The sequence below is a fragment of the Thalassophryne amazonica genome, chromosome 3, assembly GCF_902500255.1.
Source record: "Thalassophryne amazonica chromosome 3, fThaAma1.1, whole genome shotgun sequence".
NCBI lineage: Eukaryota > Metazoa > Chordata > Actinopteri > Batrachoidiformes > Batrachoididae > Thalassophryne > Thalassophryne amazonica.
Genome location: NC_047105.1, coordinates 60,741,359 through 60,856,936, shown reverse-complemented (window position 1 = coordinate 60,856,936; position 115,578 = coordinate 60,741,359). Strand labels below are relative to the sequence as shown.

General features: G+C 40.8%; 1 protein-coding gene and 2 long non-coding RNA genes across 6 annotated transcripts; all 3 read right to left on the bottom strand.

Moving 5' to 3' along the window:
* Positions 1-18,985: 18,985 nt before the first annotated feature.
* On the bottom strand, positions 18,986-66,827 carry LOC117506828 (myosin heavy chain, fast skeletal muscle-like). 4 transcript variants are annotated; one of them, XM_034166458.1, is made up of 40 exons: positions 66,789-66,827; positions 62,868-63,083; positions 58,344-58,487; positions 58,115-58,271; positions 57,916-57,943; positions 54,987-55,098; positions 48,352-48,444; positions 48,210-48,273; positions 48,022-48,120; positions 47,831-47,934; positions 47,599-47,737; positions 39,194-39,312; positions 38,945-39,094; positions 38,666-38,836; positions 38,275-38,581; positions 38,105-38,178; positions 37,918-38,005; positions 37,707-37,824; positions 37,497-37,620; positions 37,271-37,407; positions 36,903-37,158; positions 36,502-36,744; positions 36,241-36,417; positions 32,545-32,690; positions 32,366-32,456; positions 31,890-32,279; positions 31,675-31,801; positions 29,463-29,581; positions 29,193-29,389; positions 28,940-29,123; positions 25,150-25,315; positions 24,947-25,071; positions 24,356-24,664; positions 23,374-23,577; positions 23,177-23,302; positions 22,927-23,097; positions 22,738-22,842; positions 22,552-22,647; positions 22,308-22,439; positions 19,092-19,109 (listed from the first exon to the last, which is right to left on the bottom strand). In XM_034166458.1, the coding sequence occupies exons 2-40, from the start codon at positions 63,069-63,071 to the stop codon at positions 19,092-19,094; spliced, it is 5,814 nt and encodes a 1,937-aa protein (XP_034022349.1). In that variant the 5' UTR covers positions 63,072-63,083; positions 66,789-66,827. The 4 variants fall into 4 exon arrangements, with proteins under 4 accessions (XP_034022346.1, XP_034022349.1, XP_034022348.1 ...); XM_034166457.1 differs by lacking the exon at positions 66,789-66,827 and adding an exon at positions 66,673-66,688; XM_034166459.1 differs by lacking the exon at positions 66,789-66,827 and adding an exon at positions 65,863-65,878.
* A 22,192-nt stretch (positions 66,828-89,019) lies between these two features.
* Positions 89,020-89,574, bottom strand: LOC117506831. The gene is made up of 2 exons (XR_004559559.1): positions 89,475-89,574; positions 89,020-89,388 (listed from the first exon to the last, which is right to left on the bottom strand). It is a non-coding gene; the product is annotated as an uncharacterized LOC117506831 (long non-coding RNA).
* A 10,639-nt stretch (positions 89,575-100,213) lies between these two features.
* Positions 100,214-113,552, bottom strand: LOC117506830. Its single transcript, XR_004559558.1, has 3 exons — positions 113,481-113,552; positions 106,358-106,533; positions 100,214-100,311 (listed from the first exon to the last, which is right to left on the bottom strand). It is a non-coding gene; the product is annotated as an uncharacterized LOC117506830 (long non-coding RNA).
* Between the last annotated feature and the right edge of the window lie 2,026 nt (positions 113,553-115,578).

Below are 115,578 nucleotides of genomic sequence, written 5' to 3'. Positions count from 1 at the left end.
CAACGGTGGTCGACAATTGCAGACACGATCAATCGATCGGACCTTGGCCAAGGATTTACGTCTGGACTTGGCGACCCCCGCCGGACACCTCCGGTATTGTTGAGATCCCGGACGTAGCCCCCAGTCAATGTTGGGTATTTTCTCCTCCAAACATTCTTAAAACCTTTTATAAGACAAACAGAGTCAAGAAACACCAGTGAGACAGAAAGTCAAATAATCACGCGCGGAGTGCAGCCAGGCTGTACACCAAGGCTACACTAAAGTCTGGCCTGTGCTCCCGCTCTTTTTATTAGAGATGCCCTCATTACATCATAAAACTTGTCCTAAGGGGGGGACAACGCGAGACAAGTTTCTTCCCGTAACATAAACACATATGTCAATAAGTGCAGCTGTAAGGAAAAACAGTTTCTTTCCTTTACTCTTATCGTCGGAGGTCAGCACATCTCGTTCGTCTGTTGCAGTTATCAGCTGTTGTGCATCTGCCTGGAGTGTCCTGGTCTTCACACTAGCATCACATCACAACAGTCAAAACAACCTTCAGGTCTATTACTCCCAGTTCATGACTGACCCCGTCATGCTTCACTCCCAGTCGTTAGCGGCTACAAAAACAAGTTGTATAATAATAATAATAAGTACATCCAGCTCTTCATTCCCAGTTCAGATTGACCCCAGCATGCTAAAACAAGGTTGAATAACACGTACATCCTCGGGGTTAGGTGCAAACAGCACAACACCGTTCTCATGAGAAAGAAGACAAGGTACAAATGTTTAACAGTGATAACATATATATATATATAAAATCCTTAACACTGATAGTCAGTAATAACCCAACTCAATTCATGCAATAATAACAATATTTGCATATGTTGAAAGATGGTATACATTCCATCTTTCAAAACATGCAAATATTCTTTGCATTGCACCAATAGAAAAGGGTCACGCGCGGTTTAAGATGCGGGCAATGTGGGCAGCATTTTCTAGTATATATGAAGCGAACACATGGTGCGTATGGAAGGGAGTAGCAAGATGGCGGGTGGCAGTGTGTCGGGAGAATCCACTGCCTGCCTTAGTGCTAATCCTGAAGTTTTTAAAAATCAATTTGGAAAGATTATTGTCGTGGATGAGTTCTTGAACTTCATTTCTGACAAAATGAGGACTCTTGACCACAATGAAATCGTTCTATTGGCTACAAACAATTTTTCATCGGAATGGATTGCAAAATCAAAGGATTTCCTGTTTGAGGTATGTCCCACAACAACACAACGGAAAATTAATTATATGGGAAAAGACAAGGACGTTAAAAACGTGAAGGCATCTGGCATTTTAGGTAATGAGATCGCAGATTCATTGGCCAAAGAGTCCCTTCTGAAAAATAAAGTTGATGTTAATATCCCTTTGGGAAAGGTTGATTGTTATAGTATTTTTAAAGAGTTGAGTGATCAGAAGTGGCAAAAGCAGTGAGAGTGAGTCGGTAGGGCGGCACTATGTTATGTGTCAGCCTTCGATTAAAATAAGAGACTCCTCATCCTGTCGTAAGGATCAAGTCAAATTGATTAGATTGAGACTGGGGCATTGTGGGTTGGTAGCATATTTAAAAGTGATTGGAAAACATCCAGATGGGTTGTGTCACTGTGGTCAGTTGGAAAGTGTTCATCATGTTTTAATGTGCTGTCCTATGTATTCTAGTGATAGGCGGAAATTGTTTAAAGATTTGTCAGACTGTAGATTGACTGAGTTTTCTTTTAGGTCAATTTTTTCTGAGGGCAGTTACTCGCATTTAGTGGACAAAACTGTGATTACGTTCCTCCATTCCACCAACCTCTATTTGAGTCTAACATGAGATAAAGTATTTAACTATTACCTGTGGGGGGCAGCATTATGCTACGCCAGCGTATAGCCTGCCGGAATCTATTAGAAGAAGAAGAACGTGAAGGCATGCTTGAGATTGTTTAATGAGTTTGGGGAAGATATGCCTGTGTTTGTCTCGCACCGTCTGGACAAACTTCCACCTGTTTGTTTTGGCAGTATCGACGCCTCAGCCCTGCTTAGAAGAACAGAGCAACTAAGCAATGAAGTTTCTGCGTTGCGCAGGACCATTGAAGCACAGGCGGATGTGAATGAGAATCTGATGGCAGCTACTGTGGCTGTGAATCGCCGGGTGAAGGCGATGGAGCAGAGCTGCACTCTTAACCTGGACCGCAGGACCGCTGCTGTGGCTGCTGCAGGGGAGGTGGAGGTGCAGAGGAAGACAGGCTCTGCTCAGCAGGCAGAGATGGTGTTACCGTCTCCCCATGCTGCGGCTACAGAGAACGTTCAGCCTCGCACATCAGGTATGTCACCGCCGTGGAGTTTTGTTGTGAGCAATGGACGTAAAAAGCCGGACATTAATGTCACACCTAAGAGGCGACCCATAGCCACTCAGGGGAAACGTGAGCCAAGGAATATGCCTCCCGGAATATTGGCACTGGCACAGAGAGCCACATTCCTGTGATTACAACTAAGAGAGTGAGTATATTTGCCACCAAATTTTCTCCAGATGTGGATGCTGAGACTTTTCGCAGCTATCTATCTGAGAAACTGGTCAATAAGTCTGTGACATGTAGGAAGATAGAATCGCATGGGAGCAGATTCGGCTCCTTCATGTCACTGCAGATTGTAAGGAGGTGGCTGACGTACAGTTCCCAAGCTGGGGTGTATGTGAGGAGGTATTTTTTTTTTTTTTTTTTTTTTTTTTTTTTTTTTTTTAGAAACATATGTTTATTGAGTATAACAGCTTACAACAACTACAAAAACAGTATTTAATACACTGAACAAGGCATATACCAACCAAACTATAAAATATTCCACTCCCCCCACCCCAAAGGTAACTTAAAAATCAATAAATAAATAAAATGAAAGAGAAAATAAATAAATAAGTGGATAACGACATTACATCATCATGCACAGCTTAATGTCACATTTAAGGTATCAACAGTTAGGGACATGTCACCTTTAAGTTTCCAGAGTTTCTTCAACTTCACAGTTCTCTAAAAATGCAAGAAAGGGATTCCAGATCTCTTTAAATTTGGCTGATTTCTTTTTTAGTGTATATGTTAACTTTTCGAGGACAAGGCACGACGATAGTTCTTTCAGCCAACGACCAACAGAAGGTCTCCTAGTGTCTTTCCAGCAAAGAGAGATCAAACGTCTAGCCTGTGCTAAACATAAGTCCGTGAGTTTCTTCTCTTTGCTGTTTAGCATACAGTCCTTTGGATATAAGTTAAGAATACAGAGTGCAGGACAACGGGTACTGGATTCCAGGTCATCTGAGAAATGCAGTTTTAGAACTTCATTCCAGAAATTTCGTATCTCAGGACAGTCCCATAGGCAGTGAAGTAAAGTGCCCTTTTCAACATTGCATTTAACACAGGTATCAGGAATATTTGGATTCATCTTATTCAGTTTATCTGGAGTAATATAAGTTCTCATAATCCAATTATATTGAATCAGTCTAAGGTGGGTATTTAGTGTTAGAAGTTGAGCCTTTGAACACACCTCTCTCCAATCCTCCTCTGAGAGGTCTATTTTCAAGTCAGTTACCCATTGAATTTTCCTGTGTTCAGCAGAGTCTTTATGATTTGTCACCAGTATATTATAAAGTAAGGATATTTGACCCTTGCCAGAACGATTGTTCACTGCTATGTTTTCTAGCAGGGACAAAGGGGGCTGTGTATAAGAGTGCATCCGTGCATAAACAAAACTTCGTAACTGTAGGTATTTAAACAGGTGTGTCTGAGGAATATCATATTCATTTCTGATTTCTTCAAATGAAACTAATTTACCTTCTTTGTATAGATCCATAACTTTGCAAATGCCCTTTGTTGCCCACATTTTAAAACCTTGGTCTTTTCTGCCAGGAATGAAGTTATCATTCCCCCATATTGGTGAGAAGCCTGAAAACATAGTGGGTTCATCAAGAAGTGATTGCACATTGTGCCAGATGTTAATTGTGTTCCTCACAAAAGGGTTATCAGTAAGCCGATTCAATTTTTTGACAGAGGCAGAGTACAAGTAAGTGTCAAGTCGCAGGCCTTTAGTGCAAGTACTTTCAAGTTGTACCCAAGGTAGGTAAGGTTCAGGCGAGAACCAGTGTATTGCAGCTTTAATTTGAGCAGCCCAGAAGTACCATTGTAAATTGGGTAATTGTAACCCTCCTCTCTCATATGGCAGGTAAAGAAGTGACATTCTCAACCTTGCCCTTCTGTTATTCCAAATAAATTTGTAAATAGTTGTTTCATTTTAGAGAAGAACTGTGATGGAGGGGGTAAAGGGATCGATTGAAATAGATATAAAAACTTTGGTAGTATATTCATCTTGATTACGTTTATACGCCCCAATAAAGAGACTATTCGTGGATTCAGTTACTATGGAGATCAGCGTCATAGTTACAGGTTACTAAATCTTTAATGGTTGGGGTGATAGTGATACCCAGATATTTAAATCCATTTATTGCATTATTGAAAGGGTGTTTTATTACTGAATTTATCTGCTCCTGTTTGTTCAAAAACATGATGGAGGATTTTGTTTCATTTACTTTAAAGCCTGAAAATTTCCCAAATGCGTCAATTAAATTAGTCAGATTAAGAATTGATTGATTTAGGTCTGTTAGAAGTAAGAGGGTGTCATCAGCATACATTACAATGCGACGTTACTTGATACTTTTATACCTGAAATTAGGGGGTGTGACCTCACCGCCATCGCAAACAGTTCCATTGCCAAAACAAATAGCAATGGTGAAAGAGGGCACCCCTGACGGGTACCTCTTGTGAGTTTGAAAGGGGGTGATATTATGTAATTGGTGGAGACCTCTACCGTTGGGTCGGTATAAAGCGTCTCGATCCATTTTCGGAGGTAATTGCCAATCCCAAAACGGGATAACACATCAAATAAGTAACTCCACTCCACTCTATCAAATGCTTTTTCAGCATCTAAAGACAGAATGGCGGTGTCAGGGGTTCCCTCCCTCACATGTATCAAGTTCAGCACCCTTCTGACATTGTGAAAGGCTTGACGGTTCTTCACAAAACCATTCTGATCTGGGTTGACAGTTGGGAGCACCGGTTCCAGTCATCTAGCCATTACTTTAGCAATAATCTTGGCGTCTGTATTAAGCAGTGAAATGGGCCTATATGAAGCGCAGTTGGTAGGGGACTTACTGGGTTTCAAAATGAGTATTATCAGCGCATTTCTCAGGGAATCCGGGAGACGACCCTGTTGGAAGGACTCCTCGTACATAGCTAAAAGAGGTTCAATGAGTTTATCTTTAAATATCTTGTAAATGTCAATAGGGAGAGCATCGGGGCCTGCAGCTCTACCTCCCCTCATATTATTAATAGCTTCAACCATTTCTGGAGCATCTAGTTTCTTATCCATATGCCCTTTAAAGTCATCTGGTATGGAAGGGATATAAAGATCGTTCAGGAATTCAGTTTGTGTATCCACATTTTCTGAGGATTCGGCTGTATATAACACTTTATAATAAGTGGAAAAGGTATCATTAATTTCCTGAGGGTCTGTTGTTATTGTTCCACTCTGAGTTTGAATTGCGGTAATTGCCCTGTCTGCATGCAATTTCTTTATTCTCCAGGACAACAATCTCCCGGGTTTTTCACCTTGATCATAGTAACTCTGTTTGAGCCTAATTAAACTGTTTTCTGCTTTCAATGTAGATAATTCCTCATATTGGGCTTTAAGTAGCCTTAATTCTTGTTTTATTTTTATGGAGTCATCCAGAAAGGTCTCTCTCTCCAGTTGTCTAATTTTATGGTCAAGCTCATTCATTTTCAATTTATATTTGTTTGTATTTGAACTGGTATAGGAAATAATCATACCTCGGATGTATGCCTTAAAGGTCTCCCATCTCACAATAGCGGAAGTCTCATCCGTATTTGTAATAAAGAACAAGTCAATTTGTGTCTCTAAGAATTGCAGGAAATTTGAATCGGAAAGCCATCTGGGATGAAATCTCCATCTAAGAGTGCCTTTAACAACTCCTTGGGCCCTATACAAAAGTGAAATAGGAGAGTGGTCTGACAGTAGTATGCTGTTATAGTTACATTTAATCACGGAGGAGAACATTGAGTTGGAAATTAGAAAATAATCTATCCCTGAGTATGACTTAAATCTAAAAGAGTAGCAAGAAAATTCTAGCTTATCTGAGTTTAACCTCCTCCAGGGGTCACACAAGTTCAAATCCTTTATGTACTGTAACAGCTTCTTCCTACTTTGTGTATGGGAGGAGTCCACCCCAGTTGACTGGTCCAATTTAGGGTCCAAAGTGCAATTGAAATCGCCTGCTATAAGAACCTTCCCTGGAAGAGAAGAAACTAATAGAAATAAATTTTCAAAGAATTTTGGATTGTCATTGTTCGTGGCGTATATGTTAATCATATTTATCTTCTCTTCTATCAGTGTACCTTGGACAATCAAATACCTACCACCAATATCACGAATGACATTGTCCACTTTAAACGGTACAGATTTATGAATCAGTATCATTACCCCACGAGTGTGTGATAAATAGGAGGCTGAAATTACTTGTCCTGACCATCTCCTTTTTATCTTTATCACTTCATCTGACAGTAAATGGGTTTCTTGGAGATATACAACTGATGAATTAATTTGTTTGACCCTACTAAGTACCTGCTTCATTTTAGCCAGTTCCACCATGCCTCTAACATTCCAGGATGTAAACTTCAAATTTGCATTAAAAGACATATACCATAAAATCAAGTATAAATATTTTCAACCAGGTCCCATATGAATAGGAAGAAGTGAGTTAAACTGTGATCTCATTCTTAAAAAAGGATTGCATGTCGTTATTCCGCACTTCGAAATAAAATTTATATTAATAACCCCTAAAATATTCCCAGCTCTGTCTCCCCAAATGAGACGGCATATTCTCCCCCGTAACATTAAGAGCTAACCAGACACTCGACTGATCCACAAACAATGAGGAGCAGTTATGAACTGACGAATCGCACAATCAACAGACCTCCGCCCGCAATCGGCTTAATACAATAAGCAGGCAAATTAAACTATATTTACACACGTATCTGATGTGTGGGATTAAAACCACATTAGCCTGGGAGAGCATCATCATGCACAGGACACAGACAGTACCTTTCTTGATAGATGAAAAAGAGTTAAAGTTCCACGCCGGCTGCTGCTTTGAAAAGTTCAGACCCTGACCGTGGTCATCCCTGTGTAATCATGCTAATCATGGCCAGCCTGCTCTGTCTCCAGATCTTTGATGAACGTCTGCACACCTGCGGGATCAGCGAAGATGCGTGTTTTCCCTTCATGGAAAAGCCTGAGCTTGGCGGGGTAAATGATGCCGTAGTCCACTTTTAGGTCCCGTAGTCGTCGTTTCACGTCATCGAAACGCTTTCTTTTCTTGTGCAGCTCGGTGGAGATGTCCTGAAAGAACATGACCTGGTGGCCTTCGTACACGATCTTGCCCTTCTTTCTTGCCGCTTGCATGACTCGGATTTTGTCGCCAAAGTTTAAAAACTTAATTATCATGACTCGCGGAGCGGAGGATTGTGGAGCGCCTGGCAGTCTATGCGCCCTTTCGATAACCAGCGGGGCAGGGAAGGTCTCGGGTTCCAGGACTTTGGGAAGCCACTTTTCCAAAAAAGCAGTTGCATTCAAGGGAGTTTTTCCTTCCCACTGTAGCCAAGTGCTTGCTCACAGGGGGTCGTTTTGACCGTTGGGGTTTTACATAATTATTGTATGGCCTTGCCTTACAATATAAAGCGCCTTGGGGCAACTGTTTGTTGTGATTTGGCGCTATATAAAAAAATTGATTGATTGCTTTCCCTTTTCAACTTTTTCTGGGAGATTCACTAGCCTCAGATTTGAACGACGGCTCCTGTTTTCTAGGTCATCCACTTTAGAGGTAAGCTCAGACACCTGTTTCTCCAGCATCGCAATTTTAGTTTTCTCACCAGCCATATTGTCCTCTATATCACCAATACGATCCTCTGCTTGTTCCAGTCTGCATGAAAACTCTTTAAAGTCTGACTTGATTCCGTTAATTGCTGTCAGAACTCCGTCAACTTTGGAGCCAAAATCGTTTTTCAGAGCTGCAATTGCTTCTAAAATCCCCTCCGCTCCAGGAGTCTGCACGATAGCGGTTAGCTTGTTAGCATCTTCCCCTACTTCTTCGAGACGGTCGGTCTTGTTCTGACCCTTTTTCTGGTGGCCCATGGTAGTTTTTGGCGTTTTGGCCGACATGTCTTAGATACAGATACACTTAACTTTAATTTAATGAAGAAAAGCCTTCCCTTCTAACTCAGGATACTTTAGCTTAGCCGATTGCTATGGAGAGCTCGAAAAATGCGACCGCTCAGCTCCGTGCCATAGCCACTCCCCCCTGTGAGGAGGTATTTTGAACCCCGTGGGCACAGAGGCTCTGCTGGCAATATTCCTGTGGGGAGAAATGAACTGCTGCAGTCAGAGAATAATGAAACTGTGGCTACTTCCTCCTAAACTGTAATGCGGGTTGTCTCTTATAACTGTCGTGGGCTGTGTGTAGGTAACAGCGCTGGGGACAGAGCCCGACGTGTTGTGGTGGATAAAATACTTCAAAGTTGTGACATTCTGTGTTTACAGGAGACTTTCCTTTCCAAACAGGATTTGGGAGGGTTGAATTATGTTCATGATGACTTTCACGGTGCTGGAGAGTCAACTACAGATCTCTCTCAGTGCATTATTAGGGGGAGAATCCCTGGGGGTGTGGCCATCCTGTGGCATAAAAGGTTTGATTCTGTGATTAATGTTGTTCTACTGGAAACTGACTGGTGTATTGGGGTTCATGTCAGGATGAGTAACACAGAATTTATCATTCTGAATGTCTACACACCATATGAGTCGAGACATAATGATGATGAATATGTGAATAGGTTGGCATTTATTAACTCTTTTATTGTTGATAATTGCTGTACAACCGTTTATGTTGTTGGAGACATGAATGCAGATATCTCTGATAATGCTTCTTTTTTTGCTAAGCATATGATCAGGATGTGTGAAGACAATAATTTGGTTCTATCTAGTCAGGTGCTTCTACCTGCAGACAGTTTTACCTACTATAGTGAAGCCCATATAACAACTAGCTGGCTTGATCATCTGATATGTACTGCAGATGCTCATGCAACGCTTGGGTCTATGAAAGTACTGTATGAGGTGACCACAGCTGATCATTTTCCTATTGAGTTCATACTTAACACTGTGTGTCTCCCTGAGATAATGAGGGAGGATAACATCATAAGTGAGGCTAAGATAGACTGGACTAAACTGTCCTCAGAGGATGTATTGTTTTATTGTGGGAGATCAGATGCACTTTTGAGAAAAATACATTTACCTATGCATGCCATTCGATGTTTGAATGTTAACTGTAGTGACACTTCTCACTGTGATGACCTCTGTGAAATGTATAATTGTATTGTGTTTGCCTTATCAGAAGCCAGCAGACCTCTACTCACTCTCCCTAATAAAGCTGTAAATGCTCAGCCTGGGTGGAATAGGTATGTCGCTGGCCCCCATGCAGAAGCTAAGGCAGCCCATAAAGCCTGGGTAATTGCTTGTAGACCTAGGCAGGGGCCGGTTCATGAGTATAAAAGGTGACCAATACTAGATACAAATATGCAGTACGCTTTGTTCGCAAGCATGAGCAAGCCTTGAGAGCTGACTCTATGGCTGGAAAACTGCTTGACAGCAATGTCACTGGCTTCTGGAAAGAAGTGAAGAATATAAACAGGGTTAAAACAGCACTGCCATGTAACATTGAGGGTGTATTTGGTGGAGAAAATATAACTGAACTATGGAGGCAGCATTATGCTGCTCTGTTCAACTGTGTCAGAAGTGAGCCCTACTGTACAGGTAATATAGAGGAGGAAGTGGTACACATCAGCCCCTATGAAATTTCCCAAGCCATAAGGCAACTGGCTGATAACAAGGCATGTGGCATGGATAATATCACTGCAGAGCACCTGAAGCTTGCCAGCTCTAGGGTTGCTGTGTTGCTGGCTATTTGTTTTACAGGGTTGGTAATGCATGGTATTCTGCCAGATGCTATGTTGTTATTTTAGTACCTGTTATCAAAGACAAGGCTGGGAAGGTAGGGAGTATGGATAACTACCGGCCTATTGCCCTAGCCAGCGTACTGTCAAAGGTGCTAGAAAGTGTCATATTTGACAGAATTGGGGATTTTATTTGTACCACGGATAATCAGTTTGGCTTTAAGAGTAAGCATAGTACTGATTTGTGTATTTATGCATTAAAAGAAGTAGTAGAAAAGTACAGAGGGCATGGCTTAACAGTGTTGGTGGGCTTTATTGATGCCTCTAAGGCATTTGACAGAGTTAACCATCACAAGCTCTTCGCCAAGTTGAAGTATAGGGGTGCTCCGGGTAGCATCATACGTATCCTGGCATATTGGTACGACCGAGAGACTATGCAGGTGAAATGGGGGAGTTTTTTATCTTCTCCCTTCAGAGTTGACAATGGGGTACGGCAGGGTGGGCTTTTATCCCCAAGCCTATTCAGCCTGTACATGGATGAACTGTCAAGGCAGTTGGGAGATTGTCGAACAGGGTGTATTGTGGGCAACACCTTAATCACTTGATGTACGCTGATGATTTGGCCATTATAGCTCCCAGCAGTGCAGGGTTCCAACAGCTTCTTAATATACGTTCTGACTACGGGGTCAGGTTTGACATCGAGTATAATGCCAAAAAGAGCATGATAATGATATGTAGGACCAAGGAGGATCAACATTTTAACTTCCCAGGTTTCTATTTGTCTGGTCAAACACTGTCTGTGTGCACCAATGTAAAATATCTAGGACACATTGTTAACGATAAGATGGAGGATGATGCTGACATGCTCAGACAGAGAAGAATGCTGTATGTCCAAGCCAATGTGTTAGTGAGAAAATTTCATTACTGCTCTGATGAAGTGAAGGTGAACTTGTTTAGAGCTTACTGTACCCCTATGTACACGGCCCCCCTCTGGGTGAGGTATAAGAAGGAGAGTTTGCAAAAACTTCAGGTTGCATATAATGACTGTCTCAGAATCCTGCTCAAAAAGCCCAGGGGTAGTAGTGCCAGCAAGCTCTTTTGTGATTTAGGGTTAAACACCTTCCAGGCTACCCTGAGAAGACTGATGTACAAGCTTATATGTAGACTGCAGGGGTCCGGGAATAATCTCATTATGCAGTTGTCCAATCCCAGGTGCAGTTCTGTTAGATACCAATCCCATATGTGGAAACACTGGTATTTGTGCCTTTTATAGAATGTGTATGCACTTTTTTTTATGGCATTTTTTACTGCTTCTATTTATTAGATGCCTTTTTATTGAATTTGCATAAGCACTTTTTATGTATGTATGTGTATGGGTGTGTACATGTGTATGGGTGTATGCATGTATGTATATATATTGTATATGTGTGTATGTGTATATATATCTATTTGTTTTCTTTTTTTAACATATGATATATACACTTTTTCTTATACTACATATTTGTTTTATGTTTTGTATGTGATGGTATGTTTATTTGGACGTTGGAGTCTGCAATAAAGTTTGACTATATATATATATATATATATATATATATATATATATATATATATACTCAACAAAAATATAAACGCAACACTTTTGGTTTTGCTCCCATTTTGTATGAGATGAACTCAAAGATCTAAAACTTTTTCCACATACACAATATCACCATTTCCATCAAATATTGTTCACAAACCAGTCTAAATCTGTGATAGTGAGCACTTCTCCTTTGCTGAGATAATCCATCCCACCTCACAGGTGTGCCATACCAAGATGCTGATTAGACACCATGATTAGTGCACAGGTGTGCCTTAGACTGCCCACAATAAAAGGCCACTCTGAAAGGTGCAGTTTTGTTTTATTGGGGGGGATACCAGTCAGTATCTGGTGTGACCACCATTTGCCTCATGCAGTGCAACACATCTCCTTCGCATCATCCGTGAAGAGAACACCTCTCCAACATGCCAAACGCCAGCGAATGTGAGCATTTGCCCACTCAAGTCGGTTACGATGACAAACTGGAGTCAGGTCGAGACCCCGATGAGGACGACGAGCATGCAGATGAGCTTCCCTGAGATGGTTTCTGACAGTTTGTGCAGAAATTCTTTGGTCATGCAAACCGATTGTTTCAGCAGCTGTCCGAGTGGCTGGTCTCAGACGATCTTGGAGGTGAACATGCTGGATGTGGAGGTCCTGGGCTGGTGTGGTTACACGTGGTCTGCGGTTGTGAGGCTGGTTGGATGTACTGCCAAATTCTCTGAAACGACTTTGGAGACGGCTTATGGTAGAGACATGAACATTCAATACACGAGCAACAGCTCTGGTTGACATTCCTGCTGTCAGCATGCCAACTGCATGCTCCCTCAAATCTTGCGACATCTGTGGCATTGTGCTGTGTGATAAAACTGCACCTTTCAGAGTGGCCTTTTATTGTGGGCAGTCTAAGGCACACCTGTGCACTAATCATGGTGTCTAATCAGCATCTTGATATGGCACACCTGTGAGGTGGGATGGATTATCTCAGCAAAGGAGAAGTGCTCACTATCACAGATTTAGACTGGTTTGTGAACAATATTTGAGAGAAATGGTGATATTGTGTATGTGGAAAAAGATTTAGATCTTTGAGTTCATCTCATACAAAATGGGAGCAAAACCAAAAGTGTTGCATTTATATTTTTGTTGAGTGTATATATATCTTATCGTGAGCACTCCCCTGCAAGTATACTGTATGTTGTCAAATTTCACCCTCTACAGGAGCAGGGTTGGCCGTTTCAGTGCTCTGCTGTGGACCATTGGATTAATTCAAGTGGAGAATTGAAGGGGGTGGGGGCGCTCAATAAATTTAATGCAGTCCATGGAGTGGTCCCAGGTTAATATGAAAGTTGCTTATTTTAGTCTATTAACACAATTACTTACAACTATAGCTAATTTCAGCTATAATATTGCTTGTGCAAGAACCTGTCTGACCTGCCAACAAAACCAATGTCCCACTTTGCTGTCTTTCATTCATGAAGCTGAACTGTCTGAAATATAATTCGTGGACTGCCCTGAAAATAGCACTAAAAAGTGTAGCTGAGGCAGAAAGGAGCTTGAATCTGTTTTCAGTAGTTTTTGTGCATTGGAGCCATTGATACTGTGGTTATATAACCCATGCGAAGTGAGAACACTGGGATTCCCCAGAAAGAGATGGAGGTCATTGGCAGTGGAATACATTCTTTGTCTTTTTAAATATTTCATGAGAACCACCACTGACTGGAAACACATTCACGAGCCCTTGGAGCTCAATTTGGAATATGCTCAGTTTTGAGCTTCATGGTAAAGCTCTGAATACTTATGTACATGTGATTTCTTAGTGTTTTTTTTTGTTTGTTTTTTTATAAAATTGCAAAAACCTGGAAAAAGTTTTTCATGTTGTCATTATGGGGTATTGTGTGTAGAATGTTGAGGGGGAAAAAATGAATTTCATCCATTTTGGAATAAGGCTGTAACATAAAATAGCACTGTGAATACTTTCTGGATGCACCTTATGATGTGATTTGCAGCAATATAAATTAATTAAATTGAACTAATGGCCTGGGGTCTGCACTTACATCATCTATAATGGCACACTGGGTTTCTGTGACAGCTGTCAAAGATTTTTAACCTGAATTTTGGGTGTCTTGGTAAGGAGCTGAGGAGAAATCCAGTAGTGTTTCATGGAGAACCACCGTGAATTTCTTCACAGCATGACTCTGTGAATATAATGTCAGCACTTAGTCCTCTGAGAATTTCACAGGCTGCTGGCTTCTAACTGGTCTGGATGGGTGTGAAGGATGTTAACCTCTCTAATTGAATCCTCACCGGGCAGCTGCCATCAACAGTTTTCTCAGGAGAAATGAAACCTTATGTCCAGTCGGCACCGTGCCTCATTCTGTGGCTCAGAGAAACACACCGTCTGATTTAGCTGTGATATTAGATTGTGGATGTTTGGCACAAGCATTAGATTTTCAGGCACAGTGCTATGACTTCTATCCAGCAGACCTCAGAGGTTCTTCTCTCACACATTCACAGACTATACAGGAAACCCAATCAGGTCTGCTGCAAAATATCTCATTTTTTTGGCCTAAAACTATTTTTAGAACAAATTTATTCAGTGTTTCAGTATCAAAATGTCACATCAAAAATGTTCTTTTTTTTATCAGAATATCATCATTTTAAAAAATGTTATTCAAATACAGATTTCATATGATAAAGATAACTCGCTGCGAACACACTGCAATTCAGTGTATAATAGCTGAGTTTTAATATTGTAATGTTCAGTAAGAATTGTGTTCTGAAACTATGATGAGTGACATGCATTTAACAATGACCAAAATACAATAACTAAACTCTTCATGAATTGTTAACTGATATCAGAACTCCAGAAATGTATTGTGTACATATCAAGCAAGAAAGTGTAAATGCAAACATAGGGGATACATTTTTATTCAACAGATGACTAACAGGGTATCAAGAAGAAGCAGACTGTGACACTGAACTACCGTGCATCCAGAAACTATTCAAAGTGCTTCACTTTTTCCACATTTTATGTTAGACTTATTCCAAAATGGAGTAAATTCATTTTCCCCCTCAAAATTCTACTCACAACACCCATAATGACAACATGAAAAAGTTTTTTTTATTATTTATAAAAAATAAAACTAAGAAATCACATGTACATAAATATTCACAACCTTTTCTCAGTACTTTGTTGATGCACCTTTGGCAGCAAATACAGCCTCAAGTCTTCTTGAATATGATGTCACAAGCTTGGCACACCTACCTGTGAGCAGTTTTGGCTGCTCTACTTTGCAGCACCTCTCAAGCTCCATCAGGTTGGATGGGGAGCGTCGGTGCACAGCCATTTTCAGATCTCTCCAGAGATGTTCAATTGGATTCAGGTCTGGACTCTGGTTGGGCCACTCAAGAACATTCACAGAGTTGTCCTAAAGCCACTCCTTTGATATCTTGGCTGTGTGCTCAGGGTCATTGTCCTGCTGAAAGATGAACCATCACCCCAGTCTGAGGTCAAGGGCACGCTGGAGCAGGTTTTCATCCAGGATGTCTCTGTACAATGCTGAATTCATCTTCCCCTCAGTCCTGACTAGTCTCCCAGTTCCTGCTCCTGAAAAAACATCCTCACAGCATGAAGCTGCCACCACCATGTTTCACTGTAGGGATGGTGCCTGGTTTCCTCCAAGTATGACACCTGGTATTCACACCAAAGAGTTCAATCTTTAACTCATCAGACCAGGGAAGTTTGTTTCTCATGGTCTCTGAGTGCTTCAAGTGCCTTTTGGCAAACTCCAGGCAGGCTGCCATGTGCCTTGTACCAAGGAGTGGCTTCTGTCTTGTCACTCTACCATATAAGCCTGATTTGTGGATTGTTGCAGAGATGCTTGTTCTTCTGGAAGGTTCTCGTCTCTCGACAAAGAAATTCTGGAGCTCTGTCAGAGTGACCGTCAGGTTCTTGGTCACCTCCCTGACTAAGGCCCTTCTCCCCCGATCACTCAGTTTAGATGGGTGGCCAGCTATAGGAAGAATCCCAGTGGATCTGAACTTCTTCCATTTACAGATGATGGAGGCCACTGTGCTCATTGGGACCTTCAAAGCAGTGGAAATGTTTCTATACTCTTCCCCAGATTTGTGCCTCGAGACAATCCTGTCTCAGAGCTCTAGAGACAGTTTCTTTGACTTCATGCTTGGTTTGTGTTCTGACATGCACTGTCAACTGTGGGACCTTATATGTAGACAGGTGTGTGTCTTTCCAAATCATGTCCAATCAACTGAATTTACCCCAGGTGGACTCCAGTTAAGCTGTAGAAACATCTTAAGGATGATCAGTGAAAACAGGATGCACCTGAGCTCAATTTTGAGCTTCATGGCAAAGGCTTTGAATACTTACACACATGTGATTTCTTAGGTTTTTTTCTATTTTCAATAAATTTGCAAAATCTAAAAAAAAAAAAAAAAAAAAATCATACTGTCGTTATGGGGTATTGTGTGTGAAATTTTGATGAAAAAAAATTATTTCATCCATTTTGGAATCAGGCTGTAACATAACAAAATGTGTAAAAGCACCGTGAATACTTTCTGGGTGCGCTGTATAACTGTCCATTTGTCACTTTGAAGTGCACATCAAGGCCTTAACCACTACTGACACACCTGATTCCCTGCCCTACTGAGGTTTCAAATCCTGCAAAATCTTGCAAAACTTCAAAGAGGTTGCCGCTCTGCAAGATGTCATTAACATTGAGAACTGCATTGAGACGCGCTGATCAGGCTGCACTTTAACCGCTACTCACGGACAACAGCATTAACATTGAAACATAAAACTCTTTGTATATTGTGCTTAAAACTCTCATGAATATATTATCTGAATTTTTAGATGTTGTCATTGTTTGTTTTATGTAAACATACGAGAAGCACAGGTTGTTTCTCCATTATTTTCAATCGGATTTGCTGTGAGCGGCGATCACTTCCTGTTCATGTCCTTGTGGGGGAAAGTGAAGTTTACGCTTTAACATCCTGATTATTGTCCTTTAGAGCACTGTTTGTCCAGTTTGTTCCAGAGTAATATATAAAATGTCTGAAATTTGGTTTGCGTTTATTAAATTCCACGCAGGTTAAACATAGCAGACACAGATTATTTGTAATATTTGTTTTAGCAAGTTTTCAGGGTCTCATGCATGCAGTCTCTTATTAACATGATGAAAAGCATGAAAAATTACATTTCGGTAGTATAATGTTCATTTGTAATTGTCGTCATGTGGATTTTTTTATGGTGTTTTGACTGCAGTGACTTTGGTGTGCAAGAGATTATGGGATATCTCAATAGGGCGAATGGGGGAGGTCTTCTATCACAGCCAGCATAGTAAGCACTCGTTTCACACCAGGAAGGTGGTTTCTGAACAGATTTGGTATGTTTTTTTACCATTATTCAACTGGTTTCCTCCTACAATCAGAGCATGCATATCAGGTCTAGATCTAGAATCTAGATCAAATCTAGAATCAAATGCGTTGTTACATCCTATGCAGTTTGGTTTTAGAAAGTACCATTCTACAGATACAGCCTGTAGCTATCTCTTGGAAAACATAAAATCAAATTTAGACAAAGGAGGAGTTGTTGGAGCAATTTTCTTAGACTTACACAGAGCGTTCGATACCGTAAATCATGAACTTCTCTAATCAAAATTACAAAGATTCAAACTATCAGAAAACACAATAAGTTGGTTAAAATCTTATTTATCAGGGCGAAATCAATGTGTCAGAATTAATAATGTAGTATCTGAGATAAAACTGTGCAATATAGGTTTACCACAAGGGTCAATTTTGGGCCCGGCATTATTTTCTTTATATATAGATGATTTACCTTCAGTATGTGACAATGTGAGCATACAAATGTACGCAGATGATACAATAATATACACACACGGAACAAATATGACTGAGGTTGTGAGCAAATTAACTATAGCCATGGGAAGAGTTTCTACCTGGCTTCAGGAATCCTGTCTAACATTAAACTTGGAAAAAACAGCAGCCATGTATTTCACTATTAAGAATAAAACAACAGTATATCCAAATATTATTATCAGTGATCAAATTATAAAAAATGTAACTGAGTTCAAATATTTAGGGCTTACATTAGATTCAACTCTGTTTTAAGAAGCATATAAAAAAGATCTCAAACACTTTGAAATGTAATTTAGTTACTTTTAAAAGCATAAGAAACACATTAACAACAGAGGCTGCAAAATGCTTTCTAAATGCAATGATAATACCTCATTTTACTTACTGTATAACAAGTTGGGCTCAAGCAAATCTAACAACGTTAAGACCTTTGGAGTCCCTGGCTCTTAAAATCCTTGATCAAAAAAGTATTCAATATCATCATTGTCATATTTTGAGCAAATATGCTATGCTCAGCTTTGAAAATTTTATCTTTTTCCATGAGGTTCAAATGGTATACAAAATAGTTCATAATCAAGCTCCGCCACCTCTCAAGAACTTCATTCACCTGTCCCCTGATACAACAACAAGGGTAACAAGAGCAACCACTCGGAGGCAGTGTACCATTCCCAAATGTAAGACTGCATTTGCACAATCGACATTATATTATCAGAAGAAATAAAAACACAACCAGACTTTAAGACATTTTCTGTAAAGGTAAAATCATGGCTTCTTCAAAACCAAAGATGTAGGCACTAAATATATAGCACTGCTAAAGGTAACACTGAACATGTGTAATAAGTATTCTGATTCTGTATAGAAATTGAGATGAACTGTATGAAGGGTGAATATTTTTTACAAGTGTTTTGATATTGTACAGTAATTGAGAGGTTTAGATGAATTTATGAATGTCTTGACAATTTTGATGTTTTGATGCTGCATGTTATGAGTGACAGGGATGAATTATGAATGGTTGTTTTAAACGTTTTAATATGGCACAGTATTTTAGAAATGAATGACGTAAGAATGAATTTAATATTATATATTTTATGAATTTAGTATTATATATTTTGTAGGTTTGTCTGTGATGTATTTAATAGCCCTATGTGTATCCCCCTGACCCTCAAGGACTACAGATGGAAATTAGCTGTTGCAGCTACAATCTGGTACAAACATCTCTGCTTGATGAGCATAATGTAATTGTATGCTGTCCTTGTACAAATAAATGGAAATGGAAGGTTGACCACTCAACAAGTTTGATGGAGGTTGACTCTCCAGCCATGTGAAGGTGGTGCTAAACTGTTATCTCCACTGGGATCTGGTAATGTACCACTGACAGCATGTCATTTTCTGTGACATAACTGAACTACATGCTTCTACTTTGATTCATGCTATACACAGAACAATTATAGACAGCTGACTGACAACAGAATTTATTGCACATAGGTATTTATTAAGTGAGCGCATTTCAATGGAAAACCATATTTTATGATTCTCATTTCATCTCCCACAGACGTTGCAGCTCATTCTTCATCCTTTCCCTGAAATGAAAAACAAAAATAGGTATTTATCCACTGACAGAATTGACTATCACACAGCATATAGTTTTGCACACTAAGGTGATCCAAAGTGTGGTCAATATGACATTCAGTGTACAGCTGGCAAACATTAGCTTGCATGGTGTTTTCTTGTAACACCGTTTGTTTTATTACAACATAGTTTTCTTTCAGTATTCATTGTAATTTTCTAACTATACAACTCTTTGCCTTCAACTTTTTATTCGCCTGTGGGAATTAATTCAAAGAGTGGAACTGCGAGCTTAGCTTATCGTTAAGATTGGCTTCTTCCAGAAGCTGTTAGCATCGAGTAACATAAAGACTGGGAGCTGACAGAAAATGCTTGCTCAGCATAAAGATTGAAATCAGGGCGTAATTATTGACCTAGTCTTCTAAAATGTCATTTTAAATTTTCATACAGGCTTGCCAACTCTCACGCATCTGGCGTGACAGTCACACTATCAGCATCAATCTCATGCACAAGTAAGAAATGTCAAGCCAAAATAAAAACATCTCCTGTTTATTTTCTGTTGATGACTAGATTAGACTAGACCAGACCACAGCACATTGTTTCTTAATGAAAAGAGAGGAGTTTAAGACGCGCACCCGAAACAGCTGTTAACATCTGCTGACAACATTCTCACTGCAGTATAGATGGGTTTCCGATGACTTCACAGATTTCCCACAATTCTGCATCCACCATGTTGTCAGTCAACTTTCTTTGTCACTGATTTATTATATAGAGATCAGTGACATCGCCACGATAATGTTGTCAAAGCTGGATAAAAATAGCAAGAAGGAAAAAACCAATATATCGTGACACACTGAATCCAATTTGCAAAGTGAGGTATTTACAGGACCCGTACATGATCGGAAAAGAAGAACAGTGCTTGGACGAAGCCTTCCCAGATCTTGTCAGCTATTTGGTATATGGTGTGAGTGCGTACACATTAGAGGAAATGAAAGCCTACAATTGTCGTGTATGTGCAGACGAGGATGATTCGGGCTGCTGCCGGTGGAGCAATCACACCGGGATTTACGCTGCGCCCACAGTTGTTGCGCTGATCCACAGAAGCAGCAGCAGCGCTGGCATTTTTATTATTACTGAGCCAATATCACCTGAGCGCTTTGAATAATTCACCAACATTTGAGTGCTAAAAGTTATGCTGAAACGATGTGATGTTCTGCAGCCTGCACAAAAGCATCTCCGCGTTACGCATCGCCAGTTAGTACAGGACGGATCAAACCACCTTTCTCTGTCCTGTGCGCACTGGTCGCAAAAAGTCCTGGTGCTGTCGAGAAGGCTTGCAAGAAAATAAATGTGACAGTTTTCATGCGCTCACAGTGATAACACTCCAGAACAGAACCTGATGTGCCTCCACGGGAAGCCTACTTTTTAGACCTCCGTGTGCCGCCTGCCCATGTCATAGGTTAACAGTTCCACGCGCGATAGTCGCATAAAAAAAAAACAAACACCTTTGGGCTATGACCTCAGATTAGATGACACCACCTGCTGAATTTACGCAGCATATTAAATAAATAAATGCCGATGATTTTATGTTCTTGGTGGACGTAATGAGAGCGTGTGTGTGTGTGTGTGCGTGTGTGTGTGAGAGAGACAGAGCGAAAAAATAACATCAAGATTTACTTCTTGCTCTGATGACCAGCGACATGTGCCTTGATTGTCAGTATATTGTCGCTTGGGACAATATGTGCCGGCATCTCTTTTGTTAACAAACTGAATCAGTGCCACACAACATGACAGCTAGTGCAAAGGGTCATGGAAAATGTGCCGGAGTGGACATTTTGCTGAAATGGCGATGGGAAGTGTCTTTCTGTTTTGTTATATTAACCATTTTTAAGGTTTCTTTTGTAATGTTGGTGGACTGGGTCTCTGCGTGATTTTTTTTTTTTTTTTTTAAATCCTTGTTTCTCTGCGATTCAGCAGATGCATTTCAACTGGACGTTGAACATGCAAGCCTCGGTGTCACTTTTATTTTATTTTATTTAAGTTACAGTGTTTGTGAAGCGTTGTGTGTTGCCCAAAAAAGTGAAAAGTAAAAAGCGAAACACTCAGTGCGAGTCTGAGCAAAACACAGTTGAAAAATTGGACTTTTGCTGAGAGGATCTTCTTTCGGAAACTGTTTTTTAGTGTGGCCGGGGATGGAGCTGTAGCTGTGTGAGGGGCTTCCCTCACACCGGGCAGAGAGACAGCAGCCGGCCGCCAAGCGAATAGTCACTCCCCACGTAGATGTTTTTTTTTTTTAAATAGACAAACACACTACTTCACTTTAAATGCGCAGTAAGTCTCTTTCAGATGATCAATGTGGACCGTCATTCTCTTAAAAGGCTATTTTTACTCTGTGTGTCACGTTGGAAAGGTGTAGCTATCGTTGCTAATTTGATTAGCTGTTATGCCCTAGTCTTCTTCTGTGTTTTTTTTTTTTTTTCTGGGGACGTTGCCGTGCCACACACAGGCCTGGCATATGTACTACAGCGTTAAACAAAGCTTTGAGGCACAGAATTTGCCTTGAACATTTTTTGTAATAGCAGCCAACACACCCACTATGTGTTGTAATCTGAGCTTTTCTGTTCCTTGTTTTCATGGTGTTAATGCAGTGCCACCCTGTCAAACCTTTGACCCTCATAGTGTTTGTAGACACTGACCGTCTCCATAGCACTGTGCATGCAAAATGGTGGAGAGCAGCAAATTTCTAGAAATTCCTTTCCCTCCCCACAAAAAATAAATAAATAAAATAAAATAAAATAAAAAATTGAGGCTAAAAAGGCCTCTGAACTAAAAGCAACAAAGTTCTGGCTTTTCCCAGATGGAAACTCCAAAGAGTCACTAAAGGGCTCCAGATTGACTTGGAAGTGACATGTCTTCTCTTCAATAAGGAGGGATGGAGGATGGGGTTTTGGTCAGGTGCCAGGTGCTGGGGCTTCAGTACAACACCTCGTGGCACCAAATTATTGATAAGGCCTTTAACACAATGGTTGTAAACGAAATTGTTTTTAAAATTATGTAAAAAAAAAAAAACAAACAAATATAAAAAAAAAGACCAAAAAACAAAAGCAGAGTGATGCAGCTAGTGAATATCAAATATTCCATGTAACAATCACTGGCCACTTGTACTGTTGCACAGTAGTTGAGTTTTATGCTTAAATAAGTATATTACATACTTTTCCAATTTCACGACTCTTGGCCCTCAGTTTGTTGACCTGAGACTCGGCAATGTCGGCTCGCTCCTGAGCTTCTTCCAGCTCGTGCTGAACCTTCCTGAGCTTGGACATGTGAGTGTTGGCCTGCTCCTCCTGTGAGGAAATTCATCCCTGACGTCAGCATCCATGATGATTAAAGATATGATGACAATCAATCAGCAAACTAAATCAAAGTGTATTGGTACAGCATTTGTAAATGACTCACAGCCTCCTCAGATTGTCTCTTATATGCTTTCACTTTCAGCTGCAGCTTGTCCACCAGATCCTGAAGTCTGCTGACATTCTTTTTATCCTCCTCGGTCTGTATTTCACATCAGTTTACAATTTAGTCAATATGTACTTTTGTCCACTAACCCCAACAACTGGCAAAAGACGACCAAAACAGTCTGACCTGGTAAGCGAGCTCCTTCACTTTTCTCTCATATTTCCGAACACCTTTGACAGCTTCTGCACCTCGTCGCTGCTCAGCTTCAACTTCGGCTTCAAGCTCACGAACCTGGAAAAATGAGTGTTATTACTGAAAGTACAGACATTCATTTTTCTTAATATAAAAGTATGCTGAGAGTCCATTTCTCTTTACCCTGGCCTCCAGTTTCTGGAGCTGCTTCTTGCCGCCCTTCATGGCAAGATTCTCTGCTTCATCCAGGCGGTGCTGCAGGTCCTTCACGGTGACTTCCAGGTTCTTTTTCATCCTCTCCAAATGAGCACTGGTGTCCTGCTCCTTCTTCAGTTCTTCTGCCATCATGGCAGCCTACAAAATAAGAACCATAGTAACAACAGCTTCCCCACATCAAATTAAAGCCTGTCTGAATTTGCATCTCGTGACCCACATCAGTGATGGCCTTCTTGGCCTTTTCTTCAGCATTTCTTGCTTCCTGAACACAATCTTCTACTTCGCCTTGGACCTGAAGAAGGTCAGCTTCCAGCTTCTTCTTGGTATTGATGAGGCTGGTATTCTTTTATAAAAGAAACAGCATTACTTTCTAAGAAACTACATTAAAGTTATTTGTAAATCTTTTCAGAGTACCTGTGAATGCAGCAGCCCCACACGCTCGCTGGCATCAACCAGCTCCTGTTCAGCAACTTTGCGGCCTCTCTCTGTTTGCTCCAGTGCAGCTCTCAACTCCTCGATTTCAGCCATCATCAGGTTGTTCCTGCGCTCCACCATGGCTACCTGCTCCTTCATGTCTTCCTGGCTTCTTATGGCATCATCAAGATGAAGTTGAGCATCCTGGTTTATAAAATGTACATTGAGATATATTCAGTGCATCCAGAAAGTATTCACAGTGCTTCGATTTTTTAAATAAATTGACTGCATTTATATAGCGCTTTTCCATCTGCATCAGATGCTCAAAGCGCTTTACAATAATGCCTCAAATTCACCCCGATTTGAGGGTGCTGCCATACAAGGTACTCACGGCACACCGAGAACAACTACGGGATTAAGGACCTTGCCCAAGAAGCGAGGATCCTCTGGTCTCAAGCTCAATGCTTTAACCACGAGACCATCACCTCCCCTTTGTTCCACATTTTATGTCACAGTCTACAGACAATTACTTTGACTTCATGCTTGGTTTGTGCTCTGACATGCACTGTCAACTGTGGGACCTTATATGTAAACAGGTGTGTGCCTTTACAAATCATGTCCAATCAAATGAATTGGACTGCAGTTAAGCTGTAGAAACATCTCAAGGATGACTAGTGGTAACAAGATGCACCTGAGCTCAATTTTGAGCTTCATGGCAAAGACTGTGAATACTTATGTACATGTGATTTCTTAGTTTTTTTTGTTTTTTTAATAAATTTGCAAAAATCTAAAAAAAACAACAACTTTCTCATATTGTCATTATGGGGTGTTGTATGTAGAATTTTGAGGAAGAAAATGAATCTCATCCATTTTGGAATAAAGCTGTAACCAAACAAAATGTGGATAAAGTGAATACTTTCTGGATGCACTGTATCAGTAAAAAATGCTTTTGAACAGTACACAGTGTTTCAGATCGATGTACCTTAAGTTGTCCCTGGACGTTTCTCAGCTGTTTCTGGGCTTCAGCTGCCTGGCGGTTGGCATGGCTCAGCTGGACCTCCATCTCATTAAGATCTCCTTCCATCTTCTTCTTGATTCTCAGGGCATCGTTCCTGCTCCTCACCTCAGAGTCCAAAGTGCTCTGCATGGACTCAATCACTCTCTGACTGTTCCTCTTCATCTGCTCCATCTCCTCATCTTTCTCTGTAAGTTTTCTCTCAGTTTCACTCTTGACTTGGGTGAGCTCAAGTTGAACACGGAGAATTTTGGATTCTTCATGCTCCAATGTCGCCTGTGAAGAAGTGAGACCTTTTGAATAAGAGCAAAAACTAACACCTTCAAAAAAATAATGAAATGTTATGAACCAAAACACTGCATATGACGACAAATCATCTACACCATCTGCTAATATTTCATAATGGCTCCATAACTATAAATAAAATTAAGTGCATTTAAAAAAAATCATAACACATATTTTTCATGTTTTCATTGAATTCTGGTATGATTTCTCTACATTTCAAATTTGACTGTTGTCTGTCTGTGCAGTGACTTATACATGATGTCCAGGTTTTACCTCAGCTTCTTCCAGAGCCGTCTGGATTTCTGATTTCTCACTTTCCAACGTCTTCTTCCCTTTCTCAAGCTCATGAATTGTTTTACCGGTGTCTCCAAGCTGTTCACTCAAATCCGAGATTTCCTCTGTTTGAGTCAAAAAGTATTAAATACATTTATCAGTTTTATATCTGTGGAATATAAGAAAAGAACTTATTGTCTTACGTTGCAGGTTCTTGTTCTCCCTCTTCAGGGTCTCCAGCTGGTCCAAAGCTTCTTCATAGGAGTTTTTCATTTTGAACAACTCCGTGCTTAGAGAGCGTGCCTCCTTCTGAGACCCCTCCAGCTCGGCCTGGCTCTCCTCATACTTCTGCTTCCACTCAGCAAGAACCTGAAGATACCACAAATTGGGTGTTTGCTTTTTGTTTTTGCACTGTCAGGTTTTTATTTAATATTATTTATTTATTTTTTGGCAATGTAATTTTACCCGAAGCCATCAAATATGGCCATCGGGTAGTGCGAAGGCTTTGCATTCATCCATCCGTCAATCCGTCTGTCTGTCTGTCTGTGCTCAGTCCAGTCCTGTTGCTGTCACAGTCTTCAAATTCATAGGGAACATTATTGGGACACAGACCTTGGACAAGTTCAAAGATGGCTAACCTTGACCTATTTTAAGATGTTAAAATGTCACATTCTATTTCAGTCTGTTCTGTTTTGTTTTTGAGTGGCGGGGGTGACAGCCAGTCAGAGCAGAGCTGCATTATGACGTCAGTGGCTGGTGTCTCCAAAACCATTTTGTTTTGTGTGTGAGAAATAAACACTTCTAAAAATGAAAATACCTTTTTTGGAACCTAAAAACACCTCTGTACTTATTTACAAAACATTTTGGCAAGGTTAGCATGGTGACATCACAGGCTGGTAGCTAGCTGCAAAACTCTGTTTTGTTTGTGTGTAAATATAACCTCTTTGTCATAGTATACAATGTTTATTAGAAAGCAGTTTTATAAAAAAAAAAAAAAAAAAAAACCTATATGGATTTGAATCACGTGCGATTACACCAGACATGCTTGAACCCTCGTGCGCATGCGTGAGTTTTTCACGCGTGTCGGTGACATCATCCGCCTGTGGGCAGGCTTTTAGTGAGCACTGGTCCAGCCCTCTCGGCTGAAATCCTTTGTCTGAGACGCTGCTGGAGACGGTGTGCGTTGCTTTATCAAAATTTTTTCAGGACCCATGAGGGATATCCGAGTGGACACTATTCGAGAAATTCAGCTGGTTCTCGGTGAAAAGTTTAACGGCTGATGAGAGATTGTGGAGTTTCTTTCGCTTTAAGGACAGCTCACAAAGCGGATCGGCGCGGCGCGGTCGGAGGTGGCGTCCGTCTGGCTGTTTCGTGCTGAAAACATCCTAATTTAAGGCTCTGTTCACCCGAGGTCGTCGTCAGAGAACAGAGAAGTTTCAGAAGAAGTTGGCATGAGGAGTTTATGTGGACATTCCACTGTTAAAGGAGATTTTGTAATGAAAGAATGTGCAGGCAAATTCGCCGAGTCAGTTCCGTGACGACGCCGCAAATCCGTCTGCGCCGTGACAGGAAAAACACCTCCGTGTTGAAAACCATTTGTAAAATTCAGGCGGCTTTTGATGGCTTTCAACAAGTGAGTATCTGAGAAATTGTTTAACAGCTGGGCATGTTCCAACTTGTCCGTTAAGGTTTCCAATGGAGGTGTTTTTCCTGTCGCGACCCCCCGCGGTTGGGTTGGGTCCGGCCCGACATGCGAATCTGCCCGCACATTCTTTGATTACAAAATCTCCTTTAACAGTGGAATGTCCGCATAAACTCCTCATGCCGACCTCTTCTGAAACTTCTCTGTTCTCTGACGACGACCTCGGTGAACAGAGCCTGAAATGTGGAAGTTTTCAGCTTGAAACAGCGAGACGACGACGCCTCGGAGCGCAGATCGCCGTCAGGCACCGTGGGCCGTCCTTAAAGCGACACTTACACACCAAAATCTCTCATCAGCCGTTAAAATTTTCACCGAAAACCAGCTGAATTTATCGAATGGTGTCCACTCAGTTGTGCCTTACAGTTTTTGAAAAAATTTTGATTAAACAAAGCAGCAGTCTCTGAGCCATTCCTAAACAATGAAAAAAATCGACGAGAGGGTGGGCCACTCCTCACTCAAAGACTGCCCACAGGCGAATGACGTAACCTACAGGCGTGAAAAAACTCTCGCATGCCCACGAGGGTTCAAGCATGTAATCACACGTGATTCAAATCCATATGGTTTTTGAAAAAAATAAGGTCGGAAACTTTTCTAATAGACCTCATATTATCTAAAAGCTAGCGATAAACACTTCTAAAACTGAAAACGCTAATTTTGTAACTTGATAACACAGATGTAGTCATTTACAAGACATTTTGCGGCATGAGCGTGCACACTAACTTCTGCTAACTTAAAGCTAACTTCCTATGGAGTAACATTAGTCTCATTAATATCAGTGAATGCACAGAGGGTGATTTACAAATATTCCTTGATTTGCACAACTTTCGCTCATGTACATGCAGATGCAAGGCCTCCTGCAGACGCCATTAAGGGCCCCTCCACACATAGTGCGAATAGGTACAACTCAGGACGACACTCGGCGGAGCAGCTCGTATGAGCGCACCACGAAACATGAAACAGACAGGTGTGCGCGATGCCGGTGGGAAGGTTCATGCACGCGGGAACATAGTGCCACCAGGTGCACGATGTCAGTGCGAAGGTTCGTGAACGTGGGAACATAGTGCCACCAGCTGCACAATGTGGTTACCACTGAGCTACAATCGCTGTCCTGTGATAGCTGCGGGAAACTGCCTAATATCTGGAAGGACATAGATGTATTTAAAAAAAATAAATAAAACCGCACACCATATAAAAACACTGCATTATATTGAATCCCTCTTATCAAGCAGGCAATACAAATATGATCCGTCTGTTCCTCTGTAGATGACCCATGGTCACAGACATAGTCATGAAATGAATGATGAAGCAGTTTGCTCTTATGATGTCCACATCTACTGGTCCGGTGTGTCCAGCCAGCAGTGGGCGCGTGTTCTGCCCGATACGCAGGTCTTGTGGACGCCGCACCGCAGGACAGACACCGGGTCATGTGGAACAGAGCTCAAGTAGGTGATGTGACAGTCAGATTGCACACTGCATGTTCTGATCTGATGGCCTGTTTCAACCTGGGAGTAGCCTGTCAATGTCTGCGCCGTGCGTGCACTCGCTCGCTGCAGCCGTCACCACAACGATATATGTTTTTATTTAGGTCCACGTAAGGACAGCAAGCAGACATGCACGTCACAGTGGGCAGTTGTTAGTCCATGTCTGTCCAAACACAGTACATGTACAGCTGGGACGTCCAGATCCACAGCTCCCCACAGCTGCTTCTGTTGGCGGCCACACCTCCTGTCAGTTCAGCGCACACACCAACGTATCAGTGTGTGTTTGCAAAGCCACACTCGTGGGGCACTTAGACAAATTTCACTGCCAGCACAACAGTGATAGTCTGCTGACTGTTGTCATGTTAATAGTCCGAATAGCCACACATTTTCTAAGTGCCATGCAAGCGGTAGATGTTTGTGTGTGTCACCTGGAATTTGGCCGACACCTGCTGCGAGAGGGATTGATGAGTTCGCACAGCGCACACTCTGTCTTTCAGCCACTGGTGTGCGCAAATAGTTGTAGCAACAGGTATACGAGGCAGCTTCAGTTTTACACGTTTTGCGCACGATTCCTGCTTTATGCACACTTTATGCGCAAATTGACCAAATTTGTACTATGTGTGAAGGGGCCCTAAAGCATAAATATTATTTTTGATTGATTCATTGATAGAAGGGCTTTATTGAACATGTACAAATTGTACGTAAGACAATACATCTTAATAATTAATTAAACAATGCACATTATAAAGAATACAATGCTCATGTGGCTGAGGGTATTTTAGCATTGCGTTATATTTAAATACTAGGTACCTTATCAAAGTTCCTCTGCTTCTTGTCAAGGTTGGCAGCCAGAGCATTAGCTCTCTCCACATCAATCATCAGATCTTCCACCTCACCCTGCAGACGCTGTTTTGTCTTTTCCAGAGAGGCACATTTAGCATTCACAGCTTCAATGGACTCCTCTGCGTCCTGGAGACGCTGAGCAAGCTTCTTCCTGTTGGCAATATTTCATTCATAAGTTTTAGAATATGTAGTTGAAGCTATGCACAACTGCACAGCTTACTTTGCCTCCTCCAGCTCCTCGGTGCGCTGGATGGCATCAGTCTCATATTTGGTTCTCCACTGTGCCACCTCACTGTTGGCCTTGGACATTGCACGTTGCAGCTCAGCTTTGGCCTCCTGCTCCTCCTCATACTGCTCTCTGAGCAGGTCACAGTCATGGCGAGATGACTGAACGGTGTGAGCCAGGGCATTCTTGGCCTAAAGTTTAAACAAGAATCTCAGTCTTTGATACAAATCAGCTTTTGCTCCTTTGATTATCCGTCTGATTTACCTTAACTTCTTCTTCGATGTGTCTCTTCAGCTCTTCGATCTGCTGCGTGTAAGCCTGCTTGCCTCTTGTCAGCTGAGAAACAAGCGCTTCTTTCTCTTCCAGCTGCCGTGCAGTTTCACCTGATGGAAGACATTTGTTTTATCGTGCAGTTTTGTCAGAGCAAGAATTTTGTTTAAATTCTCAAGTTTGTGTGAGTGATAACACAAAAAGTTTGAGTGATGTGGTGTCTACTACATGTGTTCAGGATTTAAAAATCAACAGTTATCTAGGGTTGGTGGTGGTGGGGGGGGGGGTACAGCTAAGTAACTCAATATTTATTCTCCAAACATTCTGTTGATTTTCACAGCCCTCATATTAACACATTAAATGTATTCAAAAAGTTGTCCTGTCCTGGCTGTACCCTGCCTCACGCCCTGTGATCGCTGGGATAGCCTCCAGCCACCCTTTGACCCTTAATTGGACTAAGCGGGTATAGAAAATGGATGATGGATGGATCCAAAATGTCCTTAAATTTCCCTCAAATCCCAGTGATCACTACAAGCTGACATATGGGTGCACATTCCCAACTTAAGCACATGGTAAACATTATGGAGATGTCTGACGTTATGTGATACAAAATTGCCAACACATGATGGACTGGCCAGGATTCATGAAGAGGTGCAGTTTAAAAGTTAGTTTATCTTCATATGATTTCATAGCAGTGTGTTCAGTGACACGGTACAAAGAAATTACAGTTGTAATAAACTGGAATGGAAATCAATTTGTCTCCTGAGTTATCAGTATAACATGATGTAAATATAAGATAACCCAGGTTGTACACAACAGTTCTATTTTTAAATTTACAGTAAATGTATCTAGAGCATATTTTGCAGTATAACTGCGTATATATCATTGCATTGTATTGCAGTACAGTGTATCCTTGCCCATGTATTGCCATAGGGATCATATGATGAGGTCCTTGTCAATACCCAACACTAATGATCTTCTTTTTGTTGATTAAGTGTTCAAAGTCCAAGGTTGCCAATTCAAGTAAGTGTTAAAGGAGTTAGTATAAGAATCTGCCATGGTTGCCATGGTCACTGTGGACTTGTGGGTTGGAGAGTTTTCTGAATGCTGTTAGAAACTACTGAATTTAGGTTTTATTGTCTGAAACAAATACTCTGCAGTATAATTTCAGATTACATGAATGAAAGAGTTGAGCTGCTTGAAAAGTTAGTGGGAATTATGTAATTCAACTTCTTGTAACATCAGGCGACTGTTGCATCCACCACATTAAATAGAACACATGGTAAGTAACACCTGGTAGGTAAAAGCTTTTCATATTTTGAGGACACAGATTTCAGATCCAGAGAATCCCTGGCATATAGTAGCGCATGAGTAGTAGTGATTGTAACTCAAAGAACAGTGGTAATTTCAATTGTTCTCCTCAGTTATGACTGTTTGTGGTCTGTAAGTCAAAGTGTCTTTGAGGGAGACAGCACAGCCCAAGCGGGGAGGGTCCACTAGTCCTAGGCCCACTGGTCATAGGGTCCACTGGTCCTAACTTTTTTTTTATTATTTGCTGGTGTATATTACAACCCCAAACTGATTTTAAAGTTCACCCTAAACCTAACCCTAACACTAAGAAAGACTAGTGCACCCTAGAACTAGTTGTCCCTAGGACTACAACCCCTGGCAAAAATTATGGAATCACTGGCCTCAGAGGATGTTCATTCAGTTGTTTAATTTTGTAGAAAAAAAGCAGATCACAGACATGACACAAAACTAAAGTCATTTCAAATGGCAACTTTCTGGCTTTAAGAAACACTATAAGAAATCAAGAAAAAAAGATTGTGGCAGTCAGTGCTTTTTTTCTACAAAATTAAACAACTGAATGAACATCCTCTGAGGCCAGTAATTCCATAATTTTTTGCCAGGGGTTGTATTGTACCTCAAAAATTGTGAACCCTAGGACTAGTGGTCCCTAATACTATGACTAGTGGACCGTAGGACTAGGACTAGTCAGAAGTTCCCCCCAAGCTGTTCCTGGTCCATTCCCATCAGGAATGGGATCCAGTGATAAATCCAAAATCATAAGACACAAAATGTTGTTTAGAAAAACAAAGACAGTGATTTAGTGCATTATCTTTAGATGTTAGCCACCGCTAATAGCTAGCCTAACGCACAGTGCTAAATTAAAGCAGGTGTGTGAAGATCCTGAAAAGACTGATACCGTTTTCAGTTTGCAATCGAGCTCTTTGTACACTCGTGTCATTTAGTTGACGGACATTTTCATCATTCTTGGATTTGAGCTCACTCAGCTGATCTTCTAATGTCCTGCACATCTTTTCAAGATTTCCCTGAGGGAAGTAACACATTCATTAGTATAATTACAACCATCATTAAAAATCTCTTTGAAAAATCTCTGTGAAAATTAGTCTGTTTTGCCTTTGTTTTGGCAATGGCCTCCATATTGCTTGAGAGGTCATCGATCTCCATCTTGTATTCACTTTTCTCCTTCTCCAGCTTCTGTTTGACACGCTGCAGGTTATCGATCTGTTCTCCCAGCTCTGCCACGCTGTCAGCCTGCTTCTTGCGGAGAGCTGCGGCGGTGGCCTCGTGCTGCAGGGTGGCCTCTTCTAGGTCACGACGCAGCTTCTGGAACTCAGCTTCGCGCTTCTTGTTCATCTCAATTTGAACAGCAGTCGCTCCGCCGGCTTCCTCCAGACGCTCACTGATCTCTTCAAGTTCCCTGGAGAGATCGGACCTCTGTTTCTCCACTTTGGCCCGAACAGCCCGCTCAGCTTCGATCTCCTCTTCCAACTCCTCAATACGTGCCTGAAAAACGTGTCATTTAGCTGGAGGTTCTTCAGGACTTTATCTGCATGTGAGCTTGTATAGTGTGTCACTTGTCAAAATCAAACCTGCAGTTCTTTAATCTTTTTCTGCAGCTGAATTCCAAGGGTCTGCTCATCCTCAATCTTACTTAGGAGCTGGTTCACCTCAAAGTCTTTCCTGGGGGGGAACAGATTTAATTCAGTGCATTAAAAGAGAATTTGAGGAGGTAGTATGTAAATACATGTAAAGTATTTTTTGCTCTTACTTCTTTATTTTTTCCTCAGACTGCTGTTTGTCATTCTCCAGATCCATTATGGATTCTTGGGCCAGTTTAAGATCCCCTTCAAGCTTCCTCTTAGCTCGCTCAAGATCCATACGGAGCTTCTTTTCTTGCTCCAGAGAACCTTCAAGCTACAAAGAATAAAAATGGTTTCCTTCCCTGTGACTAGTAGGGCCAGCATAGTGGGGGTGTCACAGATCTCAATTTTCTGATCAGAAAAAACCCCCCAATAATTTCTTTATAACTTTTCATGATACATGCATTAGTCATACCAGATTCATTCAGGTCAGTGGTCCTGCCGAGCAGACATTTGGAAAAAAGTCAGGAATACTTGTTATTTTCTGGCACTCTGGATGCTGTACCAGCTCACCTCTGCTGATCCAATACACCTTAAGCATAGCCATAATGGAGTCAGGCCCTGAGTCAGTCAGTCATTAATGCTGCATTTACACATAACGACAACGAGTTATGAATGAATCGCATCGTTACGTTCTGTCACAATCTGCTAGGAATGTTGTGAATTTGGTGAATTATCTCCACACACCATGCATATTCTTCCTAACGCCAGCTGCTGAACAATTCAGATCACTCCAGATTGCTCCTCAAAATCCAGATGAATCCACAGCAGAAGAACTTTGTGACTGCATGCTTAGTTGGACTCTGTGCCATAGAGTGGCGCAGAAAGGAGGAGGAAATGGAGCACGTCAGATGTCCAGCTGCACATGGCTCTACTGTGGCTCAAACTCGTTCTCCCAAACATCAGGCACAGCAGGTGGAACACCTGCAGGAGCGTGCACTGGAACAAGACTTTTAGTTGACTTGGCATCACTGTTCTTGTTCGGCATATTGCAGTAATGAAACTGAATGCAGTGCAGCAGGGTTTAATTGTGCGCATATGAGAGAAGTGATTCATCGTGGTGCACAGTGAAATGTGACGCCGTGTTACACTTCGTGTCAAAACTTGACAGTTTCCATGTCAATTTGTAACAACACGTGACAGTATGGGGTCGAAAAACCATCACTGGAACCACTACGAATGCTGTCACACTCTATTAATGATCACCACTAATCAAGACGGAACAACATGCTCAGTTGCGACCTCCAACGACATGAGGCGAAAGGAAGGTGATGCGTGACATCCGTGGAAGATTTTTTGACAGCCAAAAACATGCTCCACGAATGTCACGCACCTACACGCACTGTTAAGAACCCTATTCAGATGTGTTAAGTCACGTTAAGAATGTCAGGAATATGCCAAGAATGACGCAAATATGACATTTGTAACGCATCTTGCCTATGTGTAAACGCAGCATTAGTTAGTAAGTGAGTGGGTCTCCAAAATTTCCATCAGTAACTCTATACATAAACAAATGTATTGTTACCCCCCCAGCTCTTACTGTAATGCTGTCCCTCACAAAGTACAAACTCAAACTATTTCACACTTTAAAATTTTTTCAGTCACAGTGAAAAATCAGGCCTGCATTCTGAAGAACTTTTCTCACGCAGGAAATCCATCCATTCAAAATGTTAGGGTTCTTTTATGTGGTGAGTGATCTCAAAAAGAATTGGACAGGAAACAGAGTTTAGATGTATTGAAAGCTGCCTACACTCATAACAGAGTCATCTAAAGCAGCACTGGGGTCTTCAAACAAACGTCACATGCACCGTATGAACAAAGAGCCCTGATTTCTTCCTGTGCTAACCTTTATTCCTGATTTAACGCTGGCTCCCATGTGGGCAGTCCTTAGCCTGTCATGAATCAGTGGCTATGTGGTTGGCTGCAAGTGAAGTAGGTGGGTATAAGCGGGTGTTGTGCGCACGTTGCATTCAATGCAGTATGTGCTTTGTGGATCTGGAGAAGGCATTTGACCGTGTCCCTCGGGGCACCCTGTGGGGGGTGCTCCGGAAGTACGGGGTACGGGGTCCTTTGCTAAGGGCTATCCGGTCCCTGTACGACCACAGCAGGAGCTTGGTTCGCATTGCCGGTAGTAAGTCAAACCTGTTTCCAGTGCACGTTGGCCTCCGCCAGGGCTGTCCTTTGTCACCGGTTCTGTTCATTACATTTAAGGACAGAATTTCTAGGCGCAGCCAGGGTGTACAGGGGGTCCAGTTTGGGAACCACAGAATCTCATCTCTGCTGTTTGCGGACAATGTGGTTCTGTTGGCTTCGTCAAATCAGGACCTTCAGCGTGCACTGGGGTGGTTTGCAGCCGAGTGTGAAGCATCCGGGATGAAAATCAGCACCTCCAAATCCGAGGCCATGGTTCTTGACCGGAAAAAGGTGCCTTGCACTCTTCAGGTCGGTGGAGTGTCCTTGCCTCAAGTGGAGGAGTTTAAGTATCTTGGGGTCTTGTTCATGAACGAGGGATGGATGGAGCATGAGATTAACAGATGGATTGGTGCAGTGTCTGCAGCGATGCGGTCACTGTATCGGACCGTCGTGGTGAAGAGAGAGCTGAGCAGGGGGGCAAAGCTCTCGATTTACAGATCGATCTACGTTCCGACCCTCACCTATGGTCATGAGATTTGGCTCATGACTGAAAGAACAAGATCGCGAGTACAAGTGGCCGAGATGAGTTTCCTCCACAGGGTGGTTGGGCGCTCCCTTAGAGATAGGGTGAGGAGCTCGGTCACTCGGGAGGAGCTCGGAGGCGAGCCGCTGCTCCTCCACATGGAAAGGAGCCAGCGGAGGTGGCTCTGGCATCTTTTCCGGATGCTCCCTAGATATCTCGCTGGAGAGGTGTTCCGGGCACGTCCCATTGGGAGGAGGTCCCCGGGAAGACCCAGGAGGAGCTGGGGGAGATGTGTGTGGATCGGGAGATCTGGGCGGCTCGACACGACTCCAGATAAAGCGGAAGAAAATGGATGGATGGATGGACTTTGGTTTTATCAATTAGACAGCTATAAAAAGCAGTTAGGTTAAGATCAGATAGCAGTACTAAATACAAAGACATTTTGGATGTGTGTCAGCCATTTTGTGGTATGCATCATGGAACACTGACAAGAACCTGGAACAATGGACATAAACAGTTCTTATAAAGCACAACATAGGTGTGACAAAGGTGGATCTTATTTCGCAAAATCCTTCCCTTATTGGTTCCCGTGGGCATTCAGGAGAGGTTCTACCCCCTGCCCATGACCCGCACGGTAATGAGACACATGATTTATCTTGTAAGTAGAGTCTCTTTGTTCTGAGGGATAAAACCAGTTCAACCCAGTTTAACATGCACATTCAAACAAACGAAAAGTAGATCAAAATAAAAAAAACAATTCTTTAAGTAAAATAAGTACTTAATACCAAAACAAATAGCAAAGAAAACTAAATAACAAAATAATAGTTAAACATACAAATATATCCAACAGTATATTCAGCTTTGAAATCTCAGATTCAACAGGTACAAGTTAGGACCGGCAAACCTCCCATGTTGGCCCACATTCACAACTTTTAACATAACCGATTGCAGGTATTCTTTTATATATTAGATTAAATAAGAATGTTACCCAGTGCGACATGTCTGGGCTTGTTCAGACAGGCACGTGTAAAGTAGGGTTTTTGTGTGCATGCGATTTATGAAGCCTGGTTCCTAATCATAGGGTTCTGTTGGCCACCTTTACCTGTTTTTAGTTTAAAAATGTTTGAATAGAGGTTTTTGTGATTCCTTACAATTTGAGAGGACTTACATCATCCACTTGCTGTTCCAGCTTGGTCTTGGACTTGGTCAGAGTGTTGACTTTGTCTTCCTCTGCTTGAAGATCATCAAGAGTCTGCTGATGGGCCTCTTGGAAGGCTTTCTTCTCCTTGCTCAATTTCGCAATGGTCTCATCTTGAGAACTCATTTCTTCAACCAGGTTTTTGACCTATAAATGTTTACAAGGTTGTAAATTAAAAACATTTTATGAATTCAGAATGAAGGTAGATTGTTCAAATGTAATTCTTGTAACCTTGTTCTCAGTGGCGTGTTTTTCCTTCTCCACTTTGGCAAGGGTGAGTTCTAAGTCATCAATGTCTTTCTTCAGCTCAGAGCACTCGTCCTCCAGCTTCCTCTTCTTTGCTGTCAACTCAGCATTGATCTCCTCCTCATCCTCCAGCCTCTCAGACGTCTCTTTGAGTTTGGCCTCGAGCTGGATCTTACTCTTGATGAGTCCTTCACACCTGTCCTCTGCATCAGATAAATTCTCACTTTCCTAAATTTGTAGCGGCAAAAGTAAAAATAACTTAAATTGTTGGTGAATTTCCTTCTATAATTCAGTGCAAGCCATTGACCTCACTGTGAATCCAGTACTTTGATGTAAAACACTCATTATGCAGAAATAAAGGTATAATGTGAGGTGATTCAACTCACAGACTGCACTTGCAACAGCAGGTCATTCTTCTCCTGCAGCAGGGAAACCATTTTTTCTTCAAGTTCTTTCTTCTTAGCTAAAGCCTTTGCTAGGTCCTCTTTGGTTTTTTCAAAGTCTTCTTTCATTTGAGCCATCTCCTTCTCAGTCTCTGCACTCTTCAGAAGAGGCTTTATTTTGAAGTACAACTTCATCCATGGCCAAGTTTTGACATTCATGAATGAGCGAATGTTGTACTGAATTGAGAAAATGGCATCTCTAAATAAAACAAAGACATGACTTAAGTTACTTAAAAATAAATGTGGTGTGGTTTAGAGTTTAGCTGTTATATTGATACAGCGTGAGTTGGCATCAATAAAACATGGTGTACCTCCTTTCCATCATCTTGACAAACTCTCGTCTCATTAGGAAGCCTCTGCAAAGGGCCTGGGTCATTGTGACCAGCTCAGCCAGTTTCTCGTCCCTCATCTCCTCCAGAGTTCCCAACAAGCCGGCTTTGAAGAACACCTGATTCAACAAATATTAAGTTCTTCATTCTAACATTTGATCTGTTATACTGTAGCAAATTTTGCCTTTTCAGTTGGGTGTTACTCCACCTTAGTATGGCCAAACTTGTACTGAGAGTGATCCACATTAATGGAACCAAGTAGTTTTTCAGAGGCCTTCTTATTGTCAATAAACTGACCCTCTGGGATGACACTAGCATTCAGTACTTTATACCTAGGAGGAATTATGTATTTCATTGAGAAAACACTGGATTCAATTAAGTCAAAGTAGAGTAGATGTCAAGAATACACCTCAGTTACCTCTGCTTGAAGTCACCGTAGAGGATTCTGCTTGGAAAGCCCTTTCTGCAGATCCTGATGCCTTCCAGCACACCGTTACACCTCAGCTGGTGGATGACGAGGTGGTTCTCCATCAGGCCTATCAAGTATTTGTCTCTGTCAGTTTTCACTTGTTACTAAAAACTATGAAAGGACCAATTAAACTATCAATACCGATTCAAGCAGCCTGTACCTGGTGTCTTCGATTCATTGGGGATCAAGCAGCGCACAAAATGTGGGTGTGTGCTCCTCAAATTTGTCATCAGCTTTCCCAAGTTCTCCTGAAGAGGCAAATTAATTTTTCAAAAGGAACAAATGCAATAAGTGATGCAGTCAAATGTTCAGACGTTCCTAAATAACATATTTTGTTTATAGAGTACCCTGAAGAGTGCAGACACAGTCTGGAAGGAACCGCCCTTCTTTTTGCCAGCTTTCTTGCCACCACCACTCTCAGCTGTGAGTGAAATAACAGTTGATATGAATACATTCAACAGCATTCTGGATTTCTCAGTGTTATCTTATTTTTTCAGAGAAGGATAATGGAAAATACCTTCTGCTGAGGCATGGGATGCATACAGGAATGACAACAGCTTAACTGAGGACTTCTGGTAGAGTTGAACAACTGAGTCATTCAGTGGGTCTTTATTTTTGTCAAGCCATCCAACAATGTTATAGTCCACGGTGCCAGCATAGTGCACCAAAGAGAAGTGAGCCTCAGCTTTGCCTTTGGCTGGCTTTGGCTTCTCAAAGGACTTGCTTTTACCAAGATGTTGGTCATACAACTTATTTTTGAAGGTCGTGTCTGTAGCCTTGGGGAACATGCACTCCTCTTCAAGGATGGAGAAAATGCCCATTGGCTGTCATAAACACAATAACCGCTAAAGTCAACAACATTAACTCATTGTGCATTATTCTGTCTGAAAACCAAACAAGCAACTCACCTTCTCTATCAGCTCAATGCAGGCAGCCAAGTCCATACCAAAGTCAATGAACTCCCATTCAATACCCTCTTTTTTGTACTCTTCTTGCTCCAGGACAAACATGTGGTGGTTGAAAAACTGTTGCAGCTTTTCATTGGTGAAGTTGATGCACAGCTGCTCCAAGCTGTTGAACTGATATTTGAAGGAAGAAATAACTTTTAAGGAAGCCACTCACTTTGTACTTAAGAAACAAAGACCTTTATGCAGCAAAAATGCATGGAAAGAAATCAGCATACTTACATCAAAAATTTCAAACCCAGCAATGTCGAGCACACCGATGAAGAACTGTCTGGGCTGCTTCGTGTCTAACATCTCATTGATTCTGACGACCATCCACAGAAACATTTTCTCATAGACAGACTTGCAGAGAGCCATGACTGAATTGTGTACCTGATTAAAAAAGAAAGTGTATATATGTGTGTGTGTGTTTGCAGCAAGAACATGAAACTGTACATTATCTTCAAAGTGATGCTAGAATCGGCATTTTACCTGTGGAACAGTCTGACCTTTAGTGACATACTCATTTCCCACTTTGACCCTTGGGTAGCACAGCGCCTTCAGCAGGTCCGCGGAGTTCAGGCCCATGAGATAGGAGATTTTATCAGCCACTGATAACAAGGTAAATTGAGAGATAAGAGTTTTACTTTGTACACCGAAAAAAAGAGAAAACCTTATACCTCAATTGATAACATGCAAATGAGTTAATTTTGTTAAGCTTCATGTCAGCTTCATGATGAAGTGGTACAGAGGAGGATTTTCTTAAAAACAAGACCTGAAACTTCAGCAACAATTTGCCAGAAGGTACATCTGAGATGCAAGCCTAGATTTGGTGTTTTGTTGAAAGAAAATCTTTCTCTGCTCCACTTCACCATGAAGCTGTATAACTGGTGATACAAAATGCAAAACATGCACTGTGCACAATTTCTCTAATCACAGCCACAGAAACCTGTAACAACTTCTGGGTGTCTTGGTGTCTTTCCTCACTCTTCTTCTTCTTGCACAGTTACTCGGTTTTGAGAACTGTCTACTTTGCACATATTTAAGAGAAAAACCAAATGATCCGCACAGCCACAGCGCTTCCCAGACAGAAAATTTTTATTTAACAGAAAATGAATGTAACGTTTTGGGCAAGAGCCCTTCGTCAGATGTCCCTACAGAACGAGCGCCTGGAGTGAATTCGGAGTCTGCTGGAATGTCAAGCTCACAAGATGGAAGCTGACGGAGGGCTCTTGCCCGAAACATTACATTCATTTTCTGTTAAATAAAAATTTTCTGTCTGGGAGCGCTGTGGCTGTGCGGATCACTTGGTTTTTCTCTTTGATATTTTTTTGTTCCTGCACGCCTGTTTATGTGCTTTGGATGTGCGTGTCTTCATTGCATACTCTGCACATATTTGCCATAGAGTGCCATACTGTTTGTATTTCTTCATAACTGATATAAAGTTCAAGACATATTCGGAAATGTTCATGTATCCATCCCCTGACTTCTCTGAAGAAAACTGGCAATAAAACATTATTTACAGGTATTATACCAAAGCGGGCCATTACTTATGCAACCCATCATCTTGTTGTTTATATTTTAATTAATTTATATCAAGTTGGAGAGATTTGCTTTGAGCGTGAGTTTAAGGAAGATAATTTTAGAATTTTTTTATATTGAGAAGCCTGATTTACTTTTTGTATCTGAAATGGTATTTCACACATTAAAATCTGTGAAATACCAAGGGGCCTAATACTTTTGGAGGGCACTGTATGTCTTTTGTCTGCATCAACAAACAGCCTGTAAAATTTAAATGAGATGGAATCATAAAAAAATAGACAGGGAAGAGTGTAGTATGGTTATGTAAGTAGAGAGTATGGTGTATCAATTGGGGAGAGTATTGTGTGCAATTTACAATACTGCGTAATTTGAAAATGTGAGTGTCTGGATTATTACTAATGGCAGCTAGTCTGCTCTGTGTAAACCTGATCCCGTTGGATTTCAGAAGCTAAGCAGTGTGGCCTCTTGTTAGTACTTGGATGGGAGACCTCTTCAGAACACCAGGGGCTGTGTGTGTTTCTCCAGGTAAAACTGGGGTTGCGTCAAGAAGGGCATCTGGTGTAAAACCTGTGCCAAATATGAATGTGGGTCTGGTTGTATCCGCTGTGGCGACCCCGAACATATGGGAGCAGCCGAAAGGACAACAACTACTACTGGATTATTACTAATGAATATACCATGCCACTGACCCATGTTTTCCATAAACTTTGTTTATTTATGTACGTTTAGTGCTGAAGTGCCATGGCTTTGGTCTACGTTTTCCAAAAGAAATGGTCTATGCATTTTCCAAAATGTCAAGTCAAATCAGTGGCATGCAACAGGAAAATTTCTGTTTAGGATAAAGAATCAAAGAACTTACTTCAGTATCATCAGACAAAGTAATCCTTGACTTTCCCTCCCCACATCTCTCCCCTTACAGTTGATTTCCTGTGTTGTTTCTCTTTTCTTCCTTTGAAAAGTGAAAATGATATCTGCTTTGTTGTTGTCTGTCAGATCCACATGTTTTTTGGTGGAATTCCCATTGGCAACACAATGTAAACAAAATAATGTGAGCCCAGCCCTCTTGGACGTCATAACAATGAGGAGTTTTCTCATAATGGATGCCAGAGTACTGAATACTTTGGATATAATTCTGACTGAAAAAAGGCTAATTTTGCCAAAGGTATGTGGAATTATTTGCTATAACTTTGGTGAATGATCCTGTCAGTATCCTTTGTTCTGTTTGTCATCAAATTTAAGAGATTTGTGGCTCAGAAAGGGTCAAAATGCCAAAATCCTGGGGGCGCTAGCGAGCCTGCGATGGAGTAAGCTGTGTTTCTTGGAGGCTCCCGCTAATTACTGCTAAAAAGTTCCAAAAGTTAATTTTCCAATCTACAATCGCGTATTTCTCTGTATCAAAGAAATTTGAGAGGTCGTCATTACATCAGTCCTTTTTTTTTTTTTTTTTATGACTGAAATGGCACACAGTTTAAGAAAATACAAGTACACTGGATCCGCTGTTTCCAGGCCTGAGACCACCTCGGGGAAAAAGTGCTGAGGCCACACCGCTAACCATGCCTGCTAATCCGGCTGAAACTGCTAGCCTGGCCACAGCTCCAGACCCCGGTGAAGAACAGATCATTATCAGTGATTTGAAATCCCAACTTCTTGTGTCTCTCAAAGAGGACATTTCCGCTGTGATTAAAGAGGAACTTAGAAAGGTATTCGCGGAAGATTTTGGTGCTATAAAAGAAGAACTGCAAACGATAAGTAGCGAGATTGCTAACTGCAAGGAGATGATGAGCAGGGAAGTGGTGCAGGTGAAGGATATCGAGGACGGGCTTTCTACATGGAGCGATGAAGTGTCCACCCTGCAAACTACAGTAGAGGGCCTGAAAAAGGAACTGAACGATCTGAGAGGCAATTGTGACGGACTTGAGGGGAGAATGAGGAGATGTAATATCCACATAGTGGGGATTCAAGAATCCCCAGATTCCAGTACCACCACAGCTGTGTCCAAGTTACTGAATGAAGTGCTGAACATAGGAAAGAATATTGTCATCGATCGCTCACACAGAACCAGCAGGCCAAGACAGCCTGGTGGAAGGCCGCGAGCCATCATCACGAAGCTGCATTACTACCAGGACTGCGTGGAAGTGTCGCGCTCGCACACAAGCCCCACTGCATCATCAGGGAAAACCTGTTGCCATGTTCCCCGACTTCACCGTGGCAGTATCTCGGGCCCATGCGGCCTTCACTGAGGCCCGGAAACTTCTTCGTGATCAACCAGGCGTCTGGTTCGGCATCCTGTTTCCAGCTCGGCTCCGCATTATGCACAACGGGGAGGAGAAGGAGTTTGTGGATGCCGCACTCGCCATGGAGTACATCAAGAAACATGTGATTAAAGCCTGCGCACCAGAGGATTTGCTACGGAAGTGACGTGATTTCACCACTTCTTAATTTGCTATACCAAGACTGAGTGACAATGCTGTAACACGATAATATCCGTAACTTGTATTTACTAGAGATTTCATTTACAACGGAGATGTGATTGGACGTTAAATTGACCTGCTCTGATCTTTATACCCATAAGTTGCAGTATTCCTTTTATTCATTTACAGATTTAAAATTCCCTTTACTGCATAAAGTATTGTAGGTTGAATTGTAGATTTAGCGGGAGCCTTCTCTTTTCCTGGCTTGAAGTCTGCCAAATAAGCACCAGATGTGTGGATTTATATTGTGTAAGTGGTTCTGTAGTCATCATGTTCTGTTTGATGACAGAGTTCTGAAGGCGGGAGGGTTGGGGTTGTACCAGACAGGTTTATTTTGTTTTTGTTTTGAGATGAATGTTTGTTTCCCTTTGTTTTTGTCACTTTTATGCATATTACAAACATGGCCTGCTTAAATACTAGTCTCTCTGTTAACATTGTAAGCTGGAATGTGAAATCTATGAACCACCCAATTAAACGAAGCAAGGTTCTTACTCATTTATATTAACTCAAGACTGATATAGGGTTTCTTCAGGAAACACATCTGCGAATTTCTGACCACTATAAAATAAAAAATAGATAGGTGGGGCAAGTATTCCACTCTAAATTTAATTCTAAGGCGAGGGGGGCTGCAATTATCATAAATAAATCATTACCTCTAGTGGTATCAAGGGTTGATGCAGGCGGGCGTTATATTATTGTTGTAGGCCAATTGTACGGGTTCCCTCTAGTTTTGGCAAATGTTTACGCTCCTAACTGGGATGATGCAAACTTTTTCAATAATCTCTTTTCACGACTTCCAAATATGGCATCCCATAATATTATCTTTGGGGGGGATCTAAACTGTGTTTTATCAACTCTGGATCGCAGCACTCAGACGGCACAAATGTCAAAATCAGCACTTGCAGTTCACTCATTCCTTGATATCTATGGGCTTGTAGATGTTTGGAGACTTAAAAATCCCACCTCAAAAAAATACTTCTTTTTTTCTAATGTTCATAAATCTTTTTCTCGAATTGACTATATATTTTTGGACAAAAAACTACTACCTTTAGTCAAGGACTGTGACTACAAGGCTATGGTTATCTCTGATCACTCCCCTATGGTTCTTTCAGTGCAGTTTACGAATTCCCACTCTATCGGCCATGGCAATTAAACCCACTGCTGCTTGCAGATGAGGAATTCACAAACTTTATACAAACTCAAATCCAATTATTTGTTGACATAAATCAAACTCCAGATGTGTCTCACTCAACTGTTTGGGAGTCACTCAAAGCATATTTGAGGGGCCAAATAATTTCGTTGTGTGCAAAACGACGCATCGCAAATGAGCACCTCAATAAAATTGCTGATCAAATTGTTAAACTGGATCAAGCATATACCCATTCACCTACCCCCACATTATATAAAAACAGGCTAGAGCTGCAAACAGAACATAATTTTCTATCCACAAAACAGGCTGAATTTCTTCTTTATAAATCACAAAGTTGCTCATATGAACATGGAGAGAGGACAGGTAGACTATTGGCTCAACAGTTACGACAGAGGACAGCCAATCAAACCATACCAGAAATAAAAAATGATCAAGGAATTAAATGTACAGACAATCTGGAAATAATAGTTTTTTGAAATTTTACCAAACATTGTATAGCTGCCCAACTACAGCCGACAACTCAAATTTTGACATTTTTTTCAGTAAGGTTGATGTTTCTCAGCTGGAAGCAGACGCCGTAAACATGTTGGAGGAGCCATTCTCCCACGCTGAGATTGAAAAAGCGCTGAGGAGTATGCAGTCAGCCAAGGCTCCAGGTCCGGATGGGTTTCCATCCGAATTCTATAAGAAGTTTGCACCTCAAATTGTCCCACTACTAAAACTCACATTTGATGAATCATTCCAAACACATTCTTTGCCCCCAACTATGAGACAAGCTGTAATTTCTCTTATTCTTAAAAAAGACAAAGACCATTTAGATTGCAGTTCATACCGCCCAATTTCATTATTGAATGTGGATACTAAAATTATTGATAAAATCCTGGCCCTACGTTTAGAAAAAGTTATGCCGTCCATCATCTCACCCGATCAAACTGGATTTATTAAGAATAGACATTCCTACTTTAATATTAGACGCTTATTACATGTGATTCATGATCGACCCAATAATGATACACTTGAGGCTGTAGCTTCCCTGGACGCTGAAAAAGCGCTTGACCGGGTGAGATGGGACTTTCTTTTTTATATATTACAAAAATTTGGGTTTGGTAATAATTCCATTTCATGGGTTAAGGTATAATATTCCTTTTCCCTAGCGGCAGTTCGCACTAATAACAATTTACCTCAGTATTTTCAACTTCAGCATGGGACAAGGCAGGGATGCCCGCTGTCACCACTTCTTTTCGCTCTGGTGATTGAACCACTCGCCATTGCGTTGAGACAGCGTACTGATATTTTAGGCATACATTGTGGGGTCACGGAACATAAGGTCTCGCTATATGCTGATGATATGCTCCTGTTTATTTCTAATCCATCCGAATGTCTTCCAAAAATTTTAGATTTACTTGAGGACTTTGGAGCAATATCTGGGTATAAAGTGAACTACGAAAAAAGTGAAGTGATGCCACTTGGTAAAAAGACTGGGAACACAATACAATTACATTACATTACACATTACAATAAAATATCTAGGAATATGGATTACACAGAATCATAAAGAGTTGTATAAATGCAATTATCAAGTGCTGCTTTCAAAGACGAAACAGGATTTTGAAAGATGGGAGTTGTTGCCCCTCTCGCTCGGTGGCAGAATAAACACTATTAAAATGACAGTCTTTCCCAAATTTTTATATTTATTCCAAAGTTTACCTATTTTTCTAACAAAATCTTTTTTCACTAATATAAATCACCTAATATCCTCTTTTATTTGGAATAAGAAACCACCAAGACTAAAGCAAAGTGTATTACAAAAACCTCGGAGCGCCGGTGGCATGGCGCTCCCAAACTTCTTATTTTATTATTGGGCCTCCAATATCAGGGCAATGTTGCATTGGATTCAAGGTAATGATGACCTACCATCATGGGCAGTATTGTAGAAAATGTCTGTTAAACATGTCATTATGGTCCTTACTTTGTACGAGATTGCTGCTTTCAAGACCTATTTCCAACTTTACATCTAACCCACTTGTTATTCATTCACTCAAACTGCGGTACCAATTCAGAAGGCACTTTGAATTGTCTGAACTTTCTCTACTGGCGCCTCCTCAAAGACATTGCATGTTTCCAGCATCATTGACAGATGACGCATTCAACATATGGATGAACTGTGGAATAACCTCAATGTACAAACTCTACAGTGACAATGTCTTCAACTCTTTTGAACAACTGGTCTTTAAATTTGGCCTACCAAGGCCACATTTTTACAGGTACCTGCAGCTTAGAAATTTCATTTCATGTAGTACAGCCTGCCCTGCACCAACCCTTTTGGATGACATATTTAAGCTAAAACCAAATGCTAAATGCATCATAAGTACTTCATATGAACTGCTTAACAGATACAAGATGACTACATTACAGTCACTTAAATGCAAATGGGGGGAAGAGTTAACTAAACAGATTTCTGACGAGACCTGGGGAAGCATTTTTGAGAGAATTTTCTCTTCATTAATTTGTCTTAAGCATATTGTGATTCAATTCAAAGTGGTGCACCGCCTCCACTGATCTAAAACCAGACTAAGTAAGATTAGAGTCGGGTTTGACCCTACTTGTGATCGCTGTAAGCAAGAACCTGCCTCTCTATTGCACATGTTTTGGACTTGTTCAAAAATACAAAATTTTTGGAGCTGTATATTTGATGTATTCTCCAAGATAAGTGATAAACCACTGGCTCCTTGCCCATTTGTTGGAATCTTCGGAGTAACTAATAGTTTACGGCTCACTGAGGCACAGGCTAATCTAGTGGCCTTCTGCACACTATTAGCCCGAAGGAGAATTTTGTTAAATTGGAAAGAGCCACAACCTCCTGTATTTGGACTTTGGGTGAGATAACTATGTCCGCAGAAGCCTTAACAGATTTAGATACACATATGTAGTGACAGATAGAGAGAACTTTATTGATCCCTTTGGCAAGGTCCCTCAGGGGAATTAAGGGGTTTCTCAGGGAAATTAAGGAGGATACTAGTGAGTTCATTTAAAATAATAACTATTTCTCTCATTATGTGAATTCTTCACTCAGTCTGGACTATTTTGTACATCTCCAGCACCAATACTGTAAGTGCAGAAAGAGATGCACATGAAGAATCTAAAAGTGGTTGGTTTGACTGCTTTCTGAAGTGGTAGTTGACTGGAGTGTTTATATAGCTGTGCCAGTCACCATCTTTCTGCTCAAATTTTCTTGCTTTTTTGGGGACATTCAGTCGTAATTGAAGGTCTACCATGCTACTGACTAAGTTTCCTAACATGCACTTCCCCCACCACCATCTACAGTGTAACTACAGAAAGTGTGTCAAGGCATCTTGTCACTGTGTTTTAACCCATGAGGACCAATACTGCAAATTGTTTCCACAGATGGTGAGTTTTAATAATACCAGGATGTGAATACTTCATTTGAATACTAAGGAGCAAATATGTAGTGGTGGAGAAGAAAATCCTTTAAATGACACCAATGGTAAAGCGTTGAATACTTTCACCTTTTGGGCCACGAGAAGGGTCAGAAGTGTGTGGTAATTATATGGAGTGAGACATGCCAGTGTGTGCAGAGGAGCTCAAGTTGCCAAAAACATGACGAGTCACTCATCATTGTTGGCAATCATTGTGGCCCATATCATGAAAGTTTGACAGCAGTTTTCATGCCTAATTTGAAAAAGTAGTTCTGTTAATAAGACCAACATCCATACCCTCAGTGCCATCAGGCTCAGCCTGCTCCTCACGCTGTTTCTGCTTGAATTTCATGTTTCCGTGATGCAGCACAGCTCCAGTCAGCTTGTACATACCGATTTTCTCTTCTCCACTGAAGCCCAGGATGTCGATAGCAGTCTGTGAGTATTAAAAGATAAGTCAACACACAAGTCATTTAAAAGATGACTAAATGGACTGTGTTTTCAATGATGTTTTGGAGCATCTTCTTACATCAGTGGCAAGAAACTCTTCAACATCATTGATGCTCTTGACAGTAATTTCACCCTGACTGATCATGGGATAGTCGTATGGGTTGGTTGTGATCAGCAGAGCCTCTGTGAGAAACAAAACAAAAGCATAAACCATGTCAGTTAATTAAATAATGAAATTACGCACAGCTATACTGTGAATGTCGTACCCACCCAGCAGCTCGGGCCTGTGGCCGGTCATGAGCTGATAGAAGACGTGGTAGCTTCTCTCAGCTGACAGCTGGAACGTCACCCGAGACTTCTCCAGCAGATCTGTTGTACAGTCACAAAAGTACTGTTACAGATAGAGACTACTGGAAGACAACTGACACTGATGTTACTCGTTTGGTGCCAAAACCTACAAGTTTCAATGTCCGCGGAGGCCAACTTCCCAGTTGTTCCAAAGTGGATTCTGATGAATTTACCCTATTTGAAAAAGACTGGGAATTAGAATGTGTTTTTCTTTGTAATATAAGTATTACAAGTACATTTGCATACACTCACAAAGCGGGATGAATTGTCATTCCTCACAGTTTTGGCATTACCATAAGCCTCCAGCAGGGGATTGGCTGCAATGATTTGATCCTCCAGCGACCCCTACGTTTAGAAAACCAGGGCAACAGCAAGGTGGTCAGACATTCTGGGTGTGATTTTTTTTTTTTTTTTTTTTTTTTCTGGCATATTTTTTTATTGAACAAGTCACATTGTTACATCATTGTAATATTTACAATATTCAGAAACTGCTCAGTTTTTATATTAAGGTGCGTTTACACATAACCAAGACGCGTTCCGAATGTCATTTTTCTGTCATTCGTGACACATTCCTGACATTCTTAATTTGACTTAACGCATCTGAATAGGTTTCTTAATAGTGCGTGATATTCTTGATGTTCGTGGAGCATGTTTTTGCCTGTCAAAAAATCTTCCACGAATGTCACACACCAACCACCCTCATTTCGTCTCACGTCGTGGAGGTCGCAACTGAGCGTATTGATCCGTCTTGATGAGTAGTGATCCTTAAAAGAACGTGACAACGTTTGTAGTGGTTCCTGTGATGGTTCTTGGAGCCCAAACTGTCACGCCTTATTACGAAGTAACACGGAAACTGTCAAGTTTTGACACGACTTGTAACGTGGCGTCACAGTTCACTGCGCGCCACGACAAATCCGTTTTCACAATTAAACTTGGCTCCAAATGTCATTCCACAGTTCCTGCTGAAGCTCCTCAGGATGCTCCTGCAGGTGTTCCACCTGCTGTTGTAACCGATGAGCGGGAGAATGAGTCTGAACAACCAGAGGAGTGAGAGGAGACTCACGTGCAGCCAGACATCTCTGCACCTCCTCCAGTCCGGCGGAGGAAGAAGCGTGCGCACAATTAAACCCTGCTGCACCGCATTCAGTTTGATTGCTGACACCAAGTTGGCTAAGTCTCATTTCAGTGCTCTTCAGCACGCTCCTGCAGGTGTTCCACCTGCTGCATGTGCCTGATGCCGCATGAAGCCACACATCTGGCTCTGTCCGTCTCCTCCTCCTCCTCTCTGCACCACTCCATGGCATAGACCCCAAATATGCATGCAGTCACAAAGTTCTTCTGAAAAACTGGAGCGATCTGAATTCGGTTGGATGAATATGAGTGTGTGTGTGGAGACAATTCACCTCGTTCACAACGTGACAGAACTTAACGATGCGCTGTTACGCACAATAGCGCACAACAACGCGGAACACTATTCTTGACCGTGCATAATGGTTCCTGATGATTCTCCAGCAACACGTGCCATTAATCGTAACGTGTGGTAACATGTTGCAGCAGTTCCTGAGGACACCTGATGCCTCTGCCCCAAATAATCAGACTCGTGATCAGCGGCCAAGAATGTGTATTTCGTGGCATTCGTGACTTGTCGTCGTTATGTGTAAACGTAGCATTACAAAAAACAACACATCACATAACATAAAATATCACAACAAAATACCCGATACAATCCCAGTCCCAACTACCCAGCTATTGTTCATAATGATGAAGAGCCTAGATCCATTACCATAATGACTGTAAAAATGTAGAGAGAGGTATCCAGATTTTACTGAACAGGGAGAGTCTGTCAGAAAGAGTATACCGTATCCTTTTAATATGTAACGTATTTACAAGGTCATTCAGCCAGAGTTTCATGGGAGGGACATCACTTTTTTTCCAATGTGTTAGCAGAAGTTTCTTTGCAATAATAATACAATAGGATACAAAGCACTGCTGTGCACTGTTTAACCCCACATCATTGTCAAAAGTGGCCAGAATAATTGTTAAAGAGTCAGGATTCAACTACACATGGAGAATTTGAGACATTTGGTCAAAAATGTCTGTCCAGTATTTCTGAACTTTGGAGCGAAGAATAAAACGGACTTAATGTAGCGACATCTAGGGAGCATTTCTCACAGATGGGAGATACCCCAGGATAAATTCTATGTGAACTTTCTTTAGAAAAATGTAAACGGTGAAGAGCTTTGAACTGAATCAAACAGTGTCTTGCATTGTAAGGGCATTTATGGATATTCTCTAAGCCTTCATCCCATTGATCATCAGTAATTGTAATGCCTAATTCCTCTTCCCATTTAGTTTTGATGAAAATTGAGTTTGTAGGGGTCATTGACATCAGACTTTCATAGGTGCGAGAGATGAATCTCTCTGTACAAGGTGAAGATTGAAGGCATTTATCAATCAATCAATCAATCAACTTTTTTTTTATATAGCGCCAAATCACAACAAACAGTTGCCCCAAGGCGCTTTATATTGCAAGGCAAGGCCATACAATAATTATGAAAAACCCCAACAGTCAAAACGACCCCCTGTGAGCAAGCACTTGGCAACAGTGGGAAGGAAAAACTCCCTCTTAACAGGAAGAAACCTCCAGCAGAACCAGGCTCAGGGAGGGGCAGTCTTCTGCTGAGACTGGTTGGGGCTGAGGGAAAGAACCAGGAAAAAGACATGCTGTGGAGGGGGGCAGAGATCGATCACTAATGATTAAATGCGGAGTGATGCATACAGAGCAAAAAGAGAAAGAAACAGTGCATCATGGGAACCCCCCCACAGTCTACGTCTAAAGCAGCATAACCAAGGGATATCTTATCAAGACAAGAACTGAGAATTTCAAAGCCCTGTACATACTGTATTTTCTGACATAGTCTCTTATCTGCAGGTATCTAAAAAAGTCTCTCTGTGGTAACTTGTACATCTCTTGTATCTGCTTGAAAGAAGCAAAAACACCCTCCCGGTATAAGTCACTTATTTTACAAAGTCCCACCTGTTTCCAATGTTTAAATGTATTGTCCAAGACTGATGGTTTAAAAGTTGGATTATCTGCAAGGAGCATGACAGAGGATAGATGCTTCAAATTGAAATATTGTTTAATCTGCTTAAAAATACGTATGGTGCTGTGAATTACCACATTGTTGTTATACAACCCCTGGCAAAAATTATCGAATCACCGGCCTTGGAGGATGTTCATTCAGTTGTTTAATTTTGTAGAAAAAAAGCAGATCACAGACATGACACAAAACTAAAGTCATTTCAAATGGCAACTTTCTGGCTTTAAGAAACACTATAAGAAATCATGAAAAAAAATTGTGGCAGTCAATAACGGTTACTTTTTTAGACCAAGCAGAGGGAAAAAAATATGGAATCACTCAATTCTGAGGAAAAAATTATGGAATCATGAAAAACAAAAGAATGCTCCAACACATCACTAGTATTTTGTTGCACCTCCTCTGGCTTTTATAACAGCTTGCAGTCTCTGAGGCATGGACTTAATGAGTGACAAACAGTACTCTTCATCAATCTGGCTCCAACTTTCTCTGATTGCTGTTGCCAGATCAGCTTTGCAGGTTGGAGCCTTGTTATGGACCATTTTCTTCAACTTCCACCAAAAAATTTCAATTGGATTAAGATCTGGACTATTTGCAGGCCATGACATTGACCCTATGTGTCTTTTTGCAAGGAATGTTTTCACAGTTTTTGCTCTATGGCAAGATGCATTATCATCTTGAAAAATTATTTCATCATCCCCAAACATCCTTTCAATTGATGGGATAAGAAAAGTGTCCAAAATATCAACGTAGACTTGTGCATTTATTGATGATGTAATGACAGCCATCACCCCAGTGCCTTTACCTGACATGCAGCCCCATATCATCAATGACTGTGGAAATTTACATGTTCTCTTCTTCTCTTCATCTTTATAAATCTCATTGGAACGGCACCAAACAAAAGTTCCAGCATCATCACCTTGCCCAATGCAGATTCGAGATTAATCACTGAATATGACGTTGATCCAGTCATCCACAGTCCACGATTGCTTTTCCTTAGCCCATTGTAACCTTGTTTTTTTCTGTTTAGGTGTTAATGATGGCTTTTGTTTAGCTTTTCTGTATGTAAATCCCATTTCCTTTAGGTGGTTTCTTACAGTTCGGTCACAGACGTTGACTCCAGTTTCCTCCCATTCGTTCCTCATTTGTTTTGTTGTGCATTTTCGATTTTTGAGACATATTGCTTTAAGTTTTCTGTCTTGACGCTTTGATGTCTTCCTTGGTCTACCAGTATGTTTGCCTTTAACAACCTTCCCATGTTGTTTGTATTTGGTCCAGAGTTTAGACACAGCTGACTGTGAACAACCAACATCTTTTGCAACATTGCATGATGATTTACCCTCTTTTAAGAGTTTGATAATCGTCTCCTTTGTTTCAATTGACATCTCTCGTGTTGGATCCCTGATTCATGTCAGTCCACTTGGTGCAACAGCTCTGCAAGGTGTGATCACTCCTTTTTAGATACAGACTAACGAGCAGATCTGATTTGATGCAGGTGTTAGTTTTGGGGATGAAAATTTACAGGGTGATTCCATAATTTATTCCTCAGAATTGAGTGAGTCCATATTTTTTTCCTCTGCTTGGTCTAAAAAAGTAACCGTTACTGACTGCCACAATTTTTTTTTTCTTGATTTCTTATAGTGTTTCTTAAAGCCAGAAAGTTGCCATTTGAAATGACTTTAGTTTTGTGTCATGTCTGTGATCTGCTTTTTTTCTACAGAATTAAACAACTGAATGAACATCCTCCGAGGCCGGTGATTCCATAATTTTTGCCAGGGGTTGTATATAGATTTATCAATTGTCACAGGAGACAGCAGTACAGCTCCTATACCGTAAGGCTGACATGCTTCCTGCAACAATTGCAACCATGCGGGGGGTTTACTAATGTCAGCCAACCAGTATGTCATGAATTTTATATGCGAGGCTGTATAGTAGAACAAGAAGTTAGGGAGTGCCAACCCTCCCTCCTTTTTAAACTCGCAAAGATGTTTTCTAGCAATCCTATGTGTTTTATTACCCCACAGAAAAGGCAATACAAGCGAGTATAATTTTTTGAAATATGATTTAGGAAGAAATAGCAGGATATTCTGGAATAAATACAGAAACTTGGGCAAAATAATCATTTTTATAGCATTAACTCTACCAGTTAGTGATATGGGAAGCATATTCCAGAACTGTATGCTTAATTCAAGGTCAGATAGTAAAGGAGAAAAGTTAAACTTTAGGCCAAGGCTATTCGCCCAACCGTTGGGCAGATAAGTCATACATTGAACATTACACGCCCAACCGTTGGGCAGATAAATATGATGTGTTACCTTATTTGCCCAACCGTGATTGTGTATTTGACATGTTTTGTGCATCTAAACTACGTTTTTTACACCCCTTTTTAAGACTCTGTTGCGGTGTATGTTTGACACATTTAATGGGGCCATCTTTAATTACTGTGAAAACACCGCAATGGATGAAAGCAGACAAACTTCATAAGTATTTTGAACGGAAGCCTGTTAATGACGATTAAACAGTTTTGTTGAACAAAATGCTGCTTGTTGGCTGTAAGATGGTGTTAGTTTGATACAGTTCCCTGGGTGTGATCAGCCAAACAGAACCGCTTTAGATCACAGCCACTCCGCAGGCTGTGAACCCTCTGGCAGCCGGCGAGAAAATATTTGCCTTTTTCCCCTCCTGCGTTGAAACCGGAAGTGAACTTACAAGCGCGCTTATTGGTCGGTTGTGGTTGGGCGTATATGCTCACGTATTACTTTACTACGTATCACTTTATTGAACCAACAGTTGGGCGAATAGCCACTCTGTAAACGTTAATAGAGAGGAATAGCACTTTGTCACCTGAATTCCCAGATAAGTGAGCTTCTCGTAGGCTATTTTGAATGGGAGATTTTGCAACATTCTGGGCGTGATTTACCAACATCTCAGATAAGGAGTGCTAAATTGTGTGGACAATCCAAGCTTTGGGGTAGAGACACTTTTTCATGTGATTTACTAAGAGCAAAGACCTGATTTACTAAAAGCCTGCATGTGTAAAAATGTGCACAAAGACCATTACACTCACAAATACACCTGCAGGCTGAGTTACTAACAGAACAGACTGAGGATTGTGTCTTACAAATGCACAAAAATAGCACAAATTGTTTGTTTTATGCATTTGCCTTGATGAATATGCAGCTTGGGGTTTGTCCACACGAGTGAGCAGAATTCTGGGAAGGAACATGCAAATAGATATGGTTTGCACATTGAAAATGACTTATCACAGTGCTGATTGTCTGCATTTTAAACCCTTTAATTTATCGTTAATTTATTGCTGTTCCAGACTGCTGTGCGCAGAGACTGCACAGAATTAAAATGATAATAATTAATAATAATAATCGGGCATGTTCAACTTTATTTCATGCTTGTTTAACAGTAAATGTCTCCATGTGAAACAGATGGACCACACGCAGACACAAATATTGAAATCTGTGTAGAACATCACAACTCTGTGCACAACACGCACAGCACTTGAACATGAACATGTGCTGGCTATTACAACAAACAAATATATAAAAAGAATCTCCCATTTCAGACATTTAATTACTGTTACAGCCATGGCATTTTAGCAAGCTAGTGAATAATTATGCTGCGCTCTGCCGGTGGAAACCACTGTATAGTATCTATACAGTATCTGTCACTGTACCAATAGTATCTCTATAGCCAAATTAAATTGATTCTTTGAGTATTCAACATTTACAGTATGTTTTTTGTTTGTTTTTAAAATAAAAATATACATTTTTTTACCTGCATCTTTCCAGCAGTTTGCTCAGTTTTCTTTCCTCCAGCAACTGCAATTGTCGCAAAGTACTGGATGACACGTTTGGTGTTGACAGTCTTTCCTGCACCGGATTCTCCACTTTGAGAAAGAAAACCAAAAACAAAACAACAACAACAAAAAAGAAGTCACTTAGCATCATTTCCCGGCCAATGTGCCTCAAAGGTAGGAAAAAACTTTTCTATGGCTAATCGGAACCATTTGCGTACTAGTCAGTGGTGTGTCCAGACTTATTTGATTGGGGACCTGAAGAGGGCACGGATTGATAGAGTGGTGGCCAGAAATATGAGCACAAACATGAACAAACATTAGATTCACTTATTTTATGAAGAACATACAGATATAAGGGTGATGATCTATAAACTGTCATCAGCCTGATAATGAAATCAGCTTTTTTTCTCAGTAGGTTATGATTATCCAGCCTCCAACTGAGTAATCATAGTTTATAATGTTAGAGTGGCCAATCAGATTCCAGGGAGGCCTGTGGGATCCAAGGCCACCTCTGGACCTGCTCATGATACTTGTGAGACAAGCTTAGGACTGTTGTTCATTGTGAGTCATTAATGAATTCCCTTCATTTTTACTTTTCGTCCGTCCGTCTGTTCATCTGTCTGTGCTCAGCATTAGTCCAGTCCAATTACTGCCAGACTCTTCAGTTTCACATGGAACATTCTTGGGACACAGATCTTGGACAAGTTCAGCAATGGCTAACCTTGATGTATTTTAAAAAGTTTAAAAGTCACATTCTGTTTCAATCTGATCTGTTTTGTTTTTGATTGATGCGGGTGACAGCCAGAGTAGAGGTGCACATCACGTTAGTCGCTGGTCTCTTCAAAACCGCTCTGTTTTGTGTATTTATATACGAGGGCTGTCAAAGTAACGGTCCTTTTTATTTTTTTCAAAAACTATATGGATTTCATTCATACGTTTTTACGTCAGACATGCTTAAACCCTCGTGCGCATGCGTGAGTTTTTCCACGCCTGTCTGTGACGCCTGTGAGCACTCCTTGTGGGAGGAGTCGTCCAGCCCCTCGTCGGAATTCCTTTGTCTGAGAAGTTGCTGAGAGACTGGCGCTTTGTTTGATCAAAATTTTTTCTAAACCTGTGAGACACATCGAAGTGGACACGGTTCGAAAAATTAAGCTGGTTTTCAGTGAAAATTTTAACGGCTGATGAGAGATTTTGAGGTGATTCTGTCGCTTTAAGGACTTCCCACGGTGCGAGATGTCGTGCAGCACTCTCAGGCGCCGTCGTCAGCCTGTTTCAAGCTGAAAACCTCCACATTTCAGGCTCTATTGATCCAGGACGTCGTGAGAGAACAGAGAAGTTTCAGAAGAAGGCGGTTTCAGCATTTTATCCGGATATTCCACTGTTAAAGGAGATTTTTTTAATGAAAGACGTACGGACGGGTCCGCGCGTCGGGACGCAGCCGCCGCGACGCTCCACCACAGGAAAAACACCTCTGTTGAAAGCCTTAAGGACAAGTTGGAACATGTCCTGCCTGTTAAACAATTTCTCATATACTCACTCCACTGAAAGCCATCAAAAGCCGCCTGGATTTTACAAATGGTTATCAACACGGAGGTGTTTTTCCTGTGCCGCCGCACCGCGCCAGCTGCGTCCCAACGCGTGGACCCGTCCACACGTCTTTCATTAAAAAATCTCCTTTAACAGTGGAATATCCGGATAAAATGCTGAAACCGACTTCTTCTGAAACTTCTCTGTTCTCTCATGACGTCCTGGATCAATAGAGCCTGAAATGTGGAGGTTTTCAGCTTGAACAGGCTGACGACGGCGGCTGAGAGTGCTGAGCGACGTCTCGCACCGTGAAAAGTCCTTAAAGCGACAGAATCACCTCAAAATCTCTCATCAGCCGTTAAAATTTTCACTGAAAACCAGCTTAATTTTTCGAACCGTGTCCACTTCGATGTGTCTCACAGGTTTAGAAAAAAATTTTGATCAAACAACGCGCCAGTCTCTCAGCTACTTCTCAGACAAAGGAATTCCGACGGGGCTGGACGACTCCTCCCACAAGGAGTGCTCACAGGCGAATGACGTCACCGACAGGCGTGGAAAAACTCACGCATGCGCACGAGGGTTCAAGCATGCCTGACGTAAAAACATATGAATGAAATCCATATAGTTTTTGAAAAAAATAAAAAGGACCCTTACTTTATTGACAGCCCTCGTACATGTTTCTCATATATTATGTAAAAGCTAGCTAGAAATAAACACTTCTAAAACTGAAAACGCTGTTTTTGGTACCTAATAACACCTCTGATCTTATTTACAAGACATCTCGCCAAGGTTAGCTTGGTGATGTCACTTCCTGGTGTAACTACTTGCTAATAGCTTCGTTTCTGGTATATTATCTAAAAACTAGCGAGAAATAAACACTTCTAAAACTGAAAACACTGTTTTTGTAACCTGATAACACCTCTGGAGTCATTTACAAGACATTTGGCAGACGTTAGCTTGTACACTAACTTTGGCTAACTCAAAGCTAACTTTCTATGGAGCTAAAAGCAAATGCACAGAGGTTGATCTACAAATATTCCTTGATTTACTCAACGTGAACAAATGATGATTTGATTTGAACATGTACAAATTGTACGTAAGACAATAAGATTTTAATAACTAATTAAACAACCGCAAATTATAAAGAACACAAGGCTCAGGCAGCCTAGGGTATTTTAGCATTGTGTTATACTTAAAAATTCCATTTAAATTTTTGAAGAAATTTAAGGGGTGGGGGGGCCCACTCAGGAACTTGAAGATTACACCATCAAGCCCCACTAAGAAGACTAAGACTCTTTGCATGTGCAGTTGTGGTGTATACAGGCTCAGTGTATGTAAGCAGAACTGGCTGTCAAACTATTAAGAAATGTTTAAACTTACGTGATCAGGATGGACTGATTTTCACGGTCTGCAAAAGAGCAACATTTTTCAGTTGAATTTGTAAGTTTCAGATCTGCATGTGTTAATTATAGACCATGTGTGATGTGGACCAACACTTTGAGGTAAATTATCTTCTGAAGTTTAAAACATTTTCATCAATGCTGTGTGTCCAAACTGCAAAAGTCCATTTGTTACCCACCCGTGAGCATGAACTGATAGGCATTATCAGAGATGGAGAAGATGTGCGGTGGAGCCTCGACCCTCTTTTTGCCTCTGTATCCTGCTACAACCACAGAGTCGTACACAGGGAGCCACTTGTAGGGGTTCACAGTGACGCAGAACAACCCAGAGTAGGTCTGTTGGGACACATGACACCGTCAGTCCTACATACTGTTCTGTAAGGTCAGTGTGTGTCAGCTCAGACTCACGTAGATCATCCAGGCTGCGTAACGCTCTTTGAGGTTATACAGCACAGCGGGCTCACTGAGGTGGGTCATCATGGCCATGTCCTCGATCTTATCGAACTTTGGAGGATTCATAGGGAATATGTCATCCTCTTTTACAGTGAGGGACTGTAAGAGAGAGAGGAAAGACAGAAATCAGATGAGTGACAGTTAGTCCAATATTATTTTCTAGCACTTGCACTCAGGAAAATACAGTAGACACACCTGTTACTTATAAGACCATCCAACCCCAACAGTATAGTGACTTTATGAAACTAGTAGTTTGAAGTTGTTAATATCAGAAGCACATTGATTCAGGTCTGTGGTGAAATTTCACTTATAAATACTTAGATTATTCACGATGCTCCTCTGATGGTTTCAATTAGAGATTATATCCTCAGAACTTTTTCTCAGTAACAGCAAAGCAAAAAGGTCACATGCTCAAGGTCAAGACCTATTTTTGTGGGCAGTGCTAGGGGGCGCTAGGGGGTGCTAGAGCTCCCCGCGGATTTGTCATAGCACCCCCAAGAAAATAATTCCTCATTTATTTTAATTTAATTTAATTTCATCCCATGTTTTAAGGCCTTGTCAAGACTGAAACTGAACTTCTGCTATACAATCTTTTTCTTTGTCATTTTCAAAAAGTGTTCCATTCAAGAAAAATCTCTGTTCTCACAGATCCAGTGAAACTGTGTGAAAATGCTGTAGTAAATATGCCAGGCCTGTATGAAGCGCTGTAACTCTTCTACAAAAAATGGGAAGAAGACGTGGAGCTAACAACAAAAGCTAAAACTTTAGAAGCCGTGCGTCATCGAGATGAGGTGCGTCATTGAGATGAGGTTCCTCGCGTAACTGCATATGTGTGCACTGAAAAAATAACTTGACGAAGTTTGCTTATTTTGATGGGCAAGTAAATGTATAAATTGTTCATCCGAACGTAGTAATGTATAAAATCTACTCACTATAAAACGATCAGTATTTTTAACCTGGAGTTAGCTTGTTTCGACAGGCAAAATATACATATATGAGGTCTGTTAGAAAAGTATCGGACCTTTTTATTTTTTGCAAAAACCTGATCAGTTTGAATCACGTGTGCTTGCATCAGCCAACCTTGAACCTTCATGCGTATGCGTGAGTTTTTTCACACCTATCGATTGCGTCATTTGCTGGTAAGCAGTCTTTGTGTGAAGACGTGTGCTGTGCACTCGGCGGATTTTCATTTCAAGGAAAAAGATGGAACGACTGGAGCAGCGCCGCATCAAATTTTGCCAGAAACTGGGCGACAGCCAGGTGGAAACCATTCGGATGATTCAGACGGCTTTCGGTGACTTTTCAGTTGTGTGACCATCCGAGAAATTGTGGAAGAGGTGGGCATGTCACAGCTTGTCCTGTAAGACATCAACACGGAGGCGCTTTTGCTCCGCCGTCAGCAGCAGCATGAATTTCACTGCAACTCTTTTCATGGCCAAATCTTCTGTCACAGTGGAATGTACTGAAAAAGTGCTGATGTCCACCTCGTCCGCAATTTCTCGGACAGTCACACGACGGTCCCGCATCACCACAGCGTCGTGGTCGTTTCAGCATGTTGATGGCCGACCAGAGCGTGGCTCGCTCTCCACCGTTGTGCGGACATCTTTAAATCGGTTGTACCGCTCCTTAATCTGTGTGATGCCCATAGGATCGTGACCGAAAGCCGTCTGAATCATCCGAATGTTTCCACCTGGCTGCTGCCCAGTTTCTGGCAAAATTTGATGTGGCGCTGCTCCAGTCGTTCTGTCTTTTTCCTTGAAATGAAAACCCGTCGACCGCACTACACATGTCCCACACAGAGGCTGCTTACCAGAAAATGATACAATCGACAGGCGTGAAAAAGTTCACGCATGCGCACGAAGGTTCAAGGTTTGCTCATGTAAGCACACGTGATTCAAATCCATCAGGTTTTTGCAAAAAATAAAAAGGTCCGATACTTTCCTAACAGACCTCATACATACATTTATGCTCCTAACGTAAAATACTGAAAATGTTTTACTTACTAGGCTATAAATACACTGAATACAATTAATAAAAAAAAACTTTGATGGAAAAAAAAAAGAAAATGCACATGCGGAGTTGCATGTCGAGCGAGTTACATCATCTCCCCATGTGCAGTTGCGCGAGGCACCTCATCTCGATGGATGACATCTTCAGGTCTGGGGTAGAGCAATGTGCGCATGCGTGTGCATGCGCAGTAGCGCGACGCACCTCATCTCAACGTTCACCTCATCTCAACGGGACACCTGCTCATGGATTAAATAAAGTCTTTTAATCTGACTTGTTGCCAGGATTCATCATCACTGGTGAAAACTGTTCTCCACATGACATCCTTCTTTTGGAAGATGAATTTACATAAGTGTTTTTTAAAGGGTTTTTAAGAAGTCCCTCAGTGTCCTTCTGCTCTCAGTGCGTCTCAGACTAGAGTGCCTTTATTAGAGAGAGTGGCGACAGAAGAAAAATTTGGGAAAATAAAGTCAACCGTGTGGGATAGAAGCCGACATCATCGTCAGAGTTTTGAGAGGTAAATTTATTGTTCAGTCCCATGTACAGTGAATGACCCTTCAGTCTCTTTCTGCTGTTCTGCTGTTTTTGACACTTTTGAGTCTGTAACATTGGAATTTTTGCAGGAGATTGTTGGTCATTTGAAGCCTTCAGGTTCTCCAAATGACACTATCCCTCCTTGTCTTTTTAAAGAAATCTTTCCACTGTTGGGCCAGCTGTGCTCAATATTATAAACAGCAGTCTGTGCTCAGGTGTGGTCCCTGTAAATTTTAAACATGCTGTTGCGTGGCCTCTGATGAAAAAGCCAAGTCTGGATCCCACGGTTTTAGCTAACTTTAGACCTATTTCTAGTCTGCCTTTTTTTATCAAAAATCCTGGAGAAGGTAGTTTACAGTCAGCTAATGTCCTTTTTAAAGGAGCACAATATTTTTGAAGTTTTCCAGTCTGGTTTTAAACACCTGCACAGCACTGAGTCAGCACTTTTAAGAGTTTTTAATGATATCTTTTTAGCTCCTGACTCAGGTGATTGTGCTGTTCTGGTTCTTTTGGACTTAACTGCTGCTTTTGATACAGTGGATCATAAAATTTTAATCTCTCGTCTGGAGCATTGGGCAAGAATCAGGGGCACAGCTCTGAGTTGGTTTCAGTCTTACTTGACAAGTAGGAGCTTTTGTGTTGGTATTGGTGAATTTGTGTCCTCCACTGCTCCACTTATGTGTTCCACAGGGCTCTGTTCTTCTTTTCTCTCTTTTTATTACCGTTGGGGCCCGTACTTAGAAAACATGGTATTTCTTTCCACTGTTATGCAGATGATAGTCAGATTTATGTGCCTCTTAAAAGGACGGACTCCTACTCAGTGGCACAATTACTTAACTGTTTAGGTGGCATTAAGGCATGGGTGGCTCTAAATTTCCTAAGTTTCAGTGAGACAAAACAGAAGTGATGGTTTTTGGTAACAACTCTGTGACCCCTTTGGTAAACCTGGAGTCTCTGGCACAGTATCTCAAGCCAACCATCACAAACTTAGGAATTAAAATAGACTCTGACATGAAGCTTGATAGCCACATTAAGGCGGTAGTTAAGTCAAGCTTTTTTCATCTGAGACAACTGGCCAAAATAAAGCCAATTCCAGGCAAGACTTTGAAACAGTAATCCACGCCTTTGTTACTACTCGACTGGATTACTTTAACACACTTTATATGGTGCTTAGTGGGTCCTCTTTGAAGTTTTTTTCAGAGATCCCGAAGAGCAGGGAGTTACAGTGGTCAAGCCTAGAGGAGACAAAGGCATGGACGAGTTTTTCAGCATCAATGATGACGTCGTACTGCAGTGAGTGTAGTTTCACGTTGCTGAAATGGTTTAGTTTTTGCTGTCCAAATATCCATGAGTGGAATTAGAAAGAAGTGAAGTCTGTGTCGCCTAAAGAACTACCTGAGGAGCAGCAGTAGGCACAGACAAACCAGTGACCCGTTGTCACTCCAGGCAGTTATCCTTCAGAGAACACGACCTCTGGACAGGAACCAAATCATTGAGGCTTTTGCTCTTAACCACAACAACAGGCGCATTGTGCTGTTATGAAGACATCAATGATAGGTGAAAGATTTTCTCTCTGCCTGCTGTTGGCATTTTTTCCCAGAGGCTATAGGCTACATGTGTAGGTCTGTGGATGTTTCACTTGAACAGTAGCCTAGGTTTGTGTATATTTTTGGTCATTCTGTATGTCATTAGTGACTGTCGCAGGTCAGAATGTGGCTATGCGTACGCATGCCTGTGAATGTAGCAGATGTGTAGCAGAGAGCCATCGTGACACATGAGCCCATAGCACCCTCAAAAGAATGTCAAGCTCCCCCACAGCACCTGCAGAAAAAAATCTCTGGAGCCACAACTGATTTGAATGCTTTGGTCTGTTTTTTTATAAAACAGAAAAAAGTATCACCTATATTTGAGTGTGGATGTCTGATGTGACACTCTCACCTTTCCACAGAGAGATTCCACAGTAGCTTTGCCACCTTCTCTCTTCACCAATTTTCCCTTCAAGTACATCTCATTCGATTCAGCCACAAAGTAAGCTGTTTTGGCATCGAATGGAGTGTTCTGAGCTTCAATTCTTTCTCTCTCTGGTTTTCGGAGGTAAATGGCGGCTGGGCCAAAACACTCCATTTCTGCGTCCATACTCATGGTGGCTCTTCACTGAAAGAGTGGAAAAGAACAGCTGTCAGTAAATTTACTTTTCCATCTCTGCATGCTATAAATGAATGGTGATGTTAAGTGGAGTCTAATATGCCAGTAGAGAACATGGGAAAATTAAGCATTTTGCAGTTGACTTTCAAGGAAAGTCAAAGCACAGAAGCAACATTGAGCAAGCAACAACATGTAGCTTGTGACAAAACAGTGACCTCAATGATAAATTTTCAATTAACTGAGTAATTTTTGATGTAAAACATGTTGATGCTTCTTTAATGACAGGTTTACATTGGCACAACATCAGTGTTAATGACCTCAACCAATGAAGTTGGGAGGTTATGTTTTCATCCCTGTTTGTTTGTCTTTTTGTGAACAGCCTGGAGCCCACAATTTTTCATATGTCCTCATTAAATTTTTATTGAAGATTCATAACCTGTTAGGCAAGAACTGATTCAATTTTCAAGGTCATAGGTCAAAGGTCAAAGTCAGGAAAAATCTTGAAAACTTGGAAAAATCCCTATCTTTAACACTGAATTTTCAAAAATTCATAACTCTGTAAAAAAAGATGAATTTTCTTTCATATATGAGAGCGTTGATATCCTTTTTCGATGGACAAAGTGTGATCTTGATCTGATCCAGATTACAGATGTTATGGCCATTTAAATGTAACATTGAAAACCTCATAATGTTTATTTTACATTACATGTTACTCAAAAATGCCCAAATCACTCTCATATTTGAAAGTGAGGTGCAGACTGGGACTCACTATTGCCTGACAAAGTTTTGATCTGGATCTGATCAGGACTGTGGATTTTTGAATTTAATATTAAAAAAACATTTGGTGTATATTTTGCATTATATCTCAATCAAATGTGCCTCAGTCACTCTCACTTTTCTGTTATGGATTTACCAACACCACCAAAATTGGATGGAGGTTCCAATTTTAGGCATGTTTTCTATCTTCAGTTATCAGTTGGAAACCAAGTGCCAAAAAGCAATGACAAATTGTGCATAGCAAAGATAATCAATGTCCTGTGAAAATTATATGAAAAACTATTCAGAAACTGAAAAAGTTGGAAAAAAAAACCTGACAGCACGACAAAAACTTCTATTCAACTGCATAAACTAAATACATACTCCTGACATTAAATCACATCTAATTTAACTAATAACAGGACTTTGACCTTCAAAATCTTTTGCAAGGTAAAATTTTGTAGAATTGGAAACTAGTGTTGGCGGAGGTTTGCGCTATGATTGTGGTGCTCTAGTTGTAGTCTCCTTACATTTTCCACAAAATGACTCCTTATCATAAAATATCTTTATTTCTGTGGTATGGCATAAAATTACAGCAAATGTTATTGCTGGCAAAATATTTTTTGAAAGTTCACTCTGCGAGATCTTCCAGAACATAAAGAAGAAAGTGCATATCCTAATGTACAAGTCTCAAAGTGCAATTATTAAAGGTTAGTCTTGCCACTGAGTAATTTAGGCAAACCAAATAAAAACATTCTAACTATGACTAACATTAGGGCCCCTGCACACATAGTACAAATGTGGTTAAATTGCGCATGAAGCAGGAATTGTATGCAATACATGTAAAGTCGTAGCTGCCTCCATCGCCTCGTACACCTGTTGCTACAACTATTTGCGCACACCACCGGCTGAAAGACAGTGTGTGCCCTGTGTGAGCCCATTCGATCCGGCCAAATTCCAGGTGACACACGAACATCTAACACCACTCGCTTGGCACTTAGAAAATGTGTGGCCATTCGCACTGTTAGCACGAAAACAATCAGCAGATGATCACTTTCGAGTTGGATGTGAATTTCGTGCCCTATCAGTGTGGCATTGCAAAACTGCATGTATGTCACACTTGTGCGTGTGTGTCACGCCCCCCCCCCCCCCCGACACGTGGTATACTGGAAGGGAGACACAGTTGCATAAAATGCTTATATGTATGTACAGATCGGATCACATGTGGGCCGGACAGCTTGGTCTGAGCACACACAGCACGGGGAGGCACCTGTCAGCTGATGGCAGCACACTGACAGCTGTATGATGGCTCAGTGCATTAAAAACATTAAAAACACAGAAACCACCACCAGGACAGGTACATAAATAATTACGACAATACCTACATATGCAGTTACATAACAAATAACAAAAATGAATGACCACATAATATAGAGTGACATGTTAGTCTAGGAGCTGAATGGACAGGGGGGCGTGTCTGCTCACAGCGGCTGCTGTTGTCATCTCTGCTGCTGGAGAACACGTACTGTGTTTTGAAGTACATGAACTTACAACATTCCTCCATGAAGCGCGTGTCTCTGCCTGCTGTCCTCACATGGAAATACATAAAATACCTTTTGCCTTTGCGCTGGGCTGCAGCAGCGGCACACAGTGCACCTCATCCATGTCTTTGTTGATTTCAGGCATTTTTTCACAGTGGTTACAAGCCAGCGATGGTAGCACAGTGGAAAAGTTTTTGGCTGGCAATCAGAGCTTTTGTAAATTGCAGGTTCGAATCCCGTGGGTGGCATGTATTATTCTTTTTTTTTTTCGCAGCATCTGTGTGATGTGTTTACAGATGCTCCAGCTGCTCACACTGTTCCCGCTGTGACGGTTTTATGTGTCATGTACACGAAACTGTCACAGCACATTCATGGTTCACTCATGTTTTTGTGGTTCACTCATACGAGCTGTTACGCCGTGATTTGCCATGATTTGTACCTTCATACTATGTGTGAAGGAGCCCTTAGTGTTGACAACTATCAAAGTAGACCTGTGTCTCTGTTGTCTTTCCTGTCCAGCAAATATCCAACAAAACCTTCATGTGGAATATGCCCAGATTTGATTTGAGTTCTTCTCAGTGGGCTCCCTGGTTGTCTGTGTTTAATAGCTGTGTCTGATGCTTTAAGGCACAACTGAAGGTTTTTGGCTCCATAATACTGATGCTGACAAAGGTTGATGTTCGACGCTCAGAAAAGCCCCTGTGTCATCAGCACATCACATGTCGCTGTATTTTAATCCATCGGAGTAAAAATCCTAACCTGCATCCAGACAGTGAATTTTGATAATATTAGTGATATAAGAATGTGTGAAGCTATTATTTTACTGACAGAACAAAATTATAGTGGGGTTTCCAATGTGACTCACGGTATAGTTTTTGGTCACTTTTCAAGTTATTTTTTTTCTGTACCTCCCACACATACCCCGTTTCTTGCATGCACGTACCAGTTGACACAAGTTGTGAAATTACATAAACAAAAGATAAAGCTTTAATTAGTCCTTTAATTACTGCTCATTACAGTGTGACTCCCGTCACACTAAAAGTCTTTTGTTATTATTTAGTTATTTTATATCTAGAAAGCTGAAAATGCAAAGGAAACACTGTAAAAACATCTTGCCTAATTTTCCCATTCAACATGAAATACCCTAGTGGTCCCACAGAAAATCCTTTTTATGACTTAAGTGGTAAAAAACTGAAGGGGAATACACCTTTAATTGATAATCACATATATTGAATAATCTCAGGACTTTTTGCACTCTGGTGTTAACCAATTTAAAAACTGATTTACAGTTGGTAATTTACCTTCTTCTCCCCCCCAAAAGAACAGATAGCAATTATCTAAAGAGGAATCTGTGAGTGAGACATTATTTAAATTAATGAGCGTAATCCAAAGATTTTGCATTTCAAAATGTACTTACTGTGCGCCGTCATAAATGCAAGAGCTTTGTGTTGCCGTGATATCTGGCAGTTAGTGGTCATGCTCTGCATTGTTGTGTAAGCTGCTGGCTTTTGCCCATGCTAATAAAAGACTCACTCACCTTGTCTGCCCGCCTGTCAGTCCTGAGGGAGGACCAAACCTTCTTCTTATATACACACATCAGTGCCACTCAGCACAAATGCTTTGCTCTATATGGTCACACAGGTTTGTGCTGTTTTGGGAAGTATTTGGCTATTGTCAGAGTTTTACATTTTTAAGAGGTTAAACTGATTTTTACTATGAATCCTTAACACCGACAGTGATGATGGTGATTAAAAATTTACATGCTGCATTATTATGTGTCATCACCAGATTAACTCTGGTTTACCAAGTGCAACATACCACAGCAGACTCTCGATGTGTATCACTCAGAACAATGTGTATCATTGAGTACACCAAGTATTACTAAGTATGAAGCGTATTATTGAGAATGATACATATTACTGAGTATATGTATGTTAGAGATCATGTCAGAATACAATGTGTATTACAGATGTCATGTATTAAGCAACCCAGTGTCACAGATTGTCGTGATTCAGCAGCACAAAATATACTTTAATCTCTTGGTTCGTCATATTGTCACGAAAATTGCAAAATTTTCATCATGGGAGAATGACTTTATTCTAATTCATTCCGTGACGGGTGCACGTAATTAAAAGTGTAGCGGGGGGTGGGGGGGTAATGGTTAGGGTTAGGGGAAGGAGTACAGTTAGGTTATAGTTAAGGTTAGGGTTGGGGGTAGGAGTAGGGTTAGGTTATAGTTAAGGTTAGGGTAGGGGGTAGGAGTAGGGTTTGTAATAGCGAGTCAAAAAACCCCATCACGAAAATTTGAATAATTTCGTGATGGGAGGACAAAAAAAAAAGTGAGACTGGACTTTGAGAGACTACAACCCCTGGCAAAAATTATGGAATCACCGGCCTCGGAGGATGTTCATTCAGTTGTTTAATTTTGTAGAAAAAAAGCAGATCACAGACATGACACAAAACTAAAGTCATTTCAAATGGCACCTTTCTGGCTTTAATAAACACTATAAGAAATCAGGAAAAAAAATTGTGGCAGTCAGTAACGGTTACTTTTTTAGACCAAGCAGAGGGAAAAAATATGGAATCACATGAATGTTTTCACAGTTTTTGCTCTATGGCAAGATGCATTATCATCTTGAAAAATGATTTCATCATCCCCAAACATCCTTTCAATTGATGGGATAAGAAAAGTGTCCAAAATATCAATGTAAACTTGTGCATTTATTGATGATGTAATGACAGCCATCTCCCCAATGCCTTTACCTGACATGCAGCCCCATATCATCAATGACTGTGGAAATTTACATGTTCTCTTCAGGCAGTCATCTTTATAAATCTCATTGGAACGGCACCAAACGAAAGTTCCAGCATCATCACCTTGCCCAGTGCAGATTCGAGATTCATCACTGAATATGACTTTCATCCAGTCATCCACAGTCCACGAGTGCTTTTCCTTAGCCCATTGTAACCTTGTTTTTTTCTGTTTAGGTGTTAATGATGGCTTTCGTTTAGCTTTTCTGTATGTAAATCCCATTTCCTTTAGGCGGTTTCTTACAGTTCGGTCACAGACGTTGACTCCAGTTTCCTCCCATTCGTTCCTCATTTGTTTTGTTGTGCATTTTCGATTTTTGAGACATATTGCTTTAAGTTTTCTGTCTTGATGCTTTGATGTCTTCCTTGGTCTACCAGTATGTTTGCCTTTAACAACCTTCCCATGTTGTTTGTATTTGGTCCAGAGTTTAGACACAGCTGACTGTGAACAACCAACATCTTTTGCAACATTGCGTGATGATTTACCCTCTCTTAAGAGTTTGATAATCCTCTCCTTTGTTTCAATTGACATCTCTCGTGTTGGAGCCATGATTCATGTCAGTCCACTTGGTGCAACAGCTCTCCAAGGTGTGATCACTCCTTTTTAGATGCAGACTAACAAGCAGATCTGATTTGATGCAGGTGTTAGTTTTGGGGATGAAAATTTACAGGGTGATTCCATAATTTATTCCTCAGAATTGAGTGATTCCATATTTTTTTCCCTCTGCTTGGTCTAAAAAAGTAACCGTTACTGACTGCCACAATTATTTTTCCTGATTTCTTATAGTGTTTCTTAAAGCCAGGAAGTTGTCATTTGAAATGACTTTAGTTTTGTGTCATGTCTGTGATCTGCTTTTTTTTTCTACAAAATTAAACAACTGAATGAACATCCTCCAAGGCCGGTGATTCCATAATTATTGCCAGGGGTTGTACATGACATATTGGCAGCACGATGGCTTAGTGGTTAACACTGTTCCCTCACAGCAAGAAGGTCATGGCTTCGATTCCCACCTGTGCCCTTTTTGTGTGGACTTTGCGTGTTCTCCCAGTGTTTGTGTGGGTTTCCTGTCCGATACTGTGGAGACTTTGAAGTCAAGACTGAAGACACATTTTTTCCATCAGTGCTTTGGTTAATATAGTGTGTTGTTCTACATTTTTTTATAGGCGAAGGCTATACGCCCAACCGTTGGGCAGATAAATATGTCTTATTTTATTCGCCCAACCGTGATCGTGTATTTGACATGTTTTGTGCATCTAAACTATATTTTTTACACTACGTTTTAAGGCTCTATTGTGATGTATGTTTGACACATTTAACGGCGCCATCTTTAATTACTGCGAAAACACCGCAATGGATCAAAACAGACAAACTTCATAAGCATTTTGAATGGAAGCCTGTTAATGACGACGAAACAGTTTTTGAACAAAATGCTGCTTGTTGGCTGTAAGATGGTGCTAGTTTGACACAGTTCCCTGGGTGTGATGAGCCAAATGGAACCGCTTTAGATCACAGCCCCTCTGCGGGGTGCGAACCCTCCCGCAGCCGGCGAAAAAATATCCGCCTTTTTTCCCTCCCGCTTTGAAACCGGAAGTGAGCTTACAAGCGTGGTCGGTTGTGGTTGGGCGCATATGCTCGCATATTTACTTTATTGAACCAACGGTTGGGCGTATAGCCACTCCGTTTTTTATAATTCTTTTTAAATCTTATTCTTTTAATTTTTGCTTTTTAATTGTGTTTTAAATTTGTTGTTTTTAGTTCATTTTAAATTGTTTTGAATTGTTTTGTTTCATGTGAAGCGCCTTGGGGCGATGTTGTTGTGATTTGGCGCTTTTATAAATGTAATAAATTGAAATTGTTTCCTGCGGGTGTTCCAGTTTCCCCCCACAATTAAAGACATGCAGGTTAAGTGAACTGGAAACTTTATAATTGTCCAGGTCTCCCTTGCAAAAGAGATCTTGATCTCAATGGGACTGACCTGGTTAAATAAAGGATATATTTATTAAAATTAAAAAGTTATTCAAATACACTATTAATTTGATAATGATATCTCACTGTGAACAGACTGCAATTCATTGTATTCAGCTTATTTTTAAGATTGTAATGTTCAGTAATTATTGTGTTCTGAAGCAATGATGAGTGACATGCATTTAACAATGAGCAAAATAAAATACCTGCTAAACCAACATGTACTACAATAATAAGAAAAACCCAAAACCCTGAACTCCCATAATGCATTGCAGTCGCAATCGACAGTGTGTCTGCTTTAAAGACAGCATGTACATGCAAACTTTACGTTTTTAAGTGAAAAGACACTTATTGCTGCATTTTTTTGTAAAGTCAGACCTTAAGTGGACTTTCTTCCTTCTGTATTGTTGTACTATTTGAGACATCTAGCACATTTTCGTATTGACCAAACAATAATAACTATGTTTTAGGGTGTTTTTGTTGAATCGATTTTATCCTTGTCTTTGGCAGCATGGTTTGGACATACGTCTTTAAAGGAGAGAAATTCGCTTAATCAGATAGTGAAGTGGTCCAGTAAGCTGATTAGAGAGTCACAGCTCTATCCAGCTTCTCTTTGCACAGTGATTTTAAACTTCTTCCTTCCGGACAGAGGTTTTCAGTCCCAAGGTGTAGGACAAAGCGAAACAGAAATAGCTTTGTTCCCGCTGCTATCAGCGGTGGGGAAGCTCATGATGAGGTGTCGATTTTACCGTTCGCATTGAACACCAAACGGGTGAGCATCTGCAATGCATTATGGGAGTTTGGGGTTTGGGCTTTAAAAAAATATTATTGTAGTACATGTTGGTTTAGCAGTGTTGTTAGTGTTGTAGATTTGTTGTGTTTTTATAATTCAAGTAGTGTAGTTAGTTTGGTGAAGCATTATGTTGTGACCATGAGTGAAAAGTGCCTTGCACTTGATGGCTTTGCCACCGTCTGTGTTGTGTGCGAAAATTGAATGGCATAAATGGTATGATTTTAGGATTTACAAGCATTTTTGACCGTTAAGCTTTACTCACTATGCCAGCAAAAAAATGTTAGTGGACTGAAAGTTAGCGGAACTAAATTTAGTGAAAACTAAATGGGCCACTGATGGTTTTCAAAATTAGCTGAAAAGATAATCCACTGACTACAGTTACTTAGAATGATGTGTATTACTGAGTGTGATGTGTGTTTCTTATACAACCCCTGGCAGTAATTATGGAATGACCGGCCTCAGAGGATGTTCATTCAGTTGTTTAATTTTGTAGAAAAAAAGCAGATCACAGACATGACACAAAACTAAAGTCATTTCAAATGGCAACTTTCTGGCTTTAAGAAACACTATAAGAAATCAAGAAAAAAAAATTGTGGCAGTCAGTAACGGTTACTTTTTTAGACCAAGCAGTGGAAAAAAAAATGGACTCACTCAATTCTGAGGAAAAAATTATGGAATCACCCTGTAAATTTTCATCCCCAAAACTAACACCTGCTTCAAATCAGATCTGCTTGTTAGTCTGCATCTAAAAAGGAGTGATCACACCTTGGAGAGCTGTTGCACCAAGTGGACTGACATGAATCATGGCTCCAACACGAGAGATGCCAATTGAAACAAAGGAGAGGATTATCAAACTCTTAAAAGAGGGCAAATCATCATGCAATGTTGCAAAAGATGTTGGTTGTTCACAGTCAGCTGTGTCTAAACTCTGGCCCAAATACAAACAACATGGGAAGGTTGTTAAAGGCAAACATACTGGTAGACCAAGGAAGACATCAAAGCGTCAAGACAGAAAACTTAAAGCAATATGTCTCAAAAATCGAAAATGCACAACAAAACAAATGAGGAACGAATGGGAGGAAACTGGAGTCAACGTCTGTGACCGAACTGTAAGAAACCGCCTAAAGGAAATGGGATTTACATACAGAAAAGCTAAACGAAAGCCGTCATTAACACCTAAACAGAAAAAAACAAGGTTACAATGGGCTAAGGAAAAGCAATCGTGGACTGTGGATGACTGAATGAAAGTCATATTCAGTGATGAATCTCGAATCTGCATTGGGCAAGGTGATGATGCTGGAACTTTTGTTTGGTGCTGTTCCAATGAGATTTATAAAGATGACTGCCTGAAGAGAACATGTAAATTTCCACAGTCATTGATGATATGGGGCTACATGTCAGGTAAAGGCACTGGGGAGATGGCTGTCATTACATCAACAATAAATGCACAAGTTTATGTTGATATTTTGGACACTTTTCTTATCCCATCAATTGAAAGGATGTTTGGGGATGATATCATTTTTCAAGATGATAATGCATCTTGCCATAGAGCAAAAACTGTGAAAACATTCCTTGCAAAAAGACACATAGGGTCAATGTCATGGCCTGCAAATAGTCCGGATCTTAATCCAACTGAAAATCTTTGGTGGAAGTTGAAGAAAATGGTCCATGACAAGGCTCCAACCTGCAAAGCTGATCTGGCAACAGCAATCAGAGAAAGTTGGAGCCAGATTGATGAAAAGTACTGTTTGTCACTCATTAAGTCCATGCCTCAGAGACTGCAAGCTGTTATAAAAGCTAGAGGTGGTGCAACAAAATACTAGTGATGTGTTGGAGCGTTCTTTTGTTTTTCATGATTCCATAATTTTTTTTCCTCAGAATTGAGTGATTCCATATTTTTTTCCCTCTGCTTGGTCTAAAAAAGTAACCGTTACTGACTGCCACACTTTTTTTTTTTTTCCTGATTTCTTATAGTGTTTCTTAAAGCCAGAAAGTTGCCATTTGAAATGACTTTAGTTTTGTGTCATGTCTGTGAACTGCTTTTTTTCTACAAAATTAAACAACTGAATGAACATCCTCCGAGGCCGGTGATTCCATAATTTTTGCCAGGGGTTGTATGTACAGAAGTTGGGATTTATGTCTTATGGTGGATTTAACAAGAAGTGAAAAGGTGATACACAATAAAACAATAAACAGATTTGTAAGTGGAAGCTGAATGGTAGAATTAAGACACCCACACTCCATTGTGCTTTTATTTATCTGTATTTAAATACACTTCTGGCAGGCCTAGCATTTACTGAGGCGCAGACATTGTTTTGATCTTAAAACTTATCTCAGTAATGTCGCCTGGCAGTGTGAAGGATCTGACATTAGCCGTGGAGAAGTTCTCAGATGTCGCTGGTATTCTGGTGCAAGTCTTTCCTGTGACAAAGGAGCAAAACTGGAGGAACAGCTGTTAACCTTTTTAAGAACTTAGGCTATGATACTCAAGACAGCAGAGACACTTGCTGTGGTCTGTGTTATGTGAAATCCACAAGATAATTTGATTTATTTCGGAAGGAAGGACAATGGAGATTTGAACGTTATTTATATAGTCCGTTTACTTTCCCTTCTTTAACTCATAAAATCAGTTGATTCATGTGTCATGTAAAACATTTTACTAGTAGTCTACATACTAAATTACCTATACTACAATCTTCTCCTATGATGTCTTATCCTTATATCCTATTATTTATTATATTATATATACCTTTATCTTGAGCCGCTTGGGTGGGTAGGGAGAGCATGGGATAAAAAAGCTTTTCAACCTACCATCCCTGGTTCTCAAGATCAGGCACCTAAGTGGCTCTATTCTACTCTTTTCTACTCTCCTATTTTACTCTTTTAGCTATTTAGATATATCTTTATATACTAGCATAGTTCCACCTTAGAATTTGAATATAATGTATAAGATATACCTTACCGAATTTTCATGATACCCTCATCCTACAAGAAAACAAGAAGGGACCCTCAGAGTGTGAAACAAAACATGTTTGACATGAAGCCATGCACATTAATTCTTTGTGGTGGTATATCAATATTCAGTCAACTGAACCACTTTATCCTTGACTAACACAAAACCTTTCCACCATGTTTAATCCATTCTGACTACAACTGTTTGAGTTAAAAGTTTATCAGTTACAAAACCCTCTTCCAGTTTTACACATTTTGGGCATGAAATGACAAATCAGTTAAATTATAATTATTCATTCTGTAATTTTTGCCATTTGATCTCTTTCAGAAAAATTGAGTTGACCTTGAAAATACTTACTTTTTTTGTAGCTCTATGCAAATAAATCACATTCATTATGGCCCCTTCACATACGAGGTCTATTAGAAAAGTATCCGACCTTATTATTTTTTCAAAAACCATATGGATTTGAATCACGTGTGATTACATCAGACATGCTTGAACCCTCGTGGGCATGCGAGAGTTTTTTCACGCCTGTCGGTTACGTCATTCGCCTGTGGGCAGTCTTTGAGTGAGGAGTCGTCCACCCGCTCGTCGATTTTTTTCATTGTTTAGGAATGGTTCAGAGACTGTTGCTTTGTTTGATAAAAATTTTTTCAAAACTGTAAGGCACAACTGAGTGGACACCATTCAATAAATTCAGCTGGTTTTCGGTAAAAATTTTAACGGCTGATGAGAGATGTTGGTCTGGTAGTGTCGCTTTAAGGACGGTCCACGGCGCCTGACGGCGATCTGCGCTTCGAGGCGGCAGCGTCTCGCCGTTTCAAGTTGAAAACTTCCACATTTCAGGCTCTGTTGACGCAGTAAGTCGTCAGAGAACAGAGAACTTTCAGAAGAAGTCGGCATGAGGAGTTTATTCGGACATTCCATTGTTAACGGTCATTTTGTAATGAAAGAACGTGCGGGCAGAGTCGCATGTCGGGCTGGACCCGACCGCGGGGGGTCGCGGCAGGAAAAACACCTCCGTTGGAAATCTTAACGGGCAAGTTGGAACATGCCCAAGCTGTTAAACAATTTCTCAGTTACTCACTTGTTGAAAGCCATTAAAAGCCTCTACATTCTACAAATGGTTTTCAACACGGAGGTGTTTTTCCTGTCGCGGCGCACACAGATTTGCCGAGTCGTCACGGAAACGACTCGGCGAATTTGCGCGTACGTCTTTCATTAAAAAAATGTCCTTAAACAGTGGAATGTCCGCATAAATTCCTCATGCTGGCCTCTTCTGAATCTTCTCTGTTCTCTCACGATGTCCTGGGTGAATTAAGCCTTAAATTAGGATGTTATCAGCTCGAAACAGGCCGACGACAGCGCCTGGAAGCGCTGCAGGACGTCCCGCTCCGTGGGAAGTCCTTACACCGACAGAAACACCCCATAATCTCTCATCAGCCGTTAAACTTTTCACAGAAAACCAGCTTAATTTCTCGAATAGTGTCCACTCGGATATTCCTCACAGGTCCAGAAAAAATTTTGATAAAGCAACGCGCACCGTCTCGAGCAGCGTGTGAAACAAAGGAATTCAGCCGAGAGGGCGGGACCACATCTCACTCAAGGCCTGCCCACAGGGAAATGACGTCACCGACACGCATGAAAAAACTCTGTCTGATGTCTCTGTTTTTAATTTAACACCTTGTGTGCACTGTTAGGTCCTGCTGATAGTCAGTCGGTGGTCAGCTGCCAGGCGCCGTATGTCCACAGCAAGGCGTATAAGCAAAGCGATCACACAATGAGTTCACGCCTTTACCCTTTTTTGTTTTATTTAATTTCACCTCTTTCTGTCTGTCATGTAAACTACAATTTACATGGTGGAAGTGACATCAGTCTGCCTGGCTGGCTCATTAATGTCACACCGTGCCGTGCGCGCTCAGATGCTGGCTGGTTCTCATGTGATCAACTGAGTTGCTTTACACAGCGGTCAGCTGTTCCAGCTGCACACTGCAGTGGACAGCAATCCACTCCGGGACCCTCAGCCACACCTGAAAATGTTGGATCATGGTGTGTGGGGGGGGGAGCTATGACACACTTCACAAGCCATTTGTTTTGGGGGGGACACTGCACTCTTACATGCCATTTGTGTGTGTGTGGTGGGGAGTTTGCCACAGTCACGGCGCACTTGTGTGGCACTTAGACAATTTTCACAGGCCGCACTCTGCTATCGTGCTGGGGGCATGAATAGCCCCACCTTTTCTACAACCCCAATTCCAATGAAGTTGAGATGTTATGTGAAATGTAAATAAAAACAGAATACAATGATTTGCAAATCCTCTTCAACCTATATTCAGTTGCATACACCACAAAGACAAGATATTTAATGTTCAAACTGATGGACATTTTTGTTTTTGTGCAAATATTTGCTCATTTTGAAATGGATGCCTGCAACACATTTCAAAAAAGCTGGGACATTGGCAACAAAAGACTGGGAAAGTTGATGAATGCTTAAAGAACACCTGTTTGGAACATTCCACAGGTGAGTAGGTTAATTGGAAACAAGTGAGTGTCATGATTGAGTATAAAAGGAGCATCCCCAAAAGACTCAGCCATTCACAAGCAAAGATGGGGCGAGGATCACCAGAGGAAAAAGAAAGAGGAAAAAGACCATCCAGATTGTTACCAGTGCAAAATTCAAAAGCCAGCATCTGTGATGGTATAGGGGTGTGTTAGCGCCCATGACACAGGCAACCTACGCATCTGTGATGGCACCATCAGTGCTGAAAGATACATCCAGGTTTTGGAGCAACACATGCTGCCATCGTGTGTGGCACCTGGAATTTGGCCAAAACCTGCTGAGAGGGGGTTGAATGGGCACCTGCAAGGTACTCCCTGTCTTTCGGCTGCTGGTGTGCGCAAATAGTTGTAGCAACAGGTGTATGAAGTGTTGGAGGCAGCTCTGATTTTACACACATTACATACGATTTCTGCTTCGTACTGTGTGAAGGGGCCCTAAACAATTATCTTTTCAGATATGCACTCTAAAAAAGGAGCTGCTGTCTCAAGGAGAAAAATTGATGTAACAATTTGCATAGATTTTTTTTTAAAGTTATTTCAACTTTTATCTGAGTTAATGCCACAAGACGTCTCTAGTTAAGCTGAAATAACTTTAGTAAAGTTGAAATAACTTTAAAAAAATCTATGCAAATTGTTACATCACTTTTTCTCATTGAGACAGCAGTTCATTTTTTAGAGTTACTAGGTTACTAAACGCTCTATCAATTATGATTCCTGAGCATTAGACACATTTCAGAGAATAGAGTGATAACACAAAAACTTTTTTTCACTCATGGTTAGTGGTTGGGTGAAGCCATTTATTGTTTACTCTTTTTTAAATCATCATGACAACAGAAACTAACCAAATGAGCCTGATCAAAAAGTTTACATACCCCTTTTCTTAATACCATGTATTGCCCCCTTTAACAACAGTGACAGCTTGGAGTCTTTTGTGGATTGTGAAGCTGCCACTGAATATGTGTTGGACTTTATTTACATCAATTACGAAGAAATACAAACAGTATGGCACTCTGTGGTAAATGTGTATGGAGTAGACAGTTCTCAAAAACTGAGTGACTGTGCAAGAAGGAGAAGAGTGAGGAAAGACACCCAGACACCACAGAAGAAGTTATAGGCTTATGTGGCTGTGATTGGAGAAATTTGCACAGTGCAAATTTTATATTTTGCATCACCACTCTGTGCTTCATAGTGCAGTAGAGCAGAGAAGGATTTTCTTTCACCAAAACAGGTCACATCTAGGCTTGCATCTCAGATGTACCTTCTGGGAATTTGTAGCTAAACTTTCAGATCTAGTTTTTCAGGAAATCCTCCTCTATACCACTTCATCATGAATCTGTATAACTGCAGCAGAGCTACCAACTGTCCCGCATTCAGCAGGATTTCCCCCCATGTCCCGTATGAGTGTGTGGGATGCCCATTAGTCCTGTAGTTGTATGGGTCCGGGCATGTGCCACCCCCCCCCCCCCCAAGTTACGCCTTGCACCGTTGGCACTCACAGCCACGTGCAGGTGTCCCACATTGTAGCGTCAAATGTTGGCAAAGTTGCATACCTGTCCAAATGGCCTTAGGATTGTCCTTTTAAGGTCATCCAAGGTCAAAGGTCGTATGACCAAGAAAAGCGTGAACTATGACTTGATATTAGTGTTGAGTAGGAATCATACATTTGTGTTCAAAATAATAACATTGTGTTTAAAATGAGTAAAACTCAAAATCCTCATAGTAGCTTTTATTTCCACACACGCAAATACAGTGGGAACACTGCACATTCTATTCCAATTCAAAACATTAAGGAAAATTGATCAAATTAGTTATTACTCGACAGAAATTGAAGAAAAATGAATATCGGGCTGTTCACCAGGAGACACCTGATCTCATAATTATAGTATTAGGTGTCTCGTGATCTCATAATTACGAGATCAGGTGTCTATTTTTATATATATATATATATATATATATATATATATATATATATATATATATATATATATATATATATATATATATATAGTTTCTGTACTTACAGTTCCCTTAGTAAAAGGCTAAGATTAGCCGATGATAGCACTCTGTGATCAGACACAGTGTTGATTTTCCCCTGAATGAAATTCCTCCGGGGAGGTGCTTGGGGCATCTCACCAAAATGAGTGTCTCGTAATTATGAGATCAGCAGACACCTGTCTCCAGACACCTGTCTTCTGAGCTCATGAAATCTCATCATTACGAGAACAAAATCTCATAATTTTGAGATCTTTTCTCGTAATTACGAGGGCGTCTATTTTTTTTAATCCAGTGAATGCAATACACTTCCATGCAATAGTACCTACAATTGATAAAATAGGTGGACAACATGGGATTAGTTGGCCTGTTGCAAAAAAAAACTGACCTCTCCGGTGAGGCTTCCTATTTTGCAAACATAAAAGCCCTTGAAGTATGGTGTAATAGCCAGTTAGAAATCAAGGTGTCAAAGACAAAGGAGATACTTTTCCTTAAAAAGAATGGCCAGACAGTAGAGCCAGTTTCACTTGATCGGCAAGCTGTGGAAACTAGATACAGTTCTTAACAACCAGCTGAATTTTTTAGAAAATACTGAGTACATTTTTAAGAAATGTTCACAATAACTCAATCTCCTCAGAAGACTGAGCTGTCTGGGTGTCAGTGCACAGATTACTGAACTTATGTACACTACTCACACTGAAAGTGTTCTATCTTTTCACTTTTCTGCATGGTTTGGCCACTTAAGTTGGAAATGCAGGAACAAGCTAAACAGAATTGTTGAACTCTAAAATGATCACTTTTATCACACAGCACAATGCCACAGATGTCGCAAGTTTTGAGGGAGCGTGCAGTTGGCATGCTGACTGCAGGAACGTCCACCAGAGCTATTGCCAGTGAATTGAATGTTCATTTCTCTACCATAAGCTGTCTCCAGAGGTGTTTCAGAGAATTTGGCGGTACATCCAACCGGCCTCACAACTGCACACCACGTGTAACCACACCAGACCAGGACCTCCACATGTAGCATGTTCACCTCCAAGATCGTCTGAGACCAGCCACCTGGACTGCTGCTGCAACAATTGGTTTGCAGAACTGAAGAATTTCTGTACAAACTGTCAGAAACCATCTCAGGGAAGCTCATCTGCATGCTCGTCATCCTCATCGGGGTCTTGACCTGACCCCAGTTCGTTGTCGTAACCGATTGGGTCGGAAAATGCTCACATTCAATGGCGTCTGGCTGCTGATCAACTCTACGGGAAGGAGATCTGTTGCACTGCGTGAGGCAAATGGTGGTCACATAAGATACTGACTTTTTTCTGACTCCCCCAGAACTCCCCAATAAAGCAAAACTGCACATTTCAGAGTAGCCTTTTATTGTGGCCAGCCTAAGGCACACCTGTGCAATAGTCATGCTGTCTAATCAGCATCTTGATATGTCACACCTGTGAGGTTGGATGGATTATCTCGGAAAAGTTGAAGTGCTCACTATCACAGATGTAGACAGATTTGTGAACAATATTTGAGAGAAATAGGTCTTTTGCGTATATAGAAAATGTTATAGATCTTTGAAAAATGGGAGCAAAAGCAAAAGTGTTGCTTTTATATTTTTGTTCACTGTATTTTAAATTCAGTATTTCAAATATAGAGGTGCCAATAATTTTGACCAAAGTTCTTACTAGTGTCCTTTCTGCTGGTTTCAAGATTTTTGGTTGAACTGTGTTCATTGTGTCAGCTTTCAGTACTTTGAGGGCTGCAGCAACATCTATTCCAGTGGCTATTATCACACTCTAAAAAAGGAATTGTTGTCTCAATGAGAAAAATTGATGTAACAATTTGCATAGATTTTTTAAAAGTTATTTCAGCTTATTTATTTCAACTTTTAACTGAGTTAATGCCACAAGACGTCTCTAGTTAAGTTGAAATAACTTTAGTTAAGCTGAAATAACAGTGGAAGAATACCTTACTGTGCATCTAGAAAGTATTCACAGTGCTTCACTTTTTCCATATTTTATGTTACAGCCTGATTCCAGAATAGATGAAATTCATTTTCCCCCCTCAAAATTCTACTCACAACACCCCACAATGACAGTGATTTTTTTTTTTTTTTTTTTTTTTTTTAGATTTCTGCAAATTTATTAAAAATAAAAAATAAAAACCTAAGAAATCACAAGTACAGTTTTTTTTTCAGAATAATAGTAGTGCTATGTGACTAAAAAGATTAATCCAGGTTTTGAGTATATTTCTTATTGTTACATGGGAAACAAGGTACCAGTAGATTCAGTAGATTCTCACAAATCCAACAAGACCAAGCATTCACGATATGCACACTCTTAAGGTTATGAAACTGGGCTATTAGTAAAAAAAAAAAAAGTAGAAAAGGGGGTGTTCACAATAATAGTAGCATCTGCTGTTGACGCTACAAACTCAAAACTATTATGTTCAAACTGCTTTTTTAGCAATCCTGTGAATCACTAAACTTGTATTTAGTTGTATAACCACAGATTTTCATGATTTCTTCACATCTGTGAGGCGTTAATTTTGTTGGTTTGGAACCAAGATTTGCTCGTTTACTAGTGTGCTTGAGGTCATTGAAACACCCATTTCAAGGGCATGTCCTCTTCAGCATAAGGCAACATGACATAAAAAGATTAATCCAGGTTTTGAGTACATTTCTTATTGTTACATGGGAAACAAGGTACCAGTAGATTCAGTAGATTCTCACAAATCCAACAAGACCAAGCATTCATGATATGCACACTCTTAAGGCTATGAAATTGGGCTATTAGTAAAAAAAAAAATAAGTAGAAAAGGGGGTGTTCACAATAATAGTAGTGTGGCATTCAGTCAGTGAGTTCGTCAATTTTGTGGAACAAACAGGTGTGAATCAGGTGTCCCCTATTTATGGATGAAATCAGCACCTGTTGAACATGCTTTTCTCTTTGAACGCCTGAGGAAAATGGGACGTTCAAGACATTGTTCAGAAGAACAGCGTAGTTTGATTAAAAAGTTAATTGGAGAGGGGAAAACTTATACGCAGGTGTAAAAAATTATAGGCTGTTCATCTACAATGATCTCCAATGCTTTAAAATGGACAAAAAAAAAAAAAAAAAGAGACGTGTGGAAGAAAACAGAAAACAACCAGCAAAATGGATAGAAGAATAACCAGAATGGGAAAGGCTCACCCATTGATCAGCTCCAGGATGATCAAAGACAGTCTGGAGTTACCTGTAAGTGCTGTGACAGTTAGAAGACGCCTGTGTGAAGCTAATTTATTCACAAGAATCCCCCGCAAAGTCCCACTGTTAAATAAAAGACGTGCAGAAGAGGTTACAATTTTCCAAAGAACACATCAACTGGCCTAAAGAGAAATGGAGGAATATTTTGTGGACTGATGAGAGTAAAATTGTTCTTTTTGGGTCCAAGGGCCCCAGACAGTTTGTGAGACGACGCAAACTCTGAATTCAAGCCACAGTTTACAGTGAAGACAGTGAAGCATGGTGGTGCAAGCATCATGATATGGGCATGTTTCTCCTAATATGGTGTTGGGCCTATATATTGCATACCAGGTATCAGTTTGGATATGTTAAAATACTTGAAGAGGTCATGTTGCCTTATGCTGAAGAGGACATGCCCTTGAAATGGATGTTTCAACAAGACAGTGACCCCAAGCACACTAGTAAACGAGCAAAATCTTGGTTCCAAACCAACAAAATTAATGCTTTGCAGATGTGAAGAAATCATGAAAAACTGTGGTTATACAACTAAATACTAGTTTATTGATTCACAGGATTGCTAAAAAAGCTGTTTGAACATAATAGTTTTGAGTTTGTAGCGTCAACAGCAGATGCTACTATTATTGTGAACACCCCCTTTTCTACCTTTTTTTTTACTAACAGCCCAATTTCATAGCCTTAAGAGTGTGCATATCATGAATGCTTGGTCTTGTTGGATTTGTGAGAATCTACTGAATCTACTGGTACCTTGTTTCCCATGTAACAATAAGAAATATACTCAAAACCTGGATTAATCTTTTTAGTCACATAGCATTACTATTATTCTGAACACTACTGTACATAAGTATTCACAGACTTTGCCATGAAGCTCAAAATTGTGCTCAGGTGCATCCTGTTTTCACTGATCATTGATGAGATGTTTCTACAGATAAATTGAAGTCCACCTGGGGCAAATTCAGTTGATTGAACATGATTTGGAAATGCACACACCTGTCAACATATAAGGTCTGACAGTGCAGGTGAGAGCACAAACCAAGCATGAAGTCAAAGGAATTGTCTGTCAACATCTGAGACAGGATTGTCTCAAAGCACCAAGAACCGTCACTCTGTCAGAGCACCAGCATTCCTCTGTGGAGAGAGGAGAACCTTCCAGAAAGCCAACCATCTCTGCAGTGATCCCAACCTGGTCTCATGGCAAGTTGTGATTCAGCAGCATGAAATATACATTAATCTATTGGCTCGTGATATTGTGACAAAAAGCGCCTAATTTTCGTCACGGCAGCACAAATTCATTCTCATTCATTCTGTGATGGCTGCATGAAATTAAAAGTGAAGCGGGGGGGGGGGGGGGGTCGGGTGGTTATGGTTAGGGTGGGGGGAAGGAGTAAGATTAGGTTATTGTTAAGGTTAAAGTTGGGGGTGGGAATAGGGTTAGGTTTGACTCACTTCATCACGGGAGCACAACCCCCCCCCCCCCCAAAAAACAAAAAACAAACAAAAAAACAAAACAAAATGTGAGACTGGGCTGGCCATCCACCAATCAGACTTGTGTGGTAGAGTGGCCAGATGGAAGCCACTCCTTAGTAAAAGGCACATGGCAGCTCACCTGGAGTTTGCCAAAAGGCACCTAAAGGACTCTCAGTCCAGAAGAAACAAAATTATCTGGTCTGATGAGACAAAGACTGCACTCTTTGGTGTGAATGCCAGGCATCATGTTTGGAGGAAAACAGGCACCATCCCTACAGTGAAGCATTGTGGGGGCAACATCAGGAACTGTGAGACTAGTCAGAATTGAGGGAAAGATGAATGCAGCAATGTACAGAGACATCCTGGATGAAAACCTACTCCAGACTGCTCTTGACCTCAGACTGGGGCTACAATTCATCCTTCAGCAGGACAATGACCCTAAGCACACAGCCAAGACATCAAAGGAGTGGCTTCAGGACAACTCTATGAATGTTTTTGAGTGGCTGAAAATGGCTGTGCACTGACGCTCCCCATCCAACTTGATGGAGCTTGAGAGGAGCTGCAAAAAGGAATGGACAAAACTGTCCAAAGATAGGTGCGCCAAGCTTGTGGCATATATTCAAGAAATCTTGAGGCTGTAATTACTGTCAAAGAAGCATCAACAAAGTATTGAGCAAAGGGTGTGAATACTTACAGTAGTGTTCAGAATCATAGTAGTGCTATGTGACTAAAAAGATTAAAAAGGTTTTGAATTTACTCTATTTTGCAATAAGGCTGTAACATAACAAAATGTGGAAAAAATAAGCACTGTGAATACTTTCCGGATGCACCGTATATTTTGTGCTCTATAATTTGTCACAGTTTGTTTCATTTCATTACTGTTCTATTGTCGGCCGTGCTTCTGGAACAAACAGGTGATAGGACCAGGGTCTCCAGGTTTTTCCAGGCATGCACTTGTGTTGTCTCAAGGATGCTGATCTATTTTTAAATCCTTTCTTTAAATGGTCTTGCGACACTGTGTGTCCTGACAGTTGAACTGAAGAAAAGGCCAAGCCCATAACGTGACCTTCCCATAACTCAACTATTTGTTCCACAGATGCAATAAGAAGGGATCATGTTCTATGGTGTGTGTGGTTGTTTGCATTCTTTCCTTTTTGAAAGAAGACACTAATCTGCCTAAGATGGACATTGGCATCAGGGTCCACATGCTGAGACCTTCACACCCAACAGAATAGGCTACTTATTCAATGAAAATATGATAACTGATATCTTATGCTACTAGGTTGGCTTATTTGGACGAAATACAAATATAGCTGTCTTCTCAGCAATGTTCTCAGAGCTGTGCCATTTGTCACTGCCTTGACTTTTACTGGTGAACAACCTTTGATATAAAAGACTTCACTGCCCCTTGTTGAGGTCTCCTCCTTGACAAAGGGCAGTGATAGCCACAGATTCATTTGAATTTCTTGAGAAAGAATGCGAACATAGACACCAACTTGGCCTAATAATCTTAATTCCCATCTTATTTAGAGATCTACTGGTTTTCTTAAACAATAAATTATAGTTGTGCATACATACAGTTTAGTGTATTACCCGTGTGCATCAGCAATTTTGGCAACTGAGTGGTCATATTTGAAGGTTTTTTTTTAAACAGCTATTGCTGGAATATTATTTCACCCTGAGTTCAGTTTGCATTAAAGTCTGAGTACTGATCAAATAACATTTTCATCCACTTATTGGCTACTCATGCTACTCATGCAAAGTGCTCTCGTGTGTTTGCACGCGGGCATGTGTGCAAAGTGAAACAATGTTTGAAGAACAAAGGTGAGTTGTATATAGACTCAGAGGCCCTTTGATGCTGGTGCTGCTTATCCTCAAATTGATGGCCATGATGTGGATGAAAGTCTACAAGTCCCCCTGGGTGGACTCAACATGTTGTCACGCTCTCATGTCAATGCATGACATTCTGAAACATTTCACCACTATGACCCACAAGACGACATTCGGCAGAAAATAACTCTTGAACGTATCTCACCTTGAGAGCTCTGGTGATGTGCCTTTACAGCAACATGTGTGCAGTCAGCAGCTCTGATTAATTAGGGAAACAGGTGTCGCAGAATGAACGGTGCCCCTTAAAAATCGGTCCACCCTGCCTTCACTGCGCATGCATCATTAGCCGCGGTTCACCGATTATCACCTTGTTTCTGCTTCAAACTGCCTCCATTCATTATCTGTCTCAGCGAGGATTTTGTGTGTGTGTGTGTGTGTGTGAGAGAGAGAGAGAGAGAGAGAGAGCGATGCTTATAGAAATCCAGTTTTTATCCTATCCACATTAAATTTGGTGTGCTGATGGCTTGGGTCATGACTTCATATGGGCATATTTAAAATATGTTTTACTGCACATTAAACAGATCATACATGTTTGTTTTTCTGCACTCTTTAATCCATATACAGCCACGCCGTGGCTATAAATAGCTTGGCTGTGGTTACTCCGCCTACCTCCCCAGCCAACCTATAAATAGGTAAAGAGGTGGAATGTGAGCAAGATCCTGGGTGATGCGGGGCGGGGCAAATGAAGTCCAAACACACCCCTGTCTCTGAGTTACTGAACAAAAAATTACAGATTTCTAGGTACGGTCGGACATCCGGGTCCTTGATGCACGCGCACATAGTAACCAGCAAGCTGCTGAGAACAAACCGCCGTCGCACTCATTTCCTACTTGACGTCCATCGCGCTCGCATCGTTCTGCCACGTTTGGCATCATTTATGGTTGGAACTACGACGGTATCTGATCATCTTCGAATCTCCGACTTTCATTCTTGATTAATGAAAACATTCTTGGCAAATGCTTTCGCGTTCATCCGCCTTGCGCCAGCCCAAGAATTTCACCTCTGGCGGCACAATACGAATGCCCCCGGCTGTCCCTCTTAATCATCATCAATTCAGAGAGAAAAAACTGTCAGATCCCGCTTTATATAAATAACCCAGCTCTCCGTCTCTGGGGTCCGACCTTCGTGTCTCCGCGGGTATTACCCGTCAGGGCAGCACAAAGGCTGTTTAAGCTGGTGGCGAGGAGATTCGTCTAGCCGCTCACTGCCTCCATCCGGACGTCCACCCCGCTGACGCTGATCTCGCACCCCGGTCGAATAGCCTCCTTCTGGAACCAGGATACGAGCCGGCCACGCCCGTTAACGGCAGCTCTCCTCTTATGGATCAGGGCTCTTGGAATGTTGCTAGATTTTAAATTTAGTGACTCGTACAGCGAGTCCCCAGGATGCGTTAATTTCATTAAAAACCAGACTAACCTTTTAGAGCACTTTTTGATGTTATACACCCCAAAAAACTTTAACTTTTACACCTTAAGAAGAATCAATAAATCCAATGTCCGAGCCTTAACACTTTAACTGCATGCTTGGAAATTTATTGCAGGTTTTGCAAGTGCTGACAACATAATCAAAATCGGTTATATGATGATAATTTCACAACAGTAATTCAAATATAATCAGAATAATAATTGGCAGAGATTTTTGTTTCTGATTCAATAATGCTGTCTGATCTTTACTCTGACTGGACTGGATTAACTTCTCAACAAATTTTCTAGGAGTGAGGGAAGGAGGTTTTTTGATGTTAAAATCCCCAGTTCGATGAACTTGGTCTCCTCTTCATCAGCTTTTAGTTGTTAGCTGACCACGATCCTTGTGATGTTGTAATCCTTCAGGAAATAATCCACATCAGAGTTTATATCCTTCAGGAAATAAATCCACATAAGAGGTTATTCCTTCTTCAATCAACCAAAAGTTGATCTAATCCATTCTGGTACGATGTGATGTTCCATGAGAGAGAAAACGTTGAAACTTCCCCACTCAGACTTAAGGCCAGTGATTATTCTCCAATGCTCTGCTACTCCGTGACTGGACGGCCTGAGTGGGAGTTGAAAACTCTCTCAAATAATCTCTTATGTCTCCAATCCTCTCGCTCCTCGATTCCAATTGCAGCTCACAAGATGGTCAAGTCTTGTGATCTCCTCGTAGCAGCGGAGAAGTGACAACAGCACCTCTCCCTGGAAGAATAATCCCGTTTCCTGTTGTTTTGCAGTTTTTATATGAAACTCCTGTTGTTGCTGAGTTGATCTTGGTTACCATGGAGATGATGGTGACTCAAAGCCTTCCCTCGCTACTCCTTTCTTTTACTGGAAGCCATCTGGAGAACATTTCCTGGCTGCTGGTAACTGATGTCCCGGTTGTCAGTAACTAAGGTGACTCGGTTCCTGTTTTTCTGTCTAACACAACTTTTTCCGAGAATTCATACTTTCTAAATCATGTCACATCAATCACATAATCATATTCAATCATCTCATTACAACTCTTTTTCACACAAATCCACAAAATAGAACTGGAGTCCTATTCCATTATTCTTAGCTGGGGTATTCAGGCGACTGGGCCTGCTTTGAACACTAATTTTTTCAAAGTAAATGCTTCGGACCGCACGGGACACTCAGCTAAGAGCATCGAGGGGGTGCCAAGAGGCAGGGGCTGGGAGGCATCTCTCTCTCTCTCTCTCTCTCTCTCTCTCTCTCTCTCTCTCTCTCTCTCTCTCTCTCTCTCTCTCTCTCTCTCTCTCTCTCTCTCTCTCTCTCTCTCTCTCTCTCTCTCTCTCTCTCTCTCTCTCTCTCTCTCTCTCTCTCTCTCTCTCTCTTTAATTTTAACTGCACAACATTTGCACACCTATCAGGCCTCGCCACATACTCATATGCCATTTGGCATGACCAAATCAGCAGGCCTTTGCAAATAAACAGTGGTAAAGGCGACTTTATCAACAATGGTTGTGATTGCGTGTACAGTTTGTTTTCAGCTGCCAAAATGGTGGCTGTAACTAAGTGACGTAGGCCCGACCGTACCTATAACCTTGGTTTGAGTGTTTTACTAAAGCATATTTTTGTGGGCTGTCTGGTGGTTTTCATAACAGGTGGCCATGACCTCACTGTTCGTGTGGAGAGGAGCTAATGTCAGCTAAACCATGATATCTGCTAACATGCTAATGACACTAATATAAATTAAATAACACGAAAATGTCGATCAACAGAAATACTGCAACACTTCTTAGATTATCTGTTAGGACAATGTTTCTGTGTAGGCTCTCAGTTGTCCAGGTGGTTTTCATAGTAGAGAAGCTTGAATCTTTGACTGGACTGGGTTGCTTGACATGAGGACATTTCGCTTCAAATCGCAGAAGCTTCCTCAGCTAAAATTCTTGCTCTGGTAGTCTGACTTCTGTCTTGACTCTTGTAGGGAAGAATAAACAAGCCACAAAAGCTGGAGTTTTAAACCTAACCAGACCCCTCCTACCGAGAGGCAGACTGCTATAGGCTAGTGACTAAACAATAGCTCTAATTAGCACCTATTGTACTCTAGTTAGCACCCTCCTAATGGCAGGGCAGCTGTCCCTCCTAATGATGGGACGGACGCCTCTCCTGATGGCTCCCTTGATGACTCTCCTGATGACGTGAATGACTCATTACCATGAACAAAAGACTGAAACTGCTTTGACCTGAGTATCCCTCCCCGGTTAAGGCTGGGTTTCAACTGATTCACATAGAATGCCTCCTTGACCCCTCTCTCAAACCATTTCTTCTCTCTGGCTAAGATTTTAACTTCCTTGTCCTCAAACGTGTGGTTAGTGTCTTTAAGGTGGAGATGAACTGCAGACTGAGGTCCACTGGCGCCCTCTCTGTGAAAGAAACAACACATGAATTATGTACTGTATCTGTGCGAAATTACTTGCAATGTTTTAGCGTCAATGTGATGGTGATTTCTTTCAAACAGCTTAAATCTAAAACAAACCACATTAAATTGCTTGCAAGCTTATATATTTTTGTGTGTGAACAGTTAACATATCAGACAAAAAGTTCATATTGTGTGACTTCTTGACAGTGTGTCTTATCTGTAACAGTGCTCATTCTTCAGCTTCCTTTCCCTTTAAATTGATACAAACAAAAAACAAAACAAAAACAATGAGAAGTGAGTTATGTGTACATGTTTGGTTGTACTATTCTTATAAATGTTATTACAATGTAATAACTGCTGAATAAAAAACAAGTGAAATGAACTAACCTGCACAATATCACAACTCTCAGCCCTCAGTTTGTTGACCTGGGACTCAGCGATGTCGGCTCTGTCCTCAGTGTCTTCTGGCTCGTGCTGATCCTTCCTGTGTCTGGACAGGTGAGTGTTGGTCTGCTCCTCCTGGAAACACAAGGTGACACGACAGTGACGTCCCAACTTTAGCAGACATGAGACGAACATGTGGCTTCAACTAAACTAAGACTTACAGCCTCATCAGGCTGTTTCTTGTATGACTTCACTTTGAACTACAGTTTGTCCACCAAATCCTGAAATCTGGTGATATTCTTCATGTCCTGCTCCATCTGCAGCACATGTGCAAAAACAGAATGTAACCAGCATTAAAAACACAATTTGACTACAGTAGCAAAATGTCCGGGAACACCCGGCGGAAACCCACGCAAACACAGGGAGAACATGCAAACTCCACACAGAAAGGCCACAGGTGGGAAGCGATCCCATGATTTCCTTGCTGTGAGGCAACAGTGCTAACCACTAATCCACCGTGCTGCCCACTATTTTTTATTATTTAGGCCCTAACACAGATTTACACTGAAACAGAAAAAAATTGCTTTCCTTTTTGATTATGCAGCTATAATTTTAATGATCAGCATGATCAGCAGACCGGCCACTTCATTAGGTACACCTCGCAAGTACACGGTTGTTGTCGCCGCCCCTCAAGAACTGCATTAGTTCTTTGTGGCATAGATTCAACAAGGTGTTGGAAAGAGAGTGTTGGATTGAGTTGCTGCAATTGTTGTGTTCAACCCCTTCTCCCTGTATGGCATCCTGTTTGTTGAATGCTGTTGCTCACTTTATATTTTAGTCATGTTTTAGTGCTACTTAGTTTGCACTTCAGTGTTGTAGTATTTGGTAGTATTTTAGGTTTCTCATAAGACACTCACCCAGGTTTCACTGTGGGTGCTGGTATACTTTAGCCAATTTTGTAGTTATACTTTAGTTTTCACTTCAGTTTTATGTGGTAGTTAATGTTTGCCTGTAGACATTCACTCAGGTTTTTTCACTGTCGAAACTTTGTTGTCCTGTCTGACATGTTTGTTGGCGTGTCTTTGTCACCTGTGCTCCCTCACAGCTGTTCACATTCCAATCACTCCACTTGTCGCTCGTCTCCTCGTCTGTGTCTCTATTTAACTTACTCACCACTGTTCAGGGATTGCTGGGATGTTTTCCTCACACCCTGTGTTCTTGTTGTCACCCAGTGTGTTTCTCCTCACTCTTGCATTCAGACACAGTGCCTCCCGTCACCTGACTGTGTTGGACTCCATCTCTGGACAACTACATCATCTCTGGTCAAATAAAGCATTGTTCTTCCATGTCGCTGTGTGGTTCCTTTGTTTGCATTTTTGGGTTCATTTACTACTAAATCTAACAGCCATGTGTTTGGCTGATTAGCTATTTGTGTTAAGCAACTGAACAGGTGTACCTAATAAAGTGGCGGGTGAGTGTATAATGTCAGTAAAGGGAGTGTACCCTGACCTCCAGTTTATGGAGCTTGTTAACCTCCAAAATGTGAATGAGCTGCAAATCGTGAATTATCCGCAAACCGTGAATTGCAAAACATGAATACTGAAAAAATATCCCCCGAACCATGAACGCAGATCTCCCAAAACGTGACCGGAGGTCTCACAAAACGTAAGTCGCACAACATGAATATCATTTATGAAGATAGAGTTACATATGTAACTCTATGAATGATAGAACGTCTACCCCTGAGAGGAAGAAATTCAAGGGATCAGATGCTATGGCCAACATTTGGAAGCGATTTATAAGAAATCTTATGGATATTAACGTAAGATGGGTCAAAGGTAATCTCAAAACCTCACGCATGCACACACACGTGCTTCATCCTGTAGTTCATCTGCATGACTGCAATGAAGGAAAACAATATTCACTATGGAATTTCCCCACAGATAAATATGTCCTCTTAATTAAAATCAACTGCAATTTTGGACATTGTGTAAAATGTAAATAGAAACAGAATACAATGATTTGCAAATCCTCTTCAACCTATATTCAGTTGAATACACCATAAAGACAATATATTTAATGTTCAAACTGATAAACTTTATTATTTTTGTGCAATTATTTGCTGTCTGCAACACATTTCAAAAAAGCTGGGACAGTGGTATGTTTACCATTGTGTTACATCACCTTTCCTTCTAACGACACTCAATAAGCGTTTGGGAACTGAGGACACTAATTGTTGAAGCTTTGTAGGTGAAATTCTTTCCCATTCTTGCTTGATGTACGACTTCAGTTGTTCAACAGTCCGGGGTGTCCGTTGTCGTATTTTGTGCTTCATAATGCGCCACACATTTTCAGGTCTGGACTGCAGGCAGGCCAGTCTAGTACCCGCACTCTTTTACTACAAAGCCACGCTGTTGTAACACGTGCAGAATATGGCTTGGCATTGTCTTGCTGAAATAAGCAGGGACGACCCAAAAAATACGTTGCTTGGATGGCAGCATGTGTTGCTCCAAAACCTGGATGTACCTTTCAGCATTGATGGTGCCATCACAGATGTGTAAGTTGCCCATTCCATGGGCACTAACACACCCCTATACCATCACAGATGCTGTCTTTTGGAGTTTGCGCTGATAACAATCTGGATGGTCTTTTTCCTCTTTTGTCCAGAGGACACGACGTCCATGATTTCCAAAAACAATTTTAAATCTGGACTCATCAGACCACAGCACACTTTTCCACTTTGCGTCTGTCCATTTCAATTGAGCTCAGGCCCAGAGAAGGCGGCGGCATTTCAGGATGTTGTTGATGTATGGCTTTCGCTTTGCATGGTAGAGTTTTAACTTGCACTTGTAGATGTAGCAACGAACTGTGTTAACTGACAGCTTTTTTCTGAAGTGTTCTTGAGCCCACACGGTAAGATCCTTTACACAATGATGTTGGTTTTTAATGCAGTGCTGCTTGAGGGATCAAAGGTCACGGGCATTCAGTGTTGGTTTTTGGCCTTGCCGCTTATGTGTAGAAAGTTCTCCAGATTCTCTGAATCTTCTGATTATATTATGGACTGTAGATGATGGAATCCCTAAATTCCTTAAAATTGAACGTTGAGAAACATTGTTCTTAAACTGTTGGACCATTTTTTCACGCAGTTGTTCACAAAGTGGTGATCCTCGCCCTTCTTTGCTTGTGAATGGCTGAGCCTTTTGGGGATGCTCCTTTTATACCCAATCATGACACTCACAATTAGTGTCCTCAGTTCCCAAACACTTATTGAGTGTTGTTAGAAGGAAAGGTGATGTAACACAGTGGTAAACATACCACTGTCCCAGCTTTTTTGAAACGTGTTGCAGGCATCCATTTCAATATGAGCAAATATTTGTACAAAAACAATAAGGCTTATCTGTTTAAACATTAAATATCTTGTCTTTGTGGTGTATAAAACTGAATATAGGTTGAAGAGGATTTGCAAATTATTGTAGTTTGTTTTTCTTTACATTTCACACAACATCCCAACTTCATTGGAATTGTGGTTGTACAAGAATAAACCTATACTACAATCCTTGGATTTCAGTAGAAACTAAATTTTCTCAGTTTTGTGAAATTTGAAAGGCCTTATAGCTTTAAGTCAATAACTTATACAACCTGAAACAACAAACACTTTTTTCTTTCATTGTATTACTTCTTAAAAGATAATGTGCCAATGATCTATGCAGCATTCTGTAAGTACGAGGTGTATTAGATAAGAAACCGACACTTTTATTTATTTTTTTTAACTATATGGATTTGAATGACGTGCGATTACACCAATCATGCTTGAACCCTCGTGCGCATATGTGAGTTTTTTTCACGCGTGTCGGTGACGTCATTTCCCTGTGGGCAGGCCTTGAGTGAGATGTGGTCCCGCCCTCTCAGCTGAATTCCTTTGTTTCACACGCTGCTCGAGACGGTGCGCGTTGCTTTATCAAAATTTTTTCTGGACCTGTGAGGAATATCCGAGTGGACACTATTCGAGAAATTAAGCTGGTTTTCGGTGAAAAGTTTAACGGCTGATGAGAGATTATTGGGTGTTTCTGTCGCTGTAAGGACTTCCCACGGAGCGGGACGTCGCGCAGCGCTTCCAGGCGCCGCCGTCGGCCTGTTTCGAGCTGAAAACGTCCTAATTTAAGGCTTAATTCACCCAGGATGTCGTGAGAGAACAGAGAAGATTCAGAAGAGGCCGGCATGAGGACTTTATGCGGACATTCCACTGTTTAAGGACATTTTGTAATGAAAGACGTGCGCGCAAATTTGCCGAGTCATTTCCGTGATGACTCGGCAAATGTGTGTGCGCCGCGACAGGAAAAACACCTCCGTGTTGAAAACCATTTGTAAAATTCAGGCGGCTTTTGATGGCTTTCAACAAGTGAGTAACTGAGAAATTGTTTAACAGCTTGGGCATGTTCCAACTTACCCGTTAAGGTTTCCAACGGAGGTGTTTTTCCTGTCGCGACCCCCCCACGGTCGGGTCCGGCCCGACATGCGACTCTGCCCGCACGTTCTTTCATTACAAAATGTCCGTTAACAATGGAATGTCCGAATAAACTCCTCATGCCGACTTCTTCTGAAAGTTCTCTGTTCTCTGACGACTTCCTGGGTCAACAGAGCCTGAAATGTGGAAGTTTTCAACTTGAAACGGCGAGACGCTGCCGCCTCGAAGCGCAGATCGCCGTCAGGCGCCGTGGGCCATCCTTAAAGCGACACTACCAGACCAAAATCTCTCATCAGCCATTAAAATTTTTACCGAAAACCAGCTGAATTTATCGAATGGTGTCCACTCAGTTGTGCCTTACAGCTTTTGAAAATTTTTTTATCAAACAAAGCAGCAGTCTCTGAGCCATTCCTAAACAATGAAAAATCGACGAGAGGGTGGGCCACTAATCACTCAAAGACTGCCCACAGGCGTAACCGACAAGCCTGAAAAAACTCTTGCATGCCCACGAGGGTTCAAGCATGTCTGATGTAATCACACGTTATTCAAATCCATATGGTTTTTGAAAAAAATAATAAGGTCGGATACTTTTCTAACAGACCTCGTATATTAACAATAAAAGCTTTGACATTTGTTTGCAGGAGGTATGCTAAAAGTGTGATGGAGAAACTGAAGCTTTTTCAACCACTCAATCAATATGAAGCAATTTTTGAAATGGTTGTTTCAAAACATTTTATACAATTAAATATGGCGACATCTCCTGGCCAATCTTCAACATAGCACTTGCTTGGAACAATAAAGGGCAAGGTGTCAGCGTTATGTATGTTTAATAATAAAGGTTCTATGTGCATCTTGAAATTTTTGACTATATTTTCATTTAAAGACATTAATAATATACTTGTTCTAATGTGATTGTGCCATCATAAAATACTGTATGTAATTGAGATATAAATTGGGAAATACTTGTGCAATTAGGGACTGTTATGAAAATAATTGTACAAAATGATGGGGATTTGTGAGCTTCACTTTTTTATTTTTTTTTTTTATTATTATTTTAAAACGGGATCATTTCAGCAGTGTTAGGCTTCAGTCTGTTCCTCTTCTTTTTACGACCTCTCCAGTTTTGGAGAAGACCCTCTCACACAGCACAGAAATTGCTGGCATATGAAGATAGAGTTTGTCCAGCTTGTGAAGAGTGGGATAAACAGCTGCCTCCATCATCCCTGTCTCTTCTTTCCTCACACTCTCAAACACTCACTACACAGACTATCACACAAACACTTTCTAAGGTTCTCACACTCACTTCACACTATCTGCTAACTAACCTACTAATCTTTCTCTGTATGTGTGCTTAATATGTGTATGTGTGTCCATCTGTGTGTATACTGTCTGAATGTCTATGTGCCAATGTGTATAAATTTTATACATGATGAATCAAATGCTGAGACTCGCTTACTGTGTATCTCTGCCTTTGTCTACTTGGGTGGCTGTTTTTGAAGATTGTGAAGTATTAATATAATGTGGTGGTCATGGTGATACAAAACAATGAAGATTATATTGTTTCTTTCTGTGTAAATTCTGTTGTTCGTTCCAGTATGTATGACTCATTGATATTCAAAGAAATTAGAATAGACAAATACTTGATGCGTCAATTGACATAATGAAACAAATGATCACACGCAGCCTTATATTTTCTAATGATCTGACGATTCTAATTCATAGTAATACTGCAGTGATTTTTTTTTTCCATGCTTTACTGCTAGACATGTAGGAGAACCTCCAGCCTTCTTTCATTCATTTGTTTAGTTATTTATATGTACTTATTCTCCAGAAATTACATGATTGGAATACCACATCTCATGGCCATTTGAATTCATGGAAATTGTCACTTTAGATGCTTTGCTGCGCAGGGAACCTCTGTCCTATATATACATATCTTTTACTACTCAACAATTGCATAATTGGAATACCGTATCTCATGGCTAATTGATTTCATGACAATTGGGATTTTATGCAATTACATGATTGTGTAAAGGAACTTGCATTGGTAATTGTAAAAATAAATAAATAAAATAAATGCGGAGATGCACACATATGTACATCTGTAAAACAATATTCCATGCACAGATCTGTGTAAATGTGCCAGACACGATTGTCATAACATCACTGGATGCAATACTTTAGATAAGGGCAGTGAAGAAGATTCTGATGAAGTGATGGTGAAATGGAGTAATTGATCACCTTTTTTTTTTTTTTTGCATATTTAACAATAATATCCATAAATTCTGATGAAAGTGTTTTTAAAAGTCAATTGCATGCTTTCTGTATTGTTTTTATTTTTTAAATAACATATACTTGACGCATGTTGATATTTTGTGCCAGCGGCTCTCACTAACACTCAAAAGTCACGCTTGTGAAAAAAAGGATGTTGTTTGGGGTACCATAGGCTTTCACTTGCCAACATTTTTGCACCCACCCCAGACCTAGTTCAGGGTCTCAAAAATCCAAAAGGATATTGATTACACGGCCTGTCATCTAGTAGGTGATTTTGTCAGCCTCTAATGAAAATGCAAACAACCAAGATGAACCAAATTACTGAACTGTGGTAATAAAGCACATAATTTATTGATGAAGATACCAGACAGTATGGTAAGTAGAAACAAGGCATTTGGATAAGTACAGTTGTCATGGTTCATGTCTCTCCTGTCTGTTTGTGTCCTCTGCCTCCCTCTAGTGAACTGTAGTGTATTGTGGTTCTGGTTCAGTTTCTAAATGTCTGTTTAGTTATGTTTTATTCTGTAAGTGTCTTTAGTTCTTCTTTAATTTCTAAGTGTCTGTTTAGTTTCGGATTATTTCTAATCTTCTTTTGTTTGAGATGTCTATTGTCTTTCTTTGTATTCCTGCCACTGTGTTTTCTCACTCTCCCTTTCTCTCTTTGTACTCTGGCTCCCTTTGGTGTCATGTTGTTGCACTAGCCCATCTTGTTTTTCCTCACGTTTTAAATTATGTTAATCACTGTGCATCTGTGTTCAATTAGTCATCATCCCCACAGTATATCTGTACCCTCCTTGCATCTACACTGTCAAATGTATATGAAGAAGAACAGCCTTCCTGTGTCCTTTCTCTTTGCTAGCTCAATTACCTCTACCACATAGTAAAAATCAGTCGACAATGCATTAAGTCATCAACATCCGGGTTTTTTTTTTTTCCTCAATCAATGATATTTCTGGTCCCACTCTTTACAGTGCTTAACATCCACTTTAATCCGATTTTGATTGCTCAACAAGCCAGCTGTGGTGTGGACAAAGGACTTAGAAGCAGTTGGCACTGCTAGTTGTTATTGATGTCTATGTTTACTGAGTTAAGCCCCATAAACAAACATTAGTTTATCATCCTTGACATCAGAAAAAAGTGGTGTGGGAGGGTGGATTTTTTTTTTTTTTTCGAAACAGGTACATATGTCATTTCAAATCTGAAAAGCAACACATACAGTACCTGCATACCAAGTGAGGAACTGAAAATATCATATTTTTTAAATAAATCTAGTTTCAATGTTGAACAGTCAGTGTACTGCACACTAGTAGCGTGATAAACATGCATAGTGTGTGTCAGTGACATGGAGCAGCTCACTGTGTGTTTGTCAATGGCCATCTTTGGCCAAAGCACACCTGCCACCTAGTGGACATGCCGGTGTTGCCGACCAAAAGGCCCCCCCCACTAAAAATCGGTCCGCCTTGCCTTCACTGTGCATCCGTCATTTCGGAGCATCAGCAGCGATTCACCAATTATTGCCTCATTTCTGCTTAAAACTGACTTCAGAATGATTTAAGAAGTTTTACTTTGTCATCTGATGGTTAATAATCATATTATTCCCTTTGACTGCATTGGGTGTAGAGACACAGACTCAGAGATTCAGACTCAGACATGCTGCTGTGGCGCTGTGATTGCTCCCCCATCTTTTATTGTGAAATAATGAATTCATGTGGAAATGATTGTTGTACAAAAGCTTCAGATATCTGTTGCTAAGATAGATGATGACTGAAGTGCAATTTTAAGCAGAAACGAGGTGATAATCTGTGAACCGCAGCTGATGCACAGAAATGGTGCATGCGCAGTGAAGGCAGAGCGGACCAATTTTTTAGGGGGGACCATTTGGTCATCAGTTCATGCACCAGCTGAGCCGATGATAATGAAATTCGCCAAAAATTGATGGGGGCCGATTTTGGCTTGTGAGCAGGGATAATAAGATAATGTTTTTTTGATGGGGCCTTATTGACTGTTCCTGGACAAATGAAAGAATCAAGAAACATAAAGGTGATGATGGCAATCACATGTTTAATGACTATCATGTCCAATTTGAGGAACTTTGAAATACTGAAGCATACGATGCCCTGCAAACACAGAACCAGGACGATATCCACCATGGTTGCTGTTTGCTGCTTTAGAGAAGTGAAATCAGCAAGATTGTGTTGCAAGATGTGCATTTATTATTTGTCTCATTTACATTTATTTGATGTATTTTTAGTGTACCAGTTACAGTGCAACTAGCATTTCAAAATATGGCAAATAATAATTGTGCGCCTCCTATTGTGGCTCAGTGACTATATGCAGTAGAGAGAATTTGTATTTCTGCTATGTTTTATTGCTTTGTTTATTTTTGTTACTCATTTTGTCCTGATTTACTGTGTGTTTTTCTCCTCTGTTGTCCTTGGATGGTGCCTGCTGATGTGGACTCTCTGCAGTTCATGGCAATAAATACATTTATTTTACATCAGTGCTTCCCTGTGCCTTTGTGTGTTTGCATCTGGATTCAGCTTCAGCAATATCATGACAAGAACAACTGTGTTATCCATCATCATCCACCAGCACGTGAGGTGGAATTAAGAGTATAAGCCCTCCTTCTGGGTCTGCTCCGTAATTTGCCCCAATAGAATCTGGAAATACTTCTTGAAGGAAATACCCTGGAAAACCGGAACCAGACCCACTGGCTTCATTATGCATGTATTGATGGTTGCACCTTCTTGGAACATGCAATAAAATTTATCCTAAATAAAATTTTTAAAAATGCAGACATGCTTGTTCGTATGGTACTTAAGGTCTTGTTGCACTATATAAATGAAGTGAATTGAATTTAAAAAATAACCACAGAAGACTGACTGAAATAAATGGCTTTTTTTTAACTAATATCCTTGTTGTGTGTTGGGGGGTGTGGCTGGATATTTTGGTGTTCTTTTCTTTTCTTTGCTCTCCAGGTGGCATGAGAACTGATTTGTCTGTGGAGAAGGTGCTGGCTGAAGAATCCTTCACCCTTATCAACATCATGTGTAGCACCTGTGAATGGTGCTCACATGCAACCTTAAAGACTTTCAGCTGAAGCAGATAATTGGATGGCGTTCTGCATTTAAGTCATGTGTGATTCAAGCAGAACTGCCGGGAACTCAACCTTGTGATGTTCGTTTGTGAGACACTGAGGACCGCGCCTGGGTTTGACACATCGAGCCCATGAAGCAAGGAAGGGTGAGGGACACATGCTGTCAGCACACATCAAAGGTGATTAAGTGTTTGACTGATTGTTGATAGTAACTTGGTATTTTGTTACGCAGTATACTTGAATTGTGATGAGGATTGTGCAGCTCGCTTCTCACTGTTGTGGCATGCGGACAAGTGGTCCTCCACCTGTTGTGAGAAGCTGCTTATTTGCATAAAGCTTAAAATACAGACCTGTATGTGTTGCTGATAGTGTGTGTCTTTTGAAGGATATTAGTTGTAACTGCTAACTTACCTCACCTCTTCTATGCTTCGCAGAGAGTCGGTTTGTCGTGTCCACCTGGGGGGTGTTTGGCGGTGGTAGTGGGTCCAGGAGCGCCGGGCTTCGATCCTTTTGGGCGCTGGAGAGCGTGCCAGCCTTCACTCCACCAGAAGGACGCTATTTCTGTTTTTACACTTTTTATGCACCAGTGGGTGAAATAAATATATTGTTTTTGGAACCGCTTTCTGGTTATTTGTTGCGCTGGGTTCCGTCTGACGCAGGTCCGCTCCTCAACCTGCGTCGACACATAACAATCCTGTTGTTTTCTGGTAATAAACTTCAGAGTTCCACTATATGGTGTAATCATTTGCAACTGTGGAACCAAATCTGAATAAAGTGTCTTTGCAGGCATATTAATAGATGTTAGAGGAGCAGAGGCCACAGGTTTGATGACCTATGACCATGGTCATAGGTCATCATGAACATGAGCATGGTGCAAAAGGTGAAAGACAGCATTTGTTCCATTCACTCTTATGGCAAGTCATGGCACTAATGTGCCATGACTTGCCATTTCAAAACACTGTTTGCTTCAGATGGAAAAGAACTACTGTATGTAAATCAGCAATTCAAGTCCCTGTTGTTGCTCTGCACTGATGAGATGGCTTTTGAGATGATTACATCATGTTACTGATGGTAGCCCGCCTTCACAACTATGACATTTTGGAAGTTACTTTATGTTAATATTTACCCTCAGTGCTGTCAGGCTCAGCCTGCTCTTCACGCGGCTTCTGTTTCAATTTCATGTTGCCATGATGCATCACAGCTCCAGTCGGCTTGTAAATGTCTATCTTCTCTTCTGTGCTGAAGCCCAGGATGTCAACGGCAGTCTGCAGAATGAACAGATACAAAAGGGTATGTTCTAAAACATTGTAAAATAATTTTATTTTCAAATCAAGACATTTTTTGTAGACTGCGGTGGTTGAAAGAGGTCTTGCTTACACATGGATTAGTAAAATTAGTATAATAAAGTTCTATCCAATCGAGTTATCAGGATTAGCAGAAAATTATCAACCACCTTTAATAAAACTTGGTGATGGTATAACATCTTATTGTACTAACTAGTGATGATGATTTGGATTCCTTTTATCATCTATTCAATTTCAATTTATTTTCATTTAAATAGCGCCAGATCAGAAGAGTTGCCTCAAGGTGCTTCACATGGTCTAACCTTACTAACCCCCAGAGCAGCAGTGGTAAGGAAAAACTCCCTCTGAGAAAGAAACCTCAAACACACCAGACTCAAAGGGGTGACCCTCTGCTTGTGCCATGCTACAGACATAAATTACAGAATTCACAAAACAAATATACAGGAAATGTTGTTGGTGCACAGGACAGGAGGGTCTCCAGCACAAATACCACACTCATCTATGGATGTAGCTGCACCTTAAACAGAGAGAAAAAATAGAATCAGGCATCAGAAAGACAAGAAATACAGTATAATTTGCCAGCATTAAACAACAAGAAAAACAGAAGAAATACTAAGGTGATCACCAGCCACTAGCGCTAAGCTTCACTTAAAGACCCAGAATTTAGGTTAAGTTGAGACCGCAGCCCGCTCCAATTACTAATAAATTAATTAAGAGTAAAAAGTGTAGAACTATACTATACCAGTATGCTAGCCATACGAAAGGGAAAATAAGTGCGTCTTAAGTCTGGACTTGAAAATCTCGACAGAATCGGACTGTTTTATTGACGCAGGGAGATCATTCCACAGAACAGGGGCATGATAAGAGACAGCTCTATGACCCACAGACTTTTTATTCATCCTAGGGACACAAAGTAGTCCTGCACCCTGAGAACGCAAAGCCCAGGTTTAATTAAGTCAGCTAGGTAGGGAAGTGCCAGTCCGTGAACAGTTTTATAGACTAGTAGCAGAACCTTAAAATCTGATCTCACTGGGACAGGAAGCCATTGAAGGGATGCCAAAATGGGTGTAATGTGGTCGAACTTTCTACATCACTTTACAAGGTTAGTAGTCACCATCGAGTCCAATGCACAGCCAACAACATGCTGTAAGTAACTGCTAACAAATTATTTCATACCTTGAAGCATGAACTGATGGGTGTTATCAGAGATGAAGATGTGGGGTGGAGCTTCAACCCTCTTTTTGTCTCTATCCTGCTATGACCACTGGATCATACGCCGGGAGCCAGGGCTGGACTGGGGAAATTTTTCAGGCCGGGCATTTTTAACCAAGACCAGGCCACCACCAGGTATCGAAGGGGAAAAAAATTAAGCCTGCTGTGACAGTGGTTTTTTTTTTTTTTTTTTTTTTTTGGTCCCTTAACCGATCAATGTGCACCAGGAGACACATACATTTTAACACTATAAGAAGCATTATGAAAAGTTCTCCCAAAATACAGTTATCATAGGCTTATCAAAAGTACGATCTATTGACAGTAGGTCACATTACTTTTTAGACATAATAAGCCGTCATTTCATTCAGCCTTGTTACTTAAATTTAGAAATAGAAATTATATAAAAACATTTGTTATAGAAATACTGTAGGCTATACTATAAATAATATATCATTACTTGTGTGATACAATTCATCATATAAAGCAAGAAATGACTGGATGACTGAACCAATGACTGGATACAAAGGTTGAACTTTTGAAACTGCAATACACAAAAAGGCCACAAGATGGAGACAGTTGTCTATCTCACTACAAGCTACAAGAAACATCAAGGATTTCTTTTATTACCAATTTGTGTTGCTAATCAACTTAGAGAATGACTCAATTTAAAATAAAATGTTAGGTATGTGAAATTATGCCAGGACTTGGGGAAAATACATTTTAGACAGGGACGCCGTTATACCACGCCACTGTACAAAACGGCATACTTCGTATGACCGACGCACAACCGTAACACAAATAGAACAAAGAATAAAGAAACAACCTGGCGGCGGCAGCATGGTAGCTAGCCATGCACACCATTTGCACAGGTTACATTGCTAGGCTAGGTTACGTGACTGGCAGAGTTAGCACAAGCGAAAATTATATCCAACCTTAATTCATATCTGAGTGACCCAGTTAGACAGCACTTTACTTCGGACCAGAAGATCAGAATGTCTCTCTCACACACAGATGTCTGATTTATGAACAAGTTAGGTTGCTGTTCATCAGTTAATAGCTGAAGTTAACCTTCACTTACTGTCATGGCCGTAGTAGTCCCCGCCTCGTCCACCTGTTGAACTTCTTCTTTGCCGCTTGGTGAGGCTGCCACAGATGTGGATGCTCCGCGTCCACGCGAAGCAAGCATGTCTGTTATTTTAAGACATTTTGCAGCATCTGCCTGAAGGGCTACTCTCTTCTGTTACCTGGCTCTTTCAACGCCACCTTTCCTCTTCTTGCCACCATCCATATCACTCGTTATCGCTCTGTACGGCACTGGCGCACTGTGTAGCCCAACTGAGGCCCGAGATGCAGGGGTAATTGGCCTGCCTCTCACCTCATTGGTCCAGGCCACAATCAATCATGACTAAATGGCAGATCTACCAGTTTATGCACCAATAGGAGGGTTTATATACCAGTATCCAGTGTTGCCACAGTTACTTTGAAAAAGTAATCCAATTACTGATTACTGATTACTCCTTGAAAAAGTAACGTAGTTACTTTACTGATTACTCAATTGTAAAAGTAACTAAGTTAGATTACTAGTTACTTTTTAGTTACTTTCCCCAGCTGCCCACAACAACCCTCTGCCACCTCAACATGACAATACTTGTTTTGTCAAAACTCACTTTATAGTCACCCTTTCTTGACTTCAATGAAAATATATACTTGTTTTATAAAAAGTAAAATAAAGACCTCTTTCTTGACCTCATATTTAACTGTTGACAGCACTGTAACAGTAAAACTTATAATTTCTAACCTACATTGTTAATAAATGTAACTATTAAATTCTTTGTAACATTTTTCTAACATTTAAATTTTCTCTAAACATTTTACTTGTCGAAATTATTATTTTAAGTAGTATTAGGAGTTGTAGTAAAAAAAGGCTTCAAAACTGGACCTTTAATCTAGGGGTGTTGTGAGGGGGGGACTTCGTTGCCCCACGCCCCCATTCCATCTGGATTCGCCCCTGCTTTGGCGTTTGAGCACAAAGAATGGATAACATTTATTTATGCAGAAAACATGACCAGATTTAGAGGTAAGAAAGTTTTATTGTGTTTTCACATCACGTGGTCCTCAGAGTGTTTAGGTGCATTTGAGTGGAAAATAGTGTTAGTTGTTGAAGCGTTGCGGAGGATCAGCTGTTTTAACGTGCAGATACGGAGCGGCTCAGCTCTAAATAAAGGAGGAAAAAAGCATAAAAATGTCTTTGTAAAGCTCAGTACAGGTGTGCTGTTATCACCGCGCTTTAAGAGGTGAGGACGAGTCGTAGCTGCTACAAAAAAAAACGCGGATGAAAAGCTCACAGCTCGCTTTACTTCGTAAAAAAAAATAAAAAATCCGCAGGCCAGTAGGCCATCAGGACACCGGGCAAATGCCCGGTGTGCAATACTATCAGTCCAGCGGTGCCGGGAGCTACTTATAGGGGTTCACAGTGACACAAAACAACCCAGTGTAGGTCTGTTGGGACACAGAATCTATTATGAAGTATCACTCAGTAGTAGCACTCATTGAGGTTATACAGCACAGAAGGTTCATTGAGTTGAGTCATCGTGGCCATGTCCTCGATCTCATCGAACTTTGGAGGATTTATGCAGAAGACATTGTCTTCTTTTACTGTGACGGGTCATTTGCAGAGTATAATGGAAAGTTAGTACCAACAATGTGCAGCATGACTGAAAATGTGTCAGACTACAGTCAGTCATTTAGGTAGTTGCCCATTTCGACTGTGGCTTTGCCACATTCCCTCTTCACTAGTTTCCCCTTCACATACCCCTCATTGGGCTCTGCCACATAATATGCTGTTTTGCTGTCAAATGGGAGGTTTTGAGACTCTATTCTCTCCCTTTCAGGTTTACAGAGGTAAATGGCCACAGCGCCAAAACACTCCACATCTCGATCTACACTCATAGTCGCTTTATATCAGGTAAGGAAAAACAAACCAAAACATTCAGACTTGATTTTAATAAAAGAAAAAGTGAACGACTAATTACAAGATCTTAAATTTACAGAAACCAGCAACTGATGGCAATTATTTAAAATAAAAAAATTATTTGATGAATCGGGTAAACTGTATTTTTAAAAGTTAAATGACCAAGTGCACCTACCTTTATGATGCGTTTGAGGCAGGGCAGTGTCGATACTTAGAAGACAAGCAAAAGCAACATCAGAAATCATTAAATCTGCTATCAGTAACTTCACATCAAATGACATCAAAGTTCACAGATCACATCTGCAGGTCAACAAGCGACATTTTACAACATTTTTGTGTTTTAGAGTGCAGAGATAATAACATCTTGTGCTCAGGTTACATGATCAGAAAATGCTATCGAGTAAAGTCAATGAATTCAACATCGTCAGTAGTATTGGCTATAACAGGGTATGAAGTGATGGTGCAAAAGTACACTTTAAAATTTTCACAGAGTCAATCTTACAGCAGCATAAAGATATACGAGGTCTGTCAATAAAGTAACGGTCCTTTTTATTTTTTTCTAAAACTATATGGATTTGAATCACGTGTGATTACATCAGCCAACCTTTAACCCTCATGCGCATGCATGAGTTTTTTCACGCCTGTCGGTTGCGTCATTCGCCTGTGGGCAGGCTTTGAGTGAGCACTGGTCCACCCCTCTCGTCTTTTTTTCATTGTTCAGGAAAGGCTCAGAGACTGGCGCTTTGCTTGATCAAATTTTTTTCAAAAACTGTGAGGCACATCCGAGTGGACACCATTCGAGAAATTCAGCTGGTTTTCGGTGAAATTTTTAACGGCTGATGAGAGATTATGGAATGTTACTGTCGCTTTAAGGACTCCCCACAGAGCCGCAGGGCACGCCGCGCTCCGAGCCACCGTCGTCTGCCTGTTTCGAGCTGAAAACTTCCAAATTTAAGCCTCTGTTGACCCAGGATGTCGTGAGAGAACAGAGAAGTTTCAGAAGAGCTCGGGATCAGCAGTTTATCCGGACATTCCACTGTTAAAGGAAATGTTTTTGTAATGAAAGACATGCGGACGGATTCGCACGTCGGCACCCAGCCGCTCATGGCGCGGCGCCACAGCAAAACACCTCTGTGTTGATAACCATTCGTAAGATTCAGGCGGTTTTCGATGGCTTTCAGTCGAGTGAGTATCCGAGAAATTGTTTAACAGCTGGGCATGTTCAAACTTGTCCTGTAATGCTTCCAACGGAGGTGTTTCCCTGCAGCTCCATGGGGAGTCCTTAAAGCGACAGTAACACTCCATAATCTCTCATCAGCCGTTAAAATTTTCACCGAAAACCAGCTGAATTTCTCGAATGGTGTCCACTCGGATGTGCCTCACAGTTTTTGAAAAAATTTTGATCAAGCAAAGCGGCAGTCTCTGAGCCATTCCTGAACAATGAAAAAAAAGACGAGAGGGGTGGACCAGTGCTCACTCAAAGCCTGCCCACAGGCGAATGACGCAACCGACAGGTGTGGAAAAACTCATGCATGCGCACGAGGGTTCAAGGTTGGCTGATGTAATCACACGTGATTCAAATCCATAGTTTTTGAAAAAAATAAAAAGGACCGTTACTTTATTGACAGACCTCGTACACATTATAACACATGATGATTTACAGTTTTAACATATTTGTCATATTAGTAATTTAAAAAAATCTTAAATTGTTTAGGAACATAAAACAGTTTAATGGAACATTTAAAATTATTGAATGCTGCAAAAATCGAATTAGATCTCACCTCTGTCTGCCTGTCAGTCCAAGACTTCTGAGAAGGCTGGGAGAGTTTCTTTTATACTCAAACCTCAGGACACCAAACTGGAATTGGTCTCCTGTCTAAAGGTCACCAAGCGTGACTTGAATGGATGGCAGTCGATGGCATCATTTTTTATTGTCACAACTGGTGTCACTCTGTACCTTCTGATAAAACAGACAATCATTAAATGACACATGAGGCAATTCTTGAAACTATTTGTCTGGAACCTAGGCAGCGTGAGCAGGAGCATCACTGTTAGGTAACTAACATTACGACATGCCTTTGTACAACTTTATGCAAAATTATCAGCAGTCTGCACTTTTCAGAGTGGAGTCTAGGATATTTTTACAGATTATGATCAACATCTGCATGCTAACATGAAAGTCTGTTACAGCATCTAGGCAGGTATTGGGCAGGCGCATTGTTTCAAACATCCCCAGAGTGTTGAGCCAAGAGCTAATTTAAGATCTAATTATACTCAATTATGTTCTTTGCTTTCTGTCCTTCCAAAAGAGAGATGACACTTAAGATTGTGTATTCAAAGTATTCTCTTGTGGTGGGATGAAGTTATAAAAGGTGGTACTTAATATGCTTTGGATTTCTTCGTAGTCGTATTACGACTTAAAGCAAATTTAGCCGCTGTCACATTCGTTCCTTTGCTACTATTGTAATTGCATTGAGAGCCTTTGTTAATTACAGGTCAGATACATTTCAGCCTCCTGCTACAGTGAAACTATAAAAAAATATGGTGACTGTAAAATGATCTATTTCTGGTTCAATACTGTGACTATAGTTCATAAAATTATCAAGCTCAAGATATAGAAGTATTCTGATTTTTCTGTGTTCCTTTGTTGACTGACAGGTTTGAAGACTGCATGGTACTATTGAAGTAGTGTTTAGCCTCTGATGAGTGTGCTGTGTATTTGTGAAAACGGGGGCATTTTTTCCACAATATCTAAGTTTTCAACAAGGAGGCAAATTACTGTAGTTTACTGATACGAAGTGAGATGGAGCATTTTGGTTGCTCATGGTTAAAAGTGATGTAAGCAGTTGTCAGAACTGATCACTCCATTTCGTGTTAGATTAGACTGAATTTGATAGAACTTTACTGATCCCTTGGGAAGGCTCCCTCACGAGAATTGAGGTTCCAGCAGCATTGTATAGCAGCACACAGGGTAAGAAGCACACAGAGTATCAAAAGTGAAAGTAAGTGTTCATCATCATTGTATGTTGAAGTCTGTATGGAATGGCAAATATCCCTCAATGTATCACAGCCGTCACACTGTAACTTGACCGCCCTGCGAGCTTTCGCCACCTGGACCGCACGTTAATTATGGTGTCATGTGCACTACATTCAACCTGGCCACGCGAATGGGCCCAGTTGTTGTAAGTGCACTGCGACTGCTGTTGGAGGTCTTTGGATTACGCGTCGACTTTGGCCGAGTGTGGGTTGAATGGGCATTCGCCCTTATTCGGCCTGTAGAGTGAAGGCTGGCTCGATCTAAATATTTGGCCAGGATTCAACGTGGCCAAACATTTTGTACGGTCTCTCGGCCACAGTCCGAATGGTCCGACTTGCGTACAGACTTGCAGTACGCATGTTGCAACTTCAGTGAAATGTACGACTGCATCTCAACCACCGTTCACTTGGGTTTCCTATGCGAGTGCAGTGCAAATGTGGTGTGCATGTGCTGTGGTCGAACGAATGTATCTATATATATAAAACCAAGGTTGGGTAGGATTACTTTGAAAGAATGCATGTGGATTACATGTATGTATGTACCAACATTTGGATTACTTGTAATCTGATTAGTTTTGGATTACATTTCAAAGTAATTCTACCCAACCTTGTATATAACTATATATATCTATAACAATCAGCACCTCCAAATCAACAAACACGGTACCGCAAAAGAGCAAAATAATGAACTGCTCCTTCCAAATTGGGCTCCTTCCAGACGAGTGAGAAGAAAAGTGAAACATGAGCTCAGCATGCACTTTGAAGCAGCATTAACAGTAATGGTGGTTTGAAGTGTCAAGCTGGTGCCAGAAGAAACTTAGCAACTGATTTACATTCCAACCCTCACCTCAGGTCATGAACTCTGGATGGTGACTAAAAGAACGTGATCATATGTACAAGTGGTTGAAATGAGTTTACCTCACAAGTTGGATGAGCTCACCATGAGAGCCTGGGTGAGGAGCTCTGACATCTTTAAGATGGTCAGAGTAGTACCTCTGCTAATTCACAATGAAGAAGCCAGTTGGAGTGGCTCAGATATTTTAAGAGAATTCCCCCTGGAATTCTCTGTTTTGAGGTTTACAGGAAGAACTAACTGGGAACATGTCCAGTGGGGGTGAATTTTTAGTTTATTTTTTTTGCCTTCAGGTTTTTGCTCCTTTGGTGATGGGAATTCATGCTCTCTTGCCTTTTCTTGTGATAAACAATATGTACGATCCTCCAATTCACAAAAACGAGGCTTCTGAAACTTGTTAGCCACCAGTAGACAGTATATAAGGGAGCAACCACTGATTCTTTAGTCTTCCAGCCACACTGTGAAATGTGAAAGGTGGAGTAAGTATGTCCCTTTTGAGCTACTGTATCAACATAACTAAACTTATGAAAAGATGTTGATTCATTGTTGCACATAATTACACACTAACGAAGGGTTATGAATGCCATATTCCATTTCTGGTAATTAATGTCTCAAAATCCTGCATACCGTAGCTTTAAGTATTACTTAGTATCTGCTGTGGCACGTACAGGTTGCAGTGTGGTGAGGCGTGCAGCGGTGTTGTCATGTCTGCATTTGAACTCTGAGACAGATATTTGTAATTATGATGACTGATTTAATCCATTTGTCTATACTTTGTATACAACACCTTTTTTGAAATTTTGCCTCTGTACACCACCACAGTGGAACTTTAAAAAATCCATTTAGATATTCCTGTAATGTCGCATGCATTCAAGGGGTTGAACAAAAATATCACATTAACCATTTATGAATTACAGCTATTTTTATACGCAGTGCCTTGATTTTCAGAGCCCATAAGTGACTGGACAAACTATATATATAAAAGTATTATTGTGAATACAAACCATCACTTTTACAGCCAGTTTTCTTCGGCCAAGTAAGAGGATGGACACATGAATATTTCCAAGTCACTGAATATGTGTTGGACGTTATTTACTGTTTGTATTAAGAAATACCAATTGTATGGTACATTTGTCTAGAGTAGGCAATTATGATAAACTGAGCGACAGTGCAAGGAGACTGGTGAGGAAACACCCCATAATGACAACATGAAAAAAGTTTTTTTTTTTTTTTTTGGGTTTTTTTGCAAATGTATTAAAAATAAACAACTAAAAAAATCACATGTACATAAGAATTTGCAGTCTTTGCTCAATACTTTGTTGATGCACCTTTGGCAGTAATTACAGCCTCAAGTCTTTGTAAATATGATGCCACAAGCTTGGTGTACCTATGTTTGGGCAGTTTTGCCCATTCCTGTTTGCAGAACCTCTCAAGTTCCATCAGGTTGGATGGGGAGCGTTGGTGCACAGCCATTTTCAGATCTCTCCAGAGATGTCGGATTCAGGTCTGGACTCTGGCTGGGCCACTCAAAGACATTCATAGAGTTGTCCTGAAGACACTCCTTTAATGTCTTGGCTGTGTGCTTAGGGTTATTGTCCTGCTGAAAAATGAACTGCCTCCCCAGTCTGAGGTCAAGAGTGTGCTGGAGCAGGTTTTCATCCAGGATGTCTCTGTACATTGCTGCATTCATCTTTCCCTCATACCTGACTAGTCTCCCAGTTCCTGCCACTGAAAAACATCCCCACAGCATGATGCTGCCACCACCATGATTTCCTGTAGGGATGGTGCCTGGTTTCCTCCAAACATGACACCTGACATTCACGCCAAAGAGTTCAATTTTTATCTCATCAGACCAGAGAATTTTGTTTCTCATGGTCTGAGTGTCCTTCAGGTGTCTTTTGGCAAACTCCAGGTGGGCTGCCATGTACCTTTTACTAAGGAGTGACTTCTGTCTGGCCAGTCTACCATACAGGCCTTACAGGCCATACAGGTGGATTGCTGCAAAGATGGTTGTCCTTCTGGAAGGTTCTCCTCTCTCCACAAAGGAATGTTGCAGCTATGACAGAGTGACCATCGGGTTGTTGGTCACCTCTCTGACTAAGGCTCTTCTCCCCTGATCTCGTAGTTTAGACAGGTGGCTAGCTCTAGGAAGAGTCCTGGTGGATCTGAACTTCTTCCATTTATGTATGATGGAGGCCACTGCGCTCACTGGGACCTTTAAAGCAGCAGAAATGTTTCTGTACCCTTACCCAGATTTATGCCTCAACACAATCCTGTCTCGGAGTTCTACAGACAATTCCTTTGACTTCATGTTTGGTTTGTGCTCTGACATGCACTGTCAACTGTGGGACCTTATATGTAGACAGGTGTGTGCCTTTACAAATCATGTCCAATCAACTGAATTTACCCCAGGTGGACTACAATTAAGTTGTACAAACATCTCAAGGATGATCAGTGGAAAACAGGATGCACCTGAGCTCAATTTTGAGCTTCATGCCAAAGGCTGTGAATATGTACGTGATTTTTTTTTTTTTTAGGTTTCATTTTTAAGAGATTTGCAAAAATCTCAAAATCTTTTTTCACAGTGTCATTATGGGCTATTGTATGTAGAATTTTGAGGGAAAAAATGAATTTCACACATTATGGATTAACGCAATAACATAACTGGAAAATGTTTCTGAGTAGGCTCTCAGTTCTCCAGGTGGTTTCCATAGTAGAGAAACTTGAATCTTCGACTGGACTGGGTTGCTTGACACGAGGACGTTTCGCTTCAAATCGCAGAAGCTTACTATAACTGGAAAAGGTGAAGCGCTGTGAATACTTTCCAAATGCACCATAATCGAGTGGAACAGAGAAGGATTTTGGCAAAAAGAAGATGCAACATTTCAGTTACAGTTTGCCAGAAGGCACATGGGAGACTGGAGCTTAGATTTGACCTATATTCTTATTCAGAAATCCTCCTTTGTTCCACTCCACTATATGTATAAATATGGAAGTGATCCCCAAATTGTTAATGTGGCATTTTTATTAAACAACTTGAATTAAAACTAAGTCTAGTCTAAGTCTACACTACACACACATCTTCATTGTTTCATTTGAACTCCTTGTATGGAGGCAAAATTACCAAACTTGTGACACTGTTTAAATACTTAAGGACCTGACTGTACATCTGAAATCACATAGATCATATTACAGAGGAAAAAGGTTAGATCAGAACTCACACTGGGAAATACTCATAATAATCTATCTATAAAGCAAGAAACATCTGTGTGTGTGTGTGAGTGGCTCACATATCTCTCTGGCTGTTTGTCACATCGACCTCAGCTTTAGGATATGGCTTGGGCATGGCATGATGATGTGCATCCTTTATTATAAAAATTTGGGGAATAATTTTCAAAACCTTCATTTTGAAACCTTTATTTTCATTCTTCTTCTTCTATGTCTTAACAAATGCACACTTTGTCTGTTAAAACTATGTAAGAGTACGTACATCTCGTTGTACAGTAGTGTTCAGAATAATAGTAGTAGATTCAGTAGATTCTCACAAATCCAACAAGACCAAGCATTCATGATATGCACACTCTTAAGGCTATGAAACTGGGCTATTAGTAAAAAAAAAGTAGAAAAGGGGGTGTTCACAATAATAGTAGTGTGGCGTTCAGTCAGTGAGTTTGTCAATTTTATGGAACAAACAGGTGTGAATCAGGTGTCCCCTATTTAAGGATGAAGCCAGCACCTGTTGAACATGCTTTTCTCTTTGAAAGCCTGAGGAAAATGGGACGTTCAAGACATTGTTCAGAAGAACAGCGTAGTTTGATTAAAAAGTTGATTGGAGAGGGGAAAACGTATACGCAGGTGCAAAAAATTAGACTGTTCATCTACAATGATCTCCAATGCTTTAAAATGGTAAAAAAAAAAAACAGACGCATGGAAGAAAATGGAAAACAACCATCAAAATGGATAGAAGAATAACCAGAATGGCAAAGGCTCACCCATTGATCAGCTCCAGGATGATCAAAGACAGTCTGGAGTTACCTGTAAGTGCTGTGACAGTTAGAAGATGCCTGTGTGAAGCTAATTTATTTGCATGAATCCCCCGCAAAGTCCCTCTGTTAAATAAAAGACGTGCAGAAGAGGTTACAATTTGCCAATGAACACATCAACTGGCCTAAAGAGAAATGGAGGAATATTTTGTGGACTGATGAGAGTAAAATTGTTCTTTTGGGTCCAAGGGCCGCAGACAGTTTGTGAGATGACCCCCAAACTCTGAATTCAAGCCACAGTTCACAGTGAAGACAGTGAAGCATGGTGGTGCAAGCATCATGATATGGGCATGTTTCTCCTACTATGGTGTTGGGCCTATATATCGCATACCAGGTATCATGGATCAGTTTGGATATGTCAAAATACTTGAAGAGGTCATGTTGCCTTATGCTGAAGAGGACATCCCCTTGAAATGGGTGTTTCAACAAGACAATGACCCCAAGCACACTAGTAAATGAGCAAAATCTTGGTTCCAAACCAACAAAATTAATGCCTTGCAGATGTGAAGAAATCATGAAAAACTGTGGTTATACAACTAAATACTAGTTTAGTGATTCACAGGATTGCTAAAGCAGTTTGAACATAATAGTTTTGAGTTTGTAATGTCAACAGCAGATGCTACTATTATTGTGAACACCCCCTTTTCTACTTTTTTTTTTACTAATAGCCCAATTTCATAGCCTTAAGAGTGTGCATATCATGAATGCTTGGTCTTGTTGGATTTGTGAGAATCTACTGAATCTACTGGTACCTTGTTTCCCATGTAACAATAAGAAATATACTCAAAACCTGGATTAATCTTTTTAGTCACACAGCACTACTATTATTCTGAACACTACTGTACATCCCATCTTCAAACACAGCCTCATACGACCATCCATAAAAAAAAAAACCTACTTAAGCTCTCAATTGGAATACAAACAGGCACTGCACTAGTGTACTTAAACCTGGAAATTGAAAAGGTTTCATACCTTGTTTTAAGAGTGCCGGGATGGTGTGCCAACATCACTTCACTTCCTTCACCCCAGTGCATGTTGGGATAACTTTCTCCACTTTCCTGTGACATTGTCAAGACAAAACAATACATGGCTATTTTTTACATTTTAGTGATATTTTTAGAATGTATCAGTTACAATTTTAAAATAATTAAGTCATTTTTTAAGGCCTATACAGTTTGTGTTGGTGAAGGGGTCAGGGTGTTGTATAGTTTACAGAATACGTAGATGCTGAGATGAGCTGGTAATATTAGGAGCATGCAACTTTGCAATGTGAAGTTACCCTCTTGTGTTTATAAGATGGTGCTGAACAAAATTAACTCACGCTTGTGTTCATTAGCAAAACCGCTGGGACAAACGCCATCCTGAGCTCCAACTCTTAACTTGATCAGAAGGTACTTTTAAACTCTAATTGATATCATAAGAACAAATTTAAATGTTTTACATGAAGATGCCCAAATAGTGCAATTACAACACAGTGAGTATGCGCTACAAGACTGCACAGTATTATAATGTGAAGCTTAACCCTTATGACACCATAGCGACTCTAATACAACATAAAAAAAATGTTCATATGTAATATGTTGTTTTGCAGAGTGACAAAGACATAGATTATCTTTGGTTTGTAATACAACCCCTGGCAAAAATTATGGAATCACCAGCCTTAGAGGATGTTCATTCAGTTGTTTAATTTTGTAGAAAAAAAGCAGATCACAGACATGACACAAAACTAAAGTCATTTCAAATGGCAACTTTCTGGCTTTAAGAAACACTATAAGAAATCAAGAAAAAAAGATTGTGGCAGTCAGTAACGGTTACTTTTTTAGACCAAGCAGAGGAAAAAATATGGAATCACTCAATTCTGAGGAAAAAATTATGGAATCACCCTGTAAATTTTCATCCCCCAAATTAACACCTGCATCAAATCAGATCTTCTCATTGACATTGACCCTATGCCATGACATTGACCCTATGTGTCTTTTTGCAAGGAATGTTTTTGCAGTTTTTGCTCTATGGCAAGATGCATTATCATCTTGAAAAATGATTTCATCATCCCCAAACATCCTTTCAGTTGTCCAAAATATCAACATAAACTTGTGCATTTATTGATGATGTAATGACAGCCATCTCCCCAGTGCCTTTACCTGACATGCAGCCCCATATCATCAATGACTGTGGAAATTTACATGTTCTCTTCAGGCAGTCATCTTTATAAATCTCATTGGAAAGGCACCAAACAAAAGTTCCAGCATCATCACCTTGCCCAATGCAGATTTCGAGATTCATCACTGAATATGACTTTCATCCAGTCATCCACAGTCCACAATTGCTTTTCCTTAGCCCATTGTAACCTTGTTTTTTTCTGTTTAGGTGTTAATGATGCCTTTTGTTTAGCTTTTCTGTATGTAAATCCCATTTCCTTTAGGCGGTTTCTTACAGTTCGGTCACAGACGTTGACTCCAGTTTCCTCCCATTCGTTCCTCATTTGTTTTGTTGTACATTTTTCGATTTTTGAGACATATTGCTTTAAGTTTTCTGTCTTGACGCTTTGATGTCTTCCTTGGTCTACCAGTATGTTTGCCTTTAACAACCTTCCCATGTTGTTTGTATTTGGTCCAGAGTTTAGACATAGCTGACTGTGAACAACCAACATCTTTTGCAACATTGCGTGATGATTTACTCTCTTTTAAGAGTTTGATAATCCTCTCCTTTGTTTCAATTGACATCTCTCGTGTTGGAGCCATGATTCATGTCAGTCCACTTGGTGCAACAGCTCTCCAAGGTGTGATCACTCCTTTTTAGATGCAGACTAACGAGCAGATCTGATATGATGCAGGTGTTAATTTTGGGGATGAAAATTTACAGGGTGATTCCCAGTGTTGCCACAGTTACTTTGAAAAAGTAATCCAATTACTGATTACTGATTACTCCTTGAAAAAGTAACTTAGTTACTTTACTGATTACTCAATTGTAAAAGTAACTAAGTTAGATTACTAGTTACTTTTTTAGTTACTTTCCCCAGCTGCCGACAACAACCCACGTCAACATGACAATGATACCTGTTTTGCCAAAA

Coding starts and splice junctions, on each gene's coding strand:
- LOC117506828 (XM_034166458.1), bottom strand. CDS start 63,071: ATGAGTATGGACGCAGAAATGGAGTGTTTTGGCCCAGCCGCCATTTAC. Junction 32,280..32,365: donor AAAAGATTAAAGAACTGCAG/GTTTGATTTTGA, acceptor CACGTTTTTCAG/GCACGTATTGAGGAGTTGGA. Junction 22,648..22,737: donor TGAAGGAGCTCGCTTACCAG/GTCAGACTGTTT, acceptor TGTGAAATACAG/ACCGAGGAGGATAAAAAGAA.